At 47.9% G+C, this 127,934-nt stretch overlaps 3 protein-coding genes and 2 pseudogenes across 3 annotated transcripts in view; 2 read left to right on the top strand and 3 right to left on the bottom strand.

The window, feature by feature from the left end:
• Positions 1-6,914: 6,914 nt before the first annotated feature.
• Positions 6,915-23,928, bottom strand: LOC125345447 (protein SDA1 homolog; the record flags this gene model as incomplete). Its single annotated transcript, XM_048337603.1, has 10 exons — positions 23,913-23,928; positions 23,707-23,840; positions 22,470-22,541; positions 22,283-22,383; positions 20,482-20,539; positions 19,368-19,442; positions 18,052-18,153; positions 16,371-16,440; positions 15,451-15,554; positions 6,915-7,002 (listed from the first exon to the last, which is right to left on the bottom strand). Coding segments are annotated over exons 1-10 (820 nt in total), but the record flags the coding sequence as incomplete, so codon positions are not given.
• Positions 23,929-24,342: 414 nt separating this feature from the next.
• On the top strand, positions 24,343-47,514 carry LOC125345446 (annotated as a pseudogene).
• A 54,098-nt stretch (positions 47,515-101,612) lies between these two features.
• On the bottom strand, positions 101,613-107,188 carry LOC125345445 (microfibril-associated glycoprotein 3-like). The gene is made up of 2 exons (XM_048337601.1): positions 106,948-107,188; positions 101,613-102,496 (listed from the first exon to the last, which is right to left on the bottom strand). The coding sequence occupies exons 1-2, from the start codon at positions 107,030-107,032 to the stop codon at positions 101,613-101,615; spliced, it is 969 nt and encodes a 322-aa protein (XP_048193558.1). The 5' UTR covers positions 107,033-107,188.
• Positions 105,897-106,419, top strand: LOC125345436 (annotated as a pseudogene).
• A 14,513-nt stretch (positions 107,189-121,701) lies between the features above and the next one.
• Positions 121,702-127,934, bottom strand: part of LOC125345444 (protein SDA1 homolog) — a 24,046-nt gene continuing 17,813 nt past the window's right edge. The window contains 8 exon segments of the mRNA XM_048337600.1: positions 121,702-122,461; positions 124,197-124,358; positions 125,057-125,141; positions 125,249-125,439; positions 125,566-125,675; positions 126,360-126,486; positions 127,149-127,225; positions 127,334-127,431. Coding sequence (XP_048193557.1) covers positions 122,414-122,461; positions 124,197-124,358; positions 125,057-125,141; positions 125,249-125,439; positions 125,566-125,675; positions 126,360-126,486; positions 127,149-127,225; positions 127,334-127,431 — 898 coding nt within the window. The 3' untranslated portion in view covers positions 121,702-122,413.

The following is a 127,934-nucleotide window of genomic DNA, read 5'->3' as shown; positions in this document are numbered from 1 at the left end:
CTAATAACTTTTAAAAATAACTCATTTAGCAACAAAGCCTGACCTAAATAGATATGAGTCTATTATTAGTCTTTATTTATGCACTTAGTGTGTTGTCTAAGTACATTTTTGCCACAAGGGGAGGGGGGGGAGAGATGTCTTATACAGCTGCTTTTTTTAAATTTTGGTGCCAGTCCTGGGGTTTGAACTCAGGACCTGGACACCTTTCCTGAGCTGCTTTTGCTCAAGGCTAGCATTCTACCACTTCAGCCATAGCTCTACTTTTGCTTCCAAGGGCCATCCTCAGGTCTCAGCCTGCTGAGTAGCTAGAATTACAGGCTTGAGCCACTGGCTCGTTGTACTCCTAATTAGCCAATGTTTCATTAGTCTAATCTCCTCTTTTATAGTTTAAAATCCTCTGCGTTAACCCGGCTGAACCCGAACTCTGAATTCTAATGTGTGTCCACTACACAAGGTCTGGGTTAAAAGAACCCACACTGGGCATAGCTATGGCATCTCTATCACAATTATTAAGCACCAGACACCTATTCCAAGTGCAGAGGGTGTGTGTGCACGCACGCGCACAAACTCATTTAATCCTAGAAACTATCCCATGAAGTACTAAGTTCTAGAATGGTGTCCATTTTATTGAGAAGAAGCAGTGCTGAGCAACCAGGACAGGAAAAAGTCTATGAAACTTTTATGTCCAATGAACCACCAAAAGAGCCAGCAGTGGAGCTGTGACTCAAGTGGTAGAGCACTAGCCTTGAGCAAAAGAGCTCAGGGATAGCACCCAAGCCCACAGTTCAAGCCGCAGGACAGGAACAACAACAACAAAAAATTGAAGAAATGGCAAAAGAAACAGATCAGAAAGTGATTATATATATATATATATATATATATATATATATATATATATATCCAGAGTGGGTGTTGATTGGCTTACACCTGTTTTTTATTTTTTGCCAGTCCTGGCCTTGGACTCAGGGCCTGAGCACTGTCCCTGGCTTCTTCCCGCTCAAGATTAGCACTCTGCCACTTGAGCCACAGTGCCACTTCTGGCCGTTTTCTGTATATGTGGTGCTGGGGAATCGAACCTAGGGCCTCGTGTATCCGAGGCAGGCACTCTTGCCGCTAGGCTATATCCCCAGCCCCGGCTTACACCTGTTAACCTTAGCTGCTAAGGAGGCTGAGATCTGAGGATTACACTTCAAAGGCAGTGTGGGTAGGAAAGTCCATGAATGCTTATCTCCAATTAGCAACCAAAAAACCCACAAGTGGAACTGTGGCTCAAGTGGTAGAGCTCCAGCCTTGAGCAGAAAAGCGTAGGGAGAGCACTTAGGTCCTGAGTTCAAGCCCTAGGACCAGCACTGCCCTCCCCATCCCCCAAATGTATCTAAACTCACATAGCTAGGACAGAGAGAAGTCTGGACAAAATTGAAGTCTTAAAACACTGTGTTAAGGCAGGATGATGCAAGGAGAGGGTGGCAGTAGCAGTAAAGAAGGCAGTCTAAAAGGTTCTGCATGGCCTTTCCTGTGCTCACAAGGTCATGACTAGAATTATCAGTCTAGCTGTGGTCTAGCAGGTCCTCAAGGCCAGAGACCATGTCCTTCCCTCTAGGAATGTCAGGCACTTAGCAGAGAGCCAGCCTGGGGCACATTCCGTATTCAATAAGAAATTGATGGATGACTGACATGTGAATGGAGCCGAGCCATAGACTCAGACAGCAGCCCCCCAGCGGGCTGAGACTCCACCACAAGGCCTGGACCTGGAGCGCACACGTCCTCCCCAGGCTGGTCCTGGGCTTCTCCCTGCCTCGTCTGGCCCAGGTGCAAATGCCTGACAGAGGTGAACAAAACAATGAACTGGCCCTCTGTCAACACATGAGAAAGCCTGGCCGCATGATTAGCTACTGAACACAGTGTTCCATGAACTGCAAGGTGGAGTCCAGGCAGACCCAGCCCTGCCTGTGGCCCAGCTTCTCCCAAACCTGGGGACCCTGACTACTCCATGCTGTTTCCCCCCCCCCTCCCTAGAATCACTTGGCTTCCCACCCCATCCCTAGCATTTAGGGCCTGGCTGAACCATCACACTCCCCTTGAAAAGAGCAGTCAGGGCTCCCTCCTTCAGGAGGCCTGGCTCACCCATGCACGCACACCGCAGTGCATCCTGGGATTAGAACGCCAGGCTCTGCAGGCCAGTCAGCATTTCAGCAGCCAGCTTAAGGTTCTCATCTATAAAATGGAGCAATTATGGTCCAAATAGTATTAGGCTGCTATGTTCATGGGCAGGCCACCAGATGCTGACACCTGGAATCCTAGTTACTGAAGAGGCTGAGATCAGGAGGATCACGGTTCCTGGTCAATCTGGGTAGAAAAGTCTAAAAGGTTTCATCTACATGGAGGGCAGGGAGTGCCTGCGAGGTCAGCAAGAGCAGGAGTCTAGCATAGGTGAATCTCATTCATCCACTTCCCAGTCCACTTCCCAGCCTTTCTTTCTGAGCCTCAGTATCCTTATCTGTAAAATGAAAACAATTATCTCTGAGTTCCATCCTTCTGAGGATTGTTAAGAAAATTTTAAAAAATAGTTGAAATGATAAATAGGAAAATGCCTCAATGTTTAAGGAGCATTATTGATGAGAAGGAGCACATCTTGACTCCAGGTAGCCTTTGTTGTCCTGGACTTTTTAAAATTTTCTGCCTGAGTGAACACCTGTCATCCTAGCTACTCAGGAGGCTGAGATCTGAGGATCGTAGTTCAAAACTAGCCAAGGCAGGAAAGTCTAGGAGATTCTTAGCTCCAATGAACCACCAAAAAGCCAGAAATGGAGCTGTGGCTCAAGTGATAGAGAACCAGTCTTGAGGGAAAAAAAAAAAAGGTAAGGGACAACACTTAGGCCCTAAGTTCAAGCCTCAGTATTGGCACCAAAAACAAAATAAAACCCTCATCACTTGCAGAAGCCTTTTCAGATCTCCAGTGTGGTGTCTCATGGGTACAACACTGGGCTGGTCCCCTCTCACAGTGGGAATTACTCTTATGTCCTGCCCTGCATGCTACAGTGCTGTTAACTCATCTGTCTCCTCTACTAGACAGGCAGCAGTTTTGTTTTGTTTTCACACAGTACTCCCCCAGATTTAGCTTGGGTCCAGAACAAAATTGTTGAAGTCAATATAGCTAGAACTCAGATCAAAATGAGAGATGATGCAGTCAAGTAACAACAGGGACCGCGTGCTCATGCACTGGTATTCAAGGCTACTGGTGGAGATCTCTTAGTCAGGTGAGTGGCTTTAGTTAAAGAACACATACGGGCAGTGGGATCTGTTAATCCTCCATGGAAGAGAGGATCTTTTCCAAGAATTAAAAAGGAAAGGAAGGAGCCAGACAAGATTAAGACAGTTATCCCTGCCTCTGGAATCCCTCAGTGTGCTTTGCTGATGGCAGCACAACCCCAGTCTCTGCCTCTGTCTCTGCAGGGCTGGTCTTACCTGCAGAGTTGTGTGGGATTAAGGACCCACTCTATTCCAGCAGGACCCACCTCTTAACCACATAACTACAATCACCCTATTTCCAAATACGGCCACACTCTGAGGCACTAAGTCTTAGAATTTTAACAGATCTGGGGTGTGTGTGTGTGTGTGTGTGTGTGTGTGTGTGTGTGTGTGTGTGTGTGTTGTTGTTGTTGTTCTGTGCTGATCCTGGGGCTTGAACTAAGGGCCTGGGAGCTGTGCCTTAGCTTTTCACTCAAGGCTTGCTCTCTACCACTTGATCCACACCCCCACTTCTGACTTTTTGGTGGCTAATTGCATATTAATTGGACATTCCTGCTTGAGCTGGCTTTGAACTGCGATCCTCAGATCTCAGCCTCCTGAGTAACTAGGACTACAGGTGAGGGCCACTGGTGCCCGGCTTAACAGACCTTATTTGAAGAAACAATTCCATCTTTACCCTCCGTGGAAGCTGTGGGCCTAGGGAAAGACTGTGTCACTGGGATGCAGCCTTTCTCCACAAGAGACCCACCTTTGGACCCACAGGACAGTCACCCCAGCTGCAGCAAACACCTTCCCCCAACACAGTTAACAGGGGTCCACATTTCCAAGAACAAAATCTAACCCCAAAGAGACTCTCTTGTGCTTATAAAGACCATCTGAATTACATAACTGTAACCCCACTTCACCTTTATTAGAACAATTTAAAAAATGTTAAGAACTAGACAGATTCTCATGCAAAGACACCACCCACCAAGCCATGTAGGCCAACGGGAGGGACAGATTGATGCTGATGGACAGTTGTGATTAAGAGGAAGCCCCCAGTCAAAGCTCAGGCCAAGGGCTGGGAAGATGGCCTAGTGGCAAGAGTGCTTGCCTCCTACAAATGAAGCTCTGGGTTCGATTCCCCAGCACCACATATATGGAAAAAGGCCAGAAGGGGCGCTGTGGCTCAGGTGGCAGAGTGCTAGCCTTGAGAGGGAAGAAGCCAGGGACAGTGCTCAGGCCCTGAGTCCAAGGCCCAGGACTGGCCAAAAAAAAAAAAAAAAGCTCAGGCCAAGAACTAGCTGCTCCTCCAGGAAGCTCATCCTTCTGAGGCCCCTGATATCACCAGAAGCACAGGAATGCAGCCTCCTGAGGGAGACCATGGGCAGTGTCTCCTAGCACCAAGAGCAGAATGGCTTCCAAATGACATACAAGGGAACAGCAGCACACAAGAGTCCTGGGCAGCCAGGCATCCATGGCTCAAGCTATAACCCTAGTTACTCAGGATGCTGGATCTGAGAATCATGATTCAAAACCAGATAGGGAAGAGAAGTCCAATTAACCACCATAAAGTCAGAAGTAGAGTATGGCTCAAATGGTAGATTGACAGCCAAAAGCAAGAAAAGCTAAGGGACAGTACCTGGGCCCTGAGTTCAAGCCCTAGTACCAGGATAAATACACACACACACACACACACACACACACACACACACACACACACAGAGTCTCAACAGGAACACAGTAATCAGTCAACATACTGAGCACCACTATCTGCTTATCTTTGCTATGGAAGCAGCAGTACAAAAGACAGATATGGTCCCAAAGCTTATGGTGCTTACAACCTACTGAAGCAGAAAAACAAACATGTAAACAAACAAGCAAGATGAATTCTAGTTAGTGCCAACTTGCTATATGGATAATTCACATACAGGTTGCAGAGTGATGAGAGAATCCCCAGATGCCAGCTCCAAGAGATGCCTATCAAGCCAGGTGCCTGTGGCTCATTTCTGTAATTCTAGCTGCTCAGGAAGCTGCTATCTAAGGGATCACGATTCGAAGCCAGCCCAGGCAGCAGAAGTCCATGGGACTATTAGCCTCAATTTACCACCAAAAAAGCCAGAAGTGGAGCTATAGCTCAAGTGGAAAAGTACCAGCCTTGAGCAAATAAGTTCAGGGACAGCACCCAGGCCCTGAGTTCAGGACCAGTACACACATAAAAACAAACAATAGGAACAACAAAAGGCTGTCTGAAGTGACACTGGAGCTGAGAACTCCAAACACACACACACACACACACACACACACACACACACACAAAATGAGGCTGGAGGTGTAAGCAGGGACCAGACAAGGCAGGGGATTGAACTTGAGCAGCAGCTGCAAGGCACTAATGAGTTTCAGAAAAGAGATAGGAGACTGATTTTATTCATAAATGCTTTCTCTGGCTGAGTGTTAAGAATGGACTGAGATTCCAGCAGAGGTGGGGACAGGAGCTGGAAGGCTGGAGCCAGAATCCACGAGAGCTAGGATAGGCTAGGAGGAGGAAAAAGGGTGGAGTCAGACAATGCCAGGATAAGACTCAATGGAGAACTCAGAGTTTCATTGAGTGTCCAGGGCTGACTCAGGAACATTAGAACTCACTCTCTCCTGTCTCACACAATGTACACATAAGGAAACTGAGGCTCTGCCAGGCCAAGGGTCTGCCCAGTCATACAGTTCAGGATGGCCCCACTTCACAATGTAGGACTTCTTCCACCAGGAAGAAAGCAAAAGAGAGGTTGGCAAACAACAATCTGCGTTTGCAAATAAAGCTTTATGGAAACACAGCATATTCAGGTAATGAATGTACTGGGCATGGCTATATTCACACTACAGTGGACGAAGTGAGTGGCTGCACTGGAGACTTATTACTATCTACAAAGCCTAAATTATGTTCTGGACTAACAAATCACAGACAATACACTGGCCAGAAGTTTAAGGTTCACAGGGTAGACCTTGGGGATCCCATCTCCCCAGCCAAAGGCTCACCCTAGTGGCAGTTCTGCTGAGAAGGCTCCTTCAACATTGCTTAACTCTACCAAGGATAATGACAAACACACCACAAAATCCATGCCACTAGCCTTGTACAAATTAAGTTCTATAAGCATTTCCAAGAGACAGAGATGAATTCTACCTGCCAGGATAAAGGAAGGAGACAGAAAGGATGAAGAGGTAGTACCCAAGCAAGAGGCCCTCTAAGTCACCGTGGGCCATAAGACATTACCTAAGCCCCTAAGCCCTGCTGAGCTAAACAGAGTGAGATCCCCACCACTGGGGTCTGTTCAAACCAAAGATGGCTGCCCATCTAGCAGGGAACAGGTTAAGAGAGACAGGACAAGGGGCAGTTGTGGGTTCCAGAATGGTAGCTTATAGCCACTACACACACACACACACACACACACACACACACACACACACACACACACACCCCAACACCAACTGGGAATGAGGGGGAGGGAAGGAGTGACACAAATACAAACAGAGGAGAGATGGTTGAGAGCAAGGTTGGGGTGAAAGAGGCACACTTAACACCACAAAGAGAACCCCACAAAGCCTAGGCTTTTCCTGCCCTTTAACTGCTGCAGAGTGAAAGAGTACAAAGCCTGGTGATTCAGGTTAAAAGTAATCAAATGTCCCTTTAATACCTCTGGCATGGCACCTGGCAGCCCTCTTAATGTGGCCCATGTTCACTGGCAGAGCCTTGGTGGCGGGAGCAGTCAGCTGTGTCGCCCACTGCCAGGGGAAAGCAGAGAACAGAGGGAAACTGCATTGGGAAGGGAGGGAGAAACAGGCAGGAGCACAGGGACCCATGAGGGACACCACTGGAAGACCCTCTTCCCACCACCACCACCCCTGATGAGGAGATGACTCACCCCTTGCCACAGCCTCTGACAACTGCCCCAAGGAAGGGCAGGTGGGGACAAGACTAGGGCAAAAAATGGACAAGCCCAGCCCCTGCCCCCCTTTTATCTGTGACAGTCCCAGGGCTTGAACGCAGAGCTTTGGGGCTCAAAGCTAACACTCTATCCACTTGAGCCACAAGCTCCATGTCTGGCTTTTTTTGGTGGTTCATTGGAGAGAAGAGTCTCCCTGATTTTGAATCTTAGATGCTCAGATCTCAGCCTCCTAAGTAACTAAGATCATAGGCTTGAGATAGGGAGTCACTGGGGATGCCCAGCTGCGGTCTTTGGGGTGCCTCTGAGGCTCCCTCTGACAAGGAAATGTAGGAAGGACCATTTCTGCTTGGAAAGCTGTCTTCTCTCCCATTTCTCTCACATCCTAACACTCTCCCAATCACAGGATGCACATTCTGGAGTTTTCTGACATGCCAGGAAGTCCAAGGCAGAAAACAAAGGCAACTCTGTTACCCACAAAGTAGCTCATAAGGCCATGGCAGCTCTCACCTTAGCTGGACCAAGCTGCCTTAGACACAGAAGTCCTCAGACGCAGAGGCCTAGAGACAGAGAGAAAGAAGCAAGGGAAATGGTTTCTGCATTAGAGCAGACATCAGAATATAAACTTGAGTGAGCCAGTTCAGTGGCCAAGGACAATATACTTATTTTTCCAAGCAATCACTTCTTCCCCTGGAAAGTGCATTGATCTTCGGGTCAGAAGGCTCTGGCTCACTGCGCTGGCTTTGTGACAGTGTGTCACTCAGCTCTTTGAACCTCCGTTTTCAAAGCTATGGGGGCCTTAAGAAGGGGCTCATAAGCCTTATCCTGCCTCACAGAGAACCTACTAGAAGTGTGTAGGTAATAAAGTAGAGCTCTAAACCCAAATGTCTCCCACTGCTGGCGAGCTTCCTCAAAGGGTGAAGCATCCAGGTTTGAAACCACAAAGGGTGGCTGGTATTGCGGCCCTCAGGAGACCTGAGGCCTCTCCAGAGGAGTAGTTGCTACCCAGTCCAGCATAGTTAGGATCCTAGAACCTGAGTCCAGCTGCTCAACTTTCTGACTTCCCCCTAAAAGCAAGAAATAAGAATAGGTCCTAAAAATATATCAACTCATCCAATGTTATGCTACTGGCAATTTACTAACATGTAAAATGAGAAACATCCAGAGGGCAACAGTGGCTCACATCCGTGATCTCAGCAACTCGGGTGGCTGAGATCTGAGCATAAATGGTTCAAAGCCAGCCTGAGCAAGACAGTCCATGAGACTTTTACCACCAAAAAACCACCAAAAAGAATAGAAGTGGAGCTGTGACTCAAGTGGTACAGTGCTAGCCTTCAGCAAAAACAAAAAAGCTCAGGGACAGCATGCAGGCCCTGAGTTCAAGCCCAGAACACACACACACACACGAAACATCTAATGAGTGTCTCAGGCCTGTAATCCTAGCTATGCAGAATCTGAGATCTGAGATCTGAAGATCAAGACTGAAAGCCAGCCCAGGCAGGACTGTCCCTGAGACTCTCTCCAATTAATCACCCAAAATCCAGAAGCAAAGCTGTGACTGAAGCAATACAGTGCCAGCCTTGAGTGAAAAAGCTAAGAAACAGCAAGCACCTAGACCCCGAGTTTCAAGCACCAGTACCAGTACAAAAAATAAAGACATCCCATCATTAAAGGTCAGCAGTGGCTAGGTCATATAGAACTTACCTCTAGGTTACAACCCAAAAGCCGCTGGTTTCCAACTTCTGTAGGAACTTGCATGTAAGACACTTTTTTATGTGAAGATCAAATGAACTAATAAAAAAGATCTCTAAAGAAAACAGCTACCAATAAGATAGTATTAATAAACTAGCCAGCCAGCCAAATTACTGACCAACAACAGAAGCTGCTCCAAGAAGAGAATCATTAACTTCTTGGTAAAGTTAGATGGCAGACGGAGAGACCAATTATTTCACAAATAAGACATGGACGCACATACACGTTTTCACTGTCAACAGCCGACCTAGATCAATACTCAGGAGGAAACTGGCAAAAAGGAACCGTTTTCAGTTGAGAACACACAATACCCCAAAGCAGCAGGAAGTCGCTCTCACAAGCCTCCTTCCAGATGTTTCCAACCTGTTCTCTTTATTTAAGAAAATGCCCTTCCCCCAGAAATGCCAGCAGGCCCCCACCGCTGTGCTAAGCAACCTGCTTCCCGAGATGCCATCTGTACCCCACAGAAGTGGGCCACACAGACATACGACCCTGGCCAACCAGCGCTTGGCTCCCACGCAGCACGTGGCCCAGGCTCTAATCACTGTCCTGGCACTGTCGCCAGGCACTGGAAGAGCTTTCTGGAGTCAACAGCAACTAGCCTGAGAACTTGGGGGTCCTGGGTTCTCAGCGATCATCTCCTCCAGCAACTCTTTGAACCCCAGGGGGAGAACAGGCAGTTCCTCAGACATCCATCCAAGGCCAGCCATGTGGCAGCTGCCCCCACGCGGGTGGACGCACACTGGAGCATCTCAGCGGAGATTGCTCCCTAGCTGAGTGCACTGGGCACATTACTTCACCTCTCAGCAGGGTCCACACCACTGGAGCTTAATCTCACCATCACCGGGACACTAGGAAGCCAAGGGTTAACTTAAGCTCATTTGGGGGAGAAGAAATCTGACACCCCATGTGTAGGTCAGGCATGGAGCTACCAACCAACCCTGACTGGGCTTGGAAACTCAATTGGGATAGTTCACAATTCTACTCTATTGTCCTTCTGTCTGTGCCAGCTTATTCCCGACCCCCACGGGGTCTCCACCATGCCACTCTTTCCAGGATGGCCCTTCCCCACTTACAAGGCCACCGCAGGAAGGCACAGACCTACCCTAGAAGGGTGACATTATAGGTGGCACAGGAAACCAAGCCCAGGAGCTCTGCCAGTCCACAGAGCCCACAGCAGAGGGACTCAGAACGGCATGGCCAAGGCCAGCAGGCCCCCAGCCCTGACATGTCTGTGACATCTGACCCAGGGCCACTGCCCCCAGGCACCACAGAGCCCTTTTGGTGCTCACCAGCAAGACTGGGAGCTCCAGACAAAGGTACTCCCCAGCACTCTAAGGCGTCAGGGGAGAGTGGAATGGACCCCTGGGGAAGGAGAGATCTCTCACAAAGAAGAGGCTCTCTGCAGGGCCCTCAATTGGATTGAAAGATGGGATCCTTAGCCTACTACAGACCGGCCCTTATTGCACTCCAAGGATCTAGGCCCAGGAGGCTCCATCCTTAATAGGCTACCTGGAGCTTCTGAAGCACCCTGAAGCTCAGAAAGAACCATTCCTCAAAGCCAGGCTTCCTGCCCAGCCAGCTCCAACAGTAATGAGCACCAATTACTCTTCTCTCTCTCCCTCCTTTTCCTCGTACTCAGCAAAGATGTCACAAAAAGTGACACAAAAAGAGCTGAGGTAAGTTCCCATGGTCAAGAAGTAGTGTCAGAGTCAGGTGCCTGTGGTTCATCCCTATAAAACCTAGCTACTCAGGAGGCTGAGATCTGAGGATCATAGTTCAAAGCCAGCCCAAGCAAGACAGGCTGTGAGACTCTTTATCTTCACGGAACCACCACAAAAGCCAGGAGTAGAGCTGTGGTTCACATGGTAGAGAGTTAGGGGCTGGGAATAGGGCTTAGTGGCGGAGTGCTTACCCTGCATGCATGAAGCCATGGGTTCGATTCCTCAGCACTATATAAACAGAAAAGGCCAGAAGTGGCGCTAATGGCTCAAGTAGTAGAGTGCTAGCCTTGAGCAGAAAGAAGCCAGGGAGAGTGTTCAGGCCTTGAGCCCAAGCCCCAGGACTGGCAAAAAACCAAAACAAAACAAATGGTGGAGAGCTAGCCTTGAGGGGGGAAAAAAAAAAACCTAAGGCAGAGCAACCAGGGTCTGAGTTCAAGTCCCAGTACTGATACAAAAACAGGAAACACAGAAGTGGCACCTGGGAAGATTAGAAATCCTTCTGAGCTTCACGATAGAATCATATGAAGGGCTCTGGGTCACCATAGAACAGTGCTCCTTCAAACAGCCCCTGGAAGGGGCTCTGATCAGAGGAGGCAGCTGAGAAAACGGAGGCTCAGGAGAACTAAAACAGCCAGCACCTCCTGAGGTCAGCAAGCATACCGGCTGCAGATGGCAGGCTCTCTCTGAGTGCTGAGGGTATGGGCTCTCCCGAACTGGGAAGCAGAAAGGGACCCCAGGGATCACTTGAAGTGCCAAAAAATCAGGGTGAGGAATGCACAGAAGGCTCTGCACACACAACCTCCTCGCTACAACCAAAATCAGACTGTGCCTGTCCTCCCCTGTTCCCAACCCTGAGCCTGCCCCAGCGCTTAACCTCAGAAAGCTCATCTTCCATAAAGGGGCACCCTAGGCACCCAGGCACAAGCCAGGCCCAGCAGCACTGCCGACCCCTTGATTGTTCTGTAGCTAATAATGGAATCTGTACCCCATGTTATGTATGTTCAGGGTTTTGCTCTGTGACTCATTTAATGCGCCAAAGAAACCCCCAAACAGTTCACATTATTTTCCATTTACAGATCAAGACATCCAAGGGCAGAGGTCAAGTGACTTGCCCCCACCCCACAAGTCAAAGCTAAAGTCCTATACACGCGCTGTCCCCACGCACGCACTCAAAGTACAAGGACAGGGGAAGGGTGAGACAAAGGGGCTTCTTCAAGCTCACAGCGTCTCCAAGTGACCTCACAGGCAACCAAAAAACATTCCGTCACAGGATAATGGTCTCTCCTCTGCTCAGAGATCTTCACTCCTACAGAAGATCACTGCAGGGGGAGGAGGGGAGAGCAAGTGGGGAGACGGCCCGCTGTCTTAGTCAGATGTGGAGGAACCAAGTGATGGAGGGTCTGTGTTGGGTCAGAGACTCAACAGGCTCAAACGCCAAGTCCACCCTAAAAGGCTATGCATCCTGGGTATAGTACCAGCATTTCTGTGTGCTTCAGAAGAGAGCCACATGGAGAGCCAGCTACACATGCATAAATACACACCCACCCACCCACCCACCCACTGCAAGCGGAATTGTTTATAGCTTTCCTCTAGCTTCTGAAGTATGAACACTCCGCCTCCTCCAGCTAGAAGGGCCAGGCTGGGGGGAAAAAAAGTGGAAGCTAAAAAGACAGAAGTTCTTTTTCAGCTCAAGAGATTTTTAGTGAGCTGACTTGTGTATGGTTAAGCAAAGGGCAGCTCTCGGGACATCTCGTCGGGGGAGAGGAAGGCAGCCACAGGATTGATAAGCTAATAATCAGTGAGGATCGCTTTCAACTACTCATCTCGAGGCGACAAGGCTGGCAACCCAAGCTCCCCCACCCCCACCGCCATGAGAAACTGAGGCCCATGCAGTTAGCCTTTCAGCCCCAAGGATGTCAGAGAGTGCCGATCTACAAGATGCAGGCTCAGTGCTGCACAAAGATGGTTGGTCCAGAGTGGCAAGGAGACTGGTCTTCTTTGGACCAAGTCCGGTCCCCATGATGTCAGCAGCGCTCTAGAGTGGACATCTGTCCGGCTCTTCTCAAAGTATCTTTCCCACCCACACAACCAGGAACAGCCAGATTCTTCTAGGTGTAAATGTTCTTTCTATAGGATCTGGGTGGCCCAATCCCACCCCTAGCTCTAAGGTACGTTAACTCACCCAGCACAGCCCACCTTCCTGACGGGTGATTGTGAATGAATCTAACCTAATGAACACATCAGATCCAAACTGGACCAATAAGATTTAAACAGATCATGCTGAGATGATAGGAAAAGACATTGATTCTCTTTTCTATAGAGGTAACAGAGGCAGATTCTCTCTTCCAGGATCTGAGTACGTATATAAGGTCAGAAAGAGTTATCATATTTTACTACCACGGGGGGCGGGGTGCAGAGTGTGGAGTGCTCAGTCTAAAATAGAGAAAGTCAGAACCAAGAGAGCTTAGGGGAGTGCCACAGACTTCTGGATCATACCATAACTGAAGCTAACTAGAGTCCCAGGAAGCCTGTGTGTCTTCTTCCTCATTTAAGCCCGCCTGGCTCAATTCATTCTGTTACTTGCACTAGATAGTGGGGTGGCCCTATTTTCCATGGATAGCAGCCACAGTGCCACGTACCACACTTTTAACTACTTTCCTGTTGAATCTCTTTGCTACCTTCAGGTTATTAGGCATGGTGATTCAGAAGTGTAATCCTAGCTACTGAGGAGGTAAAGATTGAAGGATCAGAGTTTGAGGCCAGCCTCAGCCAAAGGAAAAAAAGGTTGAGAGAATTCATCTCAACCAATGACTTGAATGGGAATGTTTGATATCCCAGCTATGAGAGACGCACAATGACTGGACATGGTAGTAAAGCACCTGTCTATCTTTCCCAGTGATACAAGGAAGCAGAAGACTCATAGTCCAGACACAAAATGAGATCCTACCTCAAGAATAACCTATACACAATGAGGCTGGAGGCATGGCGCAAAATGCCCAGTGCCTGCCTAAAAATTAAAAAAATATATACAAGTAAAGTCAATAATCCTAGCAACTCCAGAGACTGAGAGCAAGAGGCTCACAGTTCAAGGCTAGCCAGGGCAGAAACGTTCAAGAGCTCCTATCTTAAAAAATAACCAGCAGGGCTGGGGATACGGCCTAGTGGCAAGAGTACCTGCCTCGGATACACGAGGCCCTAGGTTCGATTCCCCAGCACCACATATACAGAAAAACGGCCAGAAGCGGCGCTGTGGCTCAAGTGGCAGAGTGCTAGCCTTGAGCGGGAAGAAGCCAGGGACAGTGCTCAGGCCCTGAGTCCAAGCCCCAGGACTGGCAAAAAAAAAAAAAAAAAAGAAGAAAAAAAGAAAAAAGTAAATCAACGAAGAATAAAGGCAGAGTTAACCAAAACAACACTCTTGAACACCTGTCATTTCGGCTAGTTTAGAGATGGAAGCAAGAGTTAAATGTCAGACTACTAGTCAGTTAAGGGCTAGAGCAGACCCTATTTCAAAACCACAGGCCTGGAGAGAGCCTCTAGCAGGAATGAGGCCCTCAGTTCAATCCCTATTACTTTTGGAAAAGGAACAAGAAAAAAAAAATCAACTCTGAATAGCACTAACGTAATCTGACCACCAAAACACTGCCAGTCTTGATTGTATTGTCTACTAGTCCAGCTACCTTGTAGGAATTGCTCTCCATATTTTAAAGAGAAAATACTCACTTTGGAGCCTACTTACGTAAGGGTCACAAGAGTCCAGTTATAAAGGAAATGGAAACGATTAGTTTCAAGAAATGAAACCTTGGTTATGCTTTCTCAATGTTCTTCATATGGAAATAAATTTATTTTTTCCACTTCAGCCACAAAACAAAACCCGGTTGGGTCATTAGATATTTCTTCTAATGGTTCGATATAAAGATGGATATCCAGCTGTTAAAACTCCAATATTATTTCCTTCAAACTACGCTTAAACCACCAATCACTTTTGCTTTCCCATCAAGTTCAAATTCAGTCCTGCACTGAAATTGCATACATTGACCTGGTGACCCTTATGGAACTACAGCCACAGAGAAAAAGCAGTGAAGAGGTAGGTTTTTCTTAGGAAATAACCATGTTCCTGTGTGTGCTTTCACTTTAAACTGAGATGTGTGTATTTACTAGCCGACTTTCTTACTTTTCAGACGAAGCAAGGTGGGTGATGAAGCAAGGTGAGTGAAGGGAAAGGGACAGGGAATGCCAGGAGGGAACCCAGGCCTTGGGCATGGTAAGCAGCTGCCCCAGAGTCTGACTCCCAGCCCCCTTCCTTTTGTTATTTTAAAAAGCTTAAGGGAAGCCACGTGTTTGCAAATGCTCAGAGCAGCACTAGCCTGTCTAGTGGTTTCTTTTTGGCCTGTAGCTTTCTGCCATCCCTTTTTCCCATAATGGCAGTGAGTGCAAAAGCAGTGTGGGGCCCATGTGCACACCTCACAAGCACACACGCACCACAAAGGAGCTCTAGCAATTAATTTAAGAGGAGAGAAAGGAAGGATTCAGGTCGGAAAACCTAATTTCCTGCCAGAGACATCTGAAAGTCAGGAAGGCTTTGGAGGGTTAAGTAATGGGCAATGCAGTACAAGTCAGTGAAGACTGGATGGGCCAGGAAAACGGATATGGGAAATAAATACAGAAAACATAAAACAGTAATCCGTAAACTGACTATCCGCAGATGGGAAGGCTGTGTTGTTCTGCGGACTGTACAGGGATGGGCAGTGTAGGGGCTGTGCCACCTAACACAGCGACTTCGAACCCCCACAAGGGGAGCAAAGCATCCAAACCTCGTGAATCCCCACCAATCTGGAGATGAGGTTCATGAGCATCATCTTCACTTCAAACCTCTCCTTATAGCTCTCTAGCTGCTTCAGGAGTTTTTCCGCAAAATCTGGAGAAGACAAGATCACAGAAGTGCTCGGTGAGTCCATGTTCATACAGCACGGCCCAGGCAGGGGGTGGGTGACGAACTAAACCCAAGTGATCCACCAGCACCGGTGCCCAGTCACTAAACACACCTCAAGGCGTGTCAAGGTTTTCAGCATCACCACCAAGACTGACAACAGATGCTCGGTGGTCCTGCTTCTGGAATGTGCTTTGAAGACCAGCAGCAGCCTGTTCACCCAGACCTTCACAGACACGTAGCCTCTCAGGCCACCCAAGCCTACTGAGTCAGAATGGGCACTTGACCCGGGTCCCCAGGTGTTTGGTGGGCACATACACATTTGAGAAACACCGAGAGCAGGTTAGCAAATGTATAGACAACGCTTAAATCTCAATGTTCAGCCACAACCCCACACCGACCCAATCACAATCCTGGGGTTCAGTTCAGATTTATACATCCTCTAGCTAATTCAAATGGGCAGCCTTGTTTGAAAACTCGGGTTTCCCAAACTTCTGGATTCCACAAACTAGTGAAAGAAAAGACTAACAAGAGACTACCAATTTGCAGTGAAGTACAATGTCTTACTACTTTTGTGTTGAAAATAACACAAATCAGAGACCTGTTCATCCTTATGTTAATATAGACTGGAAATCATTCCTTGACAACATTAATTTTCTACGTCATAACCCAGTGGTAACTGCTAAGCATTTGTTGATTCCTATTAAGTGCTGAGGATCTTATTAAGTGCCCTGACAACCCTGGCAGTGGAACTAAACAGGCACAGGTTCTACAAGGAACTTGGATAGTCACAATTCTCTCTACCTTGAGGATCATGAATCAAGTGAATAGCTGAAAAGTTAAACACCTCTGGCTTCTTCTTTTTCTTTTGTTTCTGAAAGAAAGAATAAGAAAACGCTTTCCAATCCAAATGACGGAGATGCTATAGAACGCAATGCATTAACAAAGGCTGCAAGTGAGTCTATTAGGCTACTTAAAAGAAAAACAGGGCTGAGGGCATGGCTCAAGTGATAGTGGGCTAGTTATCTAGCAAGTACAAGGCCTTCAATCCAAACCCAGCACTACCATCCAAAACAAACCAAACCAAACCAAAAACCAACCAGACAAAAATAATTTCTTAAAATGAAAAAAAAAAGGACTAGGGTATATATAGTGGTAGAATATATGCTTATTATGCAGAAGGTCCTGAGCTCAATCCCCAGCACCAAAAAAAGAAAATAAGGAAAAAAAATCCTAGATCTAAAAATAATCTAACTTGGAAAAACTTAAGATGGTTTTTATCTTAAAAGATAAAAACCTCAGAGCTGGCCTGGTGGTATAACACCTGAAATCCCAGCATTTGGGAGGATACAGTAGAAAAACTGCAAGTTTGAGGCCAACCTACAACATAGGAAGACCCTGTCTAAAGAAAAAAAATTTTAAAAAACCAAACAAAAAACCTTGGGAATGTTCTAGCCATCAGTACTTTTGAGACTTACAAGAATTTGTAACCACAAACATTAAAAAAACACACGGGGGGGGAGGAGGGCTGGGAATGGGGCCTAGTGGCAAGAGTGCTTGCCTCATATACATGAAGCCCTGGGTTCGATTCCTCAGTACCATATATATAGAAAACGGCCAGAAGTGTCTCTGTGACTCAAGTGGCAGAGTGCTAGCCTTGAGCAAAAGGAAGCCAAGGACAGTGCTCAGGCCTGAGTCCAAGCCCCAGGACTGGCAAACAAACAAACAAAACACATGGGGACAAATGAGTGCTTTTTGGAGTAATTGTAATAAAATATCACATGTACTTCATTCTTTAAATTTTATTTTTGTTTTTTTGTCAGTCCTGGGGATTGAACTCAGGGCCTGCTGTCCCTGGCTTCTTTTTGCTCAAGGCTAGCACTCTACCACTTGAGCCACAGTGCCACGTCCAGCTTTTTCTGTTTACATGGTGCCTAAGAATAGAACCAAGGGCTTCACGCATGCTAAGCAAGCACTCTACCACTAAGCCATGTTCCCAGCCCACATACTTCAGCCTTCAAATAGGACAGGTCTAACAAAGACACCATAAAAGAAACTACTGTGATCAGAACAAGTAAAAGTATACTTAATCAAAAATTTTTTTTAAGTCACAAGTTTTTCCAGGGTAAGTTTATTTATTCATTTAAAATTAGTGCTTAGACATGTCTCATGGCTCGATAACAACCTTTGAGACATCATTCAAAGTCTAAAAGCCAGAGCTCGGAAGTGGAGGTGCGGCTCAAGTGGCAGAGCAACTGCTGTGAATGAAAAGGCCAAGGGAGAACTCACAGCTCTGAGTTCAAGCCCTAGTACTAGCACTGAAAAAAGTGAGGAAGGGGAGAGCTGGGTCGCCCACACAGTAAGTACCTACCTTCCTATGCAGAAAGCAAGAAACCGAGTTCAAACCTTAATACTGCTCCTCTGCCCCTTCAAAAGCTGGAGCTTTTCATACACTATGAGTCCCCTGTCCTTTCTCCAGTCTCACCTTAAGCACCTTCATCGCCTTCTCCAGCTTCTTCTTGTTTTTGGCGCTCTTCTTCCCGGTGGCATACTGAACCAGCAGGTCTCTTGCTGTGGGTCCTTCATCCTAAAGAAGAAAAGGACATCAGAAAACTGGAAACAAGGAAAATCTGCACGGAAACAATGCATGGTGTCCTTATCTATCAACAGGGAATACTTCCAAAACTACATTTGTTCTAAAGTATGTAGTGGTTTTTGTAAAGATCTAAATACGTGAGTACATCTACATATACTGACACTAAGAAAGCAAGCAGTAGCACACATCACTCATACAATCTGGTTATTATTTTTGCCAGTCCTAGGGCTTAAACTCAGGCCTGGGTACTGTCCCTGAGCTCCTTCTGCTCAAGGCTAGCACTCTATCTTGAGCCACAGCGCCACTTCCAGCTTTTTCTGTGACTCATTGGAGATACGAATCTCACGACTTGCCTGCCTGGGCTGGCTTCTAACAGCCATCCTCAGATCTCAGCCTCCTGAGCAGCTAGGTTTATAGGTGTGAGCCATGTGTACCAGCTTCATATACACAGTTTTTAAATGAACTGTAAGTGTAAGAATTTATGGACATATGTGCATATAAAATGTATAGGAAACAATATAGGGCGAAAAAAGTCACAGTATCTGGAATTTTTTGCATCAATATACATTGCTCACTTAACACAATAAAGATGTTATCTGTCTGGATCTAGCTAGTAAAATGATAACACAACAAGGTAAGTTTATACCTATAAAAAAAATCTTTCTTCTAATATTTCTAAAAAGTGTGACCATATCATTTTTGCCAGACTTGGGGCTGGAACCAGGGCCTAGGCACTGTCCCTGGCTTCTTTTTGCCCAAGGCTAGCACTCTACCACTTGAGCCAGAGCCCCACTTCCGGCTTTTTCTGTTTATGTGGTGCTGAGGAATTGAATGCAGGGCTTCATGCACGCTGGGCAAGCACTCTACCATTAAGCCACATTCCTAGCCCCCTGATCATATCTTAAATCTTGGATTTGTCAATTTAAAGCTACCATTATTTCATTTTCTTTCCACACTGTGAGCTTATTTCTATGACACAATACCACCTTAATAATATGGTGGTAGCAATAATTCTAAATTTACATAAAGCCAGTTAAACTGAAGGGATTATGAATCCAAAACTGAAGCAGAACTCAATAAAAAAATGAGACAAATAAGTTTTTTTTTTACTTGAACAGCTAAAGATTTCACAACATAAACTCAGCACAATAGGAAAACCTGAAGAACTGGCAAATGTCAAAAGATCCCTGTGTGATTAAACCAACCTCAGATTCTGAGTCGCTGTCCTGTTTCTCATCTTCATCTTTCCCAAGGAAGAATGTCAAAGCAGCCACTAATATCTAAAGATAACCGGAAAGTCTACTTAACTCAGCTTCTATCAAAAAACAAATATGTTTTATCTCTTTTCTGTTTTTTTGGGTCAGGTGTGGAGCTTGAACATAGGCCCTGAGGCTCTTTTGCTCAAGACTAGCATGCTCTACCACTTTTCCCAGCTTCACTTGGGTGTTTTTTGTTTTTTTTTCCTTGGGGGGAGGGGTACCTGGGGAAGAAGATATGTTAATTGGAGATAAGAGTCTCACAGGGACCTTCCTGCGTGGGCTGGCTTCAAACTGGGATCCTCAGATCTCAGCCTCCTGAGTAGCTAGGACAGGCGTGACAGGCGTGAGCCACCAGTGACAGGCAGGACAAATACTTTTTTTGGTAGCTTATGCATATATTCGCTAGAAACTGAAGAAATTCAAGGGTGTTATGGTTTCTGCTCCTTCTTAATTTAGATAAGCATTTTATGGTGTCATCTGTCCTTTAAATCTTCACGGTTAGATAGTATAGCTTAGTCAAGCACATGTTTAACTTACACAAGTCCTGTGCTCAAGTTCCAACATTACCAGAATTTTTTTTTTTTGCCAGTCCTGGGGCTTTAACTTAGGGCTTATTTTGCTCAAGGCTAGCACTCTACACCACTAAGCCACATTCCTAGAACCCCCAAAAGATTTTTAACTACATAAAATTTGCCAGGTTCTATAATCATCCTTAAGGTCGACTGTCAACTTCCACATTCCCCAAAGTCAGACATTGGAATCCTTCAAATACAAAGATCAAACACAGTCCATATAGCCATTTACCTGTGCCCACGCCCAACAGAAGCGTGAAGAATCACAGGCAAAACATCAGCAGCTATCACCTACACAGCGTTTAGGGGCTCATAATAATTCTGACTTCTCAAGAATACTGACAACTCAGGCAAGCACAGTAGAAAGGAAGCAAGCAAGCATCAGTGAGCACTGCGCATGCCCACGTCGCTTCTTCCTCCACACCCTCGCCTCCCAGCCCCAGCAACTGACCAGTCAGTGCTTCCACGCACCTTACACGTGGGCTCACCTTGGTGATCTTTGAGAAACAAGCAGTTGTGATAACATTCACGGTTTTGGCATCATTCCTGGAGGGAATCAATGAGCGTTCTGAAGTCAGTTTTCACTCTTTCATACTGCCAGCCAAGCCGCAGACAATGACACAAAGTAACACAAGAAATACTGACATTAACATCGTAGATGGCTAAATCGTGGCAAGCACTCTTGCCACTAGGCCATGTTCCCAACCCCATGCTAAATCAATGAACCACAAGTGGAGCATTTAATTAGACTTTAGCCCACTCACATCAAATGTATAGCCATTAAGATGAAGAATTAATTTAACGATTTAAAAGAATACCTTCTCCCACTCAAGGTACATGGGAAAAAATTTAACACAATAGAAGGAAGACAACTTTGCAAAATTCAGCCTCTAAACTGGTTCAAAGCATAGTTACTGTATGTTAACTAAAAGATCAGGAAGGAGGTGGGCACTGTGGCTCACACCTGCGATCCTAGCAAGGGGGGCGGCTGAGAGCAGGAGAACGGTGGTTCCAGTTCAACGGAGGCAGAACATCCAACAAGACTCCATCTCAACGGAAGAAGTGGAGCCAGCTGGCACGCCCGGCATCCCACATGCAATGGGAAGGGAATATTAGGATTTCAAAATAACCAGCGTAAAAAAGCGCTGGACGCGTGGCTCAGCGGTAATGTGCCTGCCTAAGGTTAAGGCATGAATTCAAACCCAGTACTGGAAAAAAACAAAACAGGAAGAAACACCATAAAGTGTTTTTTAAATGATAATTACCTCTAAGTGGAGATTATATGCAATTGAAAAAAAAGGTTTTCTAGGACAGTGAAGAGATCAACGTACACTACACATATGCACAAAAGCAGCATAATGAAATGCATCAAATACTACATGCAAAGGGTGGGGAGGGCCACAGGGCTTTCACCGAGGGAGGGAATCGCTCAAAGTACACGACATGTACTCTGTGTGATAACCTGCAGATTATCATAACGAACCCCCTCTACTACTAACACATGCTACTAAAGCTTTTCTGTCTCTACTTATTCTGCAACAGTAAAGATTGCTCACAGTAAGAAAAGTTAGTAAGAACAGCAAAAGACCTGGGGCAGAGCACTGTACCAATGAGAAACACCACATACTATTTTATACAAGCAGCATGAATTGACTTCAAACTCTCCCAAGTGGCAGGCCAAGGAATACAAGGTTAGGTTAGGAGTTAGACAAATCTGGGTTTGAATTTCAGCTCTGCCTACTAATAGCTAAACTCTTATTCTATTCACTTCCCTTCTGTTTTGCTACTTATAAAATGGAATGATTCTAGACAGTTATTCTCAACTTGCTCTGAAGGCCGACAAGGAACTACGAAGTATACATCAAAGGTACTAGGACGCGAGGTACTGAGCATCTCAGTACTTGCTCAGGAAATGCAAGTCAATGTTATTAGTTTTCTGTAGTTTTCGTTCTAATTTAATCTATGACAGAGGTAGAATGAAGAGTGCAAGATTGATTAAAAAAAAAAAAAAAGATCCGGGGCTGGGAATGTAGCCTAGTGGTAGACTGCTCACCTAGCATGCAGGAAGCCCTGGAAGCCCTGGGTTCAATTCCTCAGCACCACATATACAGAGAAAGCTGGAAGTGTCACTGTGGCTCAAGTGGTAGAATGCTAACCTTGAGCAAAAAAAAAAAAAAAAAAAAGCCAGGGACAGTGCTCAGGCCCTGAGTTCAAGCCCCAGAGCTGGGCAAAAAAAAGAGAGAGAGAGAGAGATCCATTTCTCAAGAGGAAAATGGATGTATCTATTACCAGATGTTTCTTCTATAAAGTTCGATCATCACATCCAAAGACATCTTGGCTGCAGTGGCATTGCTGTCTCTTAGCATGGTGTACATGAAATTCTGTAACACCTGAACAACAGGAGAAAGAGAAGACTTGATATAATACAATATCTTGCTGTGCAATGCAGCAAACAGGAAAAACAGAAGGCACTTACTATATTCACTTTATTGTTCTTGTGTTTTGCATTTATGTTCTTGATGTCAGTCACAATATGTGTGTATAAAGTCTGAGAAAAAGAAACAGAACATACACATCAACTCTAATCTGACCATGCTAAATTTAGAGCAATGTACAAGATTCAATTTCATCCACTTTCATTCCACCAGAGACCAAAAATAAGCAAACAAGGAAACAAAAAGTAGCCAGAAAGGAAAAACTGCTCTCAAAAGATTAACACAGAATTACCTTATGACTCAGAAATTGCATGAGTAGTTTATATATCAAAGAGTATGAAACCCTTATTTAAAAAAAAAAAAAAACAACCAAACTCATTTCCACATCAGTGTTCATACAAATATTCATGGCAACATCAATCACAATGGCCAAAAAGTAGAAATAACCAAAATGTCTATTAATTGATAAATGAATAAACAAAATAAGGTAAATGCAGATTTTTTTAAAAAAGGAAAGTGACTCCATTTACTGAGCACCGAACTGAATGTGGTTAATTCCGGGAATGCAAGTAGCACAGGTTCCATCTACCACCTTCAGCCTGAAGCTCAGCCCAGAAGCAAAGAGACTCTAATGTAGTACTAGTCTCCTCTTACTTTGCTAACCATTTTTAAGTTAATGAAAGTGAACTAATTCTTCCTGCTTGTTGCACAGGGCTGGGATATAGGTCAGTGGTTGAGTGCTTGCCTATCAAGTACAAGACCTTAGGTTTGATTCCCAGCACCACAAGAAATTTTGTTTCATAAGCCTTCAAGCTCCTGGTTTTATACAGGTAAACTTAAAGTCATGGATAAATTTTAATAACAAAAGCTAGTTTTATTGTGCAGAAGGGTATAAAATGAGTATTCATGCCCTGACTGAGTTGTAGAAAGCTTGGGTTCTGGAGCCTGACAGCCAATCAGAGGCGCTGTGTAACCCAGAACAAGTTACTCCATCTCTGTTCCTCAGACTTTTCATCTGTGAAATACTAATGGCAATCACCATCATCCCTTTGTGGGGTATTTGTGAATAAACAAATTAATACACAGCAACCAAGAATAGTATCTGGTATACAGTAGGCACTCAGTAATTAGCCACGAATACCATATTGCATGCACACAATAGTGGAGCTTTTGTCTACTGAAACTATTCTTAATTATAGCCAACGTAAAGTAGAGTTCAAGGGCCTCCGAATGCTACCGGACAGAATGAGATGCAGGAAGGAATGATTTGCTCTTTACCTTTCGCAGGAGCTTATCATGGCAACGAAGAAGTTCAAAGAAGAGCTCCAGCAAACTTGATGGATTGATGAGGTTCTTATTTCTCAGCAAGATCAAAGCTTTGCAGAATGTCTCAGAACAGAAAAAAATCCCCACTAAGACGATGGTAATGTTAATTCAATGAGAAAATGCAGTACAAATATTCCAAACAGCTTTCTGCCTTTTACTAACATGAGGCACCATTTTAAGTAGCAGGACAGTTTCTGGGCAGGGGGTTAAGTGTATTCCTATAATTCTGACATTCAGGAGGCTGAGGCAGCCAGACGAGCTCAAAGCCAACTGGAGCTACATAGTGACACTCTGTCTCAAAAAACAAAAAAAGAGGAGAAGCTGGGTTCTAATGGCTCACACAACTCTAGCGAATTCAGAGGCTAAGATCAGGAGGATCCCAGTTCAAGGGTGGTCTGAGCAGAAAAGTTCAAGCGACTCCTTCTCAGTGACTGCTGAGGCGGGTGGGGTAGCATAGTTACAACAGGAAGTTCAATGCAGTTTTACAAGTCAAGACAAGAAGCCAAACACAGGTGACATACCCAGGGAAATACCCAGGCAGGAAACAAGACCTAATCTCAAAAATCACAGCAAAACTAGGCTGGAGGTATGGCTATTCAATGGTAAGAATGCCTGCTTTGCAAGCACAAGACCTGCGTTCAAATCCAAGTACCATATACAAAGGGAGGGATAACAGTCTCTCCTTTTCCTGGGATCCAAATAAGATATATATCTGTGAGACAGGAATAGGACTGGTAAGTTCTAAGTGAGGGAAGGGCAATGTGACAGCAGACTCAAGTCTGTTTTCTTTTGTGGGGAAAGACCAGGAAAACTCCTCAGCCAAGTGGTCACAATTTGACCAGAAAGTAATAAGGCTCAAAAAGAAGTTAGTAACAAGTACTTCAACAGGAAATTACACCGCCAAGGAAATAGAAACCTAAGTTCGATTCTTACTATTAAATAGGTAAGTTTGTTGTGCCAAGTTGCAAGACCACCCCCAAGAAGACCACCGAGATTCAGACACTCCGAAATGCAAAAGCAAGGCAAGGGTTTATTTAACGAGCTGCCAACTCGGGCCTCGTCCTACCCACCGACACAGCGGAGGTTAGGAGGAAGCCCCGAGCTGTGATTACACAGGGCTTATAAAGGCAAAGAACAAGGTTACAACAATCAGCTGTGCAAGCAAGATTAGAACACAGGTACAAATCTAATTGGCTCAGGGTTCGATTCTAAAATGGGGTTCACATGGTGGGGCCTGACTTCAAGGTCTGGCACCTCATTTCCCCCTTTTTCTTTTTGGTACCTTGGGAGCCAATCATGGCTCCATTCTGTCCATTTCAATGGCTTGCATGTCTAGGGGATGATATAGAGGTAAGGCATGGGCCAGTAGGGCCCAATGTAGTAACCAAAGGGCCTGTCACCATTTCTTAAAATAGTCTCTGTACCTCTGTTTTGCATGCCTCTAGTTTATCCTGCCTCATCTTCCCAAAAACAACTCTGGTCCCTTGATTTTAGAGGGGGGCTGATGGGTGAAGATCATCCATCTTCTGTAACTTCTTCAGGCTGACTCAGGGGTGTAGACCTTACCTAGCCAGGAACCTATAACCTTAGTCTCAGTCTAACGTTCTTTTCTTGAGGCGAAGGCAAAGCGGCTGAGTTGGGTGCTTGGAGACCTCCCATGTTCCATCATGGTAGTTGTCATCCAGGGCAAAGGGGTCAGCTGGCCTGGCGTGGAAGCAATGAACCCAAGTGGTGATGCCGTCCAGGGTCCCCTCCACCGTGGTTAATCTGTTGATTGGGGGCATTGGCAAGCTGACAGGCCTTTAACAGATCTCAATAAGAACACAACACAATCTCAGGTCTACAAGCTTTCTTTCCTAAACAGATGTATCAACTTAAAATTCTTACTGCCAATCAGAGCTTTTGAGTAAATGCGGGGGGGGGAGGGTGAGATTTTAATCTATTCTCTCATTTGACAAACTTCCCCTTACTAACCACTATCACAGATGACTGGCAAATTCCTGCCCAGTAGACAGACATGGGCATTGGAAAGGCATGCTTATGAACTATTCTTCTAGGACTTCCCGGCTTTAACTTTTGAAAGGCCAACAGTAGTGACTCTAGGATCTGACACCATCTCTGCCATCCAAGCAGTGGCTTACTGCCTCTGGATGCTCCATCACTTTTGTCCCAGGAGGAGTGACTTTCGACTTGGACTCAGGGCCTGAGTGCTGTCCCTCAGCTCTCCAGCTCAAGACTAGCACCGTACCACTTTTGAGCTCCACACTACTCCATTCCCAGCACTCTGCTGGCTGATTAGAGACAAGCCTCTCACAGGGACCTTTCTTTGCCCGGGCTGGCTTCGAACCGCAGATTCAGATCAATGAGTCTTATAAGGGGCCACTTTACTCCAATTATAAGCAACAAGGTGGTCCACACAGAAGTAGTTTTTAAGCATGCTCTCTTACCTGGAACTTATTAAGGGTCAGTATTAGATCTTGACAAACTTGTAGGAATCACCTGTGCTTCTCTGTGGGCCTGCTGGAAACTGTTACAAAAAAACCTACAAAGAAGCTGGAATGGCAATTAAACATTTTGGTAGCCATAATTCTCCTTTTCTCACTTTGCAATAATTATTTAGGACAATTTTACTTCCAAATTTCTTCCAAAAGGCTACAAAAACAAAACAATTAATACAAAAGGAGGAAAACACACAGGCCTAAGAAAAGTTACGAGTTGGAGATCTCCCAAGCTGGCCCACAACCTCCTACAAGGGTGCAGAAGGAATGGACCCGAGTTGGCCCACAACCTCCTGTAAGAAGGAGTGGACCCGAGTTGGCCCACAACCTCCTGCAAGGGTGCAGAAGGAGTGGACCCGAGTTACGAGTTGGAGATCTCCCAAGTTGGCCCACAACCTCCTGCCAGGGTACGGGAGGAGTGGACCCAAGTTGGCCCACAACCTCCTGCCAGATAAGCAGAAGGAGCAGACCCAAGTACAAGGTGGGCGGTTTGAGTCTCGTTTACGAGGCCCTCCTGGTCAGTTCCGGCCAAAAACCAAACTGACTCGCGCCCTACAAGCAAAAGCAAAACAGACAAATTACAGGACAAGACAAATGAACAGTGCTGTTTTCTTACCTTCGGAGTCTGGGATCTCGGGGTCTCTGGGGCTATCCCGGACGAGCCCCCAAATGTTGTGCCAAGTTGCAAGACCACCCCCAAGAAGACCACCGAGATTCAGACACTCCGAAATGCAAAAGCAAGGCAAGGGTTTATTTAACGAGCTGCCAACTCGGGCCTCGTCCTACCCACCGACACAGCGGAGGTTAGGAGGAAGCCCCGAGCTGTGATTACACAGGGCTTATAAAGGCAAAGAACAAGGTTACAACAATCAGCTGTGCAAGCAAGATTAGAACACAGGTACAAATCTAATTGGCTCAGGGTTCGATTCTAAAATGGGGTTCACATGGTGGGGCCTGACTTCAAGGTCTGGCACCTCAAGTTAACAATCACATATTTATAGATTTTCATTTCTCTCACCAAAAAATGTTTTAATTCCTGTCAGCAGGAAAAAGTAGACAGAAACTGAGAAAGGATTCCACAAGTTCTCCCCAAAAAGCAGGAAAACAAATTAGGTAGAAAGAAAAGCCAATATAGCAAATCTCCCCTTGCCCCGAGCCGCCCTGACCTTCCTCACGCACCGCCGCCGGGGAGAAGGGGTCACCTAGGCCGGGTTCAGACCGACGCCCAGTGTTGGGTGTTGGGCTCTGAGTTCCCTGCCCTCCCCCCCACACCCCCCCGCATTTCAGGGCAGCCCAGTTCCTGAGGAAGATGGCCGACCCCCAGTCCATCCAGGAATCCCAGAACCTCTCCATGTTCCTGGCCAACCACAACCGCATCACCCAGGTGAGGGCACACGGGCTCCGGCCAGCTCCTCCGCCCTCCCGCCCTCCCTCCCTCCCGGCCCCAGGCCCCCTGCCCTGGCCCTGTAGAGCGTGAGTCCAAGCAGGACAACCTCGTGGCCCACCGTGACGCCACAGGCAACCTCGGGGCCTCGGCATCCCCATCTGGCTCTGCGGGTCTGAGAATCGGCCTCGTATCAGGCAGGCTGCGTGAGGCTGACCAGCCCCGCGGTTCAGGAAACCGGGGTGTGCTCCGGCACCCCTTTCCCGGTCCCCGCCCGCACGGCCGCCCCTGGCCTGTTTTGCCCCGCCCAGCTCGATCCGCCCTGTGTCACCTCACCTCAGGCAGGCACCCTCAGGTTTACCTGCGCACCCCCAAACCAACGGGCGGGGAGGGGGCGTCCTGCAAGTTCTGGGGCTCTGAGGGCCCGGACCCCTGACCCACAGGGCTCGGGAAGGGCGGCGGGGGGCACCTCAGACCCTGCCCCCCCCCAGGAGCTGTGTCTGCCCTGTGGGGCTGTGGCAGGGTGGAGACCCCAGCCGCCTCTGCTCCCCACACGGCCCGGCCTGAGGAGACCTAGAGGAGATGGGGAGCACGTGTGCATCCTCCCAGCGGGGCGAGTGCCGCCCTGCGTCCTCCATCGCAACCAGGGCTGGGTGTGCAAAGGCCCAGGGGGGACCGACCAGGGGCCTGATGGGCGGGTGGGTGGCGCGGGCTGGCGTGCGGGCTCCGGTTCCCCCGGGGGGACACAGCCGTGGGTACCCTGGGCTGGCTGGCTGTGCCCAGCCCTGGGCGTGGGTGCGAGCGGGGGGGATGCCGGGCCCGTCTCACCGGAGGGTGGCGCTGTGGTCCAGTGTCTCCATCAGCAGCTGGAGGTGATCCCGGGCTACGAGGAGCTGCTGGCCGACATCGTGAACATCTGCGTGGATTACTACGAGAACAAGATGTACCTGACGCCCAGCGAGAAGCACATGCTGCTCAAGGTGGGCCGAGGGGGGGGGGGTCCCTGCCACGTCCTCCTCACCCCTCCCCCCTCCTCCCCCCTCCCTCCTCCTCCTCCCTCCTCTCCCTCCTCCTCCTCCCTCCTCCCCTTCCTTCTGGTCTCCTTCACCTCTAAGGCTCCTGGTAGTGAGTTCCTATGCCAGCAGGGGGCGCCAAGCCCTAAACAAAAAGGTCCCCATGCTGGTCCTGCAGAGCAAGATGCTCCCGGGCCAAACAGGAAGTGATCCTTACAGCTTCCTGTCCGCGCCCCTCAAGTGTCCCCCGAGAAACAGAGGCACGTGGGGACGTGACATTCCCACGTCCGCATAGTGGGCTGGACCCTCCACACTTAAGCTCTGCGTTTAAAAAAAAAAATGTTTTAGATAAACGAGTTCTCTTTCAGTGGATAACTAAAGGGACTGAAGTGTTAAGAATTGTCACACACAAACTCACACTTCTCAGGCGTCTTGGGGCTTCCTCTCAAGGACCTAGATGGGCACATTTGGCGCACAGACCCTGCGCTGGGTCTGACGAGTGACCGTCGCTGAGGCTCAGCTGTGTGACTTTGCCAGGCTCTGGAAACTCTGTGTGTCTCCGCTTCCCATCTGTAGAATGGGGCTCTTGCTTTGAACTTGACTCACAAGAGACGATGCTTGTTCTAAAGTCATTGGCCCAGTGATTAGGGCTCTGGAAATGGGCACCATAGTGATGTGCTAAACTTCCAGTTGGAAGGAGCCTGGCATTTCCTGTCCTTATTTGAGGATGCATAGAATGTGTCGGGGGGGGGGAGGGAGGGGGTTCACAGCCCCATGGCGATGACAGCATCTGCTCTCTGCCCCGTCCTGCCCTAGGTGATGGGCTTCGGCCTCTATCTGATGGATGGGAACGTCAGCAACATTTACAAGCTGGATGCCAAGAAGAGAATCAACCTTAGCAAAATCGACAAGTTCTTCAAGGTCAGCCACTAGCCGGGGCCATGGACAGGCCGGCCCGGTCACACCCAGGACCCCTTTGGGGAAATTGTGGGCTTTTTCAGGTGGACAGGCACTCTCAAGACAGGAAGGGGAGGGGAGAGGAGAGGAGGGGAGGGGAAAGAAGAGGAAAAGAGAGGAGGGGAGAGCTGAGATGAGAGAAGGGGGGAGGGGAGAGGAAGGAAGAGGAGAGGGGAAGGAAGGGGGAGGGCAGGAGAGGAAAGGAAAAAGGAGAGGAGGAGAGGAAGAGAGGGGAGGGGAAGAGAGGAAGAGGAAAGAGAGAAGGAGAGGGGGTGGAGGGGAAGGATAGGAAGGGGAGGGGAGAGGAGGGGTGTATCGGAGCTGCCCTAGGCAGAGGGGGTATCACCGGCCCACGAAGGCCTCGGCACGCAGCTGGATTCTGCTGGGCGTCTAACTGCCGCTCCCGCCTTTCCCGCTCTCCCTGGCTGGAAGTCCTTGCCCACCTCCAGGGAACCGTGCGCTAGTGCCTGGTAGAAACCAGAGCTCTTGGGAGGAGGGCCAAGGACTGGATTAGAACTCAAATCCCAGGCGGCAAAAGCCCCTCACGAGCACACACACACACACCATCAGCTTCGGCGCCCCCAGATCTGGCCTCCTCACCCCAGATCGTTAGAGAAGAAGAAGAAGAAGAAGAAGAAGAAGAAGAAGAAGAAGAAGAAGAAGAAGAAGAAGAAGAAGAAGAAGAAGGAGAAGGCGGCTCAAGCAAACCTTGGAGGGTTGTACATGGTGCGGGCTTGTTTTGGCACGGAGATCTGGGGTGCAAAGGCACTGGAGGCCAGGAGGCCGAGCCTGGGCCTCGCTACAGCTCTGAGTCACCGGGCGAGCAGCCGTGGGGCGCGGCGTGGCGTGGCCGGGCTGTTCTTCAAGACAGAACATTGCCATTTCTCCAGCCTGCACTGGGGGGGGGGGGGACTCCCCACAGACAGGGCCAGGCTTCCCGGGGCCCAGTGGTCCGGGGGCTTTGGGCAAAGCTCTAGATCTCCCTGGAGCTCAGTTTCCCCAGTACTCCCCAGATTTAGCAGGATTCTGCGGTGTGAGCCCAGGGATCTAATCCTGCTTCTGGCCAGAAAGCGTGTGTAAGGATCCGCGGCTGATGCGAAGGGGTTGGCAGCATCACCGCAAAGTCCCAGGGCTCCTGAGCGGGTGTGGATAGCGGGTGTTGGGGGGGGGGGGTCAGGTTCTAGTGCTGGAGAGGCCGGGGGTGAACACCGGCGCCTCCCTCCTCACCTCGGCTTGCTCCGCCCTGTCTTTCCTTTGTCAGTCTTGGGGCTTGAACTCCGGGCCTGGGGGCCCTGTCCCTGAGCTCCTTTTGCTCATGGCTAGCCATCTGCCCCTTGAGCCACAGCTCACTTCCGGCTCTTTCTGAGACGTGTGGTAGCGATGAGCGTCTCCCAGGCTTTCCTGCCCCAGCTGGCTCTGAACCGGGATCCTCCGATCTCAGCCTCCTGGGTCGCTAGGATGTCGGGTGCAAGCCGCCCGCTGCCCAGCGAGGGGTTTCGGGGTTCAGGCTCGGGCTGCTTAGAAGAGCGAGGCGGGCTGGAGCCGGGGGAAGGACTTGGCCGGGGGTCCTGTGGGGGTCCCCCCCACCCCCTCCCCGGCCTGCGGGCGCGTCTCACCGCCGCCTTCACTTCTCTTGCAGCAGCTGCAGGTGGTGCCTCTGTTCGGGGACATGCAGATCGAGCTGGCCAGATACATTAAGACCAGCGCTCACTACGAGGAGAACAAATCCAAGTGAGTGCGTGCCGTAATGTCTCTCGGCGTCCTCGACAGTGCCCAGCCCTGGGCCGGGGGCCGGGGGGCCGCTTCAGCCCCCCCCCTCCTCCCCAGAGCCCCGGCACCGACACCAGCTCGGCGGCGACCAGCCCCAGGCGCTCCGACTCCTTTGCCCGCTGCCGTCCACCCGGCTCTAAAGGGCTCGGAGCACTGGCCACGCCCCTCGGCCCGCCCAGCGCCCGGGGGCGCCCTGGAGGGGGGCATCAGAGAGAGAGACGCCCTCCCCCGGCTCAGGTTGCGTGGCCACGCAGTAAGTAGGGGGTAGCGCGTGGGTGGGGGCGTCACCGGGCACCGGGGCCCCAGTGCCCGCCGGCCGGGGCGGCTCCATCGGGCCTCGGGTGGAGGAAGCCCGGCCCCGCCCCGCCCCCCGACACGAGCGGCCGTGGCTCACGCCCTTCATCCCAGCCACTCGGGGCGCTGCGATCTGAGGAGGGCGGTTCAAAGCCAGCCCAGGCAGGAACGCGCGTGAGACTCGTTATCTCCAGTTCGTCTCAGGAAAACCCACAAGCGGCGCCGTGGCTCCGCTGGTGGAACACCAGCTCCGAGCACAAAAGCGCGGGGACGGTGCCCAGGCCCCGAGTTCAAGCCCCAGAACCAGCACAAGCGAAGGAACTAAAGACACTCGCAGGGGGTCTCGGCTCCCCCCCCCAGCCCGGAGCCCTGCCGCTGGGACCCCAGGACGGGGGGGCTGGCGGCCCGTGGAGGAGCCGGGACCCCCTCCCGCCCTCTCCCTGCCTGGCTACCGGGCCACCTGCAGCCAGGCCCGGAGACGCGGGTTCGAGTGTGCCCATCCCTACAGAAGTAGCGTGCAAGTGCAAAGAAGTCCCTGGCCGCTCTGCCCCTCGGTGCCGAGCGCTGGGCTCTCCCCCGCTCCCTGTCGGGGCCCGGACCCCAGCACTGGGCGGAGGAAGGGGAGCGAGGGGCCCCTTGTCCCCCCACCCCCACCCCGTCCTTCTGCTGCTCAGCCTGGCTTTCCTAGTGGCATCTTCCCGCGGGGAAGGGGGAGGACGGGGGAGGGGGGCGGGCAGGAGGCGCCCACCTGGGCTCCTTGCTCCAGTGCCAGCTCTTCCCACCTCTAGGAAGTACGACGCGGGCACACGCGCACGCACGCACGCACGCACACGCACGCACGCACGCACACGCGCGCCCCTCGGCTCTGTGTGGATCGGGCGCGTGGTAGCTGGGCGTCCATCTGACGGAGTGGGGGCGGGGCAGGCACCAGGCGGCCCCACGAGGGCCAGGCAGGAGGAGCGGGGAGGGAAACTGAGGCACAGCCTCTTCGTTAGTGGCGGGAAGAGAAGGGGAGGTGGGAGAGGGCACGGGCTGTGTGTGTGTGTGCGTGTGTGTGTGTCTCGCAGACGCTGGTGCCCGGGCTGGCCTTCAGTTGCCATCCTCACTCTCGGCCCCCGAGCAGCCGGGTTACAGGTGCGAGCCGAGCCCTCCTTGGAAGTCTTTTGGGCAAGTGCTTGCTGGGGTGGCCGCCCACCTCCCCCCTCAGAGAGGGGTTCCCCCCCCCCCCAACGCTGCGGTCTCCCCCCCCAGGTGGACCTGCACCCAAAGCAGCATCAGCCCCCAGTACAACATCTGCGAGCAGATGGTGCAGATCCGGGAAGACCACATCTGCTTCATCTCCGAGCTGGCCCGCTACAGCAACAGCGAGGTGAACAGGGCGGGGGGGGGGGGGGGGAGGGGGCGCGGGGGGGGGGGTGCCGGGCCGGGGCCTGGTCACTGGCACACGGTGAGCCGGGGGACACCGTCCTGTCCCCACCCGCGTGTCCAGGGAAACCGCTTTGAATGCGCACGGTCTGCACGCGTGCGTGCGTATGCATGCGTGTGCGTGTGTGTGTGTGTATCCTGGGGCTTGAACTCAGTGCCTGGAACGTTTCACTGATTAATGGGAGATAAGAGTCTCATAGCCCCCCCCTTTTTTATTGGTCTGGGCTGGCTTTGAACCAGGATCCTCAGATTCTCATCTATCCATCCGCCCATCCATCTATCTATGGAAACAAGATCAGTCCGCAAACCTAAGAGATAAGGTAGCTCTGCAAAAGGAGAAGCTGGCCCTGCCCAGCCGCCTGGAGTTTGGGCGCTCAGGCCTGCTGGGCTTCTGGCTCTTCTCTTGATCTGTTGATGGATAAACAGGCCCCTCCTCAGCCCCCTGACTACGGAGGCCCCACCTCACCCCCACCCCCCCGCGCTCACTGCTGCCACCCTGTGGCCAGCGGCGGGCATTTCTGTCTCATCATAGAGCAAGCAAGGTACAGACCTTGAAATGGGGTCGGCCCGACAGATGCGGGCAGGGTGGAGGTCAAACCAGGGGCCCACACCTACTGCTAGCCTGCCTGCGTGCTTCCCTGCCCGCCTCCTTCCCTTTCCTTTATCCTCTTCCCCCCCTCCCTCCCTCCTCTCGCTCTTCTTTCCTCCTCTCTTCCTCCCATCCTTTCCAGGGATTAGCCCAGGTCCCCCCCCCCCTCACTCGAGTGAAGCCCCCAGACCCAAGCCTTCAGCTTTCTTAGCAAGTGTGTCCATCCGCCATACAGCCCTGATCGCTTTGACCTCGCAAGCCGGGGCCGGCTGCTTCCTAGTGAGGGCTAGCGGATGTAGGGAGCGCCTTCAGAAGCCCGGTCCTCCCGTCCCGGCGGGAGTTCTGATCCTGCAACGGTTCCCAACAGGACACGGGCGAGCCCCCGAGCATTCGGCAGGGAGGAAGCGGGCTGAGCTCCCACGAGCCCCAGGTGGCTGTGCTCACCCCCGTGGATACTAGCCTTGCCTCCGTGTGCACTTAGACCCTTGACTGTAAACGAAATAACACATACAATACACATCGTAGTGTGTTTAATAAGCAGCATGAGCAATAATGTGTCACCATGCATATTTAAATGTATGCCACATGTTGCTTATATAGAATTCTGTGCTGCAATGTGCGTTGTATAGGATGTGTAACAAATCACACACGTATTTGACTTACTGCACGCGCAGAGCTGCTGTGACTACCGCGTGGGAGTTCAGCTAACATGCAGTGTAACCCCGTCCCTGCGCGTGGGCGCCATTGTGTATGGTGAACTCACCACTCAGCAGCACAAACACGGGCCCGGTGTGCCAGCCCATGGGCGCGGGGCGTTTGCGGGCAGGAGGAGGGCTGAGAGTCTCACCCGGGCTGTAAAGATTGACAGATCCCAGCGAGCATCGCGAGGGACGACCGCCTGCCACGTGGGGGCCATGTACGTGGCCGTGTTTCATTGCGGCATATTCCACAAGCCAAAAGAGGTTTGTGTGACATCCACCGTCGTGGCTTGCGATGGGCATTTGCTAGGAAGGAGAACCAAGACACGGGATTCGCTGGATCGCCACATTTGCCGCCGGTGCACCGGTGGATCACGCCCCCAATCCTAGCGACCAAGGAGGCTGAGACCGGAGGATCACAGTTGGAAGCCAGCCCAGGCAGGAAAGTCTGCCAGCCTCTCATCTGCAGTGCACCACCAAAAAAAAAAAAAAGCCAGAAGTGAAGCTGTGGGTCCAGGGGTAGAGCACGAGCCTTGAGCACCACATAAAGAATAAAGCCCGGACACGGTGCCCGGGCCCTGCTGAGGTCAGGCGTCGCGCGTGCGGTTGGCGAAGGCTGAGGGTCTCTTCCCTGCTTCCCAGGTGGTGACCGGCTCGGGGCTGGACAGCCAGAAGTCGGAAGAGGAGCACCGGGAGCTCTTCTACCTGGCGCTGCGGGGCCTGCAGCTCCTATCCAAGTGGAGTGCCCACGTCATGGAGGTGGTAGGTGGAGGCCCGGGTCATGGAGGTAGAGGTTGGGGTCCTTTTCCCTTTTGCCCATGGCTGGTGCTCTACCCCGGGGGGCCACGCCTCCAGCCCAGGCTTTTGCTGGCTCATTGGTGCTTCTGCTCTCAACGTCCAGCGTTCCTTACAAATAAGATTGTGTGGTGTGTGGTCTTTCGTACCTGGCTTCTTCCTTTTCTCTTTCTGTCAGTCGTGGGGCTTGAACTCAGGGACTAGGCGCTGTCCCTGTGCTCTTTTGCTCATGGCGCTCTACCACTTGGAGCCACTGCACCACTTCTGGTTTTCTGGTCGTTCACCGGAGATAAGAGGCTCGCGGACTTTCTTGCCCGGGCTGGCTTTGAACCACCATCCTCAGGTCTCAGCCTCCTGAGTCACCAGGATGACAGGTGTGAGCCACCAGTGCCTGGCTACCTGGCTTCTTGTAGTTCCCTCAGTCAAGGTTCAGGACCTTTTCCTTTTGGGGGGCTGGTAATATTCCACGGTACGGGGTTTGTCTCGCGCCTGGCACCAACAGGCTCCCTTGGTGGTTCCCCCCTCTCCTCTAGTACTCTTGGAAGCTGGTTCACCCCACAGACAAGTTCTGCAACAAGGACTGCCTGGGCACGGCGGAGGAATACGAGAGAGCCACGCGCTACAACTACACCAGTGAGAAGTTCGCCTTCGTGGAGGTAGGCGCCGACCCGGCCCTGAACCCTGGCCACAGGCCACGGCCCTCGGTGCTCCGCCCACCACGACGGCATTGTCCCCTGTCCATCAAGCGTCATCTCTTTTGGTCAAAAGCCGTCACTCAAGCCGGGCGCCGGTGGCTCCCGCTTGTCCTCTAAGCTACTGAGGATGCTGAGATCTGAGGATCACAGTTCAAAACCAGTCCTGCCCAGGAAAGTCCCTGAGACTCCTACCTCCAATGAAACACCAGTAAAGCCAGAAGTGGAGCTGTGGCTCAAGTAGTAGAGCAAAAAACAAAACAAAAAGCTCAGGGACAGTGCCCAGGATCTGAGTTCAAACCTCAGGACACACACACACACACACACACACACACACACACACACACACAGAGTTGTTATTCAGAAACAATTAGAGATTCATCTGGTCCTCAAAAACCCAATAGATGTTATTTACTCTACTGGAAAAATGGGCTGAAAGAAAACCAGCAGCAAAAAGAAACACCGAGTAGCTGAAGCAGATCTGAACTCCTCAGGCAAAGACACATTTGCCACCCCTTCTCCTCTGGCTTTGTGCTGGTTCGCTGGGAGATTCGAGGCTCGGAGAGAGGTTCGTGGACTTCCCTGCCCGGCTGGACATTGAACTGTGATCCTCCAGACTTCCGCTTTCTGAGTCTCTGGGATTACAGGCATGAGCCACCGGCGCCTGGCACCCAATCTTCCTATTCCTTGACACAAGCAGTTGCACGTATTTATGGGGTCCACCCAGTGCATAATAATAAGATAGTGATAAGATGCTAAGACGGGGCGCATGGAACACTTGTGGCCTCTTGGGTGTACTGGAGTCCTCTCAAGTAGCGCTTTTTTTTTTTTGCCAGTCCTGGGGCTTGAACTCAGGGCCTGAGCACTGTCCCTGGCTTCTTTTTGCTCAAGGATAGCACTCTGCCACTTGAGCCACAGCGCCATTTCTGGCCGTTTTCTGTATATGTGGTGCTGGGGAATCGAACCCAGGGCTTCAAGTATACGAGGCAAGCACTCTTGCCACTAGGCCATATCCCCAGCCCCCAAGTAGCGCTTTTGAAGTGATGCAGTGTTGTTGTTGGTGGTGGTGTTGGTGGTGATGGTGGTGGTGATAGTGGTAGTGGTGGTGGTGGTGATGATGGTTGTGGTGGTGTTGATGGTGGTGGTGGTGGTGATGGTATTGATTGTGATGGTGGTGATGATGATGGTGAGGGTGGTGGTGGTGATGATGGTGTTGATGGTGATGGTGGTGAATGTGGTAGTGGTGGTGATGGTGATGATGATGGTGATGATGATGTTGGTGATGATGGTGGTGGTGATGATGGTGTTGATGGTGGTGTTGGGGGTGGTGGTGATGGTGGAAATGGTGGTGGTGGTGATGGTGGTGATGATGATGGTGGTGGTGATAGTGGTAGTGGTGGTGATGATGGTGGTGGTGATAGTGGTGTGATGATGGTGGTGATGATGGTGATGGTGGTGATGGTGGTAGTGATGGTGATGGTGGTGGTGGTGATGGTGATGGTGGTGGTGATGGTGGTAATGGTGATGGTGGTAGTGATGGTGATGGTGGTGGTGGTGATGATGGTGTTGCTGGTGATGGTGGTGATGGTGGTGGTGTGGTGGTGATAGTGATAGTGGTGGTGATGGTGGTGATGGTATTGTGATGGTGGTAATGGTATTGATTGTGATGGTGGTGATGGTGATGATGGTGATGGTGGTGGTGGTGATAATGGTGTTGATGGTGATGGTGGTGATGATGATGGTGGTGATGGTGGTGGTGATGGTGATGGTGGTGGTGATGGTGATGGTGGTGATGGTGGTAATGGTGGTGGTGGTGATGGTGGTGGTGGTGATGGTGGTGGTGGTGATGGTGTTGATGGTGATGGTGGTGGTGATGATGACGGTGGTGGTGATGATGGTGTTGATGGTGGTGTTGGGGGTGGTGGTGATGGTGGAAATGGTGGTGGTGGTGATGGTGGTGATGATGATGGTGGTGGTGATAGTGGTAGTGGTTGTGATGATGGTGGTGGTGATGGTGGTGGTGGAGGAGGTGGTGGTATTGATGGAGATGATGGTGATGGTGATGGTGGTGGTGATGGTGGTGGTGGTGATGGTGTTGATGGTGATGGGGGTGATGGTAGTGGTGATAGTGGTAGTGGTGTTGATGGTGGTGGTGGTGGTGATGGTGATGGTGGTGGTGATGGTGATGGTGGTGGTGGTGGTGGTGATGATGGTGATGGTGGTGGTGGTGGTATTGATGGAGATGGTGGTGATGGTGATGGTAGTGGTGATGGTGGTGGAGATGGAGGTGGAGAGAAGGGAGCAGAACGCCAATTCTCCTTTTGTCCCCTCCTGGGGGTGTGGTGGTGGGCGGCGGCTGGCCAGGGTGCCGGGGACCTGGCGGGCCTCACTCCGCTCCGTGCCCATGCAGGTGATTGCCATGATCAAAGGCCTGCAGGTGCTCATGGGCCGCATGGAGAGCGTGTTCAACCAGGTGATCCGGAACACCATCTACGCCGCCCTGCAGGACTTCGCGCAGGTGACCCTGCGGGAGCCGCTCAGGCAAGCCGTGCGCAAGAAGAACGTCCTCATCAGGTGGGTCTCGGGGACCCCTCCACCGAGGGGGTGCGCCAGACTCAACCAGCGTCCCGGCCGGCCTGCGCCCCCACATAGCCCCACTCCCAGCGCCGGCTTGCGTGCGCGTGAGTCAGGTGCCCCCCGCCACCAGGCCTCGGTTTCCCTCGTCTGTAAAATGGGTACGATGAAGCCGGGCGCTGGTGGCTCAGGCCTGGAATCCTCGCCGCTCAGGAGGCGGGGATCCGAAGATCGCGGTTCCAAGGCGGCCTGCATAGGGGACCCCACGAGACTCTGATCCCCAATTAACTACCCCCCCAAAAAAAGCCATCAGTGGAGCTGTGGCTCAAGTAACAGCATTATTAGCCTTGAGGGACAGAGCCCAGGTCCTGAGTTCAAGCCCCCCCACTAATAAAAAAAATGGATATGATGGCACCCCTGCCCCCACCCTCCCTCCCCACGGCCCCCTGTCACCCCAGGGCTCGATGGAGGGGTCATGGGCGCCATTGAAACACCAGTGCCACACATTTTACCAGGCTCCCCGCAGCGCCTTCTGCCCCGGACGTCCAGGGGCCCCTGGGTGGGGCAGCATCTCTGGAGAGAGGGGACAGGAAGTTGCCCCACCCGCCCAGCCTCCTTCGGGTGCTGAGCCCCCCTCCCCCCGCCCCCCAGCGTCCTGCAGGCCATCCGCAAGACCATCTGCGATTGGGAGGGCGGGCGTGAACCCCCCCCAACGACCCCTGCCTGCGAGGAGAGAAGGACCCCAAAGGGGGCTTCGACATCAAGGTGCCCCGCCGAGCCATCGGGCCCTCCAGCACCCAGGTGAGCAGCTCCAGCCGGCCCGCCCCACCAGTTCCCTTCCACCAATGCTGGATTCGATAGAGGAAAGGACGCTGCTGCTCTGAGACTCAGGAGACCTGGGTTCTAGTCCCTGACCTCCTGTGTGACCTTGGCCATGTTGCACAACCTCTCTGGGCCTCAGTTGTCCGGTCTGACCCATGGGGTTTACACCGCTTCCAGTGTTACATCTGACAGGCCCACCCCATCCCCGCCCCCCCCCCCCCGCCCCGGGGAATCTCCATGTGCCCCTCTCCCTGCGTGGCCCCGGAGGCACTGTGTGGTCTCGGGCCGACGCCCGGGCCTCTCTGGGCTCTGTCTTCGTTGGTTACCAGCTTGCTGCTGCCTTCCCCCCCCCACAACTTCCCCTCAGCTACAGGGACACGCAGCCCTTCACCCCACCAAGAAAGTCACATGATCAGCCAGGTGTAGCCCTGCATACTCAGGAGGCCGAGATCTGCAGCAGATCAGGGTTCAAAGCCACCCCCTCCGCAGGAAAGCCTCAGGAGACTCTTTATCTCCAATGCAACCACCACAAAGCCGGAAGCAGAGCTGTGGCTCGGGTTGGTAGGGCGCTAGCCCTGGACGAAAACAGCGGCGGGGCAGCGCCCAGGCCCTGAGTTCAAGCCCCAGGACTGTCACACACACACACTTGTGCGCGCACACACACACACACACGTCCACTGAAGTCTCTCATCCTCCAAGGAGGAAAGCTGAATTCCTTCCTCGTCTGGGGGTCCAGGGTCCCTGCGCTCTCTGTGGGGCTTGGGGAAGCAGGGACTTCCGGCTGTGCAGGCCCCGGGTCGTGTGCGGGGGGGCCCCCACTTGATGACACCTCTAAGCCTCTCTCTGTGAGCCTGTCTGGTGCTCCCCCCCCCCGCCGTGTGTGTGTGTGTGCACGTGTCAGGCAGGGCGGGTGCGGTGGGCAGGTTTGGTGTAGCTTTCCTTGGCGTCCAGCCTCCAGCCAGTGTGAACCAGTATAGCCTGAACCCCAAGTCCTGTGGGGATCCTAGAATCAGAGCATCTTGGGAGGGAGAGGAGGAGGAGGAGGAGGAGGAGGAAGAGGGTGGGAGGAAGAAGGAGAGGATGGCAAGGGAGAGAAAAGGTGGGGGAGATCTGTAAGGACGCTGCCAGTGGGGAAGGTCCATTTGGGGAGCGCCCCCCCCACAGGTTAGGAAGGCACAGATGTGCTCCATGAGCTCTGCCACACCGGGAGTTGTCCCGAGAGAGAGAGAGAGAGAGCGTACAGTCACCCCATTTCTCAGATGGGAAAACCGAGGCCCAGATAGGGCAGGTGACTTGTCCGAGTCACAGGTGAGTCCGGACGGAGTGGGACAAGAACCCAGGTCTCCTGACTCCCGCCCGGGGCTCCGCCCTCTCCCCCCCCCCTCCCCGGGGGCCCCCTGCCTTCTGCCCTGGCACACAGGTGGAGGGGGAGAGGCCGACCCCGCCCTGGTCCCCGTCGGTCAGTGCTCGCAGCAGGTTAGAGCCAGCGTTTCCGTCGTTAGCACAGGGGTTCGCTCCTCAGGCCCAGTGGGCGGGCTCTCCCCGCGGTGAGGAGCCCCCCCCCCCACCCGGGCGGTGTGTCCCCCCCCTGGGCGTTGTGGAGAGATGGCAGGCAGGACGGTGCGGTGCAGGAGTGCTGGGCGGCTAGAGAGTCTCGGGCCACCCCGGCATGGCGACGTCTTCCCGTTGTATACAATGCCTCTTGCTTTTCTCTCTCTTTCTCTCTTCTCTTTCTCTCTCTCCCTTGTCCCTGTCTCTCCTGCCCTCCCTCCCACCCCCCCTTCCTCCTCTCCCGTTGTGTCTTAGGCCTGCCAGTGGTCCCCGAGGGCTTTGTTTCACCCCACTGGTGGCACACAGGGCCGAAGAGGCTGACGATCCCTGGTATTACGGCCTGCTGGTGGGGTTGGGTCGGGTCCCCGCTGGGGGGGGGGGCAGCAGAATGGAGCCCCCTCCCACCCCCCCTCTGGCCCTCAGATTCAATGGTGTGTGGAAAGGTGTAGATCATAGCAGAGAGAACAGTCTCCCGCTGCGCCCGTGCCCCGAGCACGCCGGGCGCGCTGAATGAAAGCGGGAGTTCCCTGTCTGTCTAGTAGTGTCCTGTGTAAGTACTGGTGCTAAGTACTGGTGTCAATTGAACACCGGGGAGGCAGGCCGTGCCCTGCGGCTCCGGGCCACCGGGGGGCGCTGTCACTCACGTGCCCATTCAGGAAGCAGGATTGGCAACCGGCGGTGGTTGGTCGGTTGTGGGGGGGGAGGGAGGCTGAAGGGGGGAGGGGTGCCACTCTTGCTGTGATCTTACCCCATCGGGGCAAATCTGAGATGGCGTCTGGTCCACCTCCTCGCTCGTTAGCTGACACAACTGGAGCCCCGAGAGAAGCCTGTACTCCTCTAAGGTCACACAGCAAGTCGGGAAGACCACCTGGCCTTGAACCCAGGTCTTCTGATTCCCAGCACAGTGTTCCACCCCATGGGGTCACCCCGGGGAAGGAAGGGGTGACCACAGTGACAGACCACGGGGGCTCTCCCCTGATTCCACCACGGGGGCCAAGCCAGGCAGTGTTGCCTCGAGCTGCGTGGGCATCAAGAAGAACTTCCTTCCCAGCTGGCCAGTGGCCCTCCTGGAGGTTTTCACAAGGGCTGCGGTGTGGCGCCCATCCCCCATGGCGCCAGGCCCCAGACGGCGCGCGTGGACACACACACACACACACACACTTCCAGATCACTTCTCCACCTAGACAGTTCTTAGGAAAGAAGGAAAGACAGGACATCAGATCATACAAATAACCTTGAAAAAAAAAAAAACCTTTCCCCAGGGTGGAGGCCCAGCCTTGGGCCTCGACCTTGACGTTGACCTTGTCCTCTCTCTCTCTCTTTCAAGCTGTACATGGTGCGCACCATGCTCGAGTCGCTCATCGCGGACAAGAGCAGCTCCAAGAAGACCCTGCGGAGCAGCCTGGACGGCCCCATTGTGCTGGCCATCGAGGATTTCCACAAGCAGTCCTTCTTCTTCACCCATCTGCTCAACATCAGCGGTGAGTCCCAGAAAACACGCCCGCACACCCCCGAGGTCCTAGGTGGAATCTGGACGTGGGGCTGGATCTGTCCGGGAGTCATTTATGGCGAACGGATCCAGAAGTCCTCAGGGAGGAGGGATGGGACGGGGGACCAAGCTAGAGGTCAAGCAGGGCAGAGTGGGCTGACTAACCACCCAGGCACCTCGCCATTTTTCCCCAGGCCGGCTCCCACCGCCGTCCTCTATGCCTCGTGCTTGGGTGGAAGCCAGCACCCCCGGCTTCCTGGTTGAGATGAGGTCTTGCTCACCTGTGCCTGGGCCTTGGCCTTGAATCCTGATCTGGCCCCATCTCGGCCTCTGTGAGGAGCTGAGATTACAGCCGTGGCCTACCACGCCTGGCTCTAGATGCATTTTATACACAAGGGAGGGGGGGAATGATCCCACAAGCCCCCCCTCCTCGCCCCCCTCCCCCCCAGGCCCTGTTGCCACCTCGGAAGTGCAGGGTGCCCCCTGAGGGTGCTAGGCTTGCCCTGTGCCTTCAAGCACCAGTGACCGGGATCTGAGAAGAGCCTGCGGACCCAGCACCCCATGGCGGGCGGGAGCCATGGCTCCAGCGCCCTCCCCGAGGTGACCCCGCACCCCACCCCTCCCTGTGTTCGCAGAAGCGCTGCAGCAGTGCTGTGACCTCTCCCAGCTCTGGTTCCGAGAGTTCTTCCTGGAGCTCACCATGGGCCGGCGCATCCAGTTCCCCATCGAGATTTCCATGCCTTGGATTCTGACAGACCACATCCTGGAGACCAAGGAGCCTTCCATGATGGAGTGAGAGGCGGGACCTGGGCTGCGGGGGCGGGGGCCTGGGATGCGGGGGCGGGGCCTGGGATGCGGGGGCGTGGCCTGGGTGGCAGGGGCGGGTCTGAAAAGCAGGAGGCGGGGCCTAGGCCTCAGGGGGCGGGGCCTGGGCTGCAAGGGCAGGTCTGAAATGCAGGAGGCGGGGCCTGGCCCTTGGGGGCGGGGCCTGTCTTTTGGGGGCGGGACCTAAGATGCAGGAGCTGGGCCTGGCACACAGGGGCGTGGCCTTGTCTGCAGGGGCGTGGCCTGGTCCACGGGGGCGGGGCCCAGGCCGCTGGGGCGGGGCCTGGGCTGCAGAGGAAGAACGGGCTCCTTTGCCTCCGCCTTGGCCGGCGAGGCTCCGGGACTGGGGTCTGCCCGCCGGTCGGGTGCCCGTCTGCAGCTCTGCGGGCAGCCACTCCGGCAGCCACGCGGGGGACATAGTCAGCCCCCGGGGGAGGAAGGCAGGACCCCGACCTGAGCCTTCCATCCCAGGCCCATTTTTGCAGGCTGTGGCTTGGCTGGGCGCCTTGGGTCTCTGGAGTCATTCCTCACGACCCGGAGGCGGGGCCCAGGGGGGCCGTGGGGGGCGGGGGGTCCCGTGGGGTCACCGCCGCCCCCCTCTCCCCCTCAGGTACGTCCTCTACCCGCTGGACCTGTACAACGACAGCGCCTACTACGCGCTGACCAAGTTCAAGAAGCAGTTCCTGTACGACGAGATCGAGGCCGAGGCGAGTGACGAGCCACGCCCCCTTGTCATTGCTGTCATCATCATCATCACTGTTATCATTATCATCATCATTATGATTATCACAGACAGACAAACACACACACATACACACACACACACACACCAGGGCCTCGTGCTGTTTGCATAAGGCGATCACTCTGGGGCTGAGGGCCCGACAGGGAAAGAATCAGGGGTGAACCCTCCCCCTACCCTCCCCCTCTCACCCCCCGCCCCCCCAAGTGTGCCTTTGCATCCCCCCTGCAGCCGCGGCCCCGTCTGTGGAAAGCTTACCACTGTCTCTCTCTGGCTTTGGTCACTGCGTCGGAGGCGGCACAGTCCACGGCGGCGATCGCCACGCAAACCTCCGGTGTTAACAAGCCAGAGCGGTTTATTTAATCCAAGGTGGTTTTTTTTTCTGATGGGGAGGGCGGCCAAAGGAGCCTTTATATTTCTAACTATGTCATTATAATCAGATTTGCAAAGCAAAGTAAAAAAAAAAAAAGCAAATATCAAAGAACAGGGTTAGAAAAAAAAAAACCAAGATGGTCTATGGGCAGTGATGGAGGCGGGTAGCTGGAGGGGACGAGCCCAGTGAGTGAGTACACAGCCCGGGAAGCTTCCCATCCCTTCCCGCACAGGCTGCGAGTCAGGGGTCAGCTGAAGAGCAGAACCCTGGGGGGGGGGGACGGGGGAGGGGGAGGGGCTGGTTCCTTATTGAGCTCTGCGTGACTTGGTGTGTGCACACCAGTCCTGGGGCTTGAACTCAGGGACTCCATCACGCTCTCATTATTTGCCTTTTCACTCAAGGCTGGTGTGCTGCCACTTGAATCCTAACTTACTTTCCTTCTGGCTTTTGAGTGGTTTGTTGGACATAAAGAGTCTCACAGACTTAGTCCTGCCTGGGCTGGCTTTGAACCACAATCCTCAGATCTCAGCCTCCTGAGTAGCTAGGGTGACAGGCGTGAACTTTGCTCTGTTAACTGAGCACCGTGATTACAAGGGGTAAACGGACTTGCCTGGACACAGACTCCCTCCCTCTTTCCTTTCCTTCCTCCCTCCCTTCCTTCCCCCCCTTCCCTCCTTCTTTCCTCTCCTTCCCTTCCTTCCCTCCCTCCTTCCTTCTTTCCTCCCTTCCTCCCTCCCTCTCTTCTCCTCCCCTCTCCTTTCTCTCTTTCTTTTCTTTTTTCCCCTTTTCTCTATCAAAGCTGTCATGCAGCCCAGAACACTCTTGGGGTAAGCCGGCCCGAGCTGCCCAATCCCCGGCCCTCGAGTGAGTGTGACAGCAGGCCGGGCACTGCCGTGTTGACATTCCCTGCTTCCCTCCGCAGGTGAACCTCTGTTTTGATCAGTTTGTCTACAAGCTGGCGGACCAGATCTTTGCCTACTACGAGGCCATGGCGGGCAGGTAGGAGAGCCAGGCTGAAGGCAGCCATCTTTCCCAACACCGTGTCTAGAAGGCATGGCTCCCTGCTCCCCCCTTGGCGAGGAAAAAGGGGGCAGAAATGGTGCTCACTTCATGGGGCAGAGAGAAGCGGACAAGAGCAAAGATACGCAGAGGCAAGGAAGTTTCTGTAGTGTCTCATGAAGAAAGGCTTATGGGAAACGGTAAATAGGTGATTACGGGGAGCGGAGCTGGAAAGGCAGTGTGAAAAGAAAGCAGTATGTTCCAGGAAACTGCAGGCAGAAGCGATTTCCTGTGCAAAGTCACTGGCAGAAATAACAAAAATTGTAGAGCCTGCCTGCCTGCCTGGTTTGGGGGGGTTCGTGTCGGTTGTTGTCCCGCCCGCAGCCACAAGAGGGCACTGCGAGGAGATGGGAGGGGAAGAGATCAGCACTGATGATGCATTTAGCTATTTAGCCTGGGAGGAAGGAAAGGAAGGGAGAAAGGGAGGAAGGAAAGGAGGGAGGGAGAGGAGGAGGGAGGAAGGAAGGGTTTCAAGGTAACTGCAAGGTAATTTGCTGACCTTTTTTTTTCTTTGTCATTGTTGTGGGGCTTGAACTCAGGGCCTGGGCGCTGTCCCTGAGCTCTTCAGCTCAAGGCCGTTGCTCTTCCACTTTGAGCCACAGCACGGTGGTTCGTTGGAGATTAAGAGTCTCACGAGGACTTTTCTGCCCAGGCTGGCTTCAAACCACGATCCTCCGATCACAGCCTCCTGAGTAACTAGGATGACAGGCGTGAGCCACCGCCGCCCGGTGAATTCCCGGGATTTAAGAACCCTGAGGACAAATTCACAATTTTTCCGTCAGCACCGAAGTGCGGGTGAATGCCACCAGCCGTGCGTGCGCACACAGACGATGTGAATGGGAAATGCCGTGCCGTGCGTGTGTGCACATGTGTGTGTGTGTTTGAACGTTGTGTGTATGTACACCCTCGGAGCCTCACACTCTGGCTCAGCTCTTTCGCTCAGGACTGGCGCTCCACCACATGAGCCACACCTCCACCCCCGGCTTTTTGCTGAGGAGCTGTAAATGCAAGTCTCCTGGAGCTGTGTCCCCCAGGGTGGCTTCAAGCCACCATGCTCCAATCTCGGCCCTGTGAGTCGCTAGGATGACAGGTGTAAGCCACCGGCGCCCGCCCCTCTGCATCTAGAATGTTCCCCGGGTGATACTAAGCATAGACTCCATCATGTTACGATATATGAATAAATAAAAGAGGCAAGTGGCCCATCTGTAACCTGGACTTTTTTTTTTTTGTTTTTTTTCTGTTCTGAGCTCCTGGCGGGATCTAAGGGTCTGCGGAGAGAGAAGGCAGTGGATAGAACCCCGTGTGGGGCCAGGCAAGGGGGGTGCTATCTACCAGGGTGTTCAGTGGGTCTGTTTCACCCTGGTCCTTTCCAGCGTCCTCTTGGACAAACGCTTCCAGGCCGAGTGTAAGAATTATGGCGTCATCATCCCGTACCCGCCCTCCAACCGCTACGAGACGCTGCTGAAGCAGAGACACGTGCACGTATTGGGGGGGGGGCTCTAGAGAAGATGGCGCAGAGCTGCAACGTCGGGGGGTGTGCCAGGGAATTGCCCAGTGGCAGGGGGGGGGGGGAGTCCCAGGCCCAGGTAAATCCTAGTGCAAACCTTACAGGCTTGGCTACGTGATAGGGTTCCCCTGCCATCCCCGCTTGCCCCGGGAGATCAGGAACCCCCAAACCTAAGCTGCAGAGCCCCACTTTCTGCCCATTGCCATAGCCCAAGTGAAATAACAAGAAAATAAAACTCTTCATTTAATGGAAAGTTTTTGTTTGCATGACATCCATCACCCACGATGCATTATTGATGTCCATGTTGGTTAGCTAAGGTTCAGCTCTCTGACATAAAAATTTTTAGCGAAGAGAAAATGCACAGGATGGGTGGTGACAGGCTGGGAGAAGAAGACGGTTTAGCAGTCTTGATCTTCTATTACCTTTTCGTGGTGTTGTTGCAGGAGCTTGATCTCAAGGCTTCAGCAGTTCTCTGGAGGACTCCCCCCCCCCCCCCAGTACAAAGCTTAGCACAAAACCTGAGCAAATTCCTTTAAGATTGGAGGCCTGGGTAGCCGCTAGGCGAGTGTCATAAAATGTGATCTTTCGTTTTCACGCAGTTTGCACGCTGGGCTCACCTCACGCCGGCTTCTCCATGCAGAATGCCTTGGGATCGAACCAAGTAACTCAGAGCATGGAGGAGAGCGATGGCCTTCACCGGGAATGAGGTGGTAGCTGAGATTTGTGGAGCTCCTGTTCAAACCCGGGAGGACGGGCGGGCGGGTGGGCGGGCGGCCCGGGCCGTGCTGGGGTTGGGGGGGGGGGGGGACACGGAATTCTCCTTTACATTCTGAGGGGCAGGGACGCGAGTGTGGACCTCTGGGCAAAGCCACGCGCGGGGCCGCCCATGAGATGGCATGGACAGGGAGGCGGAGATCAGAGGGTCTTGGTTCGAAGCCAACCCGGGCAGGAAGGTCCAGGAGAGCCTCAGCCCGCGGCGCACCCGGCTCAGCAGGAGCTCGGGGCCAGAGTTCAAGCCCAGCCAAGGTGCCCAGGGACAGGAGCGCTGCTGGATCCTCCCCAGAGGCCAGGAAGGAGCAGCGGCTGGGTCTTCCCCAGAGGCCACGACGGGGCAGCTGCTGGATCCTCCCCAGAGGCCAAGAAGGAGCAGCTGCTGGATCCTCCCCAGAGGCCAGGACGGAGCAGCTGCTGGATCCTCCCCAGAGGCCAGGAAGGAGCAGCTGCTGGATCCTCCCCAGAGGCCAGGAAGGAGCAGCGGCTGGGTCTTCCCCAGAGGCCAGGAAGGAGCAGCGGCTGGGTCTTCCCCAGAGGCCACGACGGAGCAGCTGCTGGATCCTCCCCAGAGGCCAGGAAGGAGCAGCTGCTGGATCCTCCCCAGAGGCCAGGATGGAGCAGGGGCTGAGTCTTCCCCAGACGCCAGGGTGGAGCCTGGAAGGAGGGAGGGACGAGTGCTTCCTCTCCTGTGTTCCCAGGCAAGCATGCGTGCGTGGGGCGCGTGCGCACGGGGCTTTGCGCAGGGAAGGAAGGAACGCACCCCACGGTCATGCCGGCCGGCGCTGGGTTTGCACGACCGCCGTTGGATACCGGCCTTTGGAGACACCATGGCCGCGCGCAGGTGCCACGCGTGCTGACTCCGGCGCTGTCCACGCTGCCGGTCCACCCCCCCCCCACCGCGCTGTCCACGCCCCCCCCCCCCCCCCCGCGCCGCGCTGTCCACGCCGCCCCACTACAGTGGTAGTTGTTTCCTTAAAGAGATGCCTGATGTAAAGGAGCAAATATCAGGGCAGAAGGACAAGATATGAGAAAAAGGTAAAATGATATGTACAAGATACAAGTTCTGATGAGAGAGATGTTTTAGTAAACAGTGGGATACGTTCACAGACAAAACTGCAGGAAAAAAAGTGGAATCATTGCACAGAAAGAAAAGAAGCTGCACAAGTTCTCATTATGAAAAGCTCTGATGGATTTCATGTCAAAAATGGAACAGAAAACTATAAGTATAGAGCAATGCCACTGAAATCATGAGAGCTCTTGAGATTTGATGTGAGGTATATTTCTAGAAAATACGCTTTTTCTCAAATAAGGAAAACACCCTACAGAAAATGAGCCAAGGCATGGAAGGACTTCATCAAGTAAAATATGACAACAGGAGATGGCAAGCAGATATTTTACAAATACAGTAATGAAAGAATTGGTGAAGGGTTGTCCACTGAAAGAGAAGGTAGTATGTCCAAACAAAAGATTTGAGTTGTTAGGTTTTTTTATTTCAATTATACTTTTAGGTTTTTTTTATAATAGTATATGCATACGTGGTTATAAGAAATAATGCAAATAGATCTTAGGTAAATTTTACACTCATCCTTGTGATGAAAGTAAATCTTATGAAACTATGGTACAAATCTCAATTATACTTTAATAGTGTCAAGACACTTATCTCCATTTCTACAGTTGTTCCAGTGGTTGAAGTTTTTTAAATATATTTTTTAATCTTTGGGATATTTCTGTTATCTTCAAATATAATTCTAATGAATAACAAATGAATAACAAATTCTTAAGAATAACACATCCTATCTACTAAGTTAGATACTAGAAAGTCATATACTCTTAAAAAAAACCTGTAGTGTCAGAACACAAGAGCAAATGACTAGAAGATGGAAAGTGATTGCTCGCATTCAGAAAAAACAGCTAGGTGGTGAAGGGACTTAGGAGACACCCCCTGCCCCCCCCCAACAAAGACAAAGTGATCAGGATTTGATATCAGCTGAGCTGGCGTCAGATACTAAGGTCATGAAATACACGGCACCAAGACCTTTGGGAATATTAATCCTAAGAAGGCTTCCACTGGAAAACAGATTTCAGTTAACAAGACACCTAGAAAAGTGCTGACTTGGGGAGAGATGATAGTACCAGCTACACAGTTACTATGTTCAATGAAGACAAAGAATGAGTGGAAGAACCTGGGTGGCATTGGGCACCACTCGGGTGATGAACTAAGTTCTATTTAAGATTTGTCCTATGATCCACTGTATATTATAAAATAGATCTTAATAGGAAAATATACAAAGTGAATACTACTTAATATAATAATGTATGAACAGATGTATAAGATTAAAAAGAATGGCTAAGCTGGATGCTGGTGGCTCATGCCAAGATACTCAGGAGGCTGAGATCTTGAGGATTTTAGTTTGAAGCTGGTCTGGGCAGAAAAGTCCCCATGAGACTCATCTTCAAATAACCATTCAAAAATGTGGAAGTGGAGATGTGGCTGAGTTAGTAATTTGCTAGTCTTGAGCAGAAAGAGGCTCAGAGACAACACCCAGACCCTGAGTTCAAGGCTCCTGACTGACCCAGAAAAAGACTATTACATTATTTATTATTTTAATATATATTTATATATACTTATATATAAAATATATATTTATATTATTAAATTATATTTCAACTATATCTAATATTACTCTTAATTCAGTATTAGCAAAGTTGTAATATTTTAATAGCATCATTTATACTTGGTCATTTAATTATATTAAGTTATATTTATGTTATATTTAACTTATTTAATCATGTAGGTTAATACAATTTTAGTATTGGCATTTTAATCTAACATTGTTTAATTCTATTTAATATATCAATTGCATGTTACTAAATGACTATATCAAATCTTATTTAAATTTTGTCAAATTACTTTTTTTTGGTTTGTTTTGTTTTTTTGGCCAGTCCTAGGCTGTGAACTCAGGGCCTGAGCACTGTCCCTGGCTTCTTTTTTGCTCAAGGCTAGCACTCTGCCACTTGAGCCACAGCGCCACTTCTGGCCATTTTCTGTATATGTGGTGCTGAGGAATCGAACCCAGGGCCTCATATATACGACACAAGCACTCTTGCCACTAGGCCATAGTTGGGTTATATGGCAGTAAGGAAATTGTCTAGCATCTTCTGGTTCTTTTCCAGTGTAAGACTCTGCCACCAGAGTAGGAAGTGTGCAAGTTTTTCTTTTGCTTGAAGAAGCAGACACTCTATGGACTTATCTTGATGTGACTCACTTCCGTCCATCACTCCCCAAGGATACTTATCTCTTTTCTCCTCCTTCCTAATGAATTTCCTTCTACAATCCTGAACCTTCCTAGGTTTCACTTACACAGTGAAAAATGAAGGATATAATGCCTCCTTTTGTAATTATTCAGATTCTTTATGCCCCAGGGTAACTGCCATTGACTTGGGTTCACTTTGTTCTCTTGGGGGGAATTACATTCACCACAGGTAGCATGAGTTTTCTCAGGTGTGAGATGAGGCTAGTGACTGGGGAGACATTAGATCATCACAATTCCCTACCTGTCCTTGGGGTTACACCTGGTCCCAGGAGATGGGGTTTGGCTCAAGAGTGGAAGTAAATGGAGAACACATGTGTCACCATTCCCCTCCCAAGGGGCCCTCAAAGTGGCCAGGTGCCCCTTAGGAGTGGTCTCTATCTCATTTCACCTGGGTACTGTCTTTTCAATAAGAGAATGTGGAAGCAAAATGGATGCTCTAAGCAGCATGCCGATGACTCACACTAGTAATCCTACCTACTCGGGAGCCTGAGATCTGAGGGTTATGGTTCAACCAGCCTGGGTAGAAAAGTACCCATGAGATTCTTACCTCTGATTGACCACCAGAAAATGAAGTGGTGCTGAGGCTCAAAGTGGTAGAGTCCTAGCCTTGAGTGAAAAAACTCAGGAACAGCACCCAGGCCCTGGGTTCAACCCCCACAATTGACCCCCACCCCCAAAAAATGAACAGGAAGTGATGCTCTGAGGCCTGAAAATGCAGAAGACAAAAATGGACTTGTTACTCAATTTTCTGACAGAACTGAAGAAAACTTCTGGTGGCCCTGAATCTTAGAACTAAGCCTGCTCCACTAGACTCATCCCATCATGGGAAGAATATCCCAAGCTATGTCGATCCAAATGCTGTCATGTTTGCCAGAGGCAGAGGAGGCAGGAAGAGGAAAGCTGTGGAGAACATGATTGTGTAGAGAGAAGCATTGAGAAAGAATGTTGGATACCTGTAATCATCTGGTAGTTATTACTATGTCACTAATTATGAAGGGGGTACACACTTCTTGTTTTCATTCCATTCTACCTGCTTTGGTCTTCAGAGCAGATGCAAACCATATACTTCCTAGGAATCTTTACCGTTGGGTCTTCTGTTAAGGAGTTTCCCTACCTGAATAGTCTTCCTCGTCACTAGTCCAGTCATATTCCTGCATATCCCAGGCTTTGGAGACCCAAACGGTTGGTAGAAATTTATTAGAGACACTAAGTCAATCACTGATTCTACATTAGACCACCTTATAGTATATGTGCCCTATGTTGTTTGGATGTGGTTTGGGCCCAAACTGGCACATTTTGGGGTCTTGTTCCTGAGAGTTAACAATGTTGGGAGTTGGAGAGACCTTTCACGAGTAAGGCCTCACACAGTTCTTAGTGCCATGTGGGATTATGTCCTTTGACCAGGTGTTTATTCATTCTCCAGAGTATGATGCACACTAATTACAAGAAAGCCTCTAAATCCATAGCACGTCCTCCGAGTTCATGTCACCTCTCTCTCCCTAATATGCAACAATATATGGCTAAAAATATCTGGGATCAGCATGGCTAGGCGCACCAAGAGACCAGACACTTCTACGTCTCTCACCATCCATGTCCTCCTCTTGCACATGACTCAGTCCATCCTCACTGTCACTTCCACTTCCTCCTGCGTCGTCCTGCAATGGCAAGAAAGCCGTGCCTGTGAGCACAAGACTGCGCTGTCTCCTGTGCACAGGTGTGTGCATTTGGTGACATCAAAGAGCAGATGAGAAAGAGATCAAGGCAGGACAACCCAAAATTTCACAGTAAAACAACTGCTGCAAAGAAGCACAAGATATCCTTGACCTAGGCAAAGTGAGAGTATTAGGAGGCTTGAGCTCAGGACCTGAGCACTGACCCTGAGCTTCTTTTATTGAAGACTAGCACTCTACCATGAGCCACAGCACCACTTCCAGCCTTGTCTGTATATGTGGTGCTGAGGAATCAAACCTAGGACTTCATGCCTGCTAGGCAAGCTCTCTACCACTAAGCCACCTTCCCAGCCCATGGATAACACTTTCTTTGTTTGGAAGAAAAATGCTTCTCTAATTAAAGTTCATAGTGACATACATTGTAAATGATGGAGGCCAATTTTGAATGCTGTCTCCAATCAGATCTCAGTTGGAAAATACCTCTCCATTGCTATTCCATTGTGTGTGTGTGTGTGTGTGTGTGTGTGTGTGTGTGTGTAAGGAAAATGTCATCCATAATTCACCTACTCTTCCATAAGATACCTATTCAACTCTCCCTATTTGGCTAAAGTGGCAGAGTGTTAGCCTTGAGCAAAACGAAGCCAGGGACTGCTCAGGCCCTGAGTCCAAGGCCCAGGACTGGCAAAAAACAAACAATTTTACCACAGAAAAAGAAAAATCAGGAAGCAATGCTTTTATTCCCCACAAAGACACGACACTTACTGCAGATTTTGTCTGCTCATCCTCGTTTGTCCCCAGTCGAGGAAGAGAATTCTTCTGGTTTCAGAGGCTACTAGGAAGACACAGGTGGATGGTCAGTACAATGACAGCGTTGCTTGAAATTATTCAATTATCATTAGTTGCGTTAACTTGAGTCAAGAATAGAAAGATGGTTGAGGAGAAGAGCAAAGAAACCTCATCGGTGAAAAATGGGTTCGAGTGTGAGAACACACTAGCTGGGCACTAGTGGCTCATGCCTCTAGTCCTAGATATTGAGGAGGCTGAGATCTTAGGATTCTAGTTCAAAGCCAGCCAGGGCAGGAAAGTCCTTGAGATTATTTCCTTGAATTAACCATCACAAAACTGGAAGTAGAGCTGTGTAACTCAAAGTGGTAGATTGATAGCCTCGAGCAGAAAAAAAAGAGCTCAGCAACAGTGTCCAGACCTGGGGTTCAAATCCAACAATGGACAAAACAAAAGGTATGGGGCAGGGAAAGAATGCATGCTCTGCTTCAATGAACACCTTCCCTTTCAGAAGCTGAAACCAATTTCTACTAGCTTGGTACTGTCATACCTGTCTACTCATTTGGAATTCTTTGTATCGAAGACAACAGTTATTAGGAGACCCGTTTTAAACCTCAATAGTCTTTCTCTTCCCTATACCTCCTAATCCATTCTCAGTGGGTAAACAGCAAATAAAAAAAACAAAACAAAGAACTGATGCCATTAGCAAAATTTACTACCATGTCATTTGGTTACTGATGTGGAAAATGTGTGTGTGTGTGTGGGGGGGGTGTACATGTACTTCAAGCAAGTAGCCTCAAAACTCACAAGTCTTCCTGGGATTGGGCAGGAGGTAGATAGGAATGCCATCTAACCCAGGTGTCCTAGAGACTGGAAGTTTGGGGGCTATACACAGAAATTGCAATCAAGATGAACCTTGTGGGGCTGGGAATATGGCCTACTGGCAAGAGTGCTTGCCTCATATACATGAAGCCCTGGGTTCGATTCCCCAGCACCACATATATAGGAAACGGCCAGAAGTGGTGCTGTGGCTCAAATGGTAGAGTGCTATCCTTGAGCAAAAAGAAGCCAGGGACAGTGCTCAGGCCCTGAGCTCAAGCCCCAGGACTGGCAAAAAAAAAAAAAGATGAACCTTGTGTTACTTGTCACTGTAACACGTGTCAGTGTGTGCTGGGAATGTGGCTCCATGGTAGAGTGCTTGCCTAGCATGCATGAAGCCCTGGATTCAATTCCTCAGCACCACATACATAGGAAAAGCCAGAAGTGGTGCTTTGACTCCAGTGGTAGAGTGCTAGTCTTGAGCTGAAGAGCTCAGGAACAGTGACTAGGCCCTGAGTTCAAGCCCTATGACCGACCAAAAACCAACCAAACAAACAAACAAAGAATGCATTGGTAACGGATTACTTTGTAAAACTTTACATTGGTATTGCCTGTGGATGTGGATTTTATAGTGAAATGAACCCTCAAAAATATATTGACAAGTTTTCCATTTACAACCAACCATACACCAAAATGACCTAGCTGCTTTGAGGGAAAAAATGGAGATGGCCAGAAGTTTTGTTTTTTTCTTTACCACAGTCCTGCTCGTACTCGCCTCATATACATGGAGCCCTGGGCTCGATTCCTAAGCACCACGCAAATAGAAAACAGCCAGAAGTGGTGCTGTGGCTCAAGTGGCAGAGTGCTAGCCTTGAGCAAAAAGAAGCCAGGGACAGTGCTCAGGCCCTGAGTTCAAGCCCCAGGACTGGCCAAAGAAAAAAAATCATTAGAGAAATTGGTATTGGGGAGGATGAAAACACACTAGGACAATGTGGTAAGTAAATTGGAACTAGACCATTCAAAGGGCAGCATTGAGAAAGTCAACATGGACGTACTTCTGCAGCAACAGTTCAGGTTTCCCATCTTGCAGTAGTGTAGGTATCCCTCTGAGAGCACCTCAACTCTGCCTCTGCTAGGAAGCTCAAAGCAGACTGACAGTTGGGTTGGAAGGCATCCCCACATCCCTACGGTGACAGGCCCTCGTAGAATGCTCACCATCAGCCGCTGACACATGGCAGCTGGCCATAGGACAGTACAGGTTTTGATTCAAATCTGAATTATCAGACACATAGATACAGAGTTCAAGCCCCAGGACCAACTCATGTCTTCGTGACATACTAGAGAGTCTCACCCTTTTATTGGGATGAGGCATTTTAGTGCCAGGAAAGACTTTGCCTTCTTTAGTCCAGAAAAACCCATCACTTCATTTCCTGTCCTTTATACCCTCAAGCAATTGAATAGATTCTTTTGACTCACTCTTGCCACTAGGCCATATCCCCAGCCTCACTGGGATTTTAATATTGTGGATTCCACAAACTAGAAACCTGGTCTGATTTCTATATTGAGCAATCAAAAAGACTCTGAAATCAAGAATTTGCTTTGTAGAATAAGACTGAAACAATAGCGTTTGGTCAGCTCAACCGGATCCTCCTTTAAGCACCAGCCTTAAGCTGTTTTCCTGGACAAAACTTTAGTCTGCATGACCATGACAGAAATAAAATAGCCCCAGAAGCCCCTATAGCTTCAGGCAGCTGCCAATGATCCAGATTGTCCCCTCATGTTTCCTTTAATCTGTTGGAGAAGAACAGGTTCTAGGATCCCCTCACATTTCCTTTCATAACTATACCCTCATCTTTACTGGCTCAAGTCCAGATTTAGAATGAGAATCTGAGAAGTCAGGAGTATATTTCATCTAGCATATAATAACCAAATTACATCTTTGGGAGAGGGAAAATTCTAAACACTTGTGGAATATGTACCAATGAAAATTTCATTTTATAATCATTATGGTTATTATTAGGAGGAGGAGTATCATTAAGTAGTGGGGCAAAGGATTTTCCATTTGATCAAGAAGTTTATGAATACAATACCAATATTTTCAATGCCACCCCTTTCAATATTTTGACCCATCCCTCCTCTACTCACCCTTCCTCTCACTCTTCTTATACTTTTTTTTATGTTTGCCCATCCTGGGGCTTGAACTCAGGGCTTGTGCACTGTCCCTGGCTTCTTCTTGCTCAAGGCTAGCACTCTACCACTTGAGCCACAGCGCCACTTCCGGCTTGTTCTGTTTATGTGGTGCTGAAGAATCGAATTCAGGACTTCATGTAAGCATTCTACTGCTAAGCCACATTCCCAGCCTTAAAAGAGATTCTTTCGTTGCTAAACTATACTGTGTATAGTTTGTGTATACTGTGTATACAGTGTTAGGCCCAACAGCATGAATTGTGATCCAATCTGAAAGTTCTGTGACATACTGTTACTATGGTGATGTGATCATATACATATTTTCCTGGTACTGAATGTCACTGTCTCTGTTGAGTTGTTAAAGCTCAAGTAGCAGAGACTTTTTTGTAGCAGATTGGTTTCATTGCCATAATTTCACTATAGGAAACTTAATTTGCTGCGGAAATGGTATATCAGTATTTCCCATTCAGTGTTGTCCCTTCAATTGGATTAGTTATTGTCTCAAAATAATACTCTAAAAAGTTTCTCTGAATTATAACAGAAAGTTAAAATTGTATTTTAGTATTATTTCATTATTCAGTTCATGTATTTGAATCTTCTATCCAATACCTTGTCTTTAATCATTTCTTCATTAATAATATATATTAATTCCCAATACAAACTGCACTAGTGAAGTTTTCCCAAATATTTCAAAAAGTAAAAATGACAAAGTACTTTATTTTGTGCTGCTCAGGGACTGGGTGCTGTCCTTGTGCTGCTTTTGCTCAAGGCTGGTGCTCTATCAATTGAGCTACAGCTACATTGCTGGCTTTTTGGTAGTTTATTGGTGACAAGAGTCTCACAGACCTTACTGAGACTGGCTTCAAACCATGATCCTTAGAACAGCCTCCTCAGTAGCTAGGTTTACAGATGTCTAGGCCACTAGCACCTGGAAATAGCCTTTTGTAATGCAGGCGTCCACATAATTTAGATTCCATAAATTGCAATAATTAATTTCAGCAAATTGGTATGGATACAGAGGGAGGGGTCATTTTGAGACTTTGGACACAACAGAGCATGCCTGTTTTGTGTTCTAGTTCTTCCTAAAGAAGAATCAGCAATCCAACAGGGAGAGGTAAGATGACCTTTCTTAGCTTGAGATACGAATGTTACTACCATATTTTAAATGTTTTCATTAACATAATATATAAGAATAAGAACGATTGTACATTTACTATGGTAAGAGCATTAGGAATCTTGTCATACAATCCTCTTCTAATTAGTGCAAAGAAAATTGAAGATATGAGGTCCGGATCACATAAAGAGGCCTTTTCACTTGAAAAAAAAGTCTTGTTCTTATGTCATGTTAAGTGTTTTATCTTTTTGTTGTTGTTTGCCAGTCCTGGGTCTTGAACTCTGGGCCTGGGCACTGTCCCTGAGCTGCTTTTGCTCAAGGCTCCTACTAGGAGTGCTCTGCCACTTGAGCCATAATGCTACTTCTAGCCTATTCTGTGTGTGTGGTACTGAGGAATCGAACCCAGGGCTTTATGCATGCTAGGCAAGCACTCTACCACTAAGCTACATTCCCAGCCAAGAGTTTCATCATTTTCACTCAAATGTTTTCAGATAGAATAACCATAAAAAGTGTTAGCCTTTGTTAGAAGTAGCTCAGCGTGTTTGGAGTGTAGCCTAGGAATAAAGCACTGAAAACGGACTCCACTTCTACAGAAGGATGCACCATCAGTTCCAAATCTACAGAAGGATGCACCATCGGCTCCAAATCTGGCAAGTGAACCTAACACAGTGGGCCTAATACAGCAGGGCCTGCCCCTCTGCTCAGATTGGTTGAGCTCAGCTCCATCTGTAAAGGATGCTATGCCTCAAATAAGAGTAGGCCACAAAAACTCAAGGAGATTCAAACAGGATGTCTTCTTTAATGTGCACTTTTAAAGAGATGTAACCAAAATGTAACTACCAAGGGCCAAGCCACCTAGCCAAACTTTTTAGAAAATAAACTTAACAATTCCCACAAAATTAATAGAAAGGAATCCAATTAGTTGGATAGAAAAGACACATGTTTTCCATAGATGCCCTCTACTATTGCTTCTGGGGCTTTGGTGATTTGACCTTGTTCCCCTTTTTTCCTTTCTCTCTTCCTTCTTTCCGTCGTTCCTTCCTTCCTTTCTTTCTTTCTTTCTTTCTTTCTTTCTTTCTTTCTTTCTTTCTTTCTTTCTTTCTTTCTTTCTTTCTTTCTTTCTTTCTTTCTTTCTGCCTTTGTGTCTTTCTTCCTTTCTCTCCCTCTCTCTTTCTCTTTTGTGGAAGCTCTGGGGCTTGAACTCAGGGCATGGCTACTTTGTTTCAGTTTCTTTCTTCCCCCCACAAGGTTAACAGGCTCTACTACTTGAGTCATAGCTCAACTTCTGTCTGGGTTTTTTTTTTTTTTGGTGGTTAAAAGGAGATAAGAGTTCCAAGGAAAGCCTCGGGCACTAGGGACAGGCTTGAAATCTGAGGATTGTGGTTCAAAGCCACCTGTGCAGGAAAGTCCATGAGACTCTTATCTCTAACCACCAACAACACAGAAAGTAGTAGAGCTTTACTCATGAGCATAACACCCTAAGTCCAAGCCCACCCCCGGCACTCACTAAAAATTGTCTTATGGACTTTCCTACCCAGGCTGGCTTCAAACCGCAATCCTCAGATTTCAGTGACCTGAGCTGGTAGGATTACAGGTTTGAGCCATGATTTTAAAACTTCTGATTGGCTCCTCTCTTTGACTTCCTTTTCATTTATTTATTGTTTTTTTTAAACTTCTTTTTTATTCTTTTTATTTCTTTATTGTAAAAGTAATGTACAGAGGGGTTACAGTTTCATACGTAAGGCAGTGCGTACATTTTTGTTTTGTTTTGTTTTATGTTGCCAGTCCTGGGGCTTGAAGTCAGGGCCTGATCACTGTCCCTAGCTTCTTTTTGCTCAAGGCTAGCACTCGGTGACTTGAGCCACAGCACCACTTCTGGCTTTTTCTATGTATATGGTGCTGAGGAATCGAACGCAGGGCTTCATGCATGCTAAGCAAGCATTCTACCACTAAGTCACATTCCCAGCCCTTCACTTGATCATGAGAAGCACTCATTTCTTTTTTTTTTCTTTTTTCTTTTTGCCAGTCCTGGGGCTTGGACTGATAGCTTTGGAGCACCGTCACCACCAGGGGTTGTGAACACCACCCAAATTCCTGACCCTGAAGAGTCTGCTTTCCAGAGATCTAAGCGTCCAACCAAGAGATTCCAGCACTGTGGCAATCTTGACCCCAATAGAAAGGGTAGAAGTCAGGATGGTAGGTGAACTGTGATTTCTTCCTGACATTACCCTAGAAGGATGCACCCCAGAATCTCTGGGAGGGACAGAAGCTGGGATACTGAAGACATGGTATTTTCCCTCCACCCTCAGGGACAACCCAAGTCGACCTCGCACTGCCTTGAGCATTCTCATAGCTTTACCTTTGTCCACCTCTAGGTCATCTGTCCTCACCATAATAAGCACAGTGGTAAGTGTGCATTTTTTCCTGCTTCTTTGTAACCATCTTATCCTTCCTGCTCTTTTCTATCCTCTCCATGAATGTTCAAGTTCATGTACTTTTCTTTCCTTTCAGTTTACCAGCTCTCAAATATCCTTATATGATGTCCCACACTACAAAGAGCTCAGTCCTTTTCACAACATCACTGTCTGGACCACGGACAGCCAACTTTGCTTTGGCTTGTTTCATATGAGCTCTGAACCAAACCAAGCAAATTCCCTTATAGTAATCAGTCTAAATGACAAGTTCCTTATCGAAAGTTTGTTATCAAGACTCCATGTGGGATGGTGGAAGTTAGTTTGGGTCCTGGATTGGGCCAGCACTCAAAGCAGGAGATGTTAGAATAGGGGACGTCATGCAGGCGCCTCCGGACAGGAAGGAACAGTCCAGAACAAGCCTGGAGCCCCGGGGAATGGGGAGGGGAGTGACCCAGGGAGAAGCTCTGCTTGAGAGCTCAGGGTGGGAACAGCCCAGTGGCCCCCAGGGAAAGCTCAGGGCAGGTGCTAAGTCTTCCCAGCAATTGCCCACTTGGGGGCTCCAGGTCGCTGCCCTTTCAGCAGATTTTGTTGCTGTCATTTTACTGGGTCCTGGAACTGCAACTCTCTGGGCCTAGGTGCTGTCCCTGAGCTTTTGTGGTCCAGGCTAGTACTCCACTACTGAAGCCATAGCTCCACTTCTGGCCCTTTGGGGTTCATTAGAGATAAAAGTCTCTCAGACTTTTCCTGCCCAGGCTCGTTTTAAATTGCAGCCTCCTGAGTAGCTGAGATTATAGATGTGAGCCACCAGCACCTGACTAAAACAGATTTATTTTCTACATTTCCTTTTTCTGAGCCTCAAGTTTCTCACCCATGAAATGGATATAAATAGGTGTACATACCAGTAGTGACCATTTCTGCAGCATTCCTTTGTGTGAAGGCCCGTGCTAAATATTTTACACGTATGCTTAGGGTTTTTGTCTCACAAACATGGTGGGGGGGGGGTCACTTCATTTATTACCCAGAAGTTATTAAGCCAGAGGTGGAACTGTGGCTCAAGTGGTAGAATGCTAGTCTTGAGTGGAAAAAGCTAAGGGACAATGTCTAGGCCCCTAAGCTCAAGCCCCAATACTGAGGGGCTGGAGAGAGGGAGAGGAGAGGGAAGGGTGAGACAGATAGGAGAGGAGAAAGAATGAACGAACAAGATTAAAGGCAGAGGGCTGGGAATATGGCCTAGTGGCAAGAGTGTTTGCTTTGTATACATGAAAACCTGGGTTGATTGCCCAGCACCACATATATAGAAAATGGCCAGAGGTGGCGCTGTGGCTCACGTGGCAGAGTGCTAGCCTTGAGCAAAAAGGAAGCCAGGGACAGTGTTCAGGCCCTGAGTCCAAGGCCCAGTACTGGCCAAAAAAAAAAAAAAGATTAAAGGCAAAGAAGTCAAGCCTTGCAATAGGTGCATTCTCAACTATGGCCACCAGAGGGTAGCAAAGACAGGCAAATGAATCAGCCTTAATTTCAATGAAAAAAAACAAATATATATAAATTTTGGTGGGGGGGCTAGCTACAAATTTACTATTGCATCATGACCCTAAGAATTTGAGTTTTATGTGTCAAATGATTTACAATCATTAACTAGGTAAATTCTCATCATAAACCTATGAGATGATTTCTTTTTCTTTTTCTTTTTTTTAAGGTCTGAGACTGGGACTTGATACCTGATCCTTGGCTGGCCCTCTACTAACTGAGCCACGCCTCCAACTCCAAGATTTGTGATTTCTAATTTATAAAGGAGGATAATGAGACAGGGCTGTCATTTCCCAGTCGGAGAACGTGACATGAATTAAATACCTGGCATGACTGTTTCCAACACTTTTCTATGCTGATACATTGGGAAATGTGTGCACACTTGTGTTGGTTGTGTTGTGTTGGTTCATGTGTGTGCACATGTACCTCTGGAGACCACGTCCATTGATATGTGTGTTTTGAAAATTCTGATCACAGTGTGTTTGTGTGTGTGTGTGTGTGTGTGTGTGTGTGTGTGTGTGTGTGTTAACCTTCCTGTGATGCTAAAAAACACTAACGTGGGGGCTGGGAATACATCCTAGTGGTAGAGTGCTTGCCTTGTATATATGAAGCCCTGTGTTCAATTCCTCAGCACCACACATATAGAAAAAAGCCGGAAGTTGTGCTGTGGCTCAAAAGTAGAGTGCTAGCCTTGACCAAAGGATGCCACGGACAGTGCTTAGATAGCAAGATGAGAAAGAGAGGAAAAGACAGAGAGAGAGAGAGAGAGAGAGAGAGAGAGAGAGAGAGAGAGAGAGAGAGAGAAGCTGAACAGGATCCAGAGCCCCGCTGGGGACAGATAAGAAATGATGGCAAATTCCCTTGAGGCCAGCACAGCCGAGTGGGCTTTGTCTGTGCCTCGGGTTCCAGTACTGAAAAGCCAGCATTCTAACAGATTCCAGTGACAAATCCTGCCACCACACCCACACTAGAAGCCCCAGGGTGACTCCCGGTTCCATTACCTGAGGAAGGGCAAAGAGCGGTGCAAAGGAGAACCAAGTTTGGGAAACAGTTGGGGGGATAGGTGAAGGGGATGTGGAGTATGGCAATCCCTAGAAATAGGGGCTCCCCCCACCATGGAGTCCTTTCCACCCCACCCACCCTCTGACATGGTGGCCACACCTTAGCCCGTCCACTGCTCCCTGCCCTTTTTTACAGATAGGGAAACTGAGGCAAGGTGAAGTACAAACATGTCGGGGTCTAAAACAAACAATGGAAGCCGGGCACTGGTGGCTCATACTTATCATCCTTACTCAGGAAGCTGAGGTCTGAGAATCACGGTTCAAAGCTATCCTGGGCCGGAAAATTCCTTGAGACTCTTGCCTCACCAAAAGAGCCAGAAGTGAAGCCGTGGCTCAAGTCGTAGTGCACTAGCTTGAGCAAAGAAGCTCAGGGACAGCACCTGGGCTCTGAGTTCAAGTCCCAGGATCCATACACAGAACAGAAAGAAAGAAAGAAAGAAAGAAAGAAAGAAAGAAAGAAAGAAAGAAAGAAAGAAAGAAAGAAGGAAGGAAGGAAGGAAGGAAGGAAGGAAGGAAGGAAGGAAGGAAGGAAGGAAGGAGATGGAATTGGGTTCCAGGACCTCATACCTGTAGTCCTAGCTTACTCAGTAGGTAGAAATCTTTGGACTGCAGAAAATTTCCCAGGAGCCTTATTTGCAATGAACCAGTGAAAAACAAACACCCACAAGTAGAAGTATGGCTTAGAGGGTAGAATGCCAGCTTTGAGTGGAAGAAGCTAAGCAGAGGTATAAGGCCTGAGTTCAAGCCCAAGTACCAGCATCCTCTCCCCACCCACAAAAAAATGGATAGGTGTAGCAGAATGGGGAGAGGGTGAAGAAAGAGATTGAGGCGTGGAAAGCCCCTAGGAGAAGCCCAAAGGAGTCTGGTAGGACCCAGCAATAGAGCTGACAGGGGATTTAACCAGAGAGTTCTAGAGGAGTGATGTTCTCACCCACCCACTCCAGGGGTGGCCGGCTCCCCCTCATCATAGTTTATCTTTCAGCTGGGGACACAGCTAGCCATGGCCAGCAACTCAGGCTCCATTGCACACAGCTTCTGAACTTTAGACAAGTAAACAAGTCTTGGCTTGGCCTGGTGGCCCTGCCCTGTCTTGCCCTGGAAACATAGGGGAATTGGGGGGGGGGGGGAGGAATCCTGCAGACTTGTGTGCCCCCAGTAGACATGTGTGCAGTGGGTGTTCAGGCTTAGGAGGCAGAAACCAGGCTCTGCCAAGCCACTCGTGGTTAGATGTGGGGACTGAGAATGTCCAGTCCATCTATCCTGCCATCAGCCTGTCTGCCTGCCTGTCTCTCTGTCTGCCTGTCCACTGGAGCTTCTTAGCGATTGTTTCTTTCCTGTAAGAAGACTAGGTTGGACCAGACTCTGATGATTCACTTAGCCTCACTCAGGAAGCTAAGATCAGAAGATCACAGTTCAAAGCCAGCCTAGAGGGGAAACTCTGTAAGATCTCTTATCACCAGTTAACCACCCAAGAAGCCAGAAGTGGAGCTGTGGCGAAAGTACTAAAGCATTCGCATTGAGCAAGAAAAGCTCGGAGACAGAGCCCAGGCCCTGAGTTCAAGCCCTAGGACCAGCCTTAAAGAAAAAAAAATTTTAAGACCAGGTTGAAATCAGGAATCACAACATGAACTTGGGGCACAGAGTACACACCAACAAGCACAGACGGTACAATGACACCTTCTCTGGGCTTCAGAGGCCTCTGTGCTTGGGCCTACAAAGGCCCCAACACCCCACACCACCACCCCGTGTCTACTACACTTCTAGAAGTTTCCCATCCACTCTGCCTGCAGCTCTTCTTATCTTGGGCAGACCAGGAGGCAGCTGACTGCTAGGAAAGCCCCACCCTGGGGGGGCAGGGGGGCAACCAGATCAAGGGACCCCTGGGCCTGTTAGAGCCTGATAGAGATTGCTGAATTGGGGGGGGGGGGCTTTATCAGCTGGCCCTGTGTGGTGAGGAGGCCAGGCGAGCTGGGTCCTAGGTTCTGAGTGGCGGAGATACAACATTCAACCTTTTTCTGGTTTGTTTGTTGTGGTTTTGTCAGTCCTGGGTCTTGAACTCAGGGCCTCGGCACTGTCCCTGAGTTTCTTTTGCTCAAGGCTAGCACTCTACCACTTGAGCCACAGTGCCACTTCTGGCGTTTTCTGTTTATGTGGTGCTGAGGAATCAAACCCAGGGCTTCATGCATGCTAGGCAAGCACTCTACCACTAAGCCACGTTCCCAGCCAGTAGTCAACTATGTAATGAACTGGATCATAGCATCCAGAACAGTGTGGTGACTTAGAGTAGTCTCTAGCCACAGATTTCTTAACTGCACACTGGTCACAACTTAATCCCCCTGATCCTCAGTTTTCTCAGCTCTGAAACCTCCTGTGATACAATGGCTCATGCCTGCAATCCTAGCTACTCAGGAGGCTGAGGTCCAAAGATGGTAGTTCGAATCCAGGCTGGGCAGGAAAGTCTGAGACGCTCATCTCCAATTAACCACCAGAGAACCAGAAGGAGTGCTGTGGCTTAAAGTAGTAGAGTGCTAGCTTTGAGCAAAAGAGCTCAGGGTCAGCACCCAGGCCCTGAGTTCAAGCCCCACAACCAACAAAAACCAAAGAAAAGGAAAAGCTAAGGAAGAAGGAGAGGCCCTCAGTTCAAGCCCCAGGATAGGTGTGCACACACATGGGCACACATATATTCTCTCTCTACACACACACACACACACACACACACACACAGCTTTGTGGATAAATGAAATTGATACTATCTTCACTGTTGATGGCTATGTGCTTCCTGGAGGACAGGCAACCTCATTCCCGGACGAGATGAGCACCTTCCAGACGATGTAAAAACACTGGATGGGTGTGGCTTCACCAAGCACAGTGGGGCTCAGTCTTCTGAGCAGATGAGGCCTCAGAAGTCCTGCGCATGGGGCTCTCATACCTCCAGATGCAATGAGGCCTCAACTCCAGAGATAGCACCAAACAACCTGCCATTCAGTGGAGGCTGCAGGCTCACGCCACAGGCCCATTCCTCCCCAATCAAAGAGATCTGGGAAGCTAGGCACTGGTGGCTCATGTCTATAATCATAGCTACTTAGGTGGCTGAGATCTGAGGGTCACAGTCCAAAGCTAGCCTGGGCTGGCAAATCCATGAGACTCTATCTCCAATAAACTACCAAAAAGTTGGATGTGGAGCTGTGGCTTACGGAACAGCACCCAAGCCCTGATTTCAGGTCCCAGGACCAGCACTACATTAAAAAAGAGATGTGGGCATCTTCTGGGTTGCTGCCTTTCTCTACATGTGCCTTCCTACCTGCCCCTCAAAGGCACCTTGGGAAGGCCAAACTGCTCCCATCAGCCAGCCACAGGACAAGCAAGGACTGACCACCTCTGGGCCAGCCTGATAAGGCAGGGGACACAAGACCACACACATGGACGCCCACACCCAAAGCCATGAGTCTACTGTAAGTCCAGATTGACAGGCAAAGGCCAGGAGCAACAGTGGAGACTGACTCTCAAGTCTTAGAATCTCATGTTTACAGCGTAGAATTCTGACCTGGGAAAAACCCCAGCGACTTACACTCAGGGTAATAGAGCACTATCCTTAAACTGAAGAGGTCAGGGACAGCACCCAGGCCCTGAGTTCAAGCATCAGAACCAGCACGCACATGTGCGCACAAATGCAGAAAGATTGAGAGGAAGAAAGGAAGAAAAAAATAGAAGGGAGAAAAAAAGGAGGGAAGAAAGAAGAAGGATGGAGGAAAAGGGAGGGAAGGAAGGAAAGAAGGAAGGAAGGAAGGAAGGAAGGAAGGAAGGAAGGAAGGAAGGAAGGAAAGAAGGAAGGAAGGAAGGAAGAAAGGAAAGAAGGAAGGAAGGAAGGGAAAGGAAGGAAGGAAGGAAGGAAGGAAGGAAGGAAGGAAGGAAGGAAGGAAGGGAAAGGCTTTACAGTAGTGTGTGCTGAGCATGCATGAAAGTTTGGGTTTGACTCATCTACACTACGTAAGCAGAAAAGGCTGGAAGTGGCGCTGTGGTTCAAGTGGCAGAGTGCTAGCCTTGAGCAAAAAGAAGCTCAGGGACAGAGCCCAAGCCCTGAGTTCAAGCCCCACGACTGCCCCAACCCCCCCTACCCCACTCCCTGAAAAATAAAATAAAACAAGAGAGCCCGGGGCCTTGGTAATACTTCTTATCCTAGCTGAGGAGATCTCAGGAGGCTGAGAGCTAAGGATCCAGATTGAAAGACAAGCAAAGGAAGGAAAGTACATGAGACTCTTAGGTCAACTCACCAGCGACAGGTTGGAAGTGGGGGCTGGGAATGTGGCTTAGCTGTGGTTAGTCTCTCCACCGCAGAGAGGCCAGGCCGCGGAGCCTGCCACAGGGAGGCCGAGGGCCTGGGCCTGCAGCGCCGGGGGACCTGGAGGCGCTGGGCTGCGGTCCTCGGGGTTCCTGAGATGCCGCCACGCGGGTGACCGCGGCAGCCATCTCGGGCCTCGCGGGTGACCGCGGCGTCCACCTCGGGCCACGCGATGACTGTGCGACGTCCACCTCGGGCCTCGCGGGTGACCGCGGCGTCCACCTCGGGCCTCGCGGGTGACCGCGGCGTCCACCTCGGGCCTCGCGGGTGACCGCGGCGTCCACCTCGCGTGCTTGGCGGCGGTCCTCGGGCCCTCGCGTCCTTGACAGCTGGTGCTCCAGGCCTAGGCGCAAGACCGCCACGGGGGCCGATGTCACCGGTACCGCCTGTGATTGGTCCATCCCTCGGTGTTGTCACGGGCCCGTCTGTGATTGGCCCATTTCCTCACCTGTCATTCCGAGGCCAGGCTGCAGTTGCAGAAGGCGGTTCCTTCCTCCCTTGTGGTGCTGAGCGATCCCGACTGAACTCCTGCGATCAGACAAAAGGCTGCACTGAAACCTGAGCGAGGTTGAAGCTTTCATTTGGGGGTGGGGGTGGGGGGAGGGAGGGAGGCTTGGGGTGGTGTCGGTTGGGGGAATTTCCATTATTCTGGAGGTTATACTGTGCTAAGCTGAGCTATTGCTGAAATGATTTAGCTAAGTTTAATTAAGATTTAATACCCACCACATTGCTTTATCTAAGTTTAAGATTACATACCTACCCTATTATTTAGCTAAGTTTAAGATTTGTTACCTGGCGTATATATCCAGATAAGTCTACTTAAGATTCACGACCCAACACATTTCCCTAGCTGTCCCATCAACAATATGGAGTTAAGTCACAGCGAATGTACCACATTCTCCTCCCAAGACGAGGAGGCCCTTACCAGCCAATACTATGTATATCACACCATTGGCTCTGGCACCTATGGGCATGTGAAGAAGGCCTGTCACCACCTCACAGACAAAGAGGTAGCAGTGAAAGTACTGCAGACAAGAGACTACCCCATACTGGTAGAAAATGAGGTGGACATTGTTAAGTCCCTGAGTCACCCCCACCTGATCAGGGTGTACCAAGTGATCCAGGGAGAGGAACACACATACTTGGTCATGGAAATGGCCACCAAGGGAAACCTACAGACCTGGATCCAAAATTCACGCTGCCTTTTTGAGAACGAAGCCAGAAAGCTTCTGCAGCAGATATTAAGTGCTGTGCAGTACTGCCATGTCAACTGGATTGCGCACCTCGACCTAAAGCCTGACAACATCCTACTGGATGAATACGGCAATGCCAAAGTCAGCGACTTTGGGTTAAGTGTAAGAGTTGCCCCAGGGCAGTTGCTCACAGAAGTCCGAGGAGCCTATGTCTTCCGTGCCCCTGAGATCTACTTGAAGAAAGCGTATGATGGCTTCAAGGTCGATGTGTGGTGTCTGGGCACAATACTTTTGTTTATGGTGACGGGACAATTCCCTTTTCAAGGGAGCAATAGCAACCAGCTACGTGAAGCAATTGTGCATGGCAGGTATGAGATACCATTTCACTTGAGTGCAAAAGGACAAAGCATCATTTCCCAGTTCTTAACTGTAAATCCAGAATACAGGCCGAATATACAACAAGTCATGGTGCACCCATGGTTGGCTCCGATTGAGGAAGGCTCCCTGTATCAGGATGAGCCACTGCCCAATCACCTAGACCCATTGGTTGTCAGCATAATGTGTGACATGGGTTACACCGAGCGTCAGATCCACGAGTCAGTAACACAGAGGACATTTGATGCCGTGATGGCCACCTACCTGCTTCTACAAAGTGACTTCAAGTCAGAGAGTGTCAGCTCTGCACAATTTGAACACTTGGGTACTGGAAAATACACAACTTTCACAAACCTTTCCACCTTCCCTCTAGAGGAAAAAGAGAGTTTACCTTCCCAGATTCAATCTTCACCATTGCCATCTCAGTTTCTGTGGGCCTGGGATGAGAAGCAGAGTGGCAGAAATGCCTTCCCACCTGCCATTCCAGTCGGCTTCTTGCAGAGGAGCTCCAGTCCCACTATCCTCTCCCAGGTAGACCTGGAGCCTGCCCTCCACTGCTCCTCCACCCCCAAGAACTACGGGGAAATGGGTTTGCCTTCCCAGATTCAATCTTCACCATTGCCATCTCAGTTTCTGTGGGCCAGGGATGAGAAGCAGAGTGGCAGAACTGCCTCCCCACCTGCCATTCCCCTCTGCTTCCTGCAGCGGAGCTCCATTCCCAGTATCCTCTCCCACGTAGACCTGGAGCCTGCCCTCCACTGCTCCTCCACCCCCAAGAACTATGGGGAAATGGGTTTACCTTCCCAGATTCAATCTTCACCATTGCCATCTCAGTTTCTGTGGGCCTGGGATGAGAAGCAGGGTGGCAGAAGTGCCTCCCCACCTGCCATTCCCCTCTGCTTCCTGCAGAGGAGATCCAGTCCCATGGTCCTCTCCAAGGAAGACCTGGAGCCTGCCCACCACTGCTCCTCCAACCCAAAGAACCACGTGGAGATGGGTTTACCTTCCCAGATTCAATCTTCACCATTTCCATCTCAGTTTCTATGGGCGAGGGATGAGAAGCAGAGTGGCAGAAGTGCGTCCCCAACTGCCGTTCCCCTCTGCTTCTTGCAGAAGAGCTCCAGGCCCAGTATCCTCTCCCAGGTAGACCTGGACCCTGCCCTCCATTGCTTTTCCACCCCCCAAAACTACAGGGAGATGGGTTTACCTTGCCAGATTGAATCTTCACCATTGCCATCTCAGCTTCTGTGGGCCTGGGATGAGAAGCAGAGTGGCAGAACTGCCTCCCCACCTGCCATTCCCCTCTGCTTCTTGCAGAGGAGCTCCATTCCCAGTATCCTCTCCCAGGTAGACCTGGACCCTGCCCTCCACTCCTTCTCCACCCCCAAGAACTACGGGGAAATGGGTTTACCTTCCCAGATTCAATCATCACCACTGCCATATCAGTTTCTGTGGGCCAGGGATGAGAAGCAGAGTGGCAGAGGTGCCTCCCCACCTGCCGTTCCCCTCTGCTTCTTGCAGAGGAGCTCCAGTCGCAGTATCCTCTCCCAGGGAGACTCAGAGCCTGCCCTCCATTGCTTTTCCACCCCCCAAAACTACGGGGAGATGGGTTTACCTTGCCAGATTCAAACTTCTCCATTTCCATCTCAGTTTCTGTGGGCCTGGGATGAGAATCCGTGTGGAAGAATTGCCTCCCCACCTGCCATTCCCCTCTGCTTCTTGCAGAGGAGCTCCGGTCCCAGTATCCTCTCCCAGGTAGATCTGGACCCTGCCCTCCATTGCTTTTCCACCCCCAAAAACTATGGGGAGATGGGTTTACCTTCCCAGATTCAATCTTCACCATTGCCATCTCAGTTTCTGTGGGCCTGGGATGAGAAGCAGAGTGGCAGGCCTGCCTCCCCACCTGCCATTCCCCTCTGCTTCTTGCAGAGGAGCTCCAGTCCTAGTATCCTCTCCCAGGTAGATCTGGAGCCTGCCCTCCATTGCTTCTCCACCCCCAAAAACTATGGGGAGATGGGTTTACCTTGCCAGATTCAATCTTCACCATTGCCATCTCAGTTTCTGTGGGGGTGGGATGAGAAGCAGGGTGGCAGAAATGCCTTCCCACCTGCCATTCCCCTCTGCTTCTTGCAGAGGAGCTCCAGTCCCAGTGTCCTCTCCAAAGAAGACCTGGTACCTGCCCTCCACTGCTCTTCCACCCACAAGAACCTCGGGGACATGGGTTTACCTTCCCAAATTCAATCTGTGCCATTGCCATCTCAGTTTCTGTGGGCCTGGGATGAGAAGCAGAGTGGCAGAACTGCCTCCCCACCTGCTATTCCCCTCTGCTCCTTGCAGAGGAGCTCCAGTCGCAGTATCCTCTCCCAGGTAGACCAGGAGCCTGCACTTCATTGCTTCTCCACCCCCAAAAACTATGGGGAGATGGGTTTACCTTCCCAGATTCAATCTTCACCATTTCCATCTCAGTTTCTGTGGGCCTGGGATGAAAAGCAGAGTGGCAGAAGTGCCTCCCCACCTGCCATTCCCCTCTGCTTCTTGCAGAAGAGCTCCAGTCGCAGTATCCTCTCCCAGGGAGACCCAGAGACTGCCCTCCATTGCTTTTCCACCCCCAAAAACTACAGGGAGATGGGTTTATCTTGCCAGATTCAAACTTCTCCATTGCCATCTCAGTTACTGTGTGCCTGGGATGAGAATCCGTGTGGAAGAATTGTCTCCCCACCTGCCATTCCCTTCTGCTTCTTGCAGAGGAGCTCCAGTCGCAGTATCCTCTCCCAGGTAGACCAGGAGCCTGCCCTCCATTGCTTCTCCACCCCCAAAAACTACGGGGAGATGGGTTTACCTTGCCAGATTCAATCTTCACCATTGCCATCTCAGTTTTTTTGGGCCTGGGATGAGAGGCAGAGTGGCAGAACTGCCTCCCCACCTGTCATTCCCCTCTGCTTCTTGCAGAGGAGTTCCAGTCCCAGTGTCCTCTCCAAAGAAGGCCTGGAACCTGCCCTCTACTGCTCCTCCACCCACAAGAACCATGAGGAGATGGGTTTACCTTCCCAGATTCAATCTGTGCCATTGCCATCTCAGTTTCTTTGGGCCTGGGATAAGAAGCAGAGTGGCAGAAGTGCCTCCCTTCCTGCCATTCCCCTCTGCTTCTTGCAGAGGAGCTCCAGTCCCAGTGTCCTCTCCAAAGAATACCTGGAACCTGCCCTCCACTGCTCCTCCACCCACAAGAATCTCGGGGAGTTGGGTTTACCTTCCCAAATTCAATCTGTGCCGTTGCCATATCAGTTTTTGTGGGCCTGGGATGAGAAGCAGAGTGGTAGAAGTGCCTCCCTGCCTGCCATTCCCCTCTGCTTCTTGCAGAGGAGCTCCAGTCCCAGTCTCCTCTCCAAGGAAGACATGGAGCCTGCCCTCCACTGCTCCTCCACCCCCAAGAACCACGGGGAGATGGGTTTACCTTCCCAAATTCAATCTGTGCCATTGCCATATCAGTTTCTGTGTGCCTGGGATGAGAAGCAGAGTGACAGAAGTGCCTCCCTGCCTGCCATTCCCCTCTGCTTCTTGCAGAGGAGTTCCAGTCCCAGTCTCCTCTCCAATGAAGAGCCCAAGCCTGCCCTCCACTGCTCCTCCACCCCCAAGAACCACGGGGAGATGGGTTTACCTTTCCAGATTCAATCTATGCCATTGCCATATCAGTTTCTCTTGGCCTGGGATGAGAAGCAGAGTGGCAGAAGTGCCTCCTTGCCTGCCATTCCCCTCTATTTACTGCAGAGGTGCTCCAGTCCCATGGTCCTCTCCCAGGAAGACCTGGAGACTGCCCTCCACTGCTCCTCCACCCCCAAGAGCCAGGGGGAGATGCAGCGCTGCAACGCCAAATCCCAATCCCTGCTCCCTGCATGGCTTGGATATGAGAACAGCCTCTGCAAGGTTAGCAAGAGTCAGGGCTGCAAGGAGCCTGGAATGGGGCCTAGCAGATTCTCCTGGAATGAATGTCAAATGCAGCCAGAGGAGGCTGCACAGCAACTGCCCACTGTTGTGTCCCCAGCGTGCTCAGGAAACTCCCCTGGCTGCTGTTGTTTTGGGGGCAGAAACAACACATCCGAGGAAAATGTCCTTCCCTCTGGGCAGCCTCAGGATGATTACAGAGACTCTAGACCCAGGAGAGAGCAGGGAAGAACGGGGGTGTTTGGCAGGATAGTCGCTGCCCTTTGCAGACTGTGCTGCTGTGTGCTTCCCCAGGAAGAAAACATTTCCAGGGATGGCAGAGACTGAAAGACCAAAGTCACTGAGAGCCAGATGCCCTGTCATTGACTCACACAACCCCAGGCAGGGGATTTGGACCAACAGGGGCATACAAGGGAACCTGAGCTGGAGGCTCTGAACACTGCTAACCCCATAGAAGACTGCTCTGATGGTCACCAATTGTCCTGCCTGGAAACACTTGACTCATTTTCTTCCAAAAAAATAAAAAAAGTGAAAGTCCTGCAAAGACAGCAGGAACATTCATCTGAAGGAAACAACTGCGATCCCACTGTCTGTGGTTGCCTGAAAACGCTGTCGGCTCTGTATTCTCCATCCTTAGCACACTTAGGATGAACGCGCATAGTGGAGAGGTGTTGGGCCCCACTTTAAACCTAGCTAAATCACTTCATCGCTTAAGCTTCAAGTTATTTTTTAATTAATTCTAATTTTACTTATAGTGTGTATACAATTCCCTATAGCCTTCCTTTAGAAATGAACATGGTATAAATTAATTCTATAAGTGATTTTATAAGTATAATATAACCTTCCCTTCTTTAAAATGTTTTAAAAAAAATAAAAATTAAAAAAAAAACCACAATGAGAAACAAAGCAGCCTAGATGGCTGCTGGTGATGGGGTTGACTTGGGTGCAGCCCCTCGGGTGAGCAAGCGCCTGAGTGATTACCTCTGCTGGTGCCCACAGCCCCCTCCCGGGCCGGGTCTCTGCCCAGAGCTCAGGGAATAAGGAAGTCAGGTGGGGCCCAGCCTATGAGTTCTCCCAAGGCTGCACAGCCCCAGGGGGCAGAGCACAGAGATCCATCTCCACATAGGCTGAGAATTGTCACTTCTAAACAACTGTGCCTTCCTTCCTTCCTTCCTTCCTTTTTTGTCTGTCTTTCCTTCCTTCCGTTCCTTTCTTTTGTTTTTCCTTTCTCTTTTCTTTCTTACTTTCTTTCTTCCTGTCTTTCTTTCCATTTTTCTTTCTTTCTTTCTTTCTTTCTTTCTTTCTTTCTTGCTTGCTTGCTTGCTTGCTTGCTTCCTTGCTCACTTCTTTTTGTCTGCTCTTTCTTTCTGGTGGTTCATAGGAGATAAGAGTCCATGAGAAGCCTAGGGCCCTTACACAGTGTCCAAAAATCTGAGGATTGCGATTTGAAGCCAGCCTGGGCAGGAAAGTCCATGAGACTCATCTCAATTAACTACTAATACATAGAGAGAAGTAGAGCCTAGTCTTGAGTAGAACACCACAAATTCAATCCCATCCCTGGCACACACAAAAATGTGTCTCTCTCTTTTTCTTTTATTTGTGGAAGCTCTGGGTCTTGAACTTGGGGCATGGTTACTTTGTTTCAGTTTCATTTCCCCCCCCACAAGGTTAACAGGCTCTACTTGAGTCACAGCTCAACTTCTGTCTGTATTTTTTTTTCTTTGGTGGCTAATAAATAGGATATAGGAGTACCATGGAAAACCTAGGGCACCACAGACAGGCTTGAAATCTGAGGAATGGGGTTCAAGGCCAGCCTACGCAGAAAAGACCATGACACTCTTATCTCTAACCACCAACAAGACAGAAAGTAGTAGAGCGTCTCAAGCGCTAAACACCCTAAGTTCAAGCCAACCCCTGGCATTCACTAAGGAATGTCTCATGGACTTTCCTGCCCAGGCTGGCTTCGAATAGTCATCCTCAGATTTCAGCGACTTGAATAGGTAGGATTACAGGTTTGAGCCATAATTTAAAATCTTTAAATGGCTCTCTCTTTTATCATCTTCCTTTTCTTCTATCTTACTGTTCTTTTTTTTCCCTTCTTCTTCTTTAGTTCAGTTCCTCTGGCCCGATGTTAGAACATAGCCACTTACCCTCAGTTTTTTGTTTGCATTGTTTTTCAATTTGAAACTAGCAGACTCTACAACTTGAGCCACAGGTCAACCACTGTTTTGTTTTTGTTCTTTTGCTAGGGCTTGAAATCAGTACCTCATCATTGTTCAAGAGCTGGTGATTTTTGTTTTGCTTCTGTTCTTATGCTTAATTCCAAGAAGGTGTACAAGTAGAGCCACAATTGGGTTGCTGGGATGTTTTGTTAATTTTTTTTTAATTACAGGGCTAGCAGGATCCACTCCTTGAGCCACAGCTCCACTTCTGCCTGTCTGCTTGTCTTTGTCTCTTTCTTCTTTCATTCATTCATTCTTTCCTTTCTTCTTTTTCCTCTACTTTTGTTCTTTCTTTCTCTGTTTCTTTCTTTCTATTTTGCTCATTCTCTTTCCTCTTTCTTCCTGTCTCTTTCTCACTTGCTCTTTTCATTTTTTTCTCTTTCCTATTTCTGTCTCCCTGTGTCCCTCTCTTTCTTTCTTTCTTTCCCACCCTCCCTCTTCCTTTCTTTGTTGCTTTCTTTCTCTCTCTTTCTTTTGTGGAAGCTCTGGTGTTTGACCTCAGGGCATGGCTGCCTTGTCTCATTCTCTTTCCCACCTCACAAGGCTAGCAGGCCCTACTACTTGAGTCACAACTCAACTTCAGCCTATTTGCCTGTCTTTCTTTCTTCCTTCCTTCGTTCCTTCCTTCCTTTCTTTCTTTCCTCTCTTTCTCTTTTTTTTCTTTTTCTGTCTCTATTTCTTACTTTCTTCCTATTTCCCTTACTTCTTTCTTCCTGTCTCTTTCTGTCTCTCACTGTCTCTTTTCTATCTCTCTATTTCTCTTTCTCTCTTTCCTCTTTCTGACTTTCGCTATGTCTCTCCTTTTCCTTTTTCCTTCCTTCTTCCTTCCTTCCTTCCTTCCTTCCTTCCTTCCTTCCTTCCTTCCTTCCTTCCTACCTCTTTCCTTCCTTTCTTTCTTGCTTTCTTCTTTCTGTCTGCTCTCTCTTTCTGGTGGTTAACAGGAGATAAGAGTCCATGAGAAGCCTAGGGCACTTACACAGTGTCGGAATATCTGAGGATTGCGGTTTGAAGCCAGCCTGGGCAGGAAAGTCCATGAGACTCATCTCAATTAACCACCAATACATAGAGAGAAGTAGAGCCTAGTCTTGAGTAGAACACCACAAATTCAATCCCATCCCTGGCACACACACAAAAGAGTCTCATGGACTTTCCTGCCCAGGTTGGCTTCAAACCGCATTCCTCAGATTTCACCTACAAGGAGCAGCTTACATTACAGATGGAAAGTCTCAATTTTAAAAACTTTAATTGGCTCTTCTTTGCCTTCTTTTTCAGTTATTGTTCTTGGGTTTGTTTGTTGTTAGTGCAGTATTTCCAGTGACTTTTTTTTTTCCAGTCCTTCGCCTTGGACTCAGGGCGTGAGCACTGTCCCTGGCTTCTTTTTGCCCAAGTCTAGCACTCTGCCACTTGAGCCACAGCGCCACTTCTGGACATTTTCTATATATGTGGTGTTGGGGAATTGAACCCAGGGCTTCATGTAAAAGAGGCAAGCACTCTTGCCACTAGGCCATATTCCCAGCCCTGTTAGTGCAGTTTTTATGGCATGTTACTAAAGGCCTGGCCACTCTCCTTGAAGTTTCTCTCTCTCTCTGTGTGTGTGTGTGTGTGTGTGTGTGTGTGTGTGTGATTGTGTGTGTTTCTCTGTCTTTAGAGCAAACCTCACACCTTCAGCCATAGCTCAAAATAAGATTTTTTTTTTTTGCCAGTCCTGCACCATGGACCCAGGGCCTGAGCACTGTCCCTGGCTTGTTTGGCTCAAGGCTAGCACTCACTTACTTGAGCCACAGCGCCACTTCTGGCTTTTTCTATATATGTGGTGCTGAGGAATTGAACTCAGGGCCTCATGTATACAAGACGACCACTTTACCACTAGGCCATATTCCCAACCCCTATTTACTGTTATTTTCTGTTGTTGTCATTGTTAACGGGACCTTGCCTCTTTTGCTCAGTTTTTCTTTCTTAATCTCTGAAAACTAGCTTGCTCTAAAATTGGGCCAACATAAACGACTGACCTTTTGGATTCTTGTTGGTTTGTTTGTTTTTGGTTCTTTTCCTAGGCCTAGAACTCAAGCCCTGAAGCCAAGTTTTATTTTATTTCATTAATTCTTGGTGGTATTTGTAAGGGCTTGAAATTAGGCCTTGTGAGTGCCTCTAAGTGTTTTTCCCCCTCCTGGCTAGCACACTTTACTACTCCAAGCACAGCTCAAATTATGTCTTGTTTTCCTCCTTTCTTTTTTTTTTTGCCAGTCCTGGGGCTTGGACTCAGGACCTGAGCACTGTCCCTGGCTTCTTTTTGCTCAAGGCTAGCACTCTGCCACTTGAGCCACAGCGCCACTTCTGGCCATTTTCTGTATATGTGGTGCTGGGAATCGAACCCATGGCCTCATGTATATGAGGCAGGCACTCTTGCCACTAGGCCATATCCCCAGCCCACCTTTCTTTTTTTTTTAATAGGAGATAAGAGTCCATGGGTGGACAAGGGCACTACACACAATGTCCTAAAATCTGAGGATTGTGGTTCAAAGCCAGCCTGGGCAGGAAATTCCATGAAACTCTTATCTGAAATTAACCACCTCGAGCCAGGAAGTAATACTGCCAACTGCGGGCATATAGGAAAACAACTCTCATAGACTTCCTGCCCAGTCTGGCTTTGAACCATGATCCTCAGATCTCAGCCTCCAGGATTATCATGGATTATAGATGTGAGCCATTCCCTCATGGCTGGTTTTTCTTCTTTCTTTCTTTCTTTCTTTCTTGCTTTCTCTCTGTCTCTGTCTCTTTCTTTCTTTCTCTCTCCCTTTTTCTTTTTATTGTGGAAGCTCTGGGGCATGAACTCAGGGCATGGCTACTTTGTCTCAGTTTCTTTTTGGCCCCCCACAAGGCTAGCAGGCTCTACTACTTGAGTCACTGCTCAACTTCTGCCTGTTTGCCTGTCTTTCTTTCTTTCTTTCCTCTTTCACTTTGTCTTTCTTTCTCTTTCTCTATTTCTCACTTTCTTTCTATTTCTCTTTCTTTGTTCTTCCTGTCTCTTTCTCTCTGTCTCTCACTATCCCTTTTCTTACTCTCATTCTATTTTTCCCTCTCTCTTTCCTCTTTCTGACTTTCTGTGCCTTTCTATCTCTTTTTCCTTCCTTCTTTCCTTCCTTTCTTTCTTTCTTCCTGTCTTTCTTTCCATCTTTCTTTCTTTCTTTCTTTCTTTCTTGCTTGCTTGCTTGCTTGCTTGCTTGCTTGCTCGCTTCTTTTTGTCTGCTCTTTCTTTCTGGTGGTTGATAGGAGATAAGAGTCCATGAGAAGCCTAGGGCCCTTACACAGTATCCAAAAATCTGAGGATTGCGATTTGAAGCCAGCCTGGGCAGGAAAGTCCATGAGACTCATCTCAATTAACTACCAATACATAGAGAGAAGTAGAGCCTAGTTTTGAGTAGAACACTACAAATTCAATCCCATCCCTGGCACACACAAAAATGTGTCTCTCTCTTTTTCTTTTATTTGTGGAAGCTCTGGGGCTTGAACTTGGGGCATGGTTACTTTGTTTCAGTTTCATTTCCCCCCCACAAGGTTAACAGGCTCTACTACTTGAGTCACAGCTCAATTTGTCTGTATTTTTTTTTTGGTGGCTAATAAATAGGAGATGGGAGTACCATGGAAAACCTAGGGCACCACAGACAGGCTTGAAATCTGAGGAATAGGGTTCAAGGCCAGCGTACGCAGAAAAGTCCATGAGACTCTTATCTCTAACCACCAACAAGACAGAAAGTAGTAGAGCATCTCAAGCGCTAAACACCCTAAGTTCAAGCCAACCCCTGGCACTCACTAAGAAATGTCTCATGGACTTTCCTGCCCAGGCTGGCTTCGAATAGTCATCCTCAGATTTCAGCGACTTGAGTAGGTAGGATTACAGGTTTGAGCCATAATTTAAAATCTTTAAATGGCTCTCTCTTTTATCATCTTCCTTTTCTTCTATCTTATTGTTCTTTTTTTCCCTTCTTCTTCTTTAGTTCAGTTCCTCTGGCCCGATGTTAGAACATAGCCACTTACCCTCAGTTTTTTGTTTGCATTGTTTTTCAATTTGAAACTAGCAGACTCTACAACTTGAGCCACAGGTCAACCACTGTTTTGTTTTTGTTCTTTTGCTAGGGCTTGAAATCAGTACCTCATCATTGTTCAAGAGCTGGTGATTTTTGTTTTGCTTCTGTTCTTATGCTTAATTCCAAGAAGGTGTACAAGTAGAGCCACAATTAGGTTTCTGGGATGTTTTGTTACTTTTTTTTTTAATACAGGGCTAGCAGGCTCCACTCCTTGAGCCACAGCTCCACTTCTGCCTGTCTGCTTGTCTTTGTCTCTTTCTTCTTTCATTCATTCATTCTTTCCTTCCTTCTTTTTCCTCTCCTTTTGTTCTTTCTTTCTCTGTTTCTTTCTTTCTATTTTGCTCATTCTCTTTCCTCTTTCTTCCTGTCTCTTTCTCACTTGCTCTTTTCATTTTTTTCTCTTTCCTATTTCTGTTTCTCTGTGTCCCTCTCTTTCTTTCTTTCTTTCCCTCCCTCCCTCCCTCTTCCTTTCTTTGTTGCTTTCTTTCTCTCTCTTTCTTTTGTGGAAGCTCTGGTGTTTGACCTCAGGGCATGGCTGCCTTGTCTCATTCTCTTTCCCACCCCACAAGGCTAGCAGGCCCTACTACTTGAGTCACAACTCAACTTCAGCCTCTTTGCCTATCTTTCTTTCTTCCTTCCTTCGTTCCTTCCTTCCTTTCTTTCTTTCATCTCTTTCTCTTTTTCTATCTTTCTCTTTCTCTATTTCTTACTTTCTTCCTATTTCCCTTTCTTCTTTCTTCCTGTCTCTTTCTGTCTCTCACTGTCTCTTTTCTATCTCTCTATTTCTCTTTCTCTCTTTCCTATTTCTGACTTTCGGTGTGTCTCTCCTTTTCCTTTTTCCTTCCTTCCTTCCTTCCTTCCTTCCTTCCTTCCTTCCTTCTTTCCTTCCTTTCTTTCTTGCTTTCTTCTTTCTGTCTGCTCTCTCTTTCTGGTGGTTAACAGGAGATAAGAGTCCATGAGAAGCCTAGGGCACTTACACAGTGTCGGAATATCTGAGGATTGCGGTTTGAAGCCAGCCTGGGCAGGAAAGTCCATGAGACTCATCTCAATTAACCACCAATACATAGAGAGAAGTAGAGCCTAGTCTTGAGTAGAACACCACAAATTCAATCCCATCCCTGGCACACACACAAAAGAGTCTCATGGACTTTCCTGCCCAGGTTGGCTTCAAACCGCATTCCTCAGATTTCACCTACAAGGAGCAGCTTACATTACAGATGGAAAGTCTCAATTTTAAAAACTTTAATTGGCTCTTCTTTGCCTTCTTTTTCAGTTATTGTTCTTGGGTTTGTTTGTTGTTAGTGCAGTATTTCCAGTGACTTTTTTTTTTCCAGTCCTTCGCCTTGGACTCAGGGCGTGAGCACTGTCCCTGGCTTCTTTTTGCCCAAGTCTAGCACTCTGCCACTTGAGCCACAGCGCCACTTCTGGACATTTTCTATATATGTGGTGTTGGGGAATTGAACCCAGGGCTTCATGTAAAAGAGGCAAGCACTCTTGCCACTAGGCCATATTCCCAGCCCTGTTAGTGCAGTTTTTATGGCATGTTACTAAAGGCCTGGCCACTCTCCTTGAAGTTTCTCTCTCTCTCTGTGTGTGTGTGTGTGTGTGTGTGTGTGTGTGTGTGTGTGTGTGTGATTGTGTGTGTTTCTCTGTCTTTAGAGCAAACCTCACACCTTCAGCCATAGCTCAAAATAAGATTTTTTTTTTTTGCCAGTCCTGCACCATGGACCCAGGGCCTGAGCACTGTCCCTGGCTTGTTTGGCTCAAGGCTAGCACTCACTTACTTGAGCCACAGCGCCACTTCTGGCTTTTTCTATATATGTGGTGCTGAGGAATTGAACTCAGGGCCTCATGTATACAAGACGACCACTTTACCACTAGGCCATATTCCCAACCCCTATTTACTGTTATTTTCTGTTGTTGTCATTGTTAACGGGACCTTGCCTCTTTTGCTCAGTTTTTCTTTCTTAATCTCTGAAAACTAGCTTGCTCTAAAATTGGGCCAACATAAACGACTGACCTTTTGGATTCTTGTTGGTTTGTTTGTTTTTGGTTCTTTTCCTAGGCCTAGAACTCAAGCCCTGAAGCCAAGTTTTATTTTATTTCATTAATTCTTGGTGGTATTTGTAAGGGCTTGAAATTAGGCCTTGTGAGTGCCTCTAAGTGTTTTTCCCCCTCCTGGCTAGCACACTTTACTACTCCAAGCACAGCTCAAATTATGTCTTGTTTTCCTCCTTTCTTTTTTTTTAATAGGAGATAAGAGTCCATGGGTGGCCAAGGGCACTACACACAATGTCCTAAAATCTGAGGATTGTGGTTCAAAGCCAACCTGGGCAGGAAATTCCATGAGACTCTTATCTGAAGTTAACCACCTCGAGTCAGGAAGTAATACTGCCAACTGCGGGCAGCCCGCCCAGGCTGGCTTTGAACATGGATCCTGAGATTTCAGCGACTTGAGTAGGTAGGATTACAGGTTTGAGCCATAATTTAAAATCTTTAAATGGCTCTCTCTTTTATCATCTTCCTTTTCTTCTATCTAATTGTTCTTTTGTTCCCTTCTTCTTCTTTAGTTCAGTTCCTCTGGCCTGATGTTAGAACATAGCCACTTACCCACGGTTTTTTGTTTGCATTGTTTTTCATGTGAAACTAGCAGACTCTACAACTTGAGCCACAGGTCAACCACTGTTTTGTTTTTGTTCTTTTGCTAGGGCTTGAAATCAGTACCTCATCATTGTTCAAGAGCTGGTGGTTTTTGTTTTGATTTTGTTCTTATGCCTAATTCCAAGAAGGTGTACAAGTAGAGCCACAATTGGATTGCTGGGATGTTTTGTTACTTTTTTTTTTTTTAATGCAGGGCTAGCAGGCTCCACTCCTTGAGCCACAGCTCCACTTCTGCCTGTCTGCTTGTCTTGGTCTCTTTCTTTCATTAATTCATTCTTTCCTTCCTTCTTTTTCCTCTCCTCTTCTTCTTTTTGTTTCTCTTTCTTTCTATTTTTCCCATTCTCTTTCCTCTTTCTTCCTGTCTCTTTCTCTCTCTTTTCATTTTCTTTCTCTTTCCTCTTTCTGTGTTTCTGTGTCTCTCTCTTTCTTTCTTTCTTTACCTCTCTCCCTCTTCCTTTCTTTGTTGGTTTCTGTCTCTCTCTCTCTCTCTTTCTTTTGTGGAAGCTCTGGTGCTTGAACTCAGGACATAGCTACTTTGTCTCAGTTTTTTTTTGCCCCCCACAAGGCTAGCAGGCTCTAATACTTGAGTCACTGGTCAACTTCTGCCTGTTTGCCTGTCTTACTTTCTTTCTTTCTTTTTCTTTCTTTCTTTCTTTCTTTCTTTCCTCTTTCTCTTTTTCTTTCTTTCTCTTTCTCTATTTCTCACTTTCTTTCTATTTCTCTTTCTTTGTTCTTCCTGTCTCTTTGTCTCTGTCTCTCACTATCTCTTTTCTAGCTCTTTCTAGTTTTCTTTTTCTCTTTCCTTTTCTGTCTCTCTCCCTCTGTCTCTCTTTCTTTCTCTCCTTCCTTCCTTCCTACCTTCCTTCCTTTCTTTCTTTCTTTCTTTTTTTCTTTCTTTCTTCCTTTCTTTCTTTCTTTCCTCTCTATCTTTCTGGTGGTTAAAAGAGTTATGTGTCCAAAAATCTGAGGATTGTGGTTTGAAGTCAGCCTGGGCAGGAAAGTCCATGAGACTCATCTCAATTAACCACCAACAGACAGAAAGAAGAAGAGCCTAGTCTTGAGTAGAACACCACAGGTTCAATCCAATCCATGGCACACACAAAAACGAGTTTCATGGACTTTCTTGCCCAGGCTGACTTCAAACCACAATCCTCAGATTTCACCTACAAGGAGCAGCTTATATTACAGATATAAAGTCTTGATTTCAAAATCTTTAATTGGCTCTTTTTTACCTTCTTTTTCAGTTTTTGTTCTTGAGGTTTTTTTGTTGTTAGTGCAGTTTTTATGGCTTGTTACTAAAGGCCTGGCCACTCTCCTTGAAGTTTCTCTGTCTCTCTCTCTGTCTTTCTCTGTATTTAGAACAGACCTCACACCTTGATCAGTAGCTTAAAAATTTTTTTATTTGCCAGTCCAGGACCTTGGACTCAGAGCCTGATCACTGTCCTTGGCTTCTTTTTACTCAAGGCTAGCCCTCTTCCACTTGAGCCACAGCATCATTTCTGACTTTTCCTATATATGTGGTGCTCGGTATTCAAACCCAGGTTTTCATGTATAAGAGGCAAGCACTCTACCACTAGCCCATATTCCCAGCCCCTCAAGATTTTTTTTTAATTGTATTTTTGCAAGTTCTTAGGCTTGAGCTGAGGGCATACACACTTTGTCTTTTTTTTTTTTTTTTTTTTGCCAATCCTGGGGCTTGGACTCAGGGCCTGAGCACTGTCCCTAGCTTCCTTGTGCTCAAGGCTAGCACTCTGACACTTGAGCCACAGCGCCACTTCTGGCCGTTTTCTGTATATGTGGTGCTTGGGAATCGAACCCAAGGCCTCATGTATACGAGGCAAGCACTCTTGCCAGTAGGCCATATCCTCAGCCCCTTTCTTTCTATTATTTTTTTGCCAGTTCTGGGCCTTATACTCAGGGCCTGAGCACTGTCCCTGGCTTCTTTTTGCTCAAGGCTAGCACTCTGCCGATTGAGCCATAGCACCACTTCTGGCCATTTTCTATATATGTGGTGCTGTGGAATTGAACCCAGGGCTTCATCTATACAAGGCAAGCACTCTTGCCACTAGGCCATATCCCCAGCCCCACACTTTGTCTTTATGTGTGTCTGTGTGTGTGTGTGTGTGTGTGAGAGAGAGAGAGAGAGAGAGAGAGTGTGTGTGTGTGTGTGTGTGTGTGTGTGTTTCGCTCAGGGCTAGCAGGGTCTACTACTTGAGCTCAACTTCTGCCTGGATATTTTGTTTGTTTTTCATGGTTACAAGATGATTCCCAGGAGTACTCAAGGGCACTACAGAGAGGCTTGAAATCTGAGGATTGGGCTTTGAGGCCAGCCAGGACAGAAAAGTCCATGAGACTTATCTCAATTAACCACCAATAGACAGGAAGAAGTACAGCACTATCCATGAGGAAAACACCTCAAGTTAGAGCCCACCCCTGGCAAAGACGAACATGAGTCTCATGGACTTTCCTGCCCTGGCTGGCATCAAACCATGATCCTCAGATTTCACCCACAATGAGCAGCTTAAATGGCAGGTATGAGCCTCAATTTTAAAAATCTGAAATTGGCTCCTTAGCCTTCCTGTAAATTTCTTCTTTTTGTTGTTTGTTGTTGTTCCTGCAGGTTTTATGGCTTATGACTAAAGGCCTGGCCACTCTCCCTGATGTTCTTTGTTCTCTGTCTTTTTAGAGCAGGTTTCACACCGTGAGCCACAGCTCAACTTCTGTTATTCTTTATGTGTGTGTGTGTGTGTGTGTGTGTGTGTGTGTGTATCTGTGTGTAAGTTCTAGGATTTGAACTCAGTGCAAAGCCGCTTGGCCTTAGTATTTTTGTATTTGTGGTCCTCATTGCTGGCAGGCTATATTATTTTTTAGCCAAAGCTCAACTTCTGTCTTGCACTTTTTAGTTTTTTCGTGGTTAATTTGAGACAAGAGACCATGCGTAGCCCCGGGCACTACAGAGAGACTTGAAATCTGAGGATCGTGGTTCAAAGCCAGCCTGGGCAGGAAAGTCCATGAGACTCTTATCTCACAAAGTAAAACCGCCACGAGGCAGGACGTTGTAGAGCTCTAGCCATGAGCAAAACACAGCAATTTCAAGCCCAAGACCGGTACTCACTAAAACAAGTCTAGCTTATTTTCCTGCGTAGATTGGCTTCGAACCATGATCCTCAGATTTCAGCAATCTTAGCAGGTATGATTATAGTTGTGGGCCATGAATTTAAAAATCATTTTTTTGCTCCTCTCTTCTATACCCTCCTTTTCATTTATTGGTACTTGTTTTTTTTTATTTCATATATATATGAATATATATAAATATATATATAAGTATATATAAATATATATAAGTATATATAAATATATATAAGTATGTATAAATATATATACATATATATACATATATAAATATAATATATATGTATATTTAGTTCCTGTTCCGTATGTTGTTGTTAGGTCCTGACTCTCACCTTAAGTATTTTGCCTTCCTTTGCATTAATTTTATTATTATTATTTTGTTATTGTTATTACAGTATAGGGGTCTGCTAACTCTAGAGCTTATTTATGCTCAGGCCTGAACATGCTTGTTTTTCTTTATCCTTCCTTCCTCCCTCCCTGCCTCCCTCTCTCCCTCCCTCCTTCCCAACCCCCTCATTCCCTCCTTCTCCCTCTCTCTTTCTTTCTTTCCTTCCTTGTTCCTTCCTTCCTTCATTCATTTCTTCCTTCCTTCCTTCTTGTTGTAGTTGTGTGTTTTTCTTCTAGCAGGCTCTACAATTTCAGCCAAAGCTCAGCTTGTGACTTTTTTTTTTTTTTGGCCAGTCCTGGGCCTTGGACTCAGGGCCTGAGCACTGACTGTCCCTGGCTTCTTTTTGCTCAAGGCTAGCACTCTGCCTCTTGAGCCACAGCGCCGCTTCTGGCCGTTTTCTGTATATGTGGTGCTGGGGAATCGAACCTAGGGCCTCGTGTATCCGAGGCAGGCACTCTTGCCACTAGGCTATATTCCCAGCCCTTGTGACTTGTTTTTGAGTGGTAATGCTGCCGTTCCTAACGATGGAACTCAGGGGCTGCCTGCCAATTTTTCACGATTTTTTTATGCTTTTCTGTATTTGCTCAGGGTTAGCAGGATTCACACATGGAGCCACAGTGGAACTTCTGCCTTTTTGTTGTTGGGGGTGGTGTTTCTGTGTGTGCTGGTTGGGTCTGGTGGGTGAAACCAGGCACTGGCTACATTTCCTCATTTTTTCCCTCAAAGCTAGCAGGTTCTCCATGTTTACCCACAAGGGCATTTCTGCCATTGTGTGTATGGGGTGGTGGGGGTGGGGCGGGTTTTATGTTTTATTATTATTTTTGTTTTTTGGTTCTTCTTGTAGGGCTTGAACTCAGGGCCTCATCACTATCCATGACTGGATGCTTTTTTGTTTTTGTTTCTATGCTTAAATCAAAGAGAGTGTACAGTTAGAGCCAAAACTTAATTGTTGCAATGTGTTTGCTTTTTTTGTTTCTTTTCTTTTCTTTTTTTACTTGAAGGCTAGCAGGCTCTCCTATTTAAGCCAGAGATCAACTTTAGTCCTTTTAATTTTTTCTTGGTGGCTACTAGGAGAAGAGAGCCCATGGGTAGCCAAGGGCACTACACACAGGGTCCTAAAATCTGAGGATTGCTGTTTGCTCCGAGTACGGACATGAGACACCCCCTGGATACTGGTTTTTTTCTTTTTCTTTCTTTTTTTCTCTTTCTCTCTCTTACTTTCTTTCTTTCTCTCTCTTTTTGTGTGAAAGCTGTGGGGCTTGAACTTATGGCATGGCTACCTTGTCTCAGTTTCTTTTTTATCCCCACAAGTCTAACAGGCTCTACTACTTGAGTCACAGCTCAACTTCTCACTATTTGCCTTACTTTCTTTCTCTCCGTTTTCTCTTCCTTCCTTCCTTCCTTTCTTTCTTTCTTTTCTTTTCTTCCTCTTTTTTTCATTCCCTTTCTTTTTCTTTATTTCTATATCTCTTTCTCTTTCCTTTCTTCCTCTCTGTTTGTTTCTGTCTCTCCATTTCTCTCTTTTCTTTATCTTGCATTCTATTTCTCTCTTTCCTTCTTTACTGTTTCTCTGTGTGTCTGTCTTTACCTTCCTTCCTTCCTTCGTTCCTTCCTTCTTTCCTTCGTTCATTCGTTCCTTCCTTCCTTTCTGTTTTTCTTTATTTCTTTCTTCTCTCTCATTCTTTTCTTCTTTTCCTCTCTGTCTTTCTGGTGGTTGATAGGAGATAAGTGTCCATGAGAAGCCTAGGGCACTTACATAGTGTCCAAAAATCTGAGGATGGCAGTTTGAAGCCAGCCTGGGCAGGAAAGTCCATGAGACTCATCTCAATTAACCACCAAGAGACAGAGAGAAGTAGAGCCTAGTCTTGAGTAGAACACCGCAAGTTCAATCCCACCCCTGGCACACACAACAATGAGTCTCATGGACTTTCCTGCCCAGGCTGGCTTCAAACCGTGATCCTCAGATTTCACCTACAAGGAGCAGCTTACATTACAGATGTAAGTCTCTATCTTTAAAACTTCAATTGGCTCTTCTTTGCCTTCCTTTACAATTTTTGTTCTTGAGGTTTTGTATTGTTAGTGCAGTTTTATGGCTTTTTACTAAGTGCCTAGCCATTCTCCATGAAGTTTCTCTTTCTCTGTCTGTCGGTCTGTCTCTGTGTGTCTCTGTCTTTCTCTGTTTCTGTCACTTTAGAGCAGACCTCACAGCTTGAGCCATAGCTGAACATTTTTTTGGCCAGTCCTGGAGCTTGAATTCAGGGCCTGAATAGTGTCCCTTTCTTCTCTTTGCTCAAGGCTAGTACTCCTCCACTTGTGCCACAGCACCATTTGGCTTTTTGTATATATGTGGTGCTGGGGAATTGAACCAAGGCTTCATGTATAAGAGGCAAGCACGCTACCACTAGGCCGTATCCCCAGGCCAACAACTTTTGTTTTCTTTTTAATTGTATTGTTGGATGTTCTAGGGCTTGATCTCAGGCCATAGCCACTTTGTCTGTCTTAATGTGTGTGCGTGTGTGTGTTTGTGTGTTTGTGTGTGTGTGTGTTTCTCTCAGGGCTATCAGGCTCTACTCCTTGAGCTCAACTTCTGCCTGGATTATTTTTGTGTGTGTTTGCTTTTGTTGGTTATTAGATGAGTCCCAGGTGGAGTCAAGGGCACTACAGAGAGGCTTGAAATCTGAGGATTGGAATTCGAGGCAAGCCTGGACAGGAAAGTCCATGAGACTCATCTCAATTACCACGAATAGATAGGAAGTAGTAGAGCTGTATCCCTGGCAGAGATGAACATGAGTCTCATGGACTTTCCTGCTTTGGCTGGCCTCGAACCATGATCCTCAGTTTTCACCCACCATAAGCAGCTTAGATTACAGGTGTGAGTCTCAATTATAAAATCAGTAATTGGCTCGTTTGCCTTCCTGTTAATTTCTTCTTCTTTTTGTTGTTTGTTGTTGTTCCTGCAGGTTTTATGGCTTATTACTAAAGGCCTGGCCACTCTCCCTGATGTTCTTTGTTGTCTGTCTTTTTAAGAGCAGGTTTCACACCTTGAGCCACAGCTCAACTTCTGTTTTTTCTTTGTGTGTGTGTGTGTGTGTGTGTGTGTGTGTATGTGTGTGTGTTCTAGGACTTGAACTCAGTGCAAAGCCACTTGGCCTTAGTATTTTTGTATTTGTTTTCCTCATTGCTGGCAGGCTCTATTTTTTTTTTTTAGACAAAGCTCAACTTCTGTCTTTCTCTTTTTAGTTTTGTGTGGTTAATATGAGACAAGAGACCATGGGTAGCCCCGGGCACTACAGAGAGACTTGAAATCTGAGGATCGTGGTTCAAAGCCAGCCTGGGCAGGAAACTCTTATCTCACAAAGTAAAACCGCCATGAGGCAGGAGTTGTAGAGCTCTAGCCATGAGCAAAACACAGCAATTTCAAGCCCAAGACTGGTACTCACTAAAACAAGTATCGCTTATTTTTCTGCATAGATTGGCTTTAAACCACGAACCTCAGATTTTGACAATCTTAGCAGGTATGATTATAGTTGTGGGCCATGAATTTAAAAATCATTTTTTGGCTCCTCTCTTCTATACCCTCCTATTCATTTATTGGTCCTTGTTTTGTTATTTCATATATATATATATATATATATATATATATATATATATATATATATTTGTTCTTATTCTTCGGTCCCAGCCACTCACCTTAAGTATTTTGCCCTCCTTTGCATTCATTTTATTATTATTATATTGTTATTGTTATTACAGTGTTGGGGTCTGCTAACTCTAGCGCTTATTCATGCTCAGGCCTGAACATGCTTCTTGTTTTTCTTTTTCCTTCCTTCATCCCTCCCTGCTGAAGTGCCAGACTTTGAAGTCAGGCCCCATTTTACCACGTGAACCCCACTTTACCACGTGAACCTGAGATAAGCAGGCTGTCAGCAGAACCAGGATAAGCCCATTAGGGCCCAGTCGGTCTAGAACTCTAGCCTCTGGGAAAGCTTAACTCTGACCACCACTGTGGTGCTTCGAACCATGAGCCAATCAGATTTGGACCTGTGTCCTAATCTTGCTTGCTTGAACACCTGATTGTTGTAACCTTGTTCTTTGCCTTTATAAGCCCTTGTAATCAAAGCTCGGGGCTCCATCCTAACCTCCGCTGTGTCGGTGGGTAGGACGAGGCCCGAGTTGCAGCTCGCTTAAATAAAGCCTTGCCTTGCTTTTGCATTTCGGAATGGCTGAGTCTTGGTGGTCTTCTTGGTGGTGGTTTCCTGACTTGGCATAACATCTGGGGTTTCGTCCGGGATGGCCCCTGAGACCCCCGAGACCCCAGACTCCGAAGGTAAGAAAATAGCGCTGTTCATTCTGTGTGTCTGTGTCTGTGTGATTTGTAGTTTTGTTTTCTGTTTTGGCCAGCCGCCTGAATCTGAACCTGTAGGTAGTGAAGGACCAGCCGGAATGGACACGCTCATATGGGAAGTCCTGGAGGACTTGGGGAACACCTCAAGCCCTCCACAGGGGGCTCTGGCTTCCCACTACCACCCTGAACCTGAAGGACTGGACCCGGAGGCCCTTCTAATGGGTGCCCTTCCAGTCCACTCTATATTTGGGGTTGTCTGGTGCGCTCCTACACAGGAACGGGATAGAGAGAGCCTCAAAACTGTGTGGTCTGCCCCCTCATAGGGGCAGGAGAGACACAGTGAGACTGTGTGGTCTGCCCCCTCACAGGGGCAGGAGAGACACAGTCGAACCTGTAAGCCGCGGCTCCCTAAGTCTGTCTGTAAGTGTTGTCTGGTCTTTGTGCCTGTGATTATTTTTGTGTTTCTTTCTTGCGCTGTGCCTGACTGACAAACGGATGATGGAGAACGTTCCTTCCCCTGGACTTGACTTTAGCTCACTGGAAAGATGTACAGGTGACAGCCCACAATCAGTCAATCAGTGTGAGTGTCTGCAAAAAAAAGAACTCTAGAGGGAGCCCCCACCCAGCCTTCTTTTTTTTTTTTGTGGCCAGTCCTGGGCCTTGGACTCAGGGCCTGAGCACTGTCCCTGGCTTCTTCCCGCTCAAGGCTAGCACTCTGCCATGTGAGCCACGGCGCCGCTTCTGGCCATTTTTTCTGTACATGTGGTGCTGGGGAATCAAACCTAGGGCCTCGTGTATCCGAGGCAGGCACTCTTGCCACTAGGCTATATCCCCAGTCCCCCCACCCAGCCTTCTTAAGCAGAAAATTGTTTGGTGTGCTAAAATGTTTTACTAAGACTAAAAATGTTTTACTAAATCTATCAAGCCCTGGAAAATGAGGCTGGAGAATGCTAAAATCATTTGTTAAATGTTTTTGTCTTAAAATGTATGGCCAATGCTAATTCTGCGCGCTTTAAGATCTTTTGAAAATGTATGTGTGTGTGCGTGGGTGAGTGTGAACATGTTCAAGACTGCAGTATGATGCAAAACTAAGTTTAAGTTTAAATTCAAATGGTCATCAAGTTTGGGCATTACCAAATGCTTTAAAGGTATTATTGCATTGTTTTAAAGAACAACTACAGTTAAAAAAGGATTTCTCAGGGTTCCCTAATTAAAATTTTAAAAAATCAGAGCTAAGTGTAAGAAATTTGGATTTAAAAGGATATATATATATAAATATAAATATATTTATATACTAAACTAATGGGGATAAAAGTAAACTCTCATTAACTCTATGTATGTAGGAAGAAATTGCGAAATGGGCCCATGTTTCTCACTAATATATTGGAAAGCTGAATGGATAAGTATTTCTAATTGTGATTCTTGCATTAAGGAAAAATTCAAAGGTCTTCATGCCATGCAGTAACTGGGACTGAAGAAAAAGAAAAAAAAGAGGCTCTTTTGAAACAAGCAGCCCGTAGGCAAAGGGCAGCACCTGGTTTCAGATTGCCTGTGAGCTTCAGTTTTTCCAATGCAAATAAAAGCTAAAGTGTTGTGTTAGTATTTAAAAGGCTTTGGAAATCAAGAATATATTTGTAGATAAGAAATTTGGAAGTAAAATTGTCCTAAATAATTATCACAAAGTGAGAAAAGGAGGATTATGGCTACCAAAATGTTTAATTGCCATTCTAGCTTCTTTGAAGGTTTTTTGTAACAGTTTCCAGCAGGCCCACAGAGAAGCACAGGTGATTTCTACAAGTTTGTCAAGATCTAATACTGGCCCTTAATAAATTCCATGTAAGAGAGCATGCTTAAAAACTACTTCTGTGTGGACCACCTTGTTGCTTCTAATTGGAGTAAAGTGGCCTTTTGTAAGACTCGCTGATCTGAAATCTGCGGTTCGAAGCCAGCCTGGACAGAGAAAGGTCCCTGTGAGAGACTTGTCTCTAATCAGCCAGCAGAGTGCTGGGAACGGTGTTGTGTGGAGCTCAAAGTGATAGGGTGCTAGTCTTGAGCTGGAGAGCTGGGGGACAGCACTCAGGCCCTGAGTCCAAGTCCAGTGGAAAGTCACTCCTCCTGGGGCAAAAGTGATGGAGCATCCAGAGGCAGTAAGCTGCTGCTTGGATGGCAGAGATGGTGTCAGATCCTAGAGTCACTTCCATTTGGCCTTTCAAAAGTTAATCAAAGCCGGGAAGTCCTAGAAGAATAGTTCATAAGCATGCCTTTCCAATGCCCACGTCTGTCTACTGGGCAGGAACTTGCCAGTCATCTGTGAAAGTGGTTAGTAAGGGTAAGTTTGTCAAATGAGAGGATAGTTTAAAATCTCAACCCCCCGCATCTACTCAAAGCTCTGACTGGCAGTGAGAATTTTAAGCTGATACATCTGTTCAGGAAAGAAAGCTTGTAGACCTGAGATTGTGTCCTTATTGAGATCTGTTAAAGGCCTGCAAAGGTAATTTTTTTAGGTCATCAGAGATCAGTTCCCCAGCCAGTCAGGAAAAAAAGCTTTTACAAACTAGAATGTTAAAACGCACAAATTTGTAAACCTGAAGTCACCCATCTGGGCTTCATGTTAAAAGAGAGCAGGTGTTGGCTGTCAGATGCATGTAGACTGTGCTGAAAATCCCTGTGCCTAAATCAGCCAGACAAGTCAGAGTTCCTGGAAACAGACTTTAGTAGACCCAGGGCCACGAGCTTTGCCTCCTGTGCCCCAGTATTTCCAAGAAGGCTTGGAGTGGATAAAGAAAATTCCCATGGCCCACAAAACCCCTGGACAGAGAAGGAAACAATGACTGGTGGAAAACTTGTGAAGGGAAACTTATCCTGCCACAAGGGCTGGGTAAGGGGATCCTTAAGAGAATCCACTGAGCTTCTCACATGGGAACCCGACAAATGCAGGACTTCCTCCGACACTCCAAAGTGAAACTTAGACAAGGAGATCAACTTATTGAAGATATTGTTAAAAATTGCAAGGCCTGTCAGCTCACCAATGCCCCCAATCAACAGATTACTAAAGGAGCTCGCCTCTGTGGGAGTAGGCCAGGCGTGTATTGGGAAGTAGATTTAAACCTGGAAAATTTGGATACAAATATTTGCTAGTTTTTGTAGACACCTTTTCAGGATGGGTTGAAGCCTATCCAACAAAGCATGAGACCGCGAATGTAGTGACTAAGAAGATTCAGGAAAAAATCCTACCCAGGTATGGCTTCCCATCCACCATTGGGTCAGACAACGGACCAGCTTTCGTCTCAAAAGTAAGTCAGGGAATAGCCGCTGCACTGGGGATGGATTGGAAATTGCATTGTGCTTATAGACCCCAGAATTCAGGACAGGTAGAGAGAATGAATCGGACTCTAAAAGAGACCTTAACTAAATTGGCCTTAGAGACTGGCGCAGACTGGGTGTCACTCCTTCCTTTTGCTCTGCTTAGAGTAAGAAATTCTCCCTATCAGCTTGGCTTTACTCCTTTTGAAATAATGTACGGGTACCCTGCGCCCATTATCCCTAGCCTTCAGACTGAATTGCTTGCTGATTTGGATGATACTGAATTTTTGTGTAAACTTGATTATTTGCAGCTCGTGCACAAGAAAATGTGGCCCGAACTTAAGGCAGTATATGATTCCGCTTCTGTCCCTACCCCCCATTTATTCAGGCCAGGAGATTGGGTGTTCGTCCGGAGGAATAACCCCAAATCCTTAGAACCACGATGGAAGGGACCCTACGTGGTGCTACTGACTACTCCCACCACCCTTAAGGTAGATGGCATCACCACTTGGGTCCAGTGCTCCCACGCCAGGCCAGCTGAACCTTTTGCCCTGGACGACGACTACCGTGGTGGAACATGGGAGGTCTCCAAGCACCCGACTCAGCCGCTTTGCCTTCGCCTCAAGAAAAGAAAGTTAGACTAAATATTGTTATAATTTTCTTTTTGCCTTCTTTCCTTACTACCCTGGCTAGTGTTGATGTTATTTTGGCAGCTCACTGCAAAGTGAAGTGACCCCCTTATTTTAGGTAGTTTTGGGCTTGCTCAGGAATACGGGTATAGCCACCCGACCCTTAGAGCACAGTTGAAAAGTTTATGTATTATTTTGTTGCTTACGTTTGGGTACTAACCACTATACAGCTAATGGTAAGTCTGTATAGCTGAAAGTTAATTTTCAGTTTGCAGTAATCCTGCAGTCCCTTGGTAAAGTAGACTAAGGTTATAGGTTCCTGGCTAGGTAAGGTCAACGCCCCTGAGTCAGCCTGAAGAAGTTACAGAAGATGGATGATCTTCACCCATCAGCCCCCCTTTAAAACCGAGGGACCAGAGTTTTTTTTGGGAAGGTGAGGCAGGATAAACTAGAGGCATGCAAAACCGAGGTACAGAAACTGTACTTGTAAGAAATTTGGTTACTATTTTGGGCCCTATTGGCCCATGCCTTATCTCTATATCATCCCCTAGACATGCAAGCCATTGAAATGGACAGAATGGAGCCATGATTGGCTCCCAAGGAACCAAAAAGAAAAAGGGGGAAATAAAGTGTCAGACTTTGAAGTCAGGCCCCACTTTACCACGTGAACCCCACTTTACCACATGAACCCCATTTTACCACGTGAACCCCATTTCAGAATCGAACCCTGAGCCAATCAGATTTGTACCTGTGTCCCAATCTTGCTTGCTTGAACACCTGATTGTTGTAACCTTGTTCTTTGCCTTTATAAGCCCTGTTTAATCACAGCTCGGGGCTCCTCCTAACCTCCGCTGTGTCGGTGGGTAGGACGAGGCCCGAGTTGCAGCTCGCTTAAATAAAGCCTTGCCTTGCTTTTGCATTTCAGAATGTCTGAGTCTCTGTGGTCTTCTTGGTGGTGGTTTTCGCGACTTGGCATAACACCTGCCTCCCTTGCTCCTTCCCTCCTTCCCTCCTTCCCTCCTTCTCCCTCCCTCCCTCCCTCCTTCCCTCCTTCCCTCCCTCCTTTCTCTCTCTCTTTCTTTCTTTCTTTCTATCTTTCTATCTATCTTTCTATCTTTTCTATCTTTCTATATTTCTTTCTTCCTTCCTTCCTTCCTTCCTTCCTTCCTTCCTTCTGGGTGTAGTTGTGTGTTTTTCTTCTAGCAGACTCTACAATTTCAGCCAAAGCTCAGCTTGTGACTTTTTTTTTTGAGTGATAATGCTGCCATTCCTAAGGATGGAACTCAGAGACTACCTGCCAATTTTTCCCAAGTTTTGTATGCTTTTCTGTATTTGCTCATGGTTATCAGGATTCACACCTTGACCCAGGCCCTGGACAGGCATAAAAAACAGCACCCAAAATGTTTCTTGCAGTAATCACATGCACACTTACACACCTGCACACAAGTGAAGGAAAGCTTGCTCTACTTTATTCTGTTGAACAATTTCTTATTGTATTTCACTCTTTCTAGTTAAAGAATTACTCATGGTATTGGAATGTAGCCATGCAAACGCACACACACACACACACACACACACACACACACACACACAGAGAGAGTCAGAGACAGACACAGAGGGAGGAAGGGAGGGAGGAGAATGCTCATTATAGCCTACCGCTTACATTTCAAGATTTAAATGGCACAAAATAAATAGTATGGGTAATGGAGAGCAGTACATATGATCAGCATTCTTTCTATACATGCATAAAGTGTCATAATGTAACCATTATTTTGCACAACTAGTATGTGTTAATACAAATTTTTAAAGAATACTTATGAGTGTTCCCCAAACAGAATTCCTTGTAAGTCAAGCTCTTGAGCCAATTCTCCTGAGCCCACGTCGAAGAGACTAAGAGATGCAACCAGCCTGGACTATTAATCAGTGAAGATATAAAGGACTTTTAACTCCCCTTCAGTCTGCTCTCCCGGTGGTGGGTCTGTCTCTCTCTCTCTTTCTGTCTCTGTCTGTCTCTATCTGTCTCTCTCTCTCTTTCTCTCTCCCTCCCTTTTTCTTGCCTATTGTGGGACTTGAACTCTGGACCTGGACGCTGTCCCTGAGCTCTTCAGATCAAGGCGACCTGCTCTACTACTAGAGTCATAGCACCACTTCCAGTGTTCCCTTGGTTCCTTGGAGATAAGAGTCTCATGGACTTTCCTGCCCGGGTTGGCTTTTAACTGGGATCCTCAGGTCTCAGCCTCTGCAAAGACTAAAGCCTGGAGCCACCAGGGCCAGGGTTCTCTTTCTTTCAATGCTTTCCTTTCACTTCCAAATAAACTATACTGTTTACCTTAAATACTTTCCTGCCCTTTTATTCTTTAATGAGAATAGTGTCCTCCCCACTCCTTTGAAATGGTAAAAACTTAGCAAACCTCTGTAAGGCTAGAGACTTTAAGATGGGAAGCTTATCTAAAAGGAAGCCCCAAGCTCACCCATTGTAGACCCAGAGAAATCTCCATAGTTTAGAATACTAAGAGACCTCCCTCTGAGCTGGTTGCCTAAGGGTTTGAAGTTGCTAGAGGTGACCACTTCTGTTCTCCCAGAAAGAACTAAAGGGAGCAGGTAACAGCTGCCATTGTTTTATACATTTTTTACTATTAATATAAAAAAGGGGCTTTGTGCCTGTTAGACCTAAAGTAGGCCCAAATCCTGCCTCTCTTGTTCATTTCATCATCAGGAAAGGCTAGGGGACACTCATTTGCTGATTTACTGCAGAGATCCCCCCAGTCCTCCCCACCCCTCCCACACCCCCACCAATGGGAATAGAACTAGACAGCATGCTTGTGAAACATGGTATTGGAAAATCCCTCATGTGATTAAAGTGATCTTATAGGATGTTGGTGCCTGATAGATAAATCATCTGGATAGAGTCAAGACAAATTGAAACAGACATAAGGTCATTAGACTTTTTTTTTGAGTGATGGGTTCAGTCAAATAGATATAAAATACATCATCTGTTTACAAGGAATATACAGGATGACAGAGGTGGGAAATACATAGCACAAACATGAAGGTCATGGTCCACACAGAATATACAGAAGTACCCTCTTTCACGGTCTCAGTAAAAAGTTGCACGACACTTGCTGTTTCTTCAGTGTCTCCCTACAATTTCTTCTGTGGATTCTTGAGCTAAGTTTGAGCTCCCTTTACAGTGTTTCTGAATTTATCACAATAATGACCAGGACACACCAAGCGAATTTATCTTCTGTCCAAAGCACTGGGTGCTATGATTGAAAGTTCTCACAGGTTAACCAGGTTTATTTACAGTGAAGGTTTTCCTGATGCTAAGGTTTGAGATGTGAAGACATGTCATTCTTAAAACTTAGCGTGAAGCGGACTGCCGGTGCTCACACCTGTCATCCTAGCTACTCAGGAGGCTGAGATCTGAGAACAGCAGTTCCAAGTCAGACTAGGCAGGAAAGTCTGCGAAACTCCTATCTCCAATGAACTCCACAGAAATAGGGAGAGGAGAGGTGTGTGTGTGTGTGTGTGTGTGTGTGTGTGTGTGTGTGTGTAAGTAGGTGAAAATGAGGGAGGGGGCAATACTGTTCGAAAAGAAATATAGTCATTACTTATGTAACTGTAACCCCTTTGTACATCACCTTTACTTCAACTAAAAAGCTAAGGACAGTTCAAATGTCAGGACCAAGCAAACAAACACCTCCTCCCCGCCGCCCCCAAACCTAACTTGATATTCCTGAGATTCCTATTGTTGATGGGCCAAATAAGCAACCATTGAGTTTTCTGTAATTCCAGAATATTCCAAACATTGCCTGTGGCCAATTCTGATCTTGAGAATTTGTTCCCATGTAAAAAATAGGTTTCCAGTCTAGACTGGGCATGTGGCTGGCATAGCCATCTCTTACTCTTTCTCCATGTTTGGTCATCATTGGAAGAATCACAGTGCCAGGAATATGTAGGGGGGGGCGGGAGAGAGAGAGAGAGACACAGAGACAGAGATAGGCAGAGACAGACACAGAGAGAGGGGAGGGCAGGCACACTGGTAGGTTGGTATGTAGGTTGAGTTGGATTCAGCCAAAGTATCAGGTTGTTTGTGATGCTGAAGTTCAGACAGGAGGCCTGCTGTGAACTCTGGCCAGTGTGATAAGCCAGACCCCCAGCTTTCCCTCTCTAGTTTCGGGGCTCCCTTCCACTCTCACCTCCCACTAGATGGGGTATTAGCCAAGCTGTCCTTAGGAAGCTCTTCACTCACCTGTTTCAGAACCATGACTGCGATCAGATCTTAACCTTCCCTGGAGAAAACTGCTGCTGCCAGGCATGGGCAGATTTTGTGTTCTGGAAGTTTCAAACTCCATGGATAACGAGCCGGGCTGTCTCGTCTTTCAGGGGGCTCAATGGATCCCCATCTCACACAATTACTCTGTTCATGTACATGAGCTTCCTTCCTCAGGGAGCTCCTGTGGTCTTCCCTAGGGCATTCTAGAATGCCGTGCTACTAGTTGCTGTCTCTTTCTGATCTCATGAGCTTCAGAATTCAAGGGACTGACAGATTCCAGCTCAGCCTCTTCCTCTCCACGTGTCGTAATTGCCCCTACCTGGGTGGTATCTATTCAAAGAAATATTCTAGCCTGCCGATGTCATCCTTGAGTGGAGCATAATGTGGCTGCTAGGCCGGGATCACTAGCTCACACCATGGCTAGAACAGCGCTGTAGTTACCAGGACAGGCAGTGTGGTGACAGGACTGGAAATGGAATTGTATCCACTAGGAAGTGTTGAGCCAGGCACCAGTGGCTCACACATGTAATCCTAGTTACTTCAGGAGAGTGAGACCTGAGGATTGCGGTTCAAAGCCAACCCAGACAGAACATTTCACGAGGCTCTTATCTCCGTCTATTGACAAAAGCTCTAGAAGTAGAGTTATGGCTTGAGTGGTAGATTGCTAGCCTTGAGCAAAACAACTATGAATTCTGGAAGGTATGCGCTGCGTGTTTTGTGGTATGGCTACCCTCTGATTGTCTCTCCACTTCCTGTTCCGTGACTGCCAGTTTCTCTAGGCTGCCAGTGTGTCTACGCAAGTCTCACTACTATTAGAAGAGCCATTCCCATAGCTGTTACACTGGCCCTCCCCTCCTGGCCCCAGCCCCCAGGGCCTCCAAGAGAAGGCTGGGAGGCTCTCTCTGGATGCCAGGTTCCTCCTGTGCTGTATGGCACTGGTTGTGACTGCTCCAGTGGTTTTCCCAATGTGATCTGCCCTAGGAGGAGGTTCAGGAATTCCTGCACCACACCTGTGCAGCTAGCTTCCTTTTTTCTTTTTGCCCGTCCTGGGGCTTGAACTCAGGGACTGAGCACTGTCCCTGGGTGCTCAAAGCTAGTACTCTACATCTTGAGCCAAAACACCACTTCTGGTTTTTTCAGTGTATGTGGTGCTGAGGAATTGAACCCAGGGATTTATGCATGCTAGGCAAGCATTGTACCTCTAAGCCACCTTCCCAGCTCTCAGGTTAGTACTTTTGAAAGCTTATATGAAAGTGGTGAGTAGGAAATAGAAACCTCAGGGGGCCTGACTCAAGAAGTAAGCTCTAAAACCAGATAGATTGGAGAACATCAGTAGTTCTAGCATTTGGAAGGCTGTGATGGGAGGATCTTGAATTCAAGGCCAGTTTGGCCTACACAGTAAGACCCTGTCAGGAAAGAATGAGAGGGAAGGAGAGGAAGAAAGAGTAAAGAAGAAGGGGCTTGGATATGTGGCTCATTTGGTAGAGTGCTATCCAGTGAGTGAAAGCATCAAGTACTGAGTTCAAGTCCTAGTCCCTTCCCCCCCTCAATAAAAAGGGGGAACGGAAAACAAAGAATTAACCCATTATAACAGATGCACATCTGAGGACAGGCAGTTATCAAACTGACCATAAGCAGTGTTACGAGATCAACTCAAAGAGTCTGTGTATAAGCAATCTATACAGATAGGAAGATATTTAAGTGTCAATTTTGGGGAAATTTATTTCACAAAACTATTTCACTTAAGGATGGTCCTGCGAAAATGCAAAATTTATGTATGAGATAAAAGACTTATTCTAAATACATTTTGTTGGGAGCAGGCATTTGTTTATTATAAAATTCAGCAAGGTAAAAATATAATTACAGCAGTTATTGTCAAAAGACTAATTCAGAGGTCAAGTTCAAAGATCAAGGCTCTTACAAGAAGATGAAACTGCTAGATACATATAAAGAGAATGGGTTAAATGTTACTAAAGTGGTGGTGGTTCTCCCCCCCTTTCTAAAAAACTAGCTTCATAGCTAGGTGCTGGTAGCTTGTGCCTGTAATCCTAGCTACACAGGAGGCTGAGATCTGAGGATTAAGGTTTAAAGCCAGACTGGGCAGGAACACCTGGGAGTCTCTTACATGTAATTAACCACCAAAAAGCTAGAAATGGAGCTGTGGCTCAAGTGGCAGAGGGCCAGCCTCGAGCACAAAAGCTCAAAGACAGCACCCAGGTCCTGAGTTCAAGCCCCAGTACTGGCACAAAAGAACAAACAAATGAACAACAACCAAAGACTACCTTTACAAAGTAACAACCAACACCTAATTCATTCTAACTTACTTAGTGGCACTATAACCTGGAAGAATGACCATCAATTATATACATATTTTTGTTGGTTCTGATGCTTGAACCTAGGGCCTTAAGCATAACAGGAAAGCACTCTACTATTGAGTAATATTCCCATCAACTTCCCCTTTGATTGAGACAAAAAGTCTGCTCAGGCTGACCTTGAACCTACTCTTTCTAAGTACTAAGATAACAGCATGTACCACCATACCTAGTACCTACAATTATGTTTCTAAAATAACTTATATGCAGGATACAGTGGAGCAGCCTACACTTAACTTTAAATGCAATACTATTTGTGCAAGCTTATAGACTGTTTTCAGTATTTTGTTTTTACGACAGCACTGTTTTCTAGCACTTGGATCATTATCTGTGTTCTACCTTAGGGTTCTAAACACTGACACCCCTTCTGAGAACACAAGAAGTAAAAACCTTTCCTGTTAATAGGCCCCAAGAAATGACCTCAAACCTGCTAGATTAGGGCAGGAATGGAGTTCAGTAACTGAAGATCTGAGGACCATTCAGGAGACTACCCTTCCACAAGGTATTTTAAAGATTTCTCATTACTATTATCAGAGAAACAGGGTGGAAAGGGAATTAAAGTGTCCTATGCTCTAAGATATGCTAAAGAGCCCTTGTTCTCATAACCATGTGTATGAAAACGATTTTCCTTACAGAAATAAATGTCTAGGAGCCAAGGCAAGCTTTGGCGAAAACGATTGGTAGCTTTTGTTTGTCTCTGGAGGTTTCCATGGAAACAGCCTGAGACAGAGAAGGCAGCATTATCATCTGGCTGTGGAAGCTCACTGGTATCACTTCTGGTGAGTCTTGACAATGAGACACACAGGTTCAAGTAATGCTTCCATAACCAGGAACCTAATGAAGCCACATGAAGTGCCAAATGGAGCCCCACAGCCGAGCTCTTAAACTTTCATGGCAGCAAGCTTCCTGGAGAGTATTTACAATTCTATGATATCAGATCTCAGGCAGGCAAATAATGCCACCTGAGGTGTTTATTGCACAGAGCAGAATGGGGTGGTCTCATCCATCATTTTTCTCCTCCTTTATGTCTAGGTGATTCATGTGTGTACTTTAACACAATAATAGGCCAAACTCATTCGTCTAACCTTAGTTCAGGTAAGTGCTTCCCAGGGAGCCCACAAAAGCAGTCCTACCTCAAAATTCCGCTTCGGGAGCCCACTCAAACCATCAACGTATAAAAAAACAAGCAAAGACACAGGCATGCAACCTTTAGCACCATTTTAAGACCAATGAGGGCAAGAGTGTCGATAGAAGTTTGAAAAGGAATATGGGTTTTATCCTAGAACGGGATCCTAAACACACAACCCACTTGTAGAGTCCAGTATTTTTTTTTAAGGACAAGTCTGAGAAAGTATTAATAGAATATCAAAATCCATTATTCATCACAGGCAGAGGAGCTGACATATAACACAGTCATGTGCTCCACCAAGAAGATTTAAGGTGGCAGACCACTGAAAAAGTATTTATAACTCTGTGTGCTATGCATGGATGTAGATTAAATTAGAACATAGAACAAAGTCTTAGTTTGGTCTTTTCCACAACGAGGGACTAAAACTCTAGGGAAAGTTTACTCAAGAGATGTGCTGAAGATGGTTATATAAAGTTTAAAGGTAAGAAATTATGGGCAAGGAAACTAACTTTAGATCTCATCAAATTCAAATCTTTCATCTTACTGGTGGGAAAAGCTCACATGTCAACAGAAGGGTAGGTTACCTCTGAGCAGGATAATTGTGCCTTTTTCTCCCCCAACCTGTTTATTGCTTGGATGCCTTTAAATCTTTAACATGTGTTGCTTAAGGAAGCTCAGGGAAAATGACAAAGAAATGTCAGAAAGGATGCCACAGTTTTATGAAGATTTTTGGCAATTCATACTCTGATGTGCTTCCTATTTGAGGGGAAAATCCCAGTCATCTTTTGGTGAAAAAGAAAAGTTACTTTGAGAAGCAGGTTCTTTCCTGAGCCGCTGTGGTTGGTAGCAAGTGGCCTCACAGCTGGGAGTGTTCGTCTGTCTGTCTCTGTGGTTCGAGCTGGATTCCGCAGACCCTGTTTCATCGGGGTGGCTGCTGTCTTGAGAATCCGTGCCGATACTTTTGGTCTCTGACTGGAGATGGACGGACACCTGGACTGCTATTTCTTGGCCTTGTTCGTTGAGAGAGCCATCATCCGAATCTCCTCCTGGGGAGGTACTCCGCCCCATCTCTGGGTTGATCACATAGATGCCCCCTTGGGCATCCAAGGCAGGTCTCTCCTTCATTCTTTCCCCCATGTCATCAGGATCATCCACTCCCACGGCTTCAAACATCTCCTCCACAAATGCCCGGCAATTGAGAATCAGAGGTGGGAGGGGCACGCTTCTGGCCAGCTCTTCGATATAGCGAGCAAACTCCATGGTCTTGAACTGAGTGACTTTGGTGAGCTCCAGAGTCTTGGCGGAAGTGATGATGGGGATGCGCTTGGCGATCTCAAAGGCCTTCTGGAGTTTCTCGGCCCCTTCAGTTCTGAAGAACTCGTTGATGGCCTTCCCGGTCTTGCGGAGATGGCTGCTCATCATACACAGCCATGTGACGTTCAGGATGAGCGTGATGGTGAAGGCGAGGAGGCAAACGATCATGTAGTAGATGCTCATGTCTCCGGAGGTGAAGATCACACGGAGGGTGACAGAGTAGGAGGCATGCACGGGAGAGGTGACAAAACATGTGTACAGCCCGCGATCGTCAAAGGCTACGTTGGTGATGTTTAGAAAGTGATCAGAAACCAGCCATTTTCCACCTGATAAATCCAACAGAATTAAAAGATATAGATATATGCATAAAAATCAATTAACATGCAAATGGCCTCTTCAGTGTCCCACTTTTTTATAAAAGCCATTTAATGCATTGGTTAGATTCCACTGTTTAAACCACACACGCACACACACGCACACACGTTATATCTACTGCCAGAATTTAATTAGCTTGGAATTTTTTAAAAAAATCAAGATCTTCCTTTGTGACACTAATAAATGTCATCATTTCCTTTTTACTGCTAGACATAAAAAGTGTTTCAGGCTGGGTGCTGGTGGCTTTGTAATCCTCGCTATTCAGGACGCTGAGATATGAGGATCATGGTTCGAAGCCAGCCTGGGCAGGAAAGTCTTTGAGACTATTATTTCCAGCTAACCAACAGAAAATCAGAAGTGGTACTGTGGCTGAGCATTAGCCTTGAGAAAAAGAGCTCAGGGACAGTGCCCAGCCCCAGGCCCTGAGTTCAAGCCTCATGACTAATTAAAAAAAAGAAGTCAGGGAGACAGGTGTGTCTAAGCAGTACTTGATACTCAATGAGTAATCTCTAAAACATTTTTTCACATATATGTGTATACCACAACCTATGCCTGTAAAGATACTAAGATACACTCTAGAAATATAAAGCATATACCATACTTCAGAAATATGAAACAATGGTCATTTCTGGAGTGATGGGTTATAATTTCTATTATTTTTATTTAGTTGTGACTGTGTTGGCTTGCTCACTTTTTACAATGCACTTTTTTTTCTCTTTTTGCTAGTCCTAGAGCCTGTCCCTGGTTTCTTTCTGCTCAAGGCTAGCACTCTACCACTTGAACCACAGTGCCACTTCCAGCCTTTTCTGTTTATGTGGTGCCGAGGAATCAAACCCAGGGCTTCATGCATGCCAGGCAAGCACTCTACTGCTAAACCACATTTCCAGCCCTCTGTGAGACTCTAATCTCCAATTAACCACAAAAATCCAGAAGTGGAGCTGTGTCATAAGTAGTGGAATGTTAGCCTTGAGCACAGAAGCTTAGGGACACTGCCGAGGACTGGCCCCCCCAAAAAAGGAAAGAGAAAGCTTTCATCAAGGGTCTATGGGTCTGAATTATTTTAGGGATGGACACATTAATATGTACTCTGGACTGTGCCCATCAAAATTGAGCTAAATTCAAGCTAGATTTATTTTTTTTTAGTAGCTATCACTTCATTAATGCAAAAAAGGGGAAAATATGTAGCTATAACCACAGCCATTATCCTATAAGTTTCTGTTCTCTGAACTCAGAGCTATGAAAGGATGCTCTTTGAATCAAAGAACTTCATAGACTCCATTAATCAACCAGGGTGCAATGACCATCATGGAAACTCCAGCTCACTTGCGGATAATAGCTCAAGATTTATGAACCTTACTCTAGACTGACATGCTCTTCAAACTCCTTGCACTTGAGATTCATAAAACTTAATACAATTTTCCAGGGCTGTTGCTGAAAGCACCAATGATGGATGTTAGTGGTTTTCAAAGTTAAAAAAAAAAAAAAAAAAAAAACACCCAGGAAAATGAACTGCCATTGAGCTTGGCAGGTTTTGTCCTAATGTAAGGCTTTGTTTATGCAGCAGTCTAGAATGGTCACACTGAATAATTCAAGTTTCAGATGTGTTTCTTCAGGCTATCCTACAGAAGGGAGAGAAAGGGGGTCCTAGTGTGGTAGGTTCAAATGTGGAACTCCAAATAATGTTTGAAATACACATTCTGGGCACCATTCTAGGGAATCTTATTTAAAAGGATTGATACATTTTCTTTTTCCATGTGCCAGTCCTGAGACTTGAACTCAGGGCCTTGGTGCTGCCCCTTAGTTTTCTCATGCATGCTAGGAGCTGTGTGACATCTCTTATCCTTTGTGTATGAATACCAAAGAAAGAATTACTAATTACCTCCTCTAGTAGTTTCCAAGATAATATGAATAACTGACATCCTTTATATTTCAAGGGGCTAGGCTCTTTCTAGCAAAACACTGCCAGCAAACCAACAAACAAAAATTATAGTGGTGGCTGGGAATGGGGCTTAGTAGTAGAGTGCTTGCCTAGCATGCATGAAGTCCTTGGTTCCATTCCTCAGTACCACATACACAGAAAAAGCTGGAAGTGGCACTGTGGCTCAAGTGATAGAGTGCTAGCTCTGAGCAAAAGAAGCTCATGGACAGTGCCCAAGCCCTGAGTTCAAGCCCCAGGACCACCCCCCCCACACAAAAAAAAAATAAGGTGGCTTTTTCCAGGGTGTTTAGTTTGTAGAGATCTCAGAATTGAATTTTCACCTCTGGCTTTTCATGGCAACTCCTTTTGAGGGACATTATAGTTTAAATACTCATTATAAACATTGTTCTAGTATTGATTACTAATTCACAGTTCCACAAATATAATAAAATTAAAACCTATCAAAAAGTAAATCTTAGTTGATTATCATGTTCATGTAATTTTTAAGACTGAGGAATAAAAAATGGAAGAGAAACTTCCCTGTTTTCAAGTAAAGTATGGAATAGAAAAGAAATGAGCAGCTAGGTCCTTGTGTCTCATACCTGTAACCCCAGCTATGCAGGGGGCTGAGATCTGAGGATTCTGGCTGGAAGCCAACCCAGGCAGGAAAGTATATGAGACTCTTAATCTCCATTTAACCAGCAAGAAGCTGGAACTGGAGCTGTGGCTCAAGGGCTGAAGTGGTAGGTAGCCTTGAGCAAAAAAGCCAAACAAAAGTGTGCTCCCTAGTACCAATAGACACATACAAACACCCCCACACACACATACACACAGAGGCATACACGTGTACACATGAGCTGGAAGGACTTTTAGAACCTATTACCCTTCTTTTGTTGGGTCTGGTGCGGGGCTTGAACTTGGGGGCTCAGTGCTGTCCATGAGTAATTTTCCTCATGGCTGGTGCTCTACCACTTTGAGCCACAGTGCCATTTCTGGTTTTCTGGTGGTTAATTGGAGATAGGAGTTTCATCAACTTTCCTGCCTAGAATGGCTTCAAACTGTGACCCTCAGATCTCAGCTTCCTGAATAACTAGGATTATAGGCATGAGCCACCAGCACCTGGATTTTTTTTTCTTTTTTAAAGTCCAGCCAAATCCCTCTTTGGTGTATGTACACATGCGGCTGACACCTCTGGCCCTGAACAGTATGCTGATTGTACAACTGTACATTGCTGCCCTCATTTAACTTCCATGAAGAAGGAAACCAAACTTCCAACGAGGAAGGAAAACAACTCACTGTCATCCTGGAAAGACCTTTTACATTTATAACTATTCCTTAATACATTTTTTCCCTTTCTGGTTAAATAATTGCTTTGTTCCTTTTGATAGGTATAATATTCTGGGGCCTTTCAAGAAGCTTTTAAGCTGGCTGGTGGGAACAACATGGCGGACCGCCTCACGCAGCTCCAAGACGCGGTGAACTCGCTTGCAGATCAGTTTTGTAATGCCATTGGAGTATTGTAACAGTGTGGTCTGCCAGCTTCATTTAATAACATTCAATCAGCAATTAACAAAGACCAGCCAGCTAACCCAACAGAAGAATATGCTCAGCTTTTTGCTGCACTGATTGCCCGGACAGCAAAAGACATTGATGTTTTGATAGATTCCTTACTCAGTGAAGAATCCACAGCTGCATTACAGGCTGCTAGCTTGTACAAGCTAGAGGAAGAGAACCACGAAACTGCTACCTGTCTGGAAGATGTTGTTTATAGAGGAGACTTGCTTCTGGAAAAGAGCCAGAGCGCACTGGCTGACATCGCTCAGTCCCAGCTGAAGACAAGAAGTGGGGCCCACACCCAGCCTTTCCCAACTACTAGCACTGTCACACCCTGGGCTGAGAAAAGGACCGGCCAATGCCATTAGAATTCCACAGCAGATATACCAACACGGCAACATCAACCTCTCATACATGCTGGGTTTTTTTTCTTTTTTCTTTGCCAGGCCTGGGCCTTGGACTCAGGGCCTGAACACTGTTGATGGCTTCTCTTTTGCTCAAGGCTAGCACTCTGCCCCTTGAGCCACAGCGCCGCTTCTGGCCATCTTCTTTATATGTGGTTCTGGGGAATCAAACCCAGGGCTTCATGTATACAAGGCAAGCACTCTTGCCCCTAGGCCATATTCCCAGCCCATCAGCTGTTTTTAATTCTCTCTTCATTGTTGATACATAAACTTATAACATCCTGATGGAATCTGCTTTAAGTCCTCTTTGTGTCATCATTTGGTCCCCGCCCGCCCCCATGAAGATATTAAAACAGGTATACAATTGTGTTCATAATAGAATTAAACATATAATAAAGTTTAAAAAAAGAAGCTTTAAGCTATTCATCCTGGCATCATGTTTTTTGAGTTTTCTTGCTACATGTGTCTGAGAATAAAGAATATGAAGGAGTCCGATACATTGATACATTATAGCCTGACACAATTACTTTGCCTCTGCCATCCAGCTGTTGTCCTTTTGAGTTGTACCAATGGACATCTTCATGGGGACCGACTGTGAGAAGACACTCCATAGAAATGCTGGTGCCCTCTTTGGCTATGATGACGCCATCACCTGAGTGGGAATTTGCTGAGAATTCAAAGCTTGGGGGAAAAGAGGCGTCAGATGTCTAATTTGCTTCTGGGAGAGCCATGTGGTTGAAATTGACATCTTCCCAACAAAAGCAGCTGGCACAATCACCACTAAAATGAATAAGCAACAATGTGGCTTCATGGGAGAGAAAACAACAATAACAACAACAACAAAAAAATCTTGTTTGGATTTAGGAAACACAAAAGCAGCTCTGCTGTAACAAGGGCACAATTGAAGATGCACTGCTTGGTAGAGAAGTTTAAAAAAAAAAAAGGAAAAAAGATAGATCCAAGTATATCTTGGAAACTTCAAGATTGAAAAGAGGTAAGTTGAGATGAACCTAAAAGAAAGCCAGATATAAGGTTTAACCAAGTGAGGTTTATAATAGGGTGAAACTATATGTTCTAGAAATAAATAGATATGAACCTGATTAGAATAATTGGGGCTGACATCAGGCAGTGATCAGAGAGAAGAGTACCTCAAAAATCTTACACAGAGATGGTAGTAGAATCAGCAATGAATTGAGAAACAATAGGCGTGAGGCTCCAGGGCCTAGCTTTGCTCCCAGCTGTACAGCCCTGGCAAGCAGCCTTCTCTCTGGGCTTTCTGCTCTCTTATTTGTCAAATGAAGCATCCTCTAAGGACAATTCTAGTTCAGAAATGCTATGGTTCTATTTCACACTAACAAATTCTATGCATCAGGGAGCCAATGAAGGCTAAAATACTTAGCTTAATGATCTTTTTATTTCAACCTGAACCATTACCATCTGTTGTTGTATCAATAATGGAAATCAACTGGTTCGTCATAATCATAATTGTGGAGTTCAAAATTGGTGTAATCCCAGTGCATATATAAATTAAGTATGAATAATACAGATACACCTGAGGTGGATTTTTTTATCTTAATGTTAGAAACAAAATTGTATTAACTACATAAATAGAGATAGTGCCTTCTCAGGCTATAAAACCTTCCTCTTTGGCAAACGTCCTAGAGGAATTTTCCATTAGGAGTTTCTCCAGAATTGAGACAAACAGTATGTTTAAAAGCATGTAGGAAGGCCAAATTTCCAGCTCAAAGTCTAGTAAAATTAGCTAAGGGAAATGGCAGCCTAAGTATGCAGTTGGTAGAAATGCAAATAAAAAAATATAAGGCAGGATTATCACACAAATTTAAAAGAACCAAATATCATGGATAAAAAGCAAAATAAAAGGGCTGGGGATATAGCCTAGTGGCAAGAGTGCCTGCCTCGGATACATGAGGCCCTAGGTTCGATTCCCCAGCACCACATATACAGAAAACAGCCAGAAGCGGCGCTGTGGCTCAAGTGGCAGAGTGCTAGCCTTGAGCGGGAAGAAGCCAGGGACAGTGCTCAGGCCCTGAGTCCAAGGCCCAGGACTGGCCAAAATAATAATAATAAAAAAAAAAAAAAAAAAAAAAATAGGATACAGTTTTCTTAGGATACATTCAAGTTTAAGAAGTGACCTGGTATGTGACTCAAGTGGTAGCATGCCCATCAAGCAAGTGTAAGGCCCCAAGTTCAAACACAGACCCAGTTCCAGCTGAGTGCTACTGGCCCATACGTGTAATCTTAGCTTCTTATACGTGTAATCTTAGCTACTCAGGAGGCTGAGATCTGAGGGTCATGGTTCGAAGCTAGTCAGGATGGGAAAGTTGGTGCAACTCTAATCACTAATTAACTAGTTAAAAGCCAGAAGTAGAGCTGTGACTCAAATGGAAGCTCACCAGCCTTGAGAAAAAAGCCAAACAGAACAAAAAGCCTTAAGTTCAAGCCCCAGTATCAACACTAAAAACAACAGCAATAACAAAGAGGGCCCTATATGAAAAATAGTGAAATTGAAAAGGACTGTGTGTCTCAAGCAGTAGAGCACTGGGCTTAGCAACATGAAGCACTGATTTCAAACCCCAGTACTTTCTTTCTTTCTTTCTCTCTTTCTAAAGATTAAAGATTTTTTTAAAAAAAATTTTTTTGTCAGTCCAGGGGCTTGGACTCAAGGCCTGAGCACTGTCCCTGGCTTCTTTTTGCTCAAGGCTAGCACTCTGCCACTTGAGCCACCGTGCCACTTCTGGCCGTTTTCCATATATGTGGTGCTGGGGAATCAACCCAGGGCTTCATGTATACGAGGAAAGCACTCTTGCCACTAGGCCATATTCCCTGCCCTCTTTCTTTCTTTCTCTTTCTTTCTCTTTCTTTCTTTCTTTCTTTCTTTCTTACTTTCTTTCCTTCTTTCCTCCCTTTCTTTCTTTCCCTCCCTACCTCCCTTCTTTCCTCCTTCCTTCCTTCCTTCCTTCCTTTCTTTCTTTCTTTCTTTCTTTCTTTCTTTCTTTCTTTCTTTCTTTCTTTCTTTCTTTCTTTCTTTCTTTCTTTCATGGGGCTTGAACTCAGGGCTTGGGCACTGTCCTTGAGCTTCTTCTTTTTTTTTTTTCTTTGTAAGTCGGCAGTGGGGCTTGAATTCTGTCCCTGAGCTCTTCAGCTCAAGGCTAGTGCTCTACCACTTTGAGCCACACCACCACTTCCAGTTTTCTGGTGGTTAATTGAAGATAAGCGACTCACGTGGACTTTCCTGCTGAGGGCTGGCTTTGAACCATGATTCTCAGATCTCAGCCTCCTGAGTAGCTAGGATTACAGATGTGAGCCACCAGCGCCTTTGTCCCTGAGCTTCTTGCTCAAGGTTAGCACTCTACCACTTGAGCCATAACACCACTTCCAGCTTTTTCTGTTTATATGGTAGTGAGGAATCAAAGCCAGGGCTTCATGTATGTTAGACAAGCACTCTACCACTAAGGCACATTCCCAGCCCACCCTCCTCTACTTTCTATAGCAATACTATTAATAACAAGACTTTCCAGGGGTAATATGAGAGAGGAGTGCTATCCCCTCTCTTGGCCTCAGGCCACAGTGTGACCTCCTCCCTGCTCTGGGACCTTCTAGAGTCCCAAGGCATCCTTTCTTCCTACTTTAAAAGTTTTTTTTGTGTCCATCCTGTGGTTTGAACTTGGGGTCTGGGTTGTCCCTGTGAGTTCTTTGTTTTGTTTCGTTTTGGTCAAGGCCAAGTCTGGTGTTCTACCACTTAAGCAGCAGCTCCAATTCCAGCTTTTGTTGCTTAATTGTAGATAAAAGTCTCACAGACTTTCCTGCCTGGGCTGGCTATGAACTGCAGTCCTCAGATCTCAGCCTCCTGAGTGGATAGGAATACAGACATGAGCCACTAGCAACTGGCCATCCTTTCTATTTGATTCCCCAACACACCAGTGGGCAGGGAAGAGGTCTGCATCATGGTACCTTCCTAAGGTTAATGGATGCTTCCTTTGGAGTGTCTGTACCCTCAGCCCATCTGGCTTTCCTCAACCCTGCCACGCTTGTCATTTGTTGTTACTTGGTTGTCCCACAGGGCAAAGAGCTGCTAATCGGGCCCTGGCAGCATGAGGCCCTCCGTAAATACTTGTCAGGTAAACAGTGGAGCATGGCTGGTGTCCAACTCTTTAACTGCATTTTTTTTTTGTCTTTTCTTTTTTGGTACTGGGGATTGAACATTGCACTTGCTAAGCAAGCACTTTGCCACTGAGCTACATCCCAGCCCTGGTGTCCAACTCTTAAGCACACTAGGTCTGTCACTAGGTCTCAGTCATCTCCGGAGACAGAGCTTCTCACTTTTCCATTACGGGGGGATGGGGTCTCTTTATGCTGCCCAGGCTGATCTTGCCTTCCATGCTCAAGTGATCCCCCTGCCTCAGCTTCCTGAAGAGCTGGGGCTGAAAGTGTCATGCCCCTTCCTCTATCACATTTTTGGTTTTCACCAGTACAGGGACTTGAACTCAGGGACCTGAACTTTCATTTTGGCCTTTTCTTTCAAGCGCTATGCCACTTGAGCCACATTTCCATTTCTGACTTTTTGGAAATATGAGTCTCATAGACTTTCCTTCACGGGCTGGCTTCTAACCTTGATCATTACATTTCAGCCTCATGAGTAGCTACCTAATACCTCAGGCATGAGTGCCCAGCTCCTACTTCTTGTCGCTTTCATCCCCCAGTTCCACAGATGAGGAGCTGAAGGCTTGGGCTGTGTGTCTTGCTGGAACTGTCACCCTTCTCCTCCTCCCTTGTGCCTGCCAGCCCCTCCACTTCCATGCCAGAAGTTGTCATCTGGTCACCAAAGCTGACTCTGCCCATGTGCCCAGAAGGCCTCAGGGCTGCAGAGCTAATGACCCAAGAGCTGTCCACAGTCAGCAGTGACAGGAGCGGATACAGACACATCTAAGTCCCCCTCCCTGGGCTGCATGCTATGCACTGATTTCCAGAGTCCTCAGCAGGGATGGGATGGCCTTCTGGTGCCCACAGGAAAGCCTTGTTCTCCTTCCTTTCTTCTTCCTTTCCTTCCTTCTCATTTCCTTCTTCCTTCGTTCATTCTTTCCTCCCTCTCCTTCCTTCCTTTCTTCCTTCCTCCCTCTCCTTTCCTTCCTTCTTCCTCCCTTCCTCCCTCTCTTCTTCCTTCCTTCTTTCCATCCTTTCTCCTTCCTTCCTTCCTTCCTTCCTTCCTTCCTTCCTTCCTTCCTTCCCTCCTTCCTTCCTTCCTTCCTTCCTTCCTTCCTTCCTTCCTTCCTTCCTTCCTTCCTTTCCTTATCTCTTGCAGGTTTGCTTGCTTGCTTGCTTTCCTTCCTACTTTTCTCTCTCTGTCTTGTGCCAGTACTAGACCTTGAACTCAGGGCATGGACACTGTCCTTGAGCTTTTTCACTCAAGGTTGGTGTTCTACCACTTCAACTGTAGCTCTACTTTTTGGCTTTTTGTAGTTAATTGGAGATAAGAGTCTCATAGCCTTTCCAGCCTGAGTCAGCTTTGAACCTTCATCCTCAGATCTCAGCCTCCTGAGTTTCTAGGATTACAGGCGTGAGCCACGGGTACCTGGCTAATAGGTTTTCTCTTTGGAACTCATCATCAGGTATGTCCTGCCTTGAATGGGGACAGGACCTCACAATCAGGTATGTCCTGCCTTGAATGGGGACAGAACCATTCTGGCGATGGCCCTGGACCTCCAGCGTCCCAAGTCCACATCTCAGAGATGGTGATCGCTGGTGAGATGGTGCTGTGGGCACTGCTCCCGCTTGCATGCCACCGGCTCTAGCAGAGGGCCCGTTCCACTGGGGGCACAGAAGGGAGGTCAGTCTCCTGGATTCCACCTGGCCTGCCCAGCCCAGACTGGAAGAGTGTGCTCTCTTCTCTTCTCTTCCAGAGTATTTTCAAACAGTTGCCTTGGCCCTTTAGCTTTGCAGCACAGTAGGGCCCTGTGGCAAATGTTTCTGTAGGCGGCCTCTGCTTTCACAGACTGAAGTAGAAGCCCAGCTGTGCCCTCACTTTGGCTTGCAGGGAGCCCTGAACTTCTTCTACTAGACAATTGCCACCACCCCACTCACCCCTCCAAGCCATTTCTCCTAGCCTCTAGACCAGAGTGCTCCAAAGGCATAGCTGAGTTCATCTGCCACTCTACTAGAATCTTTCAGTGACTTGTCTGACAATTAAAAACACATCAACCAGCATCCAACACAATGGGGCCACTTCAGATCTCCTTACCTTTCAGAAGTCACCTGGTTTCTAGTCATGGAATTCCACAGCAGTTCGGGCCACAGGGCCTTTGCCCCTGCTTAGACCTCAGTCTATCCAGCAGGCCTTTGGAGGAGTTCCCTTCACCACCCCACCTCCACCAAATAGTCTTTCCTTCATTATCTTCTTTAAAATCCCTGTCTCTGCTGGGCACTGGTGACCCACACTTGTAATTCTAGCTACTAAGGAGGCAGAGATGTGGGAATCATGGTTTGAAAACAGTCCAAGCAGAAACTTCCATAAGACTCTTATCTCTAATCCCACACATGTAAAAAGCTGCAAGTGGCGCTGTAGCTTAAGTGGTAGCACACTACTCTTGAGCAAAAGAAGCTCAGGGACAGCACCCAAGCCCTAAGTTGAAGACCCAGGACCAGTGCGCGCATGCATGCATGTGTGTGTGTGCACGCGCGCGCGCACACACACACACACACACACACACACACACTCCCATTTCCTTTCCTCCTTGATCTGCCTCTGTCTGGTAGCCACTGTTACCATGGAAGGCACTCTCATGTATGGCATCTGTTTCCTGGGTGTCAGCTCCTGAGATCAGGGGCTGTCTCCATCTTCAGTGGAGTTGGTGCTGAACTGAGCGGATGGATGCTGCAACCACCAAGAGGAGGTAGATAGATACACTAGGGTGCATACACATCTTGGTCCCAAGGTCCCCAAGGAGAACAGCCTCCTTTCTAAGCTGTGCTTCAAAGACACCTGCAAGCTCTCAGATCTCTCACCAGCTTCAGCCTTTCCAATATTCCATTTTCCATCCAGGCTTCTCACCATCCCATGGGAGCCCCCCAGAACCATGGGGAGTACAGCTTTTGTCTCCAGGTGGATGTGGGGCCTGGCAACTGGGCCCTGGGCACTCCAGATCTTTGTCAGGCTTCTCCTGGTCCCATGGGTCTGTGGTGGCCTCTGCTCAGCAACCTGGGCCCCAGCTGGAGGGAACAGATCCCCGAGGGAAGAGACTGGAAAGTGAGACTCCAGGGCCTGCACCCCTCCAGGGAAGGGGTCCTGCAAGAGGAGAGGCTCCCTGGGGAGCTGTCCAGCTCCAATCACAGGTACCCCTCTCCCCAGGGTGCTGCCCCCAAGGGAGGCCCAGCCACAGATACAGCAGGCCATGTCTCTGGGGGTAGGTCAGGCCACTGACAACTTGCTTGGAAAAGTTTCCTAGCGCTCTGTCTCTCTCTAGGGTGCTTCTGGCCTCCTGGGCTCCTGCCCCTCCATGGAGGACAGGGGCATAGGCCCCAAGAAGCCCAGGTCCTGGCTGGCCTCACTCTTTCCAAGGTGTGTCTCAAAAGGCAAGCAGTCATGGAGAATCCGAGTCAGGGCCTGAAAGATCTCATACCTCTTATCAGGACTAGGCCTAGCTTTGTAGCTCTACCACACCCTATCTTCCCACGACAGGATCCTGTCTCAAAGTCAGAAAGTGCCTCCTTAGGTCTAACTGCCATCTGTCCTCCTGTCATATAAAAGATCAGACTAGATCCATATCCTGGGTGAGAAGGAAGTTTGACTTAAAGACCAATGAAGTCAGGTGTTGGTGGCTCATGCCTGTAATCCCAGCTATTCAAGAGGCTCAGATCTGAGGACTATGGTTCAAAGCCAGCCGAGGCAGGAAAGTCTGTGAGACCCCTAGCTCCAATTAACCACCAGAAAACCAAAAGTGGTGCTGTGGCTCAAGTGGTACAGCACTAGTCTTGAGCTGAAAAGCTCAGAGACAGTGCCCTGGCCCAGAGTTCAAGTCCCATGACTGACAAAAAAAAAAAAAAAGACCAATGAGTAGTCACCTGCAGGTGGCTCACATCTGTAACCCTAGCTACTGAGTTGGCTGAGATCTGAGCATCATGTTTCAAATCCAATTCAGACAGGAAAGTATGTGAGGCTACTATCTCCACAATTAGCCACCAAAACAAGTTGGAAGTGGAGCTGTGACTCAAGTGGTAAAGTGCCGGGCTTGAGCACATAAAAGCTCACGGACAGCACCCAGGCCCTAAGTTGAAGCCCTAGGACCAACACAAAAAATAAAAATCCTAAGGACCAACACATGCAGGCAAGTGTTGTTACTTCCTTTCTTCCTCCTCTGTGGACTTGAACATGATGGTACAGGATGGGGGACGTGTGTGTGTGTGTGCATGCAGCCTGGGCCTGGGGCATTTTCACCACCATGTTTCTCCCTGTGTGACTTCTACAAGGGTCTAGAGCTCTGTAGCTGCTAGGTTTCCATCTCTACATGAGCAGAGAGCAGATCTCCACCTTTAGGCTCCAGGTGGGAGCAGCCTGCGCAGGTTGGCAGTCACTGCTGCTACAGGCCGTCCCCTTGCCTGACATCCTTGGAACCATAGCTGGAGTTATTTGGTTTGTTTGTTTTTGGTATCAGCCCTAGGGCTTGAACTCGGGGCCTAGGAACTGTCCTTGAGTTTCTTTTACTCAAGGCTAGCCCTTTACTACTTGAGCCACAGCTCCATTTTCTTTTTTTTAGGGTAGTTTATTAGAGATAAAAGTCTCATGGGCTTTCCTGCCCTGCAGTCTTCAAACAGTAATGCTTAGATCTCAGCCTCTTGAGTAGCTAGGATTACAGGCATGAGCCACTAGTACTGACTGCAGTTGGAGTTTCTTGAACTTGGAACATTTGTGTACACATAACAAGGCACCATGAGGATGGAACCCAAGTCAAAGCACATTCACTTATGTTCCAGATACTCCTCATAACATAATTTTCTATCACTTTGCTCATGAATCAAAGTATGATATAGATACTTTTCTGCTGATGACACCAGGTGGAAGATGGGGGAGATCAGAAATGGCGTCCTACGTGGCTCTGCTGCTGGCCCTGCACAAGGGTGCTGGTGGAAGGGTCCCCGTCCTCCTGACTGGCAGGCATGGATGGGTGTGCATGCTCTCCCAGGACTGTGAGAAGACCAGAATGAAGCCTGGGACAAGAACTACCCCCTTCCCTCCAGGGGACTCTCCTTACTCAAAACCCGAAGGTGCAGATGCGAATAGCCTACATCTGGGTACAGCACTGGGAGTCACCCCTACCAGCAAGGGGACCACCAGCAAGTCTCCAGGTCCCCATGTGGGTACTGCTGGGAGCGGGGAGCAGGGGGCACTAGGGGCTTAGCAAGGGCTCAGGAGAAGGAGTCTCTGGCTCTGAAGTTAAGGCACCCAAGAGGACCTCCTCAGATGTGGGAGGCCAGGGAGGCCCCAGGGGAGACACGGGCCTATGTCTGTTTCAGGGCCCACTTTGGGTATTTGTGGGTTGCATGTGAATTTTGTCACTTAATTCTTTGACCCGTGGGTGACTCCCATGAGCCTGTCTTTGGTGTATAGGTTGCGCCAGGAGCATAGGGCTCCTTCCTGCAGAGGCTTTTACAATTGCATTCTTTTTATGGAGAAGCCTCTAGGTTTTAGGTTTTAATGAGGTATCGGTAGGGCACAACCTGACTTTTTTTTTCCTTTTTGTCTTTCTGTTGTTGTTGTTGGTGGTGATGATCATGGGGCTTCAACACAGGGCCTGGGCACTGTCCTTGAGCTCTTCAGCTCAAGGCTCTGTCACTTTGAGCCACAGTGCCACTTCCAATTTTCTGAGGGTTAATTGGAGGTAAGAACCTCATGGACTTTCCTGCCCAAGCTGACTTTGATCCTCGATCCTCAGATCTCATCCTGTTCAGTAGCTGGGATTACAGGCATGAGCCACTGGCACCCAGCGTACAACTGACTTTCAAAACCTTCCTGCGATGGTAGTGGGGAGAAGGGATGGAGGAGCTAGAGTGGAAGAAAGGAGGGAAAGCGGGTCAGAGAGGCCTCCAGCTCAGAGGTGGGGGAGGCCTGGCTCCAGGATGTGCCAATGGACAGACGGAACAGATGTGGGCTACACATCACCCAAATGTCAGTGGGCACCAAGAGTCGTTAGCAATGCACTCAGGCTACTTTCTCTATGCAATCCACTCATGCTGGATCTACCGTGCACCTGCCTCAGCACTAGGCTAATCTGTTCTGTACTGTTGAGGTCCTTTGGCATCACGTGCCAGCAGAGACCAAAGCTCAGCGCTGTCGTGGGCAGGGTAGCTTCCACTCCCAGCCTCCCTGCTGCTGTAGCATCCTCCTGACCACCTTCTGGTAGGCCCTCTTAGACCAAGGGTTCCCCTAGCTCCTGCATTCTGCCTCAGCCCTGTAAAGTACCCTGCTTCCATATTGCATCCTGCCAAGTCACAAGATCTGTCTCCTAGCTTGGCAGTGCCCAGGGAAGGCCTGGAAACGTCCCTCTTCTGTGGTATAATTGCCAGTATTACAGTCTGGCATTTAGAAGCATCTGAAAAATGGGGTGCTTTAGGATGGCAAGTGTGTCCCTACCCACCTGCCTGGCTCAGGGTTTCTGCTCTGTGGTAATGGTCAGGTTGCACATTGGGGTTACTCCAGGCCTCCCTTGAACACCTGCTTTGTAATTATTTCTACAGCTTATTGCCCCCATCTTACCAAGAAGAAGGCCAAAGTCCCTTGTCACAAGAGCCTGGGGTTATGCTGCCCCTATGCCAGCACACAGCTTTTTGTGGCCTCTCAGGGGCATAGGAAGCCTCCTTCTTCTGTGAAAGGACCCCCCCCACCCACTCTTGGACCGCAACCTGTCTACCCAGCTCAATGGGAAGGGTCTGTTAAGCATCTAATCTGCATCTGTCTGCAAATCCCCTTTTGTTCTTATGCCAGTCCTGGAGCTGGAACTCAGGGCCTGGATGCTGTCCCTGAGCTCTTTTTGCTCAAGGCTAGTGCTCTACCACTTGAGCTACAGCACCACTTCTGGGTCCTTGATGGTTAATTGGAGATAAGAGCCTCACAGAGTTTCCTGCTTGGAATGATTTTGAACTGTGATCCTCAGATCTCATCCTCCTGAGTAGCTAGGATTATAGGTATGACAAATACACTTTTTTTTTTTTTTTTGGTCATGGGACTTGAACTTAGGGCCTGGGAGCTGTCTCGGTTCTTTTGCTCAAGGCTGGCACTCTATCACTTTGAGCCATAGCACCACTTCCAGTTTTCTGGTGGTTAATTGGCAATAAGAGTCTCATGGGGACTTTCCTGCCCAGATTGGCTTCGAATCATGATCCTTAGATCTCAGCCTCCTGAGTAGCTAGGACTACAGGCATGAGCCACTGTTGCCCGGCACAAACATACTTCTGAATGCATCTAATAGTCAATTCTTTCTTCTGTCTTTAACCTGCTCAGTTGATGTCACGTGGACCTATCTACAGGATCTCCAGTCCCTAGCTTCTGCCCTTACCTTGGGCTCTTCACAGCAGCACCATACAGTACAAGCCACATACAAAATCCAAAGTTTTCTTTAATAGTTTTTTGTTTGTTTGTTTTTAGCTTCTCAGGAGACTGAGATCTGGAAGATCAAGGTTTGAGGCAAGCCTGAGCATAAAAGTCCTTGAGACTCTATCACAATTAGCCAGCAAAATACTGATTGACAGCATGGCTCAAGTGAGAATGTTAGCCATGAGCAAGAACGCTGAATGAGAGCAGGAAGCCCTGAGTTCAAATCCTGGTTCTTCAAGAAGAAAATTTTTAGGCACGGCTGAGAAAGGAATACACAGCTCCATGCCTGCAAAGTACACTAATCAGCTACCTCCCAAGCCCCTCAAAATTAATTAATTATCTACTTACTTATTAGTAAGTACACAGCTTCTCCCTGTGTAGCCAACCCAGGCTGGCCTGGAACTTGTAATTCTTCCATCCCAATCTCCACAGTGTTAAAACTTTATTTTTGATTGACATGGGAACATTGTCTATCTCTTGCTGGTACAGTACTCACTCATCTGGCAACAAAGTCTTGAATTCAATGCCCAACATCACAAAAATAAAAATAAATCTACAAATAAACACATTGAATGGTAAAAGAAAAAAATACCCTGAGACATGATCAATTACACAGGTCTCTAGACATTCATACAGAGTGAGACCAAAGGAGAATATTCTTAGGAGAGGATCACAAAGGTACAAAAGCTATGTGCATCTGATCATATAAAATAATATTTATCTAAATGAACTCCAGGAAATGGAAAAAAGAGGATTTTTTTCTTTGTTGCTGTTTTTATTTTCCATTTGTCTTGTTTGTTTGTTTATCTGTTTTGGGGAGGGCAAGGGGACAGCACAGAAATGGAGGGACAAAGGGTGAACAAATGAAGCAGTGATTCTCCCTAGACACTGTGTTGAAAATAAACTTCTGCTTGTGGGTGGGGGGGAAAAATGGGAGTGAGGGAAGGGGTGACATTGTTCAAAAAGAAACATACTCATAGCCAGGAGCTGGTAGCTCATGCCTGTAATAATCCTAGCTACTCAGCAGACTGAGATCTGAGGATCCCAGTTTGAAGCCAGTCTGGGCAGGAAAGTTCATGAGATTCTTATCTCCAATAAAATACTCAGAAAAAGCCAGAAGGGGTGCGTGGCTCAAGTGATAGAGTGCTAGCCTTGAGTACAAAGAGGTTCAGGGACAGTGACCAGGCCCTGAGTTTAAGTCCCAGGCCCTGAGTTAAAGCCCCATGACTGACAAAAAAAAAAAAAAGCTACTAAAGCAAAAAAGGGTTCTGGTGTTGCTCCAGGAGGAAGCTTTGAGCTCAAGCCCCAATATCTCTATTTCTGATTCCACTTTTCTCTATTTCTGATTCCTCTTAGATTTCACAAACGATGATTGCCTTTTGGTGCTTAGCTTTTAAAAGTAGTAAGAAATAGGTAAGATTTATTATTTTTGTTTATTTATTTAGTTATTTTGTTGGCCATGAGGCTTCATCTCAAGGGCCTCGATTCTGTCCTTGAGCTTTTTTGCTCAAGGCTAGGACTCTACCATTTTGAGACATAGCTCTACTTCCAGTTTTCTGGTGGTAAGCTGGAGATAAGAGTCTCATAGACTTTCCTGCCTGGGCTGGCTTTGAACCTCCATCTTCAAATCTCAGTCCCCTGAGTAGCTAGGATTACAGGCATGAACCACCAGTGCCTGACTAATTGTGTGTGTGTGTGTGTGTGTGTGTGTGTGTGTGTGTGTGTGTGTACGCACACGCCAGTCCTTAGGCTTGAGCTCAGGGCCTGGGCACTGTTCCTGAGCTTCTTTTGCTCAAGGGTAGTGCTGTATTGCTTGAACCACAACTCTGATTCTTGCATTTTTAATTTTTTTGTAATTTATTGGAGATAAGAGTTTTTTTTTTTTTTTTTTTTTTTTTGCCAGTCCTGGGCCTTGGACTCAGGGCCTGAGCACCGTCCCTGGCTTCCTTTTGCTCAAGGCTAGCACTCTGCCACTTGAGCCACAGCGCCACTTCTGGCCGTTTTCTGTATATGTGGTGCTGGGGAATCGAACCCAGGGCCTCATGTATACGAGGCAAGCTCTCTTGCCACTAGGCCATATCCCCAGTCCCTGGAGATAAGAGTTTTGATACTTTCCTTCCCAGGCTGGCTTTGAATCATGATCTTCATATTTCAGCTTCCTGAGTAGCTAGGTGTGAGCCACTGGCTCATGGCTGTAAAATATATTTTAATACTATATTTTAAACCAATTTTATCCAAACTGTACCATTTGAGCATGTGAATGTGTCCAGGGGGTTATTTGTCTCTTTTTAGTGACTCATTTTTAAATTCATTTATTTATTTATTTGCCAGTCCTGGTGCTTGGGACTCGGGCCTGAGCACTGTTCCTGGCTTCTTTTTGCTCAAGGCTAGCACTCTACCACTTGAACCACAGCACCACTTCTGACTTTTTTCTATATATGTGGTGCTGAGGAATGGAACCCAGGGCTTCATGCATGCTGGGTGCTGGGCAAGCACTGTACCGCTAAGCCACATTCCCAGCCTCAGGCTGCTTTTTTTTTGTTTTTTTTTTTTTAAATAAAGGTAAGTGGAGTGAGTTTATTTGAAGGTGAAAGGAAAGCCATGAAAGTAAGTAGGAAGATTTGCAAGACTTCCAGAGTGGGGAAAGGGCCCTCCCCATCATCCCACGAGGGAAAGACCCTTGCTCGGCACTTCTGATCCCCACTCGGGCCCCACCTCCAGGGCTGCATTTCTTCTGTGGAGATCAGAGTCTCCAAGATCGCTCTGGACGCTGGTCCTCAGAGCCCAGTCCTCACAACTAGAGCTAAGAGGCATGAGCCAGGCTCCTGGCTGGAGAACTGGGTGTTTCAACAGCAAGCAGGAACATTCTCAAGAGAATAGCTGTAAAGTGATAAAAGGAATCTGATAAAAATAAGAGACTGGGGTTAAAGAACTAAAACATCTAAAGATGTAGTTTTTTAAGCCAGGCATCTTTCTATTTTGCATTATAAGCCTCAGGCTAAGAGCACTGGAGCCACAGTCTAAAAACTAGAGTCAGAATAAGGAGTAGACTTTGGCTTCTTGCTGAGTGGAAATCTAGGGGCAAGAGAAAAAACTTCCAGCACAAACATACAGACAAGTATGGAGCCTAGCTCCTAAGTGAATTTTATTCGCTTTCTGGACTCATGAAGAAGAAACACTTCCCTTAAGAATTCAAAAAAGGAGGAGGAACAGCTTCGTGTCTGAAATACATAAATTTTGCATGGGCTCCTACCTGTGAGAAAGTAAGTTGCTAAGGATAATGGACCGCTCCGTGATCTGGGGCACCTTAGGCAAAGTCACAAAATGTCTACTAAAACTACACCTCCACAGAAGGAAGGAGAAAGGGAGTAAGAAGAAAAACTTTAGAAGCTGCTTCCTCATTCTCAGAGGAAAACTGTCCTTTAATTTGAAGCAACGCAGAGCAATGTTCTCATTTATCACAAGACCATCTAGGAAAGTGGGAGGCCAAAGGGCCTCCCACTTTTAAATGCAACAACTTGCCTGTGGTCCCTTGGGGTGGACTCCAGCACTACAGTGCTAACTGACACTAGGAACCGGGAAGAGCGGGTGTGGAGGAGGGTGGAGGAGGGGGCAGCCCGGGGCTAGGGTGGGCCCGGTGGCCGAGCATCTGCCTAACACAGAAAGCCCCGAGTTCAGATCTCCAGCACTGCCAAAGTAACACATCGCAAAACCTCCAAGCCACACACACAACAAGACCAGGAAGCTCAAATGACAAAACAGACATTGCAAAATTATTATTTAGTTAAGGCAATTTAAATGTGAACTCTTACACAAAAATCTTTACATACCATTTTTGAAGTACAATACTGTAATCTTCTGGATCAACTAAAAGAGCTGGTGTCTCCCTAAAATCTGTACAGCAGAAACCTGCTTTCAGCAGGTAAGCCTATTTACAAGTAAGACCCTCTTACTCTTGTAACACTGTCCTGTTTTGTTTTAAGAGACTATACAACTCCTCCCCCTGCAGACCAGTCCGTGTCTATCATCCTAGACACAGGCCCGCGCCACAAAGAACTATTTACACGGCACTGTCATCTCTCCAATACACACCTGCCCTCCACCACCTGTGAAGGGCCCGAGGGGGCTCATGAGACTCACAGTGACAACCGCAGGCACTTCCTAAGTTCTCCGTACAAATGTTAAACGAAAGCCACGACTATTTACATTTTAAACATTCACGTGTCATCTATCTTCCAAATTAAAAACATCAATTGCTATCAGACTTACTGTGGGTTTCACAATATACTGCTTCTTAACTTTTTAATGTAAACACATGTTCTTGATTTATAAAAATTCAGAGTAAGATTACAAACTTAAGTCTTTCTGGGATAAAAAGACGGGCTTGAAATTACTTCATTCTTTTCCTCTTTTTCAAAAGTGCATCTCGAAGCGCCAGCTGGAAGAAGAAAACAAACGTATTTCTCTGGTCTGTAAGGAAGGATCTTGGTGCTATGGGCTGATAGGCTGTCTAAATCAAACAGGAAAGTAGATCTTTTACAAGTATTTTTTCTTTTTTAAGATCACATACATTCCACTAGCAGAGGTATATACAGACCACGTCAAGATTTTTTTCAGTAACTCCTCCCAAACCAAAATATTAAAAATATTCAAGAATAAACTCAAATTTTCCAAAGTTAGGTTAGTCGTGGGGCTTGAACTCTAGGCTTCGACCCTGTCCCTGAGCTCTTTGCTCAAGGCCAGCTCTCTACCACTTGAGCCACAGCACCACTTCCCGTTTTCTGCTGGTTAACTGGAATTTTATAAAAGCCTCACAGACTTTCCTGCCTGGGCTGACCTCATTGAACCTTGATCCTCAGATCTCAGCCTCCCCAGTAGCTAGGATGACAGGCATGAGCCACAGACACTCAGCCTGACCTGTAGATTTTAAAGATGTGAATTTTAGTCTATTAATTCCCACGCACTAGTTTCTTTGTCCTGAAAATGTTAAAAAATCTTTAGTGTTTCAAGTTTAACAACACAGTATCCATAACTTTTACTTAAATTTTTTTCGCATGGGGTCCTGGGGGCTCATATCTGCTACTCTACTCAGAGGAAATGGCAACTGAGAAGATTACAGTTCAAGACTAGCTTGGAAAAAATACATGAGAACCCATCTTTACAGAAGAAGCTGGGTATGGTTTGTGTACCTGTCATTCTAGCTACAGTAGAAATATAAATAGGAAGATCTCACTCCAGGTTGGCCTGGGCAAAAGGGAGACCCTATCTCAGAAATAACCAGAGCCAAAAGGGCTGGAAGCACAGCTCAAAACAGAGCACTTGGGCTGGGAATATGGCCTAGTGGCAAGGGTGCTTGCCTCCTACACATGAAGCTCTTGGTTCGATTCCCCAGCACCACATATATGGAAAACGGCCAGAAGGGGCGCTGTGGCTCAGGTGGCAGAGTGCTAGCCTTGAGCGGGAAGAAGCCAGGGACAGTGCTCAGGCCCTAAGTCCAAGGCCCAGGACTGGCCAAAAACAAACAAACAAACAACAACAAAAAAAACCAGACCCCTTGCCTAATAAGTGAGAAGCCCTGAGGTCAAACTGTAGCATCACAATAAAGAAATAGAGAAAACAATAAAAATAATTTTAAATCTCTTTTGGAGGCTGGGCACGACAGTGATCTAATGTGATGTCAGCACTTGGGGGGCTAGCAGGAGGGTCAGAAGTTGGAGGCGGGCCTGAATGACACCATAGGACTCTGTGTCAAAGTGCCATCACCACCACCCCACCCCACCCAAGCCGACAAGCAAAACGAAGCCCTCAAGACAGACACAGGAAGGTTTTGCAAAAGGACACATACAGAAAGGACAAGAGAACTGCGTTTCATAAAGTAGGTATCAAAGCTAGGTCTAATTTTTTAACATCGGTCAATCCCCGTATGTTCATGGACCACAAGGCAGCCAGTTAGCACGAAGGAGCCTCCCAGGGATCTAGCTTGCTTGCCTCTGGTCACAGGAGCGACGGCCATCTCGATTGACTCCCACCTCTGCTGGGTACAGGCTGCGTGCTTCCTACCCCCAGCTCTCGTGTGTGAGAGTACAAGGCCCCATGGGGCTCAGAGGACACGGCGGTGTCCAAGGTCAAGCGCTCTTACAGCTCCTGCTACCTACATTTCAGGCTGAACTCACCTGCTTTTCTCGGAAGGAACGCTTGTGTTTTGATCGAACATTCTGGCTGTATCTCATCATCATGAAGTTCTTCTGTTTTTTCTTCTCTTTATTTGTGGAGCTGGAAAATGGATTTATTTTGGTTTTCTTCCTCACAAATTCCTTCCGGTCTGTCTTTCCAGCCTATCAGCACAAAAAGATGGACATTTGTTAACACACTTGAGAAGTTCACTAATCGGTGCAGACGTACACTCCTGTGCTAGGCTGTCAGTGGGTGCTAGGTACAGTCCTTGCTCCCTAGACTCAGCCGACAAATGGCCGCAATGACTGCGACCGAGTGCGGGGAGTTCATAATCTAGACCACTGGGATCGGAGGGGCTCTCTGGAGCCAAGTAAGCAGTTTCGTTTCACATTGTGGGGCAAAGGAAGGAAGGGTGGTGTTCCAGGAAGGCGGCACAGTGGGTGAAAAACGGAGGAGAAAGAACTGGGATGTGTACAATTACGTAGACAGGTTTTAGAATCTATAAACGGACTGCAGAAGGTAAAGGGAAACCGTGGAATGGTGCGTAAGGAAAGGTGTAGGAAGCAATGCAGTCAGGACGCAGACACAAACAGCCACAGCGTCAGAGGCCAACTCTGATTGTAAACATTTCTATTACTTTAATACATGTACCAAGCCTCCTGACGGGGCGAGTATGTCCTGTTCCTTTTCTGGGCGCTGTATCTTGCTTTGTGGGTGCATGGCTACATGTAGCTGTGAAAACTCGCCCAATACAACATCAAACACATGTGTATTCACTTCCACTTTTACAGCTCTACAGCTATGGGTACACACTTGTATGTTTTCTGTGTAAGGATTGAGGAAGCGCAACCCCACTTACCATGGCAGTTGCTAGTCTCGTCTCTTTGTCAGTCTTTGGCTTTTTATGAAGGCGCTCAATGTCCTGAAGAGACAGCAGTTCACCTCTGTGAGGGGGGAAAAGGAATTAATTATGTGGCGTGGAGGAACTCCTGTCCCTGCGGGTGCCTCGATAGCGGGTGCCCTGCCTGGAGGCCCACTGGATGCGCGTTACCTGGACTCCTCATCACTGTCCACATCGATGTACTTCCTCTTCTGTGCTTTCCCGGGGGCGGCATCCAGCTCCTTCCTCATCTGCGCCATCCAGATCTTTTGGAAGTCTTCCTGAGTTAAGACCCGACTCGTGCTGATGGCTGCGGCTTTGGCCTTGCACTCCTCCACCGGCATGCTGTTCAGCTTCTTGGTCTTCATGAAACACAAGTCACAGAGCCCTGGCTCAAGTGAGAGTTCTGAGCTCCAGCAACCCAACCTCCCCAAGGGCCCGGGCAAAAGTCCCGCCTCGGTCAACGCATGAGTGACCTCACGACTTACGATTTCTTGCTGCTCTTCATCAGAAGAGTGGTGGACATCAACCCATTCGCCATCAGCACCCTCCTCCTCCTCCTCCTCCTCCTCACTGAGGCTGGCACTCTCCCATCCATCTGCGTGAAGAAGGGGCTCAGTCACGCAGCCGCTCTCTGCTGAACACTCACACAAGTGACAACTCCGAGTCCACTGACCAACAACCGAGCAATGCTGCTAAATAAGCCACACCATTTCAGTTTAAATTTAAGGAGAACTAAGCAAGCATTGACAAATATTGACTGTCAGTCAAAACCTTACAGTCATTTGTCCTGATACTCAAAAAAGGAACAGACTCCCAAAGCTAAGTGACGCTGAACCAATGGTACCCACCAAAATTGCACTTGTGTACTGAACTTGTACTGTAGCAAGTATCTGATTAACATCCAAATATATTTAGATTTAGGTGAGAAAGGAGTTTCAGTTATTCAGAGAACTGAGTGTAAGATTCTGGGTGTCAAAGAGCCTTGTAGACACCTCAATAAAGTGGCTCCCCGTGACCCATAAGGCAGTGCAATAGCAGCTGTTTGCTCTTCGGTCTATTTACAACTACGCCTGACAGGGTGTCTAGGTTTGCCATGTAACAGTGAGATAAAGTGAGCCTTCAGGTCTATTTACAACTACGCCTGACAGGGTGTCTAGGTTTGCCATGTAACAGTGAGATAAAGTGAGCCTTCAGGGTCCGAAGGTGCAGTACAGAAGGAAAGGAACAGGAATGGAAAGGAAAAAGAACAGGAGAGAGAGGAAAGCAAAGGAAAATGAACCTTCATCATTGTCAGCATTCTCTTCTTTGTCAACTTCTAGGACCTCAGCTCCTGGAATGTAATCTTTGGCATCTAATTCTCCATATTCCTGTATTCTTGCTTCTGCAGAGGCTTCTGTAGGTTTACCCTAAAGGAAGAAGGAGGGCAAACCATGTAATCATTGGTAGTACTGTCCAGAATTTTGAATTCTTGGAGGATAGTCATTAAAAAAAATGGAAGCAATCAAATTATAAGAAGCCTGCTTATGTCTCTGACCAAACTAAATCCATCTAGAATGCTGTCCACTGATTTCCTCATTCTTTTCTCATCAAAATTCAGACATTTGTAGTTATGGAATGAAGTATCACCTCTGTTACATACATCTACCCTCCTCGTTTGATAGAGATGGAAGCTGGCTGGGGACGTGGTCAATGCAGGCCTCAGAGCTTCCGGTCTGCTAGCAGCATCTAAAGCTTTTCAGGTACATGTAAGGGTCACAGCTTCATGCTTGCTAGGCAGGTGCTCTGCTGCCGAGCCACACCTCCGGCCTCTTTTGCTTTAGTTTGGCAGTCTCATGTGTTTGCCTACGCAGGCCTTGATCGTGATCATTCTCACGTAGCTTGATGACAGGTGCATGCCACCTTGTGCCACACTGAAAAGGGGTCGTGCTAACTTTTTTTTGTGTGCTGGCTGGCCTCAAAGTGCAATCCTCCAGATCTTTGTTTTTAGGAGGGCTGGGATTACATGCTTGAGCCATGGCACCTAGCTGGGACTGTATCCTTTAGGCCAAAAGAAGGATGTCTCACCTACCCGAAATTTCTTCTGCAACATCTGAGGATTCAGTGTCCGGAAGAGCTGAATCAAAGTTCTAGCAGACATCATTACATCTATAAAATAACACTTTTGGTGAGAAATTATGGAGCAAAAAGACCATAGTGAGGTAAAAATGAGTCACAAGGAAATCCTTGGCCTACTGAAAGTAACATACAACTTACTCTTATCTTTGTGTGTCTTATATTGAACCAGGTCTTGAAGAAGGTCTTCAGTCATGGCTAGAGGACATCGAGCTGTTATCTCTTTTATAGCATTGATTCTAGAAAAGGAAAACTGAATTAAAAAAATAACAAGAGAGCAATTCTATGTGGGTTAACCTAAGAAAATGAAAGCGAAGGGAATACAAGTTGGGTTTTAAAATGACAGCATGGTGAAGAATGTGAGAGTGGTAGCCTAAAACTTTTAGTCAGGCAGTGACTGCCATTACCTTTTCTCACAGAGGAAGGTACACTGTGAAATGGCAAGGCAGCATCTGCTGCTAGCCCAAAGGAGGGAAGGACTAGGTCAGGTAAGAAGGATTATAGGTCTTCAAGCTTTTCCAAGGATCATAAAATGTAATTGGTTAACGTGTCACTTTCTCCTAAGGACAGTTTAGATGATCCTTGAATCGGGCTGACTCTATTCTGCAGTCTTGCGGCTTTTACTCAGGGCCTCAGCGCTATCCTTGACCGTTTTTGCTCAAAGCTAGCGTTCTGCCACTTGAGCCACAGCTCCACTTCTGGCTTTTTGGGTAGCTAACTGGAGATAAAGAGTCTCATGGCT

The sequence above is a fragment of the Perognathus longimembris genome, unplaced genomic scaffold (assembly GCF_023159225.1).
Source record: "Perognathus longimembris pacificus isolate PPM17 unplaced genomic scaffold, ASM2315922v1 HiC_scaffold_5663, whole genome shotgun sequence".
In the NCBI taxonomy this organism is placed as follows: Eukaryota; Metazoa; Chordata; class Mammalia; order Rodentia; family Heteromyidae; genus Perognathus; species Perognathus longimembris.
The sequence above is the reverse complement of the archived record's forward strand: the minus strand, read 5'-3'. Positions and strand labels throughout refer to the sequence as shown.

Excerpts from the sequence above, each read along its gene's own strand:
- LOC125345445 (XM_048337601.1), bottom strand. The coding sequence starts at position 107,032 with ATGGAGTGTCTTCTCACAGTCGGTCCCCATGAAGATGTCCATTGGTAC. Across the intron at positions 102,497-106,947 it reads GCTGGATGGCAGAGGCAAAG|GTGGAAAATGGCTGGTTTCT; the intron begins TAATTGTGTCAG and ends TGGATTTATCAG.